General features: G+C 35.6%; 2 protein-coding genes across 5 annotated transcripts in view; one reads left to right on the top strand and one right to left on the bottom strand.

Annotated features, from left to right (window-relative positions):
• Positions 1 to 4551, top strand: part of LOC149851355 (uncharacterized) — a 63326-nt gene extending 58775 nt beyond the window's left edge. For all 4 annotated transcript variants that reach the window (XM_090000373.1, XM_090000363.1, XM_090000382.1 and 1 more), the window contains 5 exons: positions 1 to 179; positions 2151 to 2289; positions 2421 to 2480; positions 3886 to 3990; positions 4099 to 4551. The exon at positions 1 to 179 is cut by the window's left edge and continues 6 nt beyond it. In XM_090000373.1, the coding sequence (XP_089856499.1) occupies positions 1 to 179; positions 2151 to 2289; positions 2421 to 2480; positions 3886 to 3990; positions 4099 to 4212 (597 nt within the window). In that variant the 3' untranslated portion in view covers positions 4213 to 4551. The remainder of the gene's footprint in view (positions 180 to 2150; positions 2290 to 2420; positions 2481 to 3885; positions 3991 to 4098) is intronic.
• A 21498-nt stretch (positions 4552 to 26049) lies between these two features.
• Positions 26050 to 113790, bottom strand: LOC149851354 (uncharacterized). Its single transcript, XM_090000342.1, has 23 exons — positions 113512 to 113790; positions 113285 to 113392; positions 110574 to 110722; positions 110402 to 110483; positions 109865 to 110259; positions 108797 to 109229; positions 108474 to 108697; positions 98205 to 98400; positions 97610 to 97755; positions 97353 to 97527; positions 96860 to 96913; positions 79652 to 79831; positions 47424 to 47536; positions 45883 to 46062; positions 44597 to 44654; positions 42531 to 42590; positions 42398 to 42439; positions 42186 to 42316; positions 41839 to 41974; positions 41677 to 41754; positions 27401 to 27517; positions 26636 to 26698; positions 26050 to 26535 (listed from the first exon to the last, which is right to left on the bottom strand). The coding sequence occupies exons 1-23, from the start codon at positions 113656 to 113658 to the stop codon at positions 26449 to 26451; spliced, it is 3354 nt and encodes a 1117-aa protein (XP_089856468.1). The 5' UTR covers positions 113659 to 113790; the 3' UTR covers positions 26050 to 26448.
• Between the last annotated feature and the right edge of the window lie 30389 nt (positions 113791 to 144179).

The raw sequence follows: 144179 nt of genomic DNA, 5'->3' as shown, positions 1-144179 counted from the left end.
AGTCTTTTGGGTCGTCGAGAAAATCCTAGTGAGCATGAAGCCATGCGGAAGATGAAAAATGAATTTATGGTCAACTGGGATGGATTGTGCACTAAAGATAAAGAGCGTGTGATGGTACTGGCAGCTACAAATAGGCCTTTTGACCTTGATGAGGCTGTTATTAGAAGGCTCCCTAGAAGGTACTTTTTTTCTATTTTGGAAAGACTACCAACATAAACTTGTTTTTCATCACCTTCACTTGATCATAAATGCTAATTGTAGGACGAGAGTAACCTTGCAACAGGAGCATTCTGCAATATATATATATATATATATATATATATATATATATATATATATATATATATATATATATATATATATATATATATATATATATATATATATATATAGCAGAGAGAGAGAGAGAGAGAGAGAGAGAGAGAGAGAGAGAGAGAGAGAGAGAGAGGTCGGGGGCAGTGTCTGTTGGCCAGCAACTGCCTAGCACTTTGCCGCTGGCTCCTCCATCTGGTGGTTGCTTGCCAGTCGACCAGCAACTCACCACCATCTCAACCTCCGCTGGCAACCATCAGATGGCCGTCCAGCAGTGAGTAGCAGGGAAATCGATGGGGGTGGGGAGGGCGTTTCTAAGGCTGTGGAGAGAGAGAGAGAGAGAGAGAGAGAGAGGCTGCCCTGTTGCAGGATGGATGGTCAGAATTAACTGTAGATTCTGGACCATCCTTCCGCTGGATGGTCCCCTCTCTCTCTCTCTCTATATATATATATATATATATATATAAACATGTCTCTATTCTGTAAAATGCTGTCACAAAGACACGGAAAGATACGGATATGGGATTTGGATACGTGACACGGATTTGAGATTTTTTTTTAAAAATAGGACATGAGGACATGCATATATATATATATATATTGTAAATTATGCAAAAAATTCTAAAATTCTGACTTATCATTCATTAAGCTTAAGTAACAATCATTAACTAACAAGTCTAGAACTTGAATCCAGTTGTGGATTTTTCCCCTTGCTGCTCATACTTACAAGTCACAACTCAACAAATAAAACATTTCACAAGCACACGCTACACGACTCACACTTCACAATTGCAAGCTTGCAGCCCCTCCTGTTACAACCAGTCAAGCACAGAACCCAGAAGCACTCCGTCACTCACTAAAAAATTGTAAACAAGGCACTAAAACAATTAGTTTTAAGAAGCAAAGAAAGAATTAAGCAACAGAAATTTACAAACACAGATTCAAATATTCAATAGATATTTGGAAAGCGCCATCACACCATCACCATTCACCCAAAATTGGAACCCCAAACAAACCTCCAAAAAAAACAACCGAAAACCTATCTAGAACTAGGATTCTTTTTTTTATTTTTGAAGCATATCAAAAATTCAGAACACCCCATTTAGCTTCTGCACCAGACAACCGAAAACCCCCAAAAATATCCATCAAAAGTCAAAACTTAAGTGTTCATTTTCATTTTTAAAGGATAAACCCGCCTACTCCTTTTCGGTCCTCACTCATATATATATACATACAGAGAGAGAGAGAGAGAGAGAGAGAGAGAGAGAGAGAGAGAGAGAGAGAGAGAGAGAGAGAGAGAGAGAGAGAGAGAGAGAGAGAGAGAGAGACTGCACAACCCTCCTCCTCCCCCTTTTTTTGGTCTTCCTCCAGTGAGTGAGAGAGAGAGGAACCTGTAGCATGCATCGTCCGGCCATCCACCTCTTTGACTCATTGGAATGCCGTCACTGGCCGGAGGGGTCGTTCTCCATCACCGGAGCGTAAGAGAGATGGGATGGGGACAGGTGTTAGGGTTCAGTCGGAACACCTCCTTTCCCCTTTTCTCGATTTAATTTTATATTTTTTGTTATTAAGCTTTCAGAAAAAGGTCAAAATTGACCCTGAAAAGCCTGACATGCAGTTGACTGAGTCCGATTCGGTCAATAAAATCAGTCGTGTGGCATGGCCATAACTGCATCGTATCTGATGTCCGCACATGTCAGGCGTGAAATGGGACCATTTTAACGTGTCCTTTTGAGATAGGTAAAATGTTATTTGTCCAATTACTAGTGGGATTTCCAAACTTACTACTGATCTTGATATTATTGAACTAATGTTATCTGACTTTTAAACATTTTTAGGTTAATGGTCAACTTGCCAGATGCACCAAATAGGGCAAAGATACTAAGAGTGATATTGATAAAGGAAGAGTTGGCACCAGATGTTGATTTTGAGACACTTGCAAATATGACAGAAGGATATTCTGGAAGTGATCTAAAGGTCTTCTTTGCACTTCACTGGGAGTTCTCTTCAAATGTTTGCACATTCCAGTTCACGAATTTTTTTTCCCGATAATGTTTGAACTGCGTTAATTCTGACCACTTTTTTTCTTTTCCCCCATAATGTTGCAGAACCTTTGTGTTACAGCTGCACACTGTCCTATTCGGGAAATACTGGCAAAGGAAAAAAAGGTCAAAATCAGTCATCATTCGAAACCTCTTTCTGACTCTTCTGCTTCTGATTATATATTTTGCATATGTGAAGATTCTTCCGTCTTATCTCATGGCCTTTTGCCTTCATTCATTTTTACACATTTGGAGCTGCCAGATGGTGTTAGTTTGCCGCTCTGGTATCTCTATCAATTTTCCTATATGTGCATTTTTAATGGCTGTATACTGATATAGGGCTAGTATTGGGGCTGATATATCTAGATTCTAGACATGGACTCAACTCTTTTTAAGAATCTGTATTCATATAAGAACTTTCTCCTGCATGATGGAGCCAGACCTCACAATCTGGGTTGGATTGGGGGGTTGATTCATGTCATTTTACTACAACAACAACAACAACAACAACAACTACGCCTTCATCCCAAAACATTCATGTCATTTTACTAATACAGGAAAATGTTAATTGAATCTGGATTTAATAGATTCAAACATAGATGTCACCTAGATCTAGATCAGGTTTCCCTTGCAAGATCTGGATGGTTTGTCAAGCTGATAAGAGTCACCACCCTCTGCTGCCTTAATCTATGTGCATTGTGATCCTTGGACTTTCTGCCGCCTGCAAGGGTGGTTCTATACATAACTTATTAGTTATGTCTATCTATCTTCTCAAGTTTCCATTACCATAACTACGAATTAGTGACACTGACCAGTTATGTCACCAAATCCAGTTTCCATTTGTATATCTTCCCAAATCTTTAAGGTCAGTTATGATTGAAATAACCTTATGGATGTGTTCCATGAATACACTGTCGTGTAAATGAAGTTTAGCTATGATAAACCAGGCTGTAAGGCCAACAGACTATCATATGAGGAAATTTACATTTTGATGTGACGGTCATGCAACATTGTCAACTTGTTCTTGTAATGTTTTTTTATATGGGTCATCAATCTGCAAATTTACTTCTCATTTATATCCAATTGAATCATATGTCATACATGAACCATCTTTCATGGTTGGAGTTATGTTTTTTATGCTAATGTCTCTGACATAATCTCTCTAGAAGAACAGATATATGTGATATAAACCTCTGTGGATCTGAACTCTGAAGTTACTGTAACTTGCATGTGTCAAGGCTTAGGGTCTTCCATTCAAGCAAGCTCGCCCATATTTGGCATGAAATAACCAACTAAAGTGATTTGAAACCTTGTCCAGTCTTATCTATAAGACTGGTATTTACTAATAAGTAATGTTGAAATGGTTTGTTGATGGCGTTACCTATAATCCAGAGTTAATCTGTTGTGCAGATTTCAGTACTCTTGTAAAGATTGATTGGCAGTATAAAAAAAGAAAGTTGATTGACATCCTGAATATAATTATTCTCCCCTTTGCAATCACTTATGAGGTACACGTGATTTGTGCTTGTAGGAGAGGGCATTAGCATTGGCGGAAGGCAGGCCAGCTCCTGATCTAAGCAGTGGTGCAGATGTACGGCCTTTGAACAAGGATGATTTCAGATATGCCCACGAACAGGCAAGTACAGCTATTTTTGTTGAATTCCAGAGTCCTAAAATGCTTAAATGGTCCTTTCATTGCTCCTTCCGACTCTCTCATCAAGCCCATGTAATGTGTGCCTGCCAGGTTTGTGCTAGTGTATCATCAGAATCAACAAATATGAGTGAGTTGCTACAGTGGAATGACTTGTATGGGGAAGGTGGATCAAGAAAGAAGACCTCTCTCTCCTATTTCATGTAACTGCTACTTGTAGATGATCTAGGATGCTCTCGCATCTTCACTGTCGATGCCGTCCTCTTCTCTGTTCTCCGCTGGCGAATATAGGCTGTCTGTCGGGTTGACATGTCCCAATTGCAGACAGGTTGAGTATGCCATGTGTAATATACGCGTCGTGTATATGTATTTTATCAGAACTGGATGACTTGGGCTATCTGGGTGCTAACTAGCTCTCTCCGACGGGGACGGCAACCCACAGTCAGTTCATTCAGTCCCCTTTTGTAATTTATTTTCATTCTCCTGGCCGTGTAATCATTTTCATTTTGGTGGTAGAGCAAATCTATTTGATCCTTTTATGCAAAAGTATTACTTCTGTAACTTGGTTTTCCTCTAGTGGTCTCTCTAATTGCATTTTTGCATCTTGGTAATCAAGTTTGACTCAGTGGCGCTCATAAATCAATTGAGAGTCGGTTTTGATTGCACACTAAAATTGTAAGGACTGGCTATATCTATTCTTGATTACGTGCTAGTGGCATAAACGAATGCCTTCTTTCAAACCTGCCCTTTCACTCGAAGGTGTGTTTTCATGCAGTCAGGCTGTGCAGTCATTGAACCAGCCTGGCTGTTCTGCTCTGGTGTGTCTTTGTTTGATAGTCCAGGTTTACGATAAACTATAATTCTATTTTTTTTTTAATTTATAACCTGAAGAATTGGTTCATATCGCCGACCCCAATTGTTTTGGGATGAAGGCGTAGTTGTTGTAATTTATAACCTGAAGAAACCGTACCCGGCTTGAAGAACTGGTTGCGCTGGCTTATCCTGCCATACCTATGGCCATTGTACTGGCTGCATAAAACTCCGAGACTAGGACCCCTGCCCCCGGGGTCTATGCTACGCATTGGCTTGCGCAGAGGGGTGACATCCATGGGAATCGAACCTTGACTGCCCGTCTAGCATCCAAGGCTTCACCCCACTACGCCAACCCCTGTTGGGGCATAAACTATACTTATCTTCCTCTCAGCTTCTGAAAACTCATTGGAGTTGCCTTCTTTTCATCTACGTTGTTCTCCTTTTCATTTTATCTTCTGCTATTAACCAAGACATTTGAAACCCAGGATATATTGGAATTGCACCTCCTGCTGCAGGTCACTGTTAATCATTACATGAAACAGAGGACTAATGGGTTAAGATGATGTAGCCCTTGCTGCAAAAGTATATTTTCGCAATTGCGTGTAATCTGAGGGGGCATTTTCATGAATTGTCAATGTATATGGGCAAAGTCAATGTAAGAGGGATGCCCCTAAGACAGTAGTGCTCAATTCCTCAGATTCTCCATTTTTTCTTTATCTTTGCAGGATTTCTGAGAACAGGTTTAACAAATAGAGGTTTTCTTGATGAAATGTAAAGCTAAAATATGAAGAATTATATGAAAACGAAAAAAATATTTTAATATTTTAAATAAGTGTTAATATAGTGATATATCACAGTGAACTTAATGACATTTTAAGAATATGAGACATTTTGAAAATAAATGGATTTTCCATAGCTGAATACATCTTGATATTTTCAAAGTCACTAATAATCGTAACTCAAAATCAACCCATTTCTTGCGTTATGAAGCTGCCTTACTCATAGGAGCAACAAGAATTTTTTTGTTTTTGGGTGCAAAGATAATAAACTTGTACTGTCTCAAGATATTACCAGTATCGACCTTTTCTCACAAAGGAATCTGAGAACTAATCTTGCAAAAGCTGCTCCATAAACGGTCCCCAGACAGTACCCATGCATCCTAGAATAAGACCTGCATGGAAAATGATGTGACTCTGGCTGCTAGTTTAAATAATTGTTCCCGACTTGTTTTGAATGACACATTTACTATCATGACAACCTTTTTTACAGGAGCCCAAATAAGTTTTCGTGCAACATGTCCAAACCATCTTAAACAACATTCATTGATTTGTTGCAATTCGAACCCCAAATGGTATAACTGGTAGGGGTCTACCTAACCCCAGCTTTCTGTGTCCCCCCCCAAAAAAAAAGACTAACTGCAACATATAGCCGGTGACGAGCATAACAGAAAACTTTCATTTACTGAAGAGAGAACTGTTTAAAATTCTCAGCATAATAGTTTAAGAAGAAACAATTATACATATTGTATCTTTTGCATCTGGGGTTAAAAAGGAGACAAATCGAGAAATGGCTCAAGCTAAGAACATACAGAAAATTCTCTCTTCATTCCTCAGTCATGCTCAGTAATGTACCTTAATCAAAATCATTGTCCTCGCTACCCACCCCAATGGAGCGTCATGTTTAGATGTCTTATGTATCCAAAACAAGGGGACCTCTGAAAATTTATCTGAAATTTGAAACAAGATGAAGTTAATATATATATATATATATATATATATATATATATATATATATATATATATATATATATATATATTATAGTAAACTTACATTGACCTTTTATAGCTCTTGGAGAAGGTGGACCCTCTCCAAAAGGGATCTTCACTTTTCTCTCTTTTTTATTCTTTATTCTATAAATATGTGGGTGTGTGCATGTGTAAAGGTGAGAGAGTGCATGGGTAGTTTGTAGGGTTTTGAGTGTTTAAGTATTTGTAGTGAGATTGTTTAACATCATCTTGTTTCAAAATCATTGTCCTCGCTACCCACCCCAATGGAGCGTCATGTTAAGATGTCTTATGTATCCAAAACAAGGGGGACCTCTGAAAATTTATCTGAAATTTGAAACAAGATGATGTTAAGATGTCTTTATATATATATATATATATATATATATATATATATATATATATATATATATATATATATATATATATATATATATATATATATATATATATATATATATGTATATATATAGTAAACTTACATTGACCTTTTATAGCTCTTGGAGAAGGTGGACCCTCTCCAACAGTTAGAAAGGGATCTTCACTTTTCTCTCTTTTTTATTCTTTATTCTATAAATATGTGGGTGTGTGCATGTGTAAAGGTGAGAGAGTGCATGGGTAGTTTGTAGGGTTTTGAGTGTTTAAGTATTTGTAGTGAGATTGTTTATAATTTTATATATTTTGTATGTATTATTTCAATTTCATTCTTAATGAAATTAGTTATTTTATAATTCTTGTGTTTTATTGTTACTTGTATGGTATGTATTCAAATACATTGTATTTTTTATTCTTGGTATCCTTTCCGGAGTGCATCAAGATTTGTGGCATTTTCATGACATGGTATCGTAAGGCATTGTGGCCTTGGAAAAGATTCATATTGTATGAATTCAAGTTTTTTACATACACGTTGAAAATTTATTATTTTTTAAAAAATATGGGGTTTTTTAAAATCTTATGTGTTTTATGTTTTGCAAAACATTAAATTGTATGTTGTATTTGTCTTTTGAATGTCCCTTAACGTATGTGTATGCTTGTTCTTATGCCCATATATATGTGCATTCATGGTTTATCTTTGAGATCTTTTTAATGTATCATGATTGTGTGACCAAAACATGAATTTTGTGCGAACTCTTTGATTAAGATTATGAATCTTAGAAATCTTTCGCTTAAGTATTTTCATTAGTGATATCATAGATATTTTCTATACTCATAAGATCCTTCTATCATTGTATGAATGTATTATTATTTCATGTATAAGTGATATTGCCTCCTTTTAAAGTAAAATTTATTCTAAAAATTAATGGCTTGTATATTAAGGAGTTCTTACATTATGTTCTTAGGTATATGCCATGAGTAGTTTATATGATTACTATTGATGGGGTAATTATGGTTTGTCATCATGTATCCAAATGCATGTTTTAATAATTTTGAATATATTATGCATTTTGTATGCATTTTATCTTGAATAAAAATTATATATTTTTATTATTCTTTTAAGCCCCTAAGTAGCTATTGCTTATATTTCTTTCTTTGTGAGTTCATGTTTGTCTCTTATTTAAGATGTGAGAGTGTCTCTATATATTTGTCTTCAATTGTCTCATAGTAGACTTATGATTTAGATTTAGCTTTTTAAAAAAGTTATTTTTAAATAAAATCATATATATTGGTCTTGTCTTTTTATTGAGAGTTATTGAAACTTTTGTATGTGATGTGCCTTAGTATACTTGTTCCTTGATTGGCGGATTTATGATTTCATTTTGAAGAATTCTCAAAAACTTCATGTAGCATGATTCTTGTTTGTCTGATCAAGGTTGTAAAAATTGTCATGTAAAATATTGTTGTGCATATGATTGCACTCTTTTATTGGATTTAATTTGAAACTTTGTCCTTTTAAATTGGTTTCTATGTATGAACTCACTTATTTGGAAATTAATTTTCATATGTATTGCCTTTTTATGGCATTTGATTTGTCCATCATAGATTTGTTATATGCATAATTTGTTTTTTGACTTATTGTTATTAGGTCAGGGCTAGCCATTGAGGTGAATTGTGTCATGTCATCTTATCAATCTAGATTCTCAAGTTTATGAATGACGTGTTGTCATTTGCCTTGGGTCTAATTGATGGTTGATTGACTTCAAACTTAATACTGTTGGAAATTTGAGTTAGCTGTTGGGGTGAGTTGTGTGTATACCTCATGTCATCTTGTCGGTAGAAGTATATATCCAACTTGCAGGTGATTGATCTTGGTTTCTATGAGTATGTTTTACTACTCATTTGTTTGTGTGGATATTGTTATAATATTGGATGATTGATATCTTGTTTTTTCTGTGATGATAGTTATGTTTTTTGAAACCATGGTGTTTCAAAATATTGATATTATTATTCTTCTTGATGACTTTAGTTTGTTTTTCATTATAAGCTCTCTTACATCTTGTGTTTCTTCCTGATTATGCCTCGCATGTAAGTGTCATTATATGTAACTCTTAAGTGACATTAAGATTATACTCTTGTTCTAATAGCTGATACAATCATTTTGAATGTCATTATATATAGACAAAAGATATTTATTTACACTGTTGTGTTTGTTTAGCCCATGTGGCATTGAAATTGTACTCATGTTCTAGTAGCTGATACATTCATTTTGAGTATCATTATATGTAGACAAAAGATATTTATTTATACTTTTGTATATTTGTTTTTCTCATAGGTAACATTGAGATTATACTTTTGTTGTAGTCACTGATACACTTGTTTTAAGTGTCATTTTATGTAGACAAGAGATATTGCTTTTCAATATGCTGAGTTAAGTTTGCCTATTATACTATTCTTCTAGTGGCTGATACACTTGATTTTTTAGGATTGGAGGTCTAGTGAGGTGATTTCTTATGGTGGTCAAATTAGTGTTAAGATTTACCAATATCATTCATTGTGTTATATGAAAATTTTAAATCTCTTAGTAATTTTTCAAAACTCATTTGATCTTGTATAAAAAATGATTATTAATATATTTTCATGCATTTTGCATTGAACATATGCTTTAGTTTGCATGATCAAGGATGTTTTAAATTTGATCAAGGATGATTGTCTTGCATAAATTAATGCTTTCTCTTATATTTTAACTTGTGACTTTGTGAGTTAATGGTGTGTATCTCTATTGTGAGATTTCTTTGGTTTAAGCATTTATTGATATTTGTGAGATTTTAAATATTTCTTGAAAGAGTTTTATTATTATCTTTTAACATTAGTCCATAAGTAACATTTTCATTAATTGTTGTATGGTTCATTTGTATATACATTGTTTCTAATTGATCTATGTTTTTCGTTGTGTAAAAAATGATTTTGAAAGGAAATCTATTTAATAAGTATTTACTCTTTTTTGGAAATATTATGATTTAAACTCTTTTGTAAGTTATTTCTTTATGATAATGATGATGTTGAAAATTCATGTATGTTATGCATTAGTGTCTTTTGTAATATATACGTATGCATGATTTTTATGAATGATTAAAGTGATTAATGATTTTATTATTACTATATTTCATGCTTTCATCTCTCTTAATAGTATACAATTATGTTCTCTTGTGAATTAAGAACGTTGATTTCTTAAAAAAAATTAATATTTATAGTGAGTCTCTCAATGACTATCGTGTTTGAAATTAATGTTTATTCAAATTAATTCTTATTTTAAATAAATTTAAAAATGCTAAATTGATTTTTTAAATATTTTTATATATTGTATGTTTGTATGCTTAGCCATCTTCTCTCTATAATATATAACTAATATTTTGAATTCTTCTTATGATATATGTGTATAGTTGGAATGTTTTGTTAGCTCTATATACATGTTTTCAAGAATTGATGATATTGAATATCCTTTGTCTAATAGAGCATATGATTGAACAACTTTTAAAGAAGCATCAAATGGAAGAACTTGATGAAGTCTACGGAGACATTTTATGTAGAGGGTTTCTTCTTTTATAATTTCAAACTTTTGAGGGTGAGTGTTAAGATGAATGTATTCTTTTTTTTGTGTGTATATATATATATATAGTAAAATTAAATTTACTTTTTATAGCAGTTGAAAAAGGTCAAATGACTAAAAATCTTCTTTTCTCTCTTCTCTACTCTTTATTCTATAAATATGTGGGTGTGTACATGTATAAAGGTGAAAGAGTACATAGGTAGTTTGTAGGGTTTTGAGTGTTTTAGTGTTTATAGAAGGTTATTTGTAATTTTATATTTCTTTGTGTATTATTTCAATTTCATTCTTAATGAAATTATTTATTTTATAATTATTGTGCTTCATTGTTACTTTTATGGTGAGTATTTATTCAAATACATTATATTTTTGGTTCTTGGTATCCATTCCAGAATTGGGGTTCGTCCCATTTTCATGACAGATAACAATATGACATCAACATTAAAATTTCTTCATCAGAGACATGTAATTTTGAAAAGATAAAATTGAATGGAATTACCAATGATGCATGGTATAAAATTAATCTGCGCTAAAATAGAGGTCACCAACTTCACCCATCCCAAGAATGACTCGATTCTCGTCGTTCAATGCTACATCAATTTTTGAAGTAACAATTTTTAAGGATGGGCATTGTTTGCAATCTGAGTCCCCTCCGGAGCCTGAAATGTTGTAGTGTGCCAACAAGTTAAGTACAAAAGCACCAACACTGAAATTGGAAATAAAAAGTCCAATGTGCCAACAGAAAAGAAAAACAAATGCAAAAGGAAAATCTTACCAAAATAAGATTGAGAAAAATTATATGGCATTCTGGGACGCCTTTCTGTAGGAGAAGCTCAATTGCCTGGCTGGCAGAATTACCTTATTTTTACAATGAGAAGTACTTTATTTTACAGTCAAGTAAAGTGCATTGGTATAAGAATGATATCGTATGAAACAACAGCGCAACAATTTCGAGAAGCTATTACAACACACATGGTATGGAATTTAAAGAAGTGCATAAAAATTTAGCAGGAAAGGACCAAAGTAAAGGTGCATAAGAAGTCTAAAAATCTTAAATGCTTCAGAATTTACCTTATCCTCCTTTCACCATATTAACCCATTTTGTTGCCAAAAAGAATGATGTCATGACTACATTTCAAATATATAGTGACGCCTAATAAATAGGTTAGCATCTCCTACGTCCCTCTCCTGCCATTCCAACTCAATTTCTCATCCTCTATTTCCATGCAACTCTTTTCCTATTCTTTATCAATTCAATGTCATGAACATTATTTGCAGATATATTTTCCTTATTTTCATGGCTTATATCCAGTCCAACAAACATGCACTTAAGAAAAAACCCTGTCCAAGATAATTCAACAAAATGCAGATGATTCGTGGTGCAATGGCACCCTTCTCCATCCATGATTCCATAAAGCTTAAAAACTTGAAAAATATCCAATGCAAACATTGGACCAAAAGAAACTGGATGAAATTAAATACCCCAAAACCCCAACTCTTGTAGACGCATGTAACCTTTTGTTCTTTGCAAATACCACATAACCTATTTGGCTGCTTTCCAATGATCCATACCTGGGTTACTGAGATATCTGCCTAGCATCTCAATAATGTACGCTAAATTTAGACGCGTACATACCTGAACATACATAAGACTCCACACAGCAGATGCATAAAAAATCTGTTCCATAGCCTTAATTTCAGACTGGTGTTTAGGGCACTTAGTGAGATTAAACTTGTCTCCTTTAGCAACAGGAGTATCCCCTGGTTTGCAATCCTTCATGACATACCTTTCCAGAATCCTTTTGATATAGCTCTTTTGTGATAATCCAAGAATACCTCAAGAACGGTCTCGATGTATCTGGATCCCTAATACAAAAGAGGCGTTCCCAAGATCTTTTATTTAAAATTTCTTTGTTAGAAATCTCTTAGTTTCGTGCAGTATGCCTATATCATTACTAACAAGCAATATGTCATCCACATACAAAACCAGGAAGATAAATTTACTCCCACTGAACTTATGGTATATGCATTCATTAATTACATTGATCTCAAAACCAAACGAGATGACAACTTGATGAAATTTATGATACCACTGATGGGAAGCTTGCTTAAGTCTATAGATGATTTTTTTTAGCTTGCAAACCATTTCCTTGGCATTACCTGAGACAAAATATTTTGGTTGGACCATGTATATTGTCTCATCGATGTCCCCATTGAGGAATTTTGTCTTAACATCCATCTGATGTAGCTCTAAGTCATAATGAGCCATAAGTGCCATCATAATCCTAAAAGAGTCTTTCATAGAAACCGAAGAGAAAGTTTCTGTGTAGTTAATGTCTTCCTTTTGAGTAAACTCTTTTATATCTTTCCACATTACTCTTTGAATCCCTTTTGGTTTTAAATATCTATTTGCAACTAATGGGTTTCACACCTTTAGGTAATGGGACAAGATCTCACACGTCATTTTTACTCATGGATTTAATCTCTTTATGCATTGCTTCAATCCACTTTTGAGAGTTAGAACTTTGTATGGCTTGATGGAGATTGATTGGATCATCTTACATTAGGATAATATCACCCTCATGTTCTTGTAGAAAGATAATATAATCATCTGAAATTACCCTTCTTCTCTCTCTAGTGGATTTCCTTAGTGGCACTGGTTCTTGAGGTTATTGAGTTTGAACTCTAAGAGTAAAAGCTTGATTTTGGATAGGAAGATCTAAAGCATTACCTTGATCCGAATTTGTTGGAACAATGTCAGGAATGAAAATCTGATCATTGTCATCTATAACTGTAGGAAGAGAAAAAGACTTCTTTAAAGGCAATGTCTTTTACTTTATCACTCCCCCCAAACTCAGTACCCTCAAAGAAAAAAATGTTTTCCATTTCGAAAAATGACATTCACAGGGTCATAAAACTTATAGCCCTTGGACCTTTCAGAATACCTAACAAAATAGCAGCTAACCATTTTGGAATCCAATTTCTTTTCATATGGCCTATAGGGCATAGCCTCCACTGGACATCCTCAAATACGAAAATGTTTCATACTAGGCTTTTGGCCTGTCTATAATTCATATGGGGTCTTGGTTACTACTTTAGAGGGTACCATATTCAAAACATAGGCTGCAATCTTTAATGCTTTTCCCCATAGAGACTCTGGTAAGGTAAAATAAAAAATCGTACTCCTTACCATATCTTTAAGAGTCATGTTTCATCTTTCGGCAACACCATTCATGCTAGGAGTGCCTAACATGGTACACTGAGGGACAATTCTATATTCCTCTAGAAATTTAGCAAAAGACCTTGAATGTTGTTCACCTGGTCCATCATATCTACCATAGTACTAACCACCATGGTTAGATCTGACAACCTTAATTCTTTTGCCAAGTTGGTTTTCAAGTTCGGCCTTATATGATTTGAACACATCCAAGGACTGAGACTTTTTATTGATTAAATATATGTATCCATAACGAGAATAGTCGTCTGTGAACGTAATAAAATATTATTGACCATTCCAAGAAGCCGTAAGGAAGGGTCCACAAATATCTGTATGGATTAGTTTTAAGACGTTTGTTCTCCTTTCGGCACCTAATTTCCTTATTTTTGTTTATTTTCTTTTTATACACTCAACACAAACCTTAAGGTCAGTAAAATTAAAGGAATCAAGAATCTCATTTGACACAAGCATTTCAATTCTTTGTTTAGAAATATGACCAAAGCGCTTAGGCCATAACAAAGCAGAATTCTCATTTGTCAATTTTTATTTTGTACCACCATAACTTAATTGCAAGGTTTTATTAAATGAGGCAATAGTATCAAGCAAATAAAGGTTATCAACCGTAGTCTTTTGACAGAAGTGTAAACTTGTAAGTGGTACTCTCAATGCAGTAATCAAAATATGGACAATTAGTCATGTCAAATAATGGGCCTTTCTTTGAACTGACTCATTATTCACATGGAAAATTGAATAATTATTCCATATTTATTACTGAAAGTATACATTTGTGCTTGGCCAAATAGTAATCTTCCTTTAGGTCGATCACTATTCGCATGAACCACAAACATATAAATATCATAATATTTCAAAATGAACTAACCTACATAACAGAGGTTACTTTGGAAACATATTGATTCGATTAATTTATTTTAAAATATTAGACCCATAACCAAGAATAATACCAACGTTCAAGTATGTCAAGTATGCATATGAATATAAAGAAAGATCAATAATATACATGAGCCAAAAATAGCCAAAATTGACCCACAAAAGTGACCCATAACGTGCATGCCTGATAGCCTTGTAGAATTCACAATTTTTTTATTAAGACATAGTGCACGGGTCCAACCAATTGGGCCTAGCCGGACCCTGTTGCGGGTCCCGAAGTTGGTCTGACCCGAATTAGGCCTATGTTGTTTGGTCGGATCCAACAAGGCCCAACCCATAGATGGTCTTTTGTCTAACTCAGTTCAACCCCTCAAACTCATGGGGCTGAACCGAGACAGCAAGCCTCTACACCCCGCACAAAACTCGGTTCAGTCCCCATAACCAAATGGGGGCTGAATCGGGTCAACAACCTTCTGAATCCAAAAGCAAGCCAGTCCTGCTTCGGCTGAATCCCAAACTAGCCCCAATTTAGTCGATTGAAGGTCGGTTGGACCCTAGGTCGGTCAACTAAATACCGGGTTGCCATGGAGTAGGAAAACCCGAGTCGGCCTGAACCATATGGCTGATTCAGTCAGGGCTGGACCCAAACAATGAGCTAAGCACACCCTAAACAGGCCTAGCCTTAAGTACAAAATCGTCCAGATCTGACCTACGGGTTAGGTCGAACCTGACTCGAGAACTGGATCGCCCTTGCTTGACAAAGGTGGATGAAATCTGAACCGATCCAGACTCGGTCGAATGGCAGACCGAACCAATCTTTCCAAAGACCTGAAACAACCAGTATCTAATGGCTTAACCAGCCTGATTCAGTAAGATATAAGCCTGAACTAGTCCTCAAAAGCATCGCTATAACCTAATCGTCTGGTTCAAGGGTTAAAACAGGCATATACAGGAGCAAACATGGCATCTCGACCCAGAGTGCTCGATCGGGTGTGCGTAGAGCCGAAAAACACCATAGTTGGCAACCTAAAAAAAATACCAGCAACTTACAATCTAAACAACGTCGATGATGGTGACAGGGGCAGATCGAACCCCTTTCCGGCACTGTCACGAGTCTGAAGTCTAAGACCGAATAGCGAGCCAACAACTAGCGGCCCTCGCAGAACGTTCGAAAAAAATCAGTCTGGTATGCTCAGATAGCCGAAATAGCCTTGCGCGTCCCGTGGGGACCAATGGAGTCAACCACAGCTTGAAACACTGAAAAACTGGCCTAGAGCTTCCAGATGGTTGAAATAGGCCTTGCGTCGTCTGAGGTCCCAAACGGGTGACTTCGCTTTTATTTGACCGTTGATGAGGAGAGAGTAAGACTAACCCCCTTATCTCAGCGTCGACTGTCATTCAGTCAAAACCGAAGGGGAGGGTCGATCGACCCTCCCACCCCTGTTGTCTGGTGATCAAATGGGAAAAGGGTCGAATGACCCTTTCCACTTATTCAAATGTCACCGGATGCCCATCGATTGCATCAGATCGGTGCAGCCCGAAGAATAAAATAATATATGTAATAAAATTGAGTATTCAATGATTTATCGGGAACATAAAGGGCTCTGATACCAATTGTTGGAATAAAAATCCACCGAAACGAAAGCAAGATCAAATACATATTCTTGTCAAAACGTTGAAATAAAAAACAAAACAAAACTTTAATGCGAAAGCGATACCTGAATCCGTAGCGCTCCAGTTGATCGTTGATGGGTATGATCTTCTAGAACCTGTATATCTGACCTTTTTTCTTTCTCTAAACCTAATGAGAGAGACTTAATCTCTTCCTGACTTATGGAGAGCCTGTAGAGATGACCTTTATATAAGGTTTGGGGACTATAACCTAATGTGTTTATGAGTCTGTCTCCAATTCAGCCAATTACAGAATTGTAGACAGGGCAGGTCTCTCCACATAGTGTACTATACCATATGAGATACCACAGAGCCCATCTGGATTAGATCACATGAACCAGACCTGAACCTGAGACAATTTTACAATGTGTGGTTCAACGTATGTAGGCCCACACGATTTTCTAACAAGGAATTCTCTATGCTCTCACTGCTGCACTGAACCATATGATTTATAATACAAATTTGAATAAACCAAATTCTCACGTGTTTGCATTATCAAGTAAAGATGCTCCAGGTTCAACCAGATTAGAATTGGATTGAGACAACACCAGAAAAGATTTTCCTAGATGGACGAAACCAAACCTAGCTCTACCATTAGTTTCACAGAAGAGAAGATGCTTATCTCAGGCTACGTAATCACCTAGCAATGTCTCCAGTAGGGATGACATGGGACCGGGGTGGATGCGGGCGACTAGCTCTCCACCCCTGCTCCGTCTCAAAATTTTGTCTTTCATCCCTGCCATCATCCATGTACGGATTTTGATTTTAACCTCTGTTCCTGCTTCCATCCCAGTTTCATGTCCTCAATCCCCATTTCATGTTCTCTATTCCCGATCCAAATGGGACAAGATGGGGCGGGACCCCGTTTCTCCCCGATCCATTGCGATCCGTAGAGAAGGAGGTTGAATTGTCGAATGATATTTTAGTTATTTTACTAACAGAGATCAAGGATAGGGCAGGGGAATGCGTAAGTCCATTCACACATCCATCTTTGCACTGGTCTTAATTTTAACCTCTATCTTCGCATTCATCCCCGTTTCATGTCCTCTATCCCCGGTCCAAATGGGGCCAGTAAACTGAATCTTAGTGCTTTGCAGGAAAAAAGTGGGGTTTTCTGGACTGGCCTTCTCATCAGGTGTCAAAACAGAATCGGAGGGAATGCCTTTAAAACCTAAAACCTTTGACTATTTTAGAAAAAAGGCAAAAAAACAATCTAATCCAAAACTAGGGTTGACTCATACTAGGATCCAAGAGACACACATGGGCTATTCAAACCCACTTGAGATCATCCTGGGCCAACCTGGGATCCAATCTAGTTCTGATTCGGATCGACTAGCCAGTTTGGAACTAAGTTATATACACACACACACAAATATATATATATATATATATATATATATAGATAGATAGATAGATAGATAGATAGATAGATAGATAGAGAGAGAGAGAGAGAGAGAGAGATTCAACAACAAATTTGTGCACCTTGGATCTAAACAGGTGCAGATCAAATCCTGGTCATCTGGGTTCATGTCTAGTCCATCTTGGAAGCTGGTGGCTTCAGATATGATCATAATATGATTTTTTTCTTATGGTTTCTAATGGGCTCAGATCATGCCAGGAGAGAGTCCAATCAAACCAAAGTATACCTAAGTCAGTTCCATGTGGGTCAGATCTGGGTTGGGTAGGTTGGACACAAGTGAGTCCATGTAAGAGTGCATCCGTGTCTGAGTTCTTCTGAGAGCATGTTTGGAGGTAGGAGTTAGGCATGCAGAATCCATCATTTTTTTGTTTAATATATTTCTTTTGTTTACGCTAATATGTGCTGTCTGAGGTGAAAATCCTCTTCCACTATAAGAGAAGTAGCATTTGGTAAAGGGCATATTAGAGGGGTATATGTGTCTTTTTTGTTGTGAGTAACCATGGTCTGACCCAAGTTAATGAACTAAGAATTAGTTTCTAAACCAAGCGGCTATTTATAAAATTTCAAATGCTGAGTGGGTATTTGTAAATATGCAAAAGGTTGAGCAGGTATTTATAAACTTTCCATTATTCTATCAGTGATTGCCTTTTTCAAATTCTCCTAAGTTCGTACGTACATACACTTGATGGTGTGGGGCCCACAAGTACTAGTAATGGTCCACACGTTCGTTATAATCATAATGACAAAAGTTAAAAACAACAAAAATATGGGCAGCAAAAAGCTCGCGAGAAATTGATTTTTTTTTTAAATCTTGCATATTTTTGCAATCAACAATAAAAAAATAATTTTTAGAAATTATAAATAAAAAATATTTTAAAATAAAAACCACAAATTTTTAATGATAAATAGTGCATTTAAAATGCAATATTTATGTTTTCAATGAAAAACTTGCGAGAAATTACTGTTAACTTTTGGGTAATTTCTCACGATATTTTCACGAGATTTTCATAAATCTCGTCACTATGGTTATAATTAGCTATATATTTTGTAGGTTGGGATCGAGTCAATAAGTTCCTAATATGCATTTGGATCTGATTCATTCTTCTTAACTTGTATTGTTCATTTTGGATTTGGATCAAGTTTGAATCAATGTCAATTGGTCGGTTATGACCCAAAACCCACCTATATTTAATCTTGCTGGATCCAAGTTTCATAATAAAGTAGTCCAATTAACAATCCGGGCATGTACTATAGTGTCTCATTTAGTATATAAAGTTGAGTACGGTGAAGGTCTGACCTATTGACATTGACATTTTGAAGGTCATACCAAACTTGAATCCAACCCAAGTTTTGATTTAGATTTGCAATTTTTTAATATGAAACAGTTTGTCGGGTATGAATAGTGTTATTATTGCAAAATTTTACTTTTTCAAGTCAAACTGACCTTTGAAAAAGTTTTTGAAAAGAACTCGCCTCTGTTTTAAAATGCGAGAAAATTTCGTAGAATGGGACTCACATGTCAGTACAAGGTTCAACCGTTCTTGACGCCATAACCAAGGGTAATCGAACCAAGGATCAATTTGGTGTTTTGCTTTGCTCAACTTGTCTAAATCGATGTTCTATTCTTAAATGCACAAAGAATCAGACATGTGCTATGAACTTTTGAAAATGCAGATTGAAAACATGGTGTATGCTTTGAATATTGGAAAATATTTGGAAAAAGGACACTTTGAAAATCATGAATTGCATTAGAGAAGTCTTTTTGAAGAAAAGAAAATCGATTTTTGAAGAAAATGAGATCTTTTTGAGAAAATTGAATTCTAGAGAAAGACTTAGAGAAAATCGATTTTTGTTGAGATTGAATTGGAAAACATCAAAAGGCATGGGCGTGTGGCCCTATGAAAGTATTTTCACGATGCAGTCTAACTTAGATGAATGAATGAATGCAATTTGCAAAAATATTTTCTGAAGAATTGGAGGAAAATCTTTGAAAAAGTGATTTTTGTGCCTTATAGAATTTAGACGGAATACATTCTCTACATATCCCTGACTATGGCCACGAATATGTATTGAATACATCTCATTTAGTTCTAAAAGGAGAAGATACTTAGAAAACTTTTGAAAATATGCTATAATTTTTTAAAATGCCCAAGAGTATAGGTTGTTTGTGGCTTAAAAGAAGATGATAAATCTGAGTTTTGTTCGTATTCTGACTATAGCCACAAATACGAAACCCACCGAGTTTATTAACTCCTTAGAAGCTAGTGCACATGCCATTCGTTTAGACCATGGTGGATTTGAATATGCATGAATAATCATCCATCATATAATTGTAATTATTGAAAATAAATAAACTATATGCAATGCAACCTTATTCTAAGCAGAAAATTAAATTCTTGTTTCAAAGTTTACAATTTACATCAATAATAAATTGAAAAAAAAATATAGTCTTGAATGTCCCCACAAAACTAGCAAACTCGTTAGTGAAGATATGTCGGCTTTTCTGGATTTATCCAATAATATTGGAAATTGGGGAATTTATCTGGATATAAGCTTTTTTCCATGTTTTCCTAAAATAAACATAATAAAATATGATACAAAATTGAAGAAATAATGAAAAAAAACAACTTCGAAATTCAGAAATTTGAAAAAAATGATCAAAATGCCTCTGAAAACAATACTATGGCCTTAAAATCAGGGTTTTCAAAAAAGATTTTTGTAAAACTTTTAATTCAGGGATCAAATGGATTCAAATCAACACCAAATCGGGCGTGGAGCACCCTAACACAATTATTAACATTATCAAACCCTAAAAATATAAAACATTTTATGAAAAATTCAGAATATCATAAAAATATTAAATTTTGCTCGTGTTTCAGTTGAATCGGGACTCCGCGACATCCTGTGTTTATGATTCAACTAAATAATGCATCGAATGAATTCCAAAATTCACAAAAATCTACATAGACACTTTTAATAACCGTAAAATCAATAAGTAATAAAAAATTATATTTTGGTATTATTTTGATATAAAAATTAAATAAAAACTTAAAAATATACGATTTTGCCTGCGGGCACGTACCTGTTCACAGTGTCAGACCTAAATCAGATATCAAATCACCATATAAATTTATAAAAATTTACAGATAAAAACTAGACAGATTAACAAAAAAATTTCTTTTTACAGATCTGAAATATGATTTTCGGTTAGGGAGATACAATTTCGGCAACCTGCGCTTGATTCAGACGAACGGATAATGGTTCAAAACAGACAATTTTGATTTTGATTTAATTAAAAATAGTAAACAGAGTTAAAAATTACATAAATCACACTGCTAAAACTAGACATGTTGAATCTGTGACTTTTTATGAATCATCAATCGGATCTCCGATGAGGGAGATATCACTTTGACAAACCATACTTGATTCTATACAACATTTTCACGATACAAGAATCAGAGTTCGGTTTCTGATTTTTTTAAGCAGAGTTATAGAGCTCAAAATAATCTAAATTTTTTATGGAAAGTCACTGACATATGCATGGTTTAACCTTAAAAAATCAGATTTTATTGATAGAAAAATGCACATAAAATAACGTCGATCCTGCATGCTCAGAATCAAGAATGCATATTTTCAATAAAGCATATGAATAGACTTAATTTAAGCATGTAAAACCATAAAAAAATGCGAATAATGTAATGAATCATGATTTGATGCTTGAACACATAAAATAATCATTAACATGATGAAATAAATAAAAAATATCAGGAAAAACATGGTTGGAATTTGATTTAGCCATTAAAAAAAGAATTCGATCATTAAACGATCGAATCTTGATCTTTTTTGGGCGTTTAATAAAATAAATGAAAAATAAATATTATTAATGGACCAAAAATGTGTAAGGGACCATCAAACATGAGTTGATCATCATCTTGAGGCCCTCACATGTTTTTTTTTTAAATAAAAACATGAGAAAAGCATGCTAAAAGAGGCGACAATGGTGATTTTAATGAAAAATAAAGAAAAGTTAAGAATAGGAAAGAATACCTTACCTTGGAGCTTCAATGGAGGAGGCTGGAGGAGAAGGGAACCACGAATTGGAGAGAGAGAGGGTGAGAGAACATGTGGAGGTTGACCCCTATGGCCTCTATTTATAGGCATTAATTAGGGTAGAATTTTGAGAATTTGATTTTCTCAAAACTCTTCCTAATTCGCTTAATTAAGGGGGGATGGTTTTGGTGGAGTTTTAGCCTAACCAAACTCTAAACAACTAACCCTAATTAAGACTCTTAATTAGCTTTAAGAAATCTCAAATGTGGTGCCCCCCTTGTGGGCCCACATTTGGTTTTTGAAAGTCTTAATTATAAGTTTTAAAAACAAGTTTTAAAAAGTGAAAATAAAGGTTAGGTTTTAAAAGCGATTTTGATCTTTTTGAAATTCTAATTCAATTATGACACTAGTCAAACTTGAACTAACCTATACTTCTTCAAATGTGGCGCCACCTACTGTAGACCCCATTTGAGTTTTCAGAAAAATGATTTTTAAAACCTGAAAATAAAAGGGTTAAAAACAAGATTTTCAAAAGGGGTTTTAAACAAAAGGTAAGAATCAAAATTTTAAATCCTCTAAAGTCCTAGATGAATTAAAAATCTCTCAAATGTGGCGCCAGGTATGTGGGCTTCACATCTGAGTTTTTGAAAAGGTTAAAATAAAGGTTTAAAAAAAAAGTTTTTAAAACTGATGAGAATAAAAATAAAGAACAAACTCGAGAAAATTAGAGTCCTAAACCAACTGAAACTCTGAAACAGAGTCATAAAATTTTGAAACTCTAAAATTCTGATTTTTGAAAGGCAAACGAAGAGATTTTGAAAAATCTTTTCAAAGATTAGTAAAAATGAACAAAAAGATAAAGCCAGGGTTAGAGTCCTAATCAACTGGGACTCTAGGATAGAGTCCTAAAATTTTGAAACTCTTAGAATTTGGGTTTCTTTTCGAAAAACGAGTAAAATAAAAGTAAAAAGATGAAATCAGAGTAGAGATCTAGACTGACTGAGACTCTGGGGTAGAGTCCTAAAATTTTGAAACTCTACAATAAAGTCTTGAAATTTTGAAATTTAATTTTTTGAAGCATAAATGAAGAAGTTTTGAAAGATCTTCTCAGAAATGAAGTCAGGGTTAGAGTCCCAATCCAACTGAAACTCTGAAACAGAGTCCTGATCCGATTAAAACTCTAAAATTTTGACTTCTTTTGAAAGATTTTAAAAGATTTTCTAAAAAATAGGTGAAAATAACAATGAGAAATAGTCCTAATCCGACTGAAACTCTTTGATAGAGTCCTAGTATGACTGAAACTCTAAAGTTTTTATCTTTTTGAAAGGCAAATGAGAAGGTTTTTGAAAATAAGTGAAAAACAAGAATAAATGATGAAATCAGGATAGAGTCCTAATCCGACTAAAACTTTGGGACAAAGGCCTAGTCCGACTAAAACTCTAAATTTTTGGGCCAAAATAAAAGATTTTGAAAGATTTTCTTGTAAACAGGTAAAAATAGAAATGAAAGATAGAGTCCTAATTTGACAGAAACTCTGCGATAGAGTCATAGTCCGACTGAAACTCTAAGATTTTGGCCAAAATAAAAGAAATGGACAAGGGATATAGTTTCTTCTGGTTTAAAACTAAAATAAAATTTTGAAAATGTTCAAAAAGGTGAAAAGACAGAGTCCTAAATCAACTAAAACTCTGAAATCTGAGAAATTTGAGAAATGAAGGAATCCAGAAGCAACACCACCTAGGTGGGTCTCATTAGAGAATTAAAAATTGATTTTAAAACGAATCCAGATCATTTTTTAAAGAAAATGTTTTGAAATAAAGATCCCAAGGGTTGATAAATGGCAAAATTATCGATTTAAAACCCAGGTATTTGAAATTAATTTCGAAAGAAAAGCTTTAAAATCGAATCTAAATTTGAAGATTTTGAAAAACCAGAGTGTTGGATTTCGAAAATGACATGCAATGTCATGCAATGCAGTGAAATGACATGAAATAATATGAAATGATATGAAATGTTGTGAAATGATACATAATGAGATGCAAAAGACAAACCCTGGATGAGGGATTTGAAGTCCCAAACCCCTGACGGAGATAAAGAATTGAACATTTCTATTCGAAGGCAAAAATTGATAATTGAAATTGAGCAAGAATTTTGAAATATTTGAATTTGGGGCAAAATTTGGGCCCTGAATAGCCCTGGCTCAGATGTCAACCAACTGCTTTCCTAAAGGATTTAGAGAGCGGGTCTAGTAGCAAGAGGAAAGGGTTTGTGAGCGAAGGTGAAAAATTTGGAGTGTTTACAAATAGGATTTGGTTTATGGTGTCCAATCAAACCTGGATCTGGACCTGGTATCAACTTCTCAAAGTTGGAACTGGACTCACCTAAGTTTGGTGAAAGTCTGACCCATTGACATACGTATGTGAAATGGAAAGATTTGCTATTTTTAATATAAAAACCTCGAAAGTCATTATTTTATCAGGTATGAATGGGATCTGATTTATGTTATCCAATCAGACCTGGACTGGACCTAGTATCAACAAGTCAAAGTTGGAAACGGGTCTAGACTCACCTAACTTTGGTGAAGGTCCAACCCATTGACACATGTAAAGGGAAATTTTTTGATGTTTCAAATGTTTTCCCGTTCCATGAAATATGTTTTTTCGTAAAAAAAAAAAAACATGATCGAAGAGTCAATTCCCACTAAATCGAGCATGCTAAACACATCTAACGATTCATATCTATCATAAAACACTTCAAACCTATGGGGCAGAACGAGAAATGGTGCCTAATATGTTCAGTTCTCATATATATATATATATATATATATATACATATATATATATATATATATATATATATATATATATATATATATATATATATATATATATAGAGAGAGAGAGAGAGAGAGAGAGAGAGAGAGAGAGAGAGAGAGAGAGAGAGAGAGAGAGAGAGAGAAGAATGTGCTTATGGAGCCCACATGAACATTAGAAAAGCATATAAAAACATTGTGATTCCATAGGAGATCTTAATAACATAAATATACATAAAGCAGTATGTCATAATTGAATATGACAGAAATGAAAAACATAGTATCAGAAAAAACGTTGAAATGCGATTGTGAATAGTTCAAAAGAGGTGGTATTATGAAGTCTCACATTTTCTTTAAGACTCCATATGCAATGGGCAGCCGAGTGGGCTTGGGTCTATGTTAGATTTAGTTTGAATGATAGATCCCTTTAAACCCTGTTTGGAAGTCGGAGTGAAGATGGAGAATACCCAGCACCAAATTCGTTTGGGATGAATGCAGTTAAAGAAAATAATGAAACTAGAGTGGTATTTGATGACTCCAGTTCCATGTTCCACTTCCCACCTGGATAAGGTGGCAGTTACCAAGTGCCACAATTCCCACACTGGTGAACATTCCAACCGCTACGAAGACCTTCACAACACTCCTAGTTTAAATTTCACTTTTTCAGCTGTATTCCAAACAGCCACACAAGTGAAAGTGGTAAGTCCTCACCTGAACTGTTCCACTTATCCCAAACAACCATGTGAATTTGTTAAACCACAAATTTTGGAGATTTGGCATTTGCATCCCTAGCTGCCACGGACTGGCAGTTTCCAAACAGGGCCTTAATCATGTTTTTCTTCAGAGAAAGGCTGCTCCAACCAAGAGCTTATATTGTTGGATGTTGGACCCGTTTCTCCATTATAATAAAATATAATGAAACATGCCAAGTTAATCGTCTGATCTATGAGTTATAGATGGGTTTGATTGAGGTGGGTTGCCAATTTTTTTCAAGTAAAAAGGATATACTGAAACTAAACATCATGTAAAATATGAAAAATCCTTGTTCCTCACCGGGTAAGGTGACCATAGCTTGGCAGTACTTTCCAATATGGCAGGTACTCCAACAAAGCAACTGATGGTTCTTTCCGCTCTGAAGCTTTTGCCGCCGTTAGATAGAACAGTCAATGCATCCATGATTCTCTGAAGAAAGCAGTTTCATAATACTTGGTTATGGCTAACTCTTTACAAGAACATCACTACAGAATCCAAGGGCTGTGAAACCCCTGCAACAACACAACCATCGTCCCTGTAAGGGTCAATATGACGGCATTCACATATTTTATTCTCTTTATGTAAAGTTGCTCAAATTTGTCACATTGAACAAAAATGCTGATAGATTCTGAACAAAAATATCGTTGTCAAGACTTTGAAAAAGAATATTAACTGCTTCATTATGGGGAGCTTCCAAACTCCCCCTCTACAAATAAGAACACACTCACAAGCACGTCTGCAAACAAACTGGATAACATTTTTGGGGAGTTCTACCGACATAAGTAAGGTGCCTGATTTGAACTTATGATACAATTTACAATCCGAACTGAGATACTGATAAGAACCTGAAAATTCCAATATTTACATACACATGCCTCTGGGCATCTTTGCTGTGCAGTACCTCATCGGCTATTTCGAACTCTCGTGCTGCAGTTCTCCTTGGTGCTTCCTCAAAACTCATTTCTTGATCCAACCAAATGCCAGACAGTTGTGCTTACGAAGCTGATGGAATATAGAGTAACATTTCAAAAGGCACTTGGAGACGTAACATATTCAGGGCTTGTCTGAATCTTGATTGGACGAAAGCTGATCTTCAAGTATTTCCAGCAGATCATTGTACTCAATGAAGGCAGGATGTGACTGGAAGATGTAACACAAAAGGCAGAAAATTATGATACTATGATAGCTGTAATGCAGCATTAGGCTATGGATTAGCATGTACATGTAAGAGAAAACAAACCTGGAGAGTTGTGTTGTATGCTTTCCACAAGCGCATGTCGTCTTGGAAAAGATCAATCAAAACCTGTAGAAAATTAATGGGTTACATATAAGACTGCAAATGATCCAAAGCAACATTGTCCTTTTCTCATATTTCCTCTCTTTGTACAATCAAAATTAGTAACTGATGGATCTAGCCAGCACAGAACTTCGTTTGTGAACATAGACACAAGCCTCAAACATAGTCTCAAGTCTCAACAGTCCACTTCCTAGATAAGGAACAATATCATTGTTCAGCACAAAATTTGCCATTATAGAGCTTTGCTATCTATCAACCAACTGAATAACCACTTTAGGAATGGCAGATCCAGAGTAACTTTTTGTGTGCTCTCTTGGCAAACAGTGCATCAGGGTAGGAGCATCCAAGAGGATATTGATTATTGGAAGCAAGCATGTTGCTGAGGAAAAGTTTTTAACCATTAAGTTACCAGACCCAAAACTTTTGCTCAGAATAACAGTTATGCCTCCCTTGGCTTTGTGTATTCATTCGAACAGAAAGTTTGTTTCAGGTCATTGACCAATCAAATCTTGACTTCATAAAATATCCACAACCATCTTCTAAGTTTCATAACGTGAACACCTCCACCTCCCCCAAATTCTCAAGTGAAACTACATATTAAAATGATATAGGAAGACGATAGAGAAGCAAAATCAAAATTTTCAGATAATAGTTAATAAATCTGCCATTATAAAAGCTTTGACATATCAATTATCAAGGAAATCATACCTCTGCACGCCTTAAAAGAGTTGCAAGGACCACAATCCATTCCTTGAAACCTACAGTGCACATATGTGCTAGCAGAAATTCTGCATCCAAGCGACTCTGCAAAGTTCCCATTTGAAACTGCACAGTACATGAGAAACAAATTACTTAAAAAGAAAACGGGGAGAGAACTAGCAGAAGGATGATACCACAAAAATTCTTAGCATATCCTTGCATTTGTAAGTTATTGCACATGTGCTTTCATAAAAAAAAAGAGTTTTTGCAAGTGCACATGCACAAACACATACACATGCACACACGCGAGACATAAGACCCATACAGGCATGCACATGTACATGTAAAACCCACACACAAGCAAATGCACATATGTGCACATGTTTGAGTGCATGGCAGCGCACGCGTGTAGATAGAGAAAGGGAAAACTCCCTACGTGGTTTTGACATACTGATCTAACACCAACCTTATTACAGTCTACTACACACTATTAGACATGCAGATAAAAATATCATCATCCCTAAAATTAGGGCTGGCAAACAAAGCCAAGTTTGGGATTCTTAAAGGTCAGCGTGTTAACGCACACATCCAGCTTGGGCTGAAGCTCACCAGCATGGAGATCTGCTAGCTATAAGCCAACATGAACTCCAAGCTGGCTGGTTTTGCATATAAATGTTTTTTGGGGTGACAATGACAGGACTCTCTCTCTCTCTCTCTCTCTCTCTCTATATATATATATATATATATATGAAAGGGGGTATCATCGAGCCCCCTTTCATCAGACTGATATCAGGCGCACGGCTCTACGCCGCGCTGTTAGGCCCAAACTTTTTGCGCAATTTTTGCCTTGTAATAGCCTACCGAAAGCGTTGCGTGGCTCACAACGACCTTTCCACCTTGTAATGTTTGTATAGAGTTACATACCTGTAATTTTGCATTTTTCTTAATGAGATTGTGGTGCGTGACACTATTGTATATTTTTCGCGTTCAATGAATTGATTGTTGTTGAACGTTTTTCTCTTCTATATTCACTCCTTCTCCCTCTACTCTCTCTCTCTCTGCTCTATGTGATTGTTGCCTCCTTGTAATTATGTGTTTGCATGTAATATTGCCTGCACATTTGTTGCTTTCGAAAAGATCTACTGTGTTCGCTTTTAGAACTCGCTAAGGCTTGTTTGGTCAAGGTTTGCCCAACGCCACACGAGCTTTTGAAATTTAGCCTTTGACAAGTGATACCAAACCTTACTTCACCCTGAGCAAGGTGGAGTCCGTTGAGTCTCGTTGGACCAAGCGACAATCGTTGATCATGGCTTCTAGAGATTCTAATGCGGTGATACCACTGAAGCCAAAGATCAAGAAAGGAAAGGGGATTGAAATGTTCTCCGCCGAAGAAGCCTGGAAAATTCCTTCCACAGAACCCACCAAGTTAGAAAGATTGGTGAAAAGACTCCAACGGGATATGTAGGATATGAAAGCTATAGTGTTTGAAGCCACTGTCAGCTATTGAAAGCTCGATGATGAGGCCCAAGACTGTAAATCAAGACCTCCAAGGAAAGGTTGTATTGCTCGAAGATAAGAGTAGACTCGATCGTTGTTGAGTTGGGCACCGTAAGGGATCAAGGGTGAAGGATAAAACAGAAGAACTAGGCTTTAGAGCACAGAATCTTAGCTTTGGAACGTCGGCCAGCGACCAACAACAATGGTGCAGTCGAGACGTCAACCACCCGTCTAAAGGTTCTCGAGCCCAAAAAGTTTACTGGTGCTCACGATGCCAAGAAAGTAGAAAATTTTCTGTGGCAAATAGAGGAACTCTTCGAAGCAAATTATATCGAGGATGAAGCGGTCAAGATTTGAGCCGCCACAACGTTGTTGGCTGATGATGCCATTGTTTGGTGGGGAAGAAGACACAACAACATAGAAAAAGGACTTTGCATTATTGATACATGAGAGGACTTCAAAAGAGAGTTGAGAAGTCACTTCCTTCCGATGTGTTAAAATATTGTGTATAGATCAAAGGTATTTTAGACATTTCTTTGTACAATCCATATGGACTGAAATACTTTTTTTTTGTTCTTTGTTTATTTATTTTATGTTTTTTTAATATAAGATGTAACCTTTTCTTTTTTGACTGTTGGAGTGTTAGTCCAACTAGTCGTTGGAATGCTTGGACTGCCTCCCTTAGTGCCTTGTGAGGCTCTATAAATAAAGCCTCACCCCATATGTAATCTCAAGCTTTTCTAAAGTTGTTTGTGAGTAAATACAATTCTCTTTTATTCTTATGGGCTATGTGCCTCTTGTTCTATTGTGAAGGTTATATTTTTGTCTCTTTTGTGAGATTGTTGTTGGTCCATTAGAGACCATTGTATATTTGTGCACTTGTATAGCCTCTCATTGGCTTTGTAATTGTGCACTATCGTTTCATTAAATGGTATCAGAGCTAGGCTCTTAAAAAAGTAGAGGCTATCTTGGGATCCTACTTGTGGTGGTACTCTTCAACTCATGGTTATCTTCTAACTTTTCTACTCAAAAATTCTTGTAACCATTATGGGAGAAAGAGATTCCGCTTTCGTCATCTCCTACAAGCTCCATGAGAACAATTATTTGATGTGGGTGACGACAATGGATAATCACATCAAAGGAGAAAAGCGATGGGGCTTTGTTAGTGGTACCACTAATGAACTACAACTCAAATTGATTAGAAGAGAAAGAGATCAAGTCAAAGTTTTGTCCGAAGAAGAAAAGAAAAAAGCTTTGCAGGAATATCGAAGCAAATTGGAGAATTAGGAAGCGAGCAATGCTCAATTTCTCTCATGGTTTATGAATACCATGGAGTTCAAAATCGCCACCAACATCATCAAGTTTAAGAAGGCATGTGATGCAGGAACCTTTTTAAAGACTACCTTCATCCAAAAAGATATGGCTAGGCTATATTATCTTCAAAACAAGGTACGTAATGCAAAACAAGGAGATAAAAGTGTAAGAGACTTTTACGGTATTTTATCTCTTATTTGGGATGAACTAGCTATGTTAGAACCAAAATGGAAAGGTTCGGCTATCGAAATGAGATCACAAATAAAAAGAGAAAATCTTTTTTCTTTCCTTTATAGCCATCGGTCGGAATTTGAGCAAGTTAGGTCCTCTTTGCTTCATAGGACCTCAACACCCTCTATAAGTGAGGCTCTTGCTCAAATTTGCTAAGAGGAAACAAGACTTGGAATGCACAAATCTAATGATGAAGTCCTTGCCATGGCAAGACCCGAAAATTTTGTAAAAACATATAAACCACCTCACTTTAAGAGAAAATTCAATGTGGAAGGACATAATGGAGGAGGATACAAAGACAAAATCATTTGTCATCATTGTAAGGAACCGGGGCATATAAGACAGGATTATTCCAAATTTAAAAAAGTGGCCGCGGTAAGTGAAGAACCTCAAGAATCCAAGAAAGGAGGCAACTTCAATGATATGACAATTGCCCAAATAGCGGAAGTCATTTCACAAATTCTTAAAGCCACTCGTTCTACATCCGGTGCTGCCATTTTCTCCTCTTTTCCTCCGGGTAAGTCTTCTTGGATTTTGGATTCGGGAGCCTTTTTCACATGACTTATAATGAGTCTTTATTATCCGATTGCACTAATTCATTCTTTTCATGTGTATCAACCGTTGATGGTACTTCTTTAAAAGTCAAAAGTATAGGGAACCTCAACAATATTTCAAAAAACTTTTTTGTTCCAAATGTGAAGGTTATTTCAAAATTAGACTTAAATATTTTTTTAATTTCTCAAATTTTCGATTATGGGTGTAAAGTCTTATTCTCATCTAAGGCTTGTTGGGTGCAGGATCTCTAGTTAGGAAAGCTGATTGGGCAAGGGCATAGAAGAGGAAATCTTTACTATATGGATTCCTTATGTTTACTCAAAAACTCATTTTGGAATCATGTCAAAGACATTAATTTAGATCTTTGGCATAAAAGATTAAGACACCCAAGTATATCCAAATTATCTCATTTTCCATTTTTGGAAAATTTTTGTAAAGATAAAGATTTTGTATGTGAAGATCGTATACATGGAAAAATGCAAATGACCCATTTTGGATCTAGAACCTCCTTGTCTAATGAAATTTTGAATTAGTGCATTTGGATGTATGGGGTTTCGCTCCCATTATATCAAAAGGTGAATATTCATATTATGTTACATTTATAAATGATTTAGTAGACGTACTTGGATTTACTTCCCCAAACTCAAATCCAAATTCTTTTCGTGTTTTAAAAATTTTCATAATCTTGTTAAAAATCAATTTGAAACAGATATTAAAGTCTTTCGCTCTGACTCAGGGGGAGAGTTTCTTTCAAATGAATTTCAATCATATTTAAAAACTCATGGTATTGTACACCAACGATCTTGCCCTAGGACCCCTCAACAAAATGGTATTTCTAAAAAAAAGCATTGTCACATTATTGAAACTTCTAGAACTCTACTTATTTCAAAAGAAGTTCCAAAAAAATTTGGGACAAAGCCGCCCTCACTGTAGTATATCTAATAAATAGAATGTCTTCTCAAATTTTGGAAAACAAATCTCCTATTGAAAAACTTTTTAAAATTTCTCTCGACCTGAAAAGGCTAAGGGTATTTGGATGTAAATGTTTTGTGCTTCTTAAAAAATATAACAAACTCTCTCCTAAAGCTATAAAAAATATTTTTCTTGGATATGCCGAAAATCAAAAAGGCTATCGATGTTATGATCAAACAAATAATAAACTTTATGTTTCTAGAAATGTTATTTTTCTTGTAAATGAAAATGAGTTTGATTTTGAAAAACCTAAGGAAAAATCCGAGTATGGCTTATTTGATTTGTTACCTGAATCAAATAATGGAATTGTTGATGATAATCACATTAGTAATTTTGAGTCAATTAATGACTCTAGTGAAGAAAGATAATCATCTCATAATCTCTTACCATACTCTAGACGAGATAAAGGAGAGCATCCATATGCTTTTAAAAGATATAATCAATCAACAAATATTGAAGAAACTAGAGTTAGAAGATCTGAATGAATACATAGACCTCCAACTAGATTTGTCTCTTATGAATCCTTTTCTCCAAACTATAGGACTTGTCTTCTAGCTATTCATTCATACCATGAACCATCTAACTACAATGAAGCTAAAAACATAAAAGAGTAGGTTGAAGCTATGAAAATAGAATTAGATGCATTACACAAGGCTCATACCTAACTCCGCCTCTGTATAACTGTTTAGTTATACACTGCCGGTCCCAAGCCCGGATAAAGGAGGAGGGTTGCGGTAGGCCAGTGACAACCAGCATAAAAACTTAGTCATACCCTATGAATATGAACCAATATGAGAATTTCGTTGGGGCGTTCCCTACTGAGCGATGCACTGTACTCTATAGGCCCGGAGGCAGTGATAAATGGGCAAGGGTTGCTAGGTCGTCGCCCGAAAGCGACGCGTCACACCGGCGCCGGGGTGTGGTGTCAAATAGGCAAGGGTTCCCTCACTTTGTTGGACGGGTGGGGGTAAAGAAGTTAGTCCAAGACCATAAAATTATGTTAGCCACTTGGAACATAAGGTCTTTAACTGGTAAGTTGGTAGAGTTAGTAGATGTTATGTGTAGGAGAAAGATTGATATTTTATTTCTACAAGAGACCAAATGGGTAGGTGAGAAGGCAAAAGTAATAGAACCTCGGGGATATAAGATTTGGTATACAGGAATAAATAGGAATAGGAATGGAGTAGGGATTGTTATGTGTTGTGAGTTTATAGATAATGTAGTTGAGGTTCGTAGGAAGGGTGATAGGATTTTACTTATTAAATTAGTATTAGGTACAAATATTATTAATATTATTAGTGTTTATGCACCTCAAGTAGGTTTAGATGATTCCGTTAAGCGTGAATTTTGAGAAGATTTAGATAGAGTAGTACAAGGGATATCTTATGGTGAAAAGCTTTTCATCGGCGGTGACCTTAATGGACATGTAGGCATTAGTAAGGATGAATTTGAGAGTATCCATGGAGGCTATGGTATAGGAGAAAGAAACGAAAGTGGAGAAAGGATTTTAGATTTTCGTTTGTCCTATGATATGATCTTAGCAAACACTTGGTTTAGGAAGAGGGAGTCTCACCTAGTAACATTTAAAAGTGGGGTTAATACGAGTCAAATAAATTTTTTCCTACTTAGAAAGAGAGATAGGGGTTGTTGCATCGATTGTAAGGTTATATCGGGAAAAAGTGTAGCTACACAACATAGAGTTTTAATTTTAGATCTTAAAATTAGACAATGCCGCAAAAGGGATAAACATAGGATAAATCCTAGAATTAAGTGGTGGGCACTGAAAGGAGCTAAACAAAGAATGTTTGTAGAGCAAGTAGTTAAGGAAGCTGATTGGTGTCTCGAGGAGGATTCAGAATCAATATGGAATAAGATAGCGGGTGGCATGAGAAAGGTGGCTAAGGAGGTATTGGGTGAGTCTAAAGGCGGTGCACCGCTAGGTAAGGATACATCATGGTGGAACGAGGATGTCAAATTAGCTATTAAGGTTAAAAACGAGTGTTATAGAAATCTAAGAGTCGTGATAATGAGAATTTGGAGAAGTATATGATAGCAAAGAAAGAAGCTAAAAAAGTAGTTTGAAACGTGAGGGATAAGGTATATAAGGAGGTTTATGACAAGTTGGATACCAAAGAGGGCGAGAAGGATATTTATAGGCTTGCAAAGATGAGAGATATGAAATCGTGGGATCTGGGTATGGTTAGATGTATCAAAGATGAAACACAAAGGGTTTTAGTCAAAGATGAGGAGATTAAGGAGATATGAAAAGATTATTTTGATAAGCTATTTAATGGAAGTCATGCTCAGGATCTTGGAGACTTGTCCATTCCTTTTCATGAGATGAATTGTGACTTCATGCGCAAGATTCAAAAGAAAGAAATTGTAGAGGCTTTGAAGAAAATGAAATCAAGAAGGGCAGTTGGCACAGATGGTATACCTATCGAGGCTTGGAAATGCTTGAGAGAGAAAGGTTTAGAATGGTTGACAAATATTTTTAATAAGATTTGGCGGACAAATAAGATGCCTAATGAGTGGAGGAAGAGTACTTTGGTGCCTCTATATAAGAATAAGGGTGATATACAAGATTGCACAAACTATCGTGGTATAAAACTCATGAGTCATACTATGAAACTTTGGGAGAGGATGATTGAGTCTAGGTTGAGGAAGGTTGTCATGATATCGGAGAATCAATTTGGTTTTATGCCTGGAAGATCAAGTATGGAAGGTATACATCTTCTTAGACAACTTATTGAGAGAAATAGAGAGAGGAACAAAGATTTGCATGGTTTTTATTGATTTGGAGAAGGCATACAATAGAGTACCTAGGGACGTTCTCTGGTGGACAATGATGAAGAAAGGTGTTTCTCTCAAGTACATTAGTATAATTAAGGATATGTATGAAGGAGTAGTAACCAATGCCTGCACTTATGGAGGGGTGACAACCAATTTTCCTATAACGGTTGGGTTACATCAAGGATCTGCTTTAAGCCCTTTCCTATTTTCTATAGTGATGGATGAGCTTACGAGATCAATTCAAGAAAATGTGTCGTGGTGTATGTTGTTTGCTGATGATATTGTTTTGATTGATGAGTCTAGAGCTGGAGTTAATGCTAAGTTAGAATTATGGAGACAGACATTGGAAGCAAGAGGTTTTAAGTTTAGTAAGAGTAAGACAGAATATATGGAATGTCGGTTTAGTAAGCAACGAAGTAGTGATGGGAGTGTAGTGAAGCTTGGTGAGCAAGAAATACCGGTGGATGATTGTTTCAAATATTTGGGATCTATCATTCAAAAGTATGGAGAAATCGATGGAGATGTAAATCATAGGATAAAGGTTGGGTGGATGAAATAGAAAAGTGCAACTGGAGTATTGTGCGATCGTAGAATGCCATTGCGGTTGAAGGGAAAGTTTTACAGGACGACTATTAGACCCGCTTTACTGTATGGTACAGAATGTTGGGCTGCCAAGAGACATCATATTCAAAAAATGAGTGTAGCTGAGATGTGTATGCTTAGATGGATGTGTAGAAGTACAATAAAAGATAAGATTCGGAATGAGGAGATACGTAAGAAGGTAGGCGTTGCACCCATTGAAAATAAGATGAGAGAGAATCGTTTACGATGGTTTGGACATATTCGGCGAAGGCCTAATGATGCTCCAGTTAGAAGGATGAAGAAATGGGAAAATATATTAGTTAAAAGAGGTTGGGGTAGGCCTAGGAAGACTTGGATGGAGATGATAGGAAAGGATATGAATGCTTTGAACCTCACTGAGGACATGGCATTGGATAGAAATGATTGGAGAAGAAGGATTCATGTGGAAGACCCAGAATGATTTTCTTTGTTGGTTCATATCGCCGACCCCAATTGTTTTGGGATGAAGGCGTAGTAGTTGTTGTTGTTGTTGTACACAAGGCTCATACCTGGGCAATTCAACATCTCCCTAAGGAAAAGAAGGCTATAGGGTATAGATGGGTCTTTAAAATCAAAACAAAAAGTGACGGGTTCCTAGAAAAATATAAAGCAAGATTAGTTGCAAAAGAATACTCTATGGAATATGAAATAAATTATAAGGAAACATTTGCTCCAGTAGTCCGTATGACCACAGTTAGGGCTCTAGTTGCAGTAGCATCCATTAGAAAATGACCTATATATCAGTTAGACGTTAAGAATGCATTCTTAAATAAAAATTTAAATGAAGAAGTGTACATGGATCTTCCCCCTGATTTGATTATTGAAAATTGTATGGTTCTTCGTCTTGAAAAGGCTTTATATGGACTTAAACAAGCTCCTAAAGCATGGTATGATCGGTTTAGTGGTACTATTTTGAACCTTGGTTTTAAATCTTATTACACTGACACTGCTCTTTTTGTAAGATCTACAGGTACCTCACTTATTATTATTCTTTTGTATGTTGATGATATGATCATCACTGAGAATGATCAAAAGGAAATTGAAAAAATCAAAATTATGCTTAAAAAATCTTTTGATATGACTAACCTTGGTTTTTTGAGATATTTCTTAGGAATTGAAGTAGCCTACTCGCCAAGAAGGTACATTTTGTCTCAAATCAAGTTTGCAGCTGATATTGTTGCGCGTTCGGGAATCACTAACACAAAGTATTATGATACTCCTGGAGTGATAAATACAAAAATGAGAGCTGAAGGCGGAGTGTTATTAAATGATCCAACTCATTATAGGCAACTTATTGGATCATTAATGTATTTATCTATTACCAGGCCAGACATTGCGCATGCAGTACACAATGCAAGTCAATTTCAACATGCGCCCACATCGGTTCACATGAGTACATTATTGAGAATAGTTTGATACATCAAGAAAACTATATCTAAAGGGTTATTCTTATCCTCTTCATCATCTTTAACTCTTATTACTTATACTGATTTTGACTGGGGAGGAGATCCTAATAACCGTCACTCAACTACTGGTTTTTGTGTATTTATAGGTGATTGCCTAGTCTCTTGGCGATGTAAAAAACAACAAAAAGCGTTCTTATCCTCCACGGAAGCTGAGTACAAAGCGATGGCTACAACAACCACCGAGGTCGTGTGGATGAGAGCATTACTTTCAGATATGAGTGTTGATGTTTCAGAACCTTCAAAACTATACTGCGATAACAAAAGTGTCATATATATAGCTAGCAATCACACATTTCATGAGTGAACAAAACATATTGATATGGATTGTCACTATATTCGCGAAGAATATTTGAAGGGGATGATTACTTTGCCCTATGTTTAGCCCGAGTTTCAGATTTCAGACTTTATCACCAAAGCTCTTCCTCTACCAAGGTTTTTGTATCTTCTTAGCAAACTTTCGGTGATTTCATTGTCAGTTTGAGGAGTGTTAAAATACTGTGTATAGATCAGGGGTATTTTAGACATTTCTTTGTACAGTCCATATGGACTGAAATACTTTTTTTTTGTTCTTTGTTTATTTATTTTATGCTTTTTTAATATAAGATGTAACCTTTTCTTTTTGACTGTTGGAGGCTCTATAAATAGAGCCTCACCCTATATGTAATCTCAAGCTTTCTAAAGCTATTTGTGAGTAAATACAATTCTCTTTTATTCTTATGGGTTGTGTGCCTCTTGTTCTATTGTAAAGGTTATATTTTTGTCTCTTTTGTGAGATTGTTGTTGGTCCATTAGAGACCATTATATATTTGTGCATTTGTGTAGCATCTCATTGGCTTTGTAATTGTGCACTATCGTTTCATTACACGATGGATGTCAATCATTTGATGTACAAGAAGATGACGGGCTTGAAGCAGACTGGGTCGATCCATGACTACGTCAAGACCTATTCAACCCTTATATTGGAGATTACAGACATGGGGGAGATATATCGCATCCTCTATTTCATGATGGGATTACAACCTTCGGTAGAGTAAGAGTTGTGGAAGCAGAAACCTCGGGATCTTGCTAGCGCTTTAGCAATTGCAGAAGTACTTTTAGAATTTTAACGAAAACCTGAGTTTAAGGGAAGACAACTGAAGAAGATAACTTTTGGAGATAAAAAATAGAATGACAATCAAGACGACAGACAGAATGCCCAAGGGCAAAATTGTTAAGATAACTGAAACCAAAATTATTGAGAACGGTATGGCAGAAACAAAAAATATTGTGGGAATAACAAGAATGATGATAGAGTTGTGAACGCAGCTTAGAGAGAAGACCCACTAGAGGACCAACTAAGGATGGGCACTCTACAAAGAGAACCAACTCTTAAAGAATCGAGTGTTGGTGTGCCTTCGTCCAGCAAGACAATCATGTACGTGAATGTCATTGTAAACAGAGTAGCCACACAGGCCATGGTCGATTCAGGTGTCACCAACAACTTCATCTCCCAAGAAGAGGCAAAGCAGTTAGGCTTAAAGTCCACGAAGAAGGTGAGCTGCATGAAAGCGGTAAACTCGGAAGCGAAGCCAATCCTTGGTGAGGCGAAGAATGTGACTCTCAAGATGGGGGATTGGTTGGGTACAACCAATTTCTCGGTAGCCCCACTCGACGATTTCAAAGTAATCCTCGACATGGAGTTCTTGTGGGCGAACAAAGCCTCTGTCACGCCCCACTTGAATGTGGTGTCTATTATGGATGAACGACGTCTGCGATGGTCCATGCCTGTCTTGTTGGCACTTCGCAGATATAGACAATTTCCGCGATTCAGTTAAAGAAGGGTATCAAGCAGGGAAATGAGACCTTCCTAGTGGACCTCTAAGAAGCACAACCTATGAAGGAAGCAGACACCCTGTTTGAACTAGTCCCCGAGTTGGAAGAATTTAAGGAGGTAATGTCTCACAAGCTCCCAAAGAGATTGCCTCCTCAAAGGGAGGTAGATTATGAAATTGGACTTTTGTCGGGCGTGAAACCCTCTGCTATGGCCTCATACCGCATGGCTTCACCAGAGTTGAAAGAGCTGCGGAAACAGTTAGATGATATGTGGCCTCTGGCATCATTTGTCCCTCAAAAGCATCATTTGGTGCACCCGTGTTTTTTCAAAAGAAACATGACGGGTCCTAGTGATTGTGCGTGGATTATCAAGGGTTGAACAAGGTGACAGTAAAAAACAAGTATCATCTGCCATTGGTCACAGACCTGTTCGATCAGCTGACCAATGCCCAAGTGTTTTTAAAGCTAGACCTGTGATCGGAATATTGGCAAGTCAAAATCATAGAAGGAGATGAACCCAAGACTATGTGCGTGATGAGATATGGCGCATACGAGTTCTTAGTTATGTCGTTCGGTCTGACGAATGCCCTTGCAGCCTTCTCGACCCTCATGAACAAAATCTTCTACTCGTATTTGGACCAGTTTGTAGTCGTCTATTTGGATGACATCATTGTCTACAACAAGAATCTGGAATATCACACGTGTCACTTGTTCATTATGTTTCAGTTGTTGAAGGACAATGACTTATATGTGAAACATAAGAAGTGCCTATTCGGGCAAGCGAAAGTCGAGATCCTAGGCCATGTTATTGGATGTAGCATGTTATGGATGGACCAACAGAAGGTTCAAACCATTGTTGAGTAGAAGCCTCCCTCCTCTGTGTCGGAGCTGTGGTCATTCTTGGGACTCGCGAATTACTACTGCCGGTTCATTGAGGGGTATTCTCTAGTTTGTGCGCCTCTCACAGATCTGCTTAAGAAGGATCGAAGTTGGGATTAGTCGGATGCATGTTAGGCAGCCTTCGAAGAGTTGAAGAGGACTGTTACCAATAATCTAGTATTGAGGCTGCCCGACCACATGAAGACGTTTGAAATCCACGCTTCAGATTTTGCAATCGGTGGAGTGCTATGTATACTATAAGTTTATGTTATTAAAATCACATAAGATAAGATCCTAAATCAATCATAAGCATTAAAAACACAAATATATGCTAAGTATCATTCAAATTAACTAATTTCAGACCCAAAACTAAATAAACCATGTCGTCCAAGACCAACAAATGTTTACAATTTTACATCCTGTAATGCAGATTTGCATTGTTTCTGTTAAGATTAATCAACTGAATTCTTTTTTATTCTTAAAGTGTCTTTTTGATATTTCATTCATAATAAGGGTCCCATATGTAATTTCCTCTTGAGGCTAACCTCTATTTAAACTAGAGGAGAGCAGCCCTAAGTAATTGAATCAATTTTCTCTCTCTCTCTGCCGACCTCTTTCTCTCTCTCTCCCTCTCTGCCTCGGTTCCTGCGTGCTAAATTGTGGTTTCAACATGGTATCAGAGCCATCGGCCTTGGGAGCGTGACTTTGGGGTCTGCGTCAAAGCGTGTGTGAAGGGTGCCAGATCGCGTGAAAGGGACTCAACCTAAGGTGTGTTCGGTATTTGTTTTTAGAACCAAGTGGCGTAGATCTGATAACAGATCTGCAATCTGACAAAAGTCATGACTCAGATCTGTAAGCAGATCTAAAAGTCGGGGTGAAATATGGGTTTCAGTTGATCAAATATGAAGTTCAGGTTGCTGCAGTAATGCTGTCATGAAGTGGGTGACAACCAGATTTGTCGTGGGTTGCTGTGAAGCTTATATCATCGTTTTTTTTTTGGATCTGCCTATGGTCTTTATTTTAGGTTCTGACTGATTCAGATCTGAACACAAATCTGCTTATATCGCCATTCCTTTTAATGTTCTGGTTGTCGAGAACGAAAAAAAATTACATATGGGACCCTTATTATGAATGAAATATCAAAAAGACACTTTTAAGAATAAAAAAGAATTCAGTTGACTAATCTTAACAGTTTCAATAGCAGCCATTGTCCAATCTAAGCAGACAAAGTAGGTGTTTAGGTCATTATAAAAATTTTAACCCATTCAAGTGTCACAAGATCAAAAAACAAGAACTCAACAGCGTGATACACATTATATAATATCACAAATGAAAAAATTGCCGAGGCAAGTGAAACAATAAGAAACCAGCTCTATGCATTCAATAGATCTTATTTTCCAGAAGACAAAGATGATAACAATTAAGCATTGACAAGTAACATCAATGGCAGTAAAGTCAATACCCTAAGCCCTTATGTGTATGTGTGTGAGAGAGAGAGGGAGAGCAAAGAAATACTATATATATATATATATAATTATATATATATATATATATATACACACACACACACACACACACATCTCCGTACTATGTATGTATGTATGTAAATATGCATGCACCTACATACATTACTATTAAAACTACATGATCTGAGCCTAGACTAGCACCATTATGCATGCTTGGCTCAGCAATGTAAATGAGCTGGACTGTATTCAGGTTCACCAAGCCTATTTTACAAGCCCCAGCAAAGCTTTCTACCAGCCAAACCCAGCTGAGGCATGAACTACTTGGTTCACTTCCTAGCCCTACTAAAAAGAATCTGCCCATATGTTTGGTCACTTGAGACATATACCCAGCAAATTGACATAGTTTCAGCAACAACTGACAGTTCATTACAACCTTACAGCACCACATACAGGCATAGGAGATGGGCATGGCCATAAGGTGATGTTCATAGTGCATTTCTTAAAAAATAATATATGATGATATGGTTAAGGTACAAAAATGAAGTATCCTGGTAAACGTGTTGAATAGAATGAATAAGACAGTCTTTTATTGTGTTATTTTCAATCACAGATATAAGAAAAAGGCATTGTCTCATTTTCAATCATGGATAGAAGTAAAAAGTACATATCAAATTTGTACCTTTTGTCCAATAAGTTCAAGCCCCGAAGCAAAATTTTCAAGGCGAGCAGATCCACACCTTTCTCGCTGCAGATATTCCTGCATTACACCAAAATACTATAAGGATAAATCTGAATCATGATCAAATGGTAGCAACTTCGAAAGGGTAACTGAGATTAATACCACTAGATCAAACTGAGTTCCCTTTACAAATGCAACAAGCTTGGAAAGTTCTCTTCCTGACATTAGATAGCCAGCGTGGCTTTCAAGAATGTTTCTAACAGAAGTGATATGTGCACATTGCTCTTTGGATAAGGAGCTGGTAACATAAAATATAGTCAAAGATGAACAAAAATCTCACTATGGAAACTTTAAATCGATGTCAAAGAGTCCAAGACATCAAAAAGTAATCAGAGATCACATAGCACATATCAAGATTAGTTGAATAAAAACCCTTGAAAGCATAAAGAAAATATCAAGAAATAGTAAAAGTTGAATATCATGTAGTTTTACCACCATAAAACACATACCTTTTTAGTTCAGATGACTGCCTCCAGTAACTTGCACGGAAAATAAAAGAAGCCAAGAATTTTGGTGACAATCTGTCAGATTCTGATGCGACATGCTCATAGTCCCTTCCAGATCGCAGCAAAAACCTGACCTGTCATGGGAAAATGCAAGACGCAGTCCAGAAAGCTCATATACCAGAAAATAGTACACATAATAAGATGCAAACACATACCAGCTCCCCAGCAAGTTCATACAATGATTCATCTAGAGTTGCCTGTAATGCATTAAAACAATAATTATACATTTATCTTCATACAACTAAGAATACCAAAATTAGCCCATCAAGAACTCATTGAAACGTTTACCTGCAATAAGCGGAGAGCATTATACTGGCTAACAGAAGAACCTTCAAGTTTAGCAATTACCTAAAAAAAAGAAGCTCTGATTAATTATAATACGAACTCCAGGAGGCATTGAAACAGTATTACATGGAAGCATAAACAAGAAATCCAATTAGTGGAAAAATCACTTCATAAAATCTTAACATAGGCAGGTGCCAACCTGACAGCATGGCACAGTACTACGTAGAAGCACAACCAAGAGATCTGCTTAGTGCATGAATTATTTCATAGTATTCTAAATCTTAACATGTGCAGATATCTTAACTAGTCTCTTTTGGTAAAAATGAGGAATGGAAAATCTTTTTTTTTCTAGTGATGATGAACCCACCAAGATTGAGCCCTAATTGGCCCCACCAATAGTGGTAAACCCCAGGAACGAGAGAGTTCTTACTTCTCAAAAAAATATAAGAACACCAGATTCGATTTCTATGTGGTCACTGTTCTAAAATTGTAACATAGACATGTTAACTTTTGTCTTGTAACGAATGCCCTGAACAGACGGAGATAAGAGAAAGAAGAAAAAAGATGCAAGAAAGATTGCAGCAGCCAAAAGTACTACCTCTAATGAGTAGGGAATCTCATCTTATGCATTTATAATAGGGCATAATGCGAAAAATTACAAACATGTCCTTGTTTACTTAACATGAATGACTAAAATGCCGCCTATGAGGGTGTCACCTATACTTAAGAGATGCCCCCTCAAACTATGCATGGGGCATGACCATGTACCATTTGCAATTGAGAAACTAATGTTGGTTCACAGATGGATGTATTGTGAACAAGTTGGCTAGTTGGTCGTCTCCAGAAATGAATAAAGTTTACAAATCTTTGTCCTCAACTTTCTTATATACAAAACGTTGATTGAGCTCTACATGTTTCATTTTACCATGCTGGACTTGATTTGTGATTATGGCTATGGCACTCTTATTATCACAATCCAACATTGATCTATTAATGCATTGATGTGAGGCAAAAAGTAGATGTACCCATAGTATTCCCAGCACTGCAGCCATAGCTTGATATTCAGCCTCCATGTTTGATTTTATTAAAATCCTTGGTCTTCTACTAGACCAGAACACAAGATAATGTCCTAAAAACATGTCATACATTGAACTACCCTCCCGGTGTATTGGTCAGTTGGCCAATCAACATCTGAATATGCCAATATATTATATAACCATATAAGTATTCATATATTTTGGGCTTCTTGTAAGTAAACCCATTTGAAATCATTCCCCTTTAAAATATCTCAAGATTCCTTCAACTGCTTCCATATGGTTTCCTTTGGTACATGCCTAAACAGAGAAACTTGATTGATGCAAATACCAAGTCTGATCTAGTGTGAATGTCAAATACTGTAGTGAGCCTATAATACTTATAAACTCTACTGTTTTTTATACGAGCATGCCAATAATTCGTTCCTCTCCTAACTTTGTATTAAGAGGCAAAGGTGTCTTGGTCATCTTACAGTCTTGCATTTATAACAGGAGACGGCTGTATCTTATTAGCAAATTTATCAGTTTTTCAATCACCAAATATTCCATATAATTATTATCTGCGTTACACAATATCATATTATTCAAGAATCAGCTAATCATTCATGTCACTTAATAAGCAGAAGGCTGCATACAACAGAATCAGAGATTTTTTTAGAGAACAGGCCATTTTCTCTTTCCTTTGGAATGCAGAAAGACAAGCAAATCTCCCAACCATGTAAGGTTCATTGTAATTATATGATTCTGTTCATCTTGCACTTCAATGTGTTGCAACATATGAAGGAATTACTATCTCATTACTGAAATATGAAAGGCCAACATAGATCTGCTTATAGAAGATAAAAGCAAAGGCAAATCTAGCATCAACACAAAAAGCAGATACCATTTGCAATATGTAGTTATGTCCATTAAAGTGTTTTTCACCCAAAGAGATGGTAAACACCAAAAGTTGCAACTATAGGAACCTTTCATGGTATCTCTCAAAAAAATCCCCACAGACAATGTAAGAGATGCAAGAAACCTGCAATATCTTACAAGTATGTAGCAAGCAGCTGTCCGATACCATTGTCTTTGGAAGCATTCCTCAAATAATCTGAAATTTAGAAAAAGGTTCCAAGAAAAGCACGAGTACTCAGATAAATAAAGAAATTTGACCAAAAAGTAATGCAAGGAAAAAACAATTTGGAGAATGAGCAGAAAGCCTACATGATAGCCTTTATGGAGGTATTAGCCCCAGTGCTTTTTTAAGTAATAATATTTGTAGCAAAGAGAATTATGCTAATGGCACAAAAGAGGAGGATAATATAGATCCATAACTAATTAAACCACCCAATGTGATTACACAATCAACTAAGTCTAAAATGATACAGTGATTTATTGAAAGGAAAATTACAGAAATAATGTCAATGAAGTTTGGTGTCTGCGTGCATTTGTGTATGCTTTTTTTTTCTTTTCTTGGGTGCTTATCAAGACTTGTGCATTGTACCTTATGTACATGTTTGTGTTTGTGTCTATATAAATGTAGTTTGTAGTCATTCACTTTTATTAGCATTATTATATATTGATACTCCTGTTCCATTGAATGGGTGGGCCATTTTGGTTTTTGGGTTATTACATGGGAGTATCTAGAGTCTGTCCCTCAGTCAAATTGTGCTTAGTATGCTAACAAGAACATAAGGTGTGTTTTCACTTTCCAAAACTCCTCTTTCTTCATGCATTACAAAGGGTTTCTACAAATCACATGCACAGCTAGCATAGTAGAAAGCATCAGAAGAAACAGTTAATTGGGAAGCACAAAGAGAATGGTACAGATTAATGATGGACGTCTGGGGATAAATCCCAAACTAGCAGAATACGCCAGTTCAGAAATCCATCCATTGCACAACAAATTTTAAGTAATCTGAAGCACTACAGCCATTATGATGATAGCAAAAAAAATAATCCAAACAATATGAATACGAGGGACTAAAACATAGAATGCAGATTCCTTCCAGTAGATTGCATAAGTTGAAAATAAAAGGAAAACTCAACCAAAAATGAGAAGCAGAAGTAAATCAAATCACATTCTAGAAGTTTTCTCAGATTACAAAAGCAATCTTGATGCTCAACAAGATTCCATAATGAAAGGGATGTTCAGCAATATCTATTAACAATTAAATCCAATGTGTCAGTTGAATTTAAGAAGATGCAAGTTATGCCACAAAGACAAGAACACTTATCCAAAATGCCTATCAAGCGACTGATGCTTGAGGAATTCATACAGCATTTCACATTTATCTGAACAAAAGTATTACCCAACAATAAATGAGCAAACAACATACTCTGTTGATCTTCCAGCTGCTGAAAACAAATCTGCCCAATGTCGCCCATCTGTCTTTCTTGCAACACTCACAACAACATCTAAATATTCAGGAAAATTTCTGATTAAGCCACATGTTTCTTCCAATAATGAAGGGTTGGACTTTTTAGAAACTGCAAACTGGTTCTTGATAACATTTGGCCTGCACGATAGGCAATTGCATACCATGAATTTGACAAAAAGATTGTGTGGCATGAGCAAAATGTTCAACGTTAAGCACTGATCTTCTCTTCCATAACCATGCATTAACTTTCATCTTGCAAGTCTATATAGGTGAGTTCATGCATGTTTGCAAAACAAGATGCAATTTTGTTACAAACATACAGCAGCGTAATGGATATAACTGATAAAAAAATAAGACATCAGTATTCCTGAATTTAGAGGTTCGCCATAGGACTTGATATAGATTGTAATTCAATTGACTTGGGTAGAACCTTTGTGAAAAGCTGGATGGCAATGATTTGCCATCCAATCTCCCTTAAAAAATAAAGATGAAAGGAAAGAAGACAAATAGAAGAAAATGAAGATGGACTGTGCACACCCCCACTTCCCTGTTAAAGAAATTAGAAGAGGAAGATAATCACAAGAATAATAAATAAGAAAGAGAAATTTAATTTCACTTGTCACACTTCCCTTCCACTGCAGTTTTCTTTTTCTCTCACCTTACTCTCTTCTCACCAGATTCCTGTGCGTGGTGGTTATCATAATTTTCTGTTAAATTTCATGTTTGTCCTGAATCATGAAATTTGAGAAGATATGCCCAAGTTTTTCAAAAAATTGTCATGCACGTTATTTTCCCAAAAGACATTAGGTTCCCTTAATTTTCTGAGATTCACAAAAAAAATGAAGGAAAAGATGAACAATACATACCCATATTCACTTAGAACATTTCAATTTCCTTTTTTTATAGGTTTGGTGGGGGGGCTGGGGGGTAGGTGGATGAAACTTCAGTTAAAATTTCACAACATACAAAAATCTGGATGGCCATGGATAACATTAAGCACATCTTGGCCTAAAAGACACGTTAAAACAATTTGTATCTTAGATATGATACAGAGATATTCTGAGTTTCCCATTTTTTAATGGATAAACATACTTAAGGGTGTTTTCTAGTGACTATTCCAGGAAATCCATAAACAATTAGAAGACAATCTTTTGATAGCATAAAAAAACTTGAAAAATAGCATTTCTGGAAGGTCAGTCATGATTCTTCAAACCACAAAAGAGAATCGAAAATTCCAAATAAATATAAATATAAGGCAAAAAACCAATATAATCTAATCCCTTGGAAATAAACTGTAAATGTTGACAAATTTAGTTCAATATGCATAGTTGTTCAGTAACAATGCTACACCTTGCTGAGTCATAGACTGAATTAAATGGATCTGCAAAATATGATGCCAACTAGTACAATCATGACAAAAAAATTTCAAAGTCAAAAACTATGTTTTTAGTCTTCAGCTCTTATCATAACATTCTATATAATGCATAATATAAGTTTACCTTGATATTTCTGCATCGAACACTGTGAAGAGCAGCCACTCCAAACAATGAGAGAAATGAGGCTTTTCAGCTGATAGACGTGCTAGAGACAAAGCCTCCTCATTCTTGTCCCTCTGGTAAATGAGTAATTTGTCAACATTATTGGTCACACACCACATTCATGCACATGTACACATGAACACGCATAAACACATGCACATAGAGAGAGAGAGAGAGGCTTGAATGGAATTTGTCACTATTTCATGACATTAATAGACTAAGATAAACAACATTTCTTACCCAAATCCTATAAATAAGCATGCTAAACATAAATAAACTGTTGCATAAATTTTCTGCTGTTAATACTGCACTAGAAGAAACTGTATGAACATATTTACATGACCACATAACTAAGTCATATGGATATAAATACAGAAACAGGATACGACACAAGTTTGGATCGTACAAATGACAATTTTCATAAAACAGGATTCAGGGATATGGGGACTAGGTGCAGCCCTACCGCCTGGGCTTCTGGGTTTGAGTGGTGAGGCCCTTTTTTACCGCCTAGGCGTCGCCCAGCTCACCTAGGCGCCGCATAGGCTTTAAGCATATTTTTGTCCAACTTTTTTTAACTTGGTTGACCAAGTGGTCAACCAAGTCAAAGAGAGGTATATAAAGGGGAACCTTCTCTCTCTCCCCCTTTTTTGCTTCTTCTCTTTTCTTTTTTCCCTTTTTTCTTCTTCCTGTTTTATCTTTATTTTTCTTCTTCCTATCTTTTCTTCCATTTTCCTTTTTTCTATAGTTTATGTTTTTCAGTTATATATATATATATATATATATATATATATATATATATATATATATATATATATATATATATATATATATCACATAAATACACACACACACACACACATATTGTTTTCTGTATGTAAATATATATAGTTATATATATTAACATATTATAAGCATATATTATATTATTCTGTATTTCAGTTATACATTACATATTATGTATTTCAGTTATTATAGTATGTATATTATATATAATTTGTGTTTCATTTTCACATATATTGATATACATTCCCTTATGTTTTTTTTTTTTGCCTACCCCTTTTAATTTAATGAATTTACATTTTTTGTTTAGAATAACAATGGAAGGGGCTTCTTCTTCAAATGCTAGCGGGCCTACTCCATGTTCGAAATTTTCAGATTTGGATGATGATGTGATGGGCTTGAAGCGAATATCTGGTGATCCAACATGGAATTGAGCATATTGTCAGGACAAAAATGATTTAAATTCCATGACTTACGCTAAATGTAAAACAACTTATAAATGAGGCATATATAAAATTAAACAGCATATACTTGGGATTGGAAACAATGTGAAGGCATGTGATAGAACAACACCAGAAATCAAGATAGTACTTTCTGAGTACATGAAAGAATCAAAGAAGAGAAATGGAATTTTTTTTTAAAAAAACATTTAATATATATGAAGGGTGTAATATCGTGTATTTTTTATGATTTTAAAATTCAAAAAATTTGATTTTTTAATTAAGTATTTAATGAAAATGATAAAATCATGAAAACAATATCTTTAAATATAGGTGATGTCAGCTAGGTCTAGGCGTGGCCCAGAGCCCATTGACAAGACCTAATTGAGCCAATTAAAGTTTGTGAAATTTTATGTTTTTCACCTTTAAATTCAAGCGAAAATCGAAGGCGAAAACCAAGTATGTATACCGTTAGATGTGCCTTATAATTCAGAGCACGTTGGTGCCCTGTTTTTCTGAAATCAAGTTACGGAGGCCAGAAAATCGCATTTTTAAAAAATGTCCAGCCTCTATTTTTACTTTTTTCTAGAATGAACCGGACTAGATCCGTTCCATTTTATCCAAGTTAATATGGATTTGGAGTCTTGGACCTAGTCTAGGACCCATATTAACTTAGATCTAGTTGTTAAGAAATCATATTTGGATTGGATCGGATCTTGATCCAATCCATACTACCGCTACCGCTGAAGGCTCACGCGGTGGCATACTTGTAATTTCTTTTAGATTGTAAAGTGTTATAAATAGATCAATACAAAGGGGAATATTATTCGATGCCCTAATCGATCTCTCCTCTCTCCCTCTCTCTCTCTATCGAGTCTTCTCGTTTCCCTCACGCATACCAAAATCTCACATGGTATCAGAGCGCTAACTTCTCTGCGTGCTCATCTTCAGATCATGATACAGCGTCAAGAGCAAGGATCTTCAGATCGTGATTCAGCGTCAGATCGTGATTCAGATCGTGATTCCACGTGACTGTAAGTCCATTTCTTAGCGTGATTTCACGAGTTTGTTCCAGCGTGATTCCACGTGACTGTTACTTCATCTCTTCCAAAATTTCTAAACCTTTTCATTCCTGCCGAGAATTTCAATTTTTTTTTTTACTCTGAATTCCTTCCTTTATTCTGAAAACATAACCTGCCTTCACTGTGTTCCTGCCTTCACTGTGTCCTAATTTTTCTAAACACTAATCTTTCTTAAACTTTACCTTAAATCATTCTATGGCTGCCCTCTCTTCCAGCTTCCTTTCTCAACTTATCTCTCAAAAACTCAATCAAACAAATTATTTGACGTGGAAACGTCAAATCATCCCTTTCATTAAGAGTCATCGACTTTATGGCCACATTGATGGCTCTCTTCCTGCACCACCTAAGTTCAATGTAACCGATGTGAAGAATGCTGCCGGGGAAGTTGAAAGCACATTAACTGAGCTTAATCCGGATTATGATACATGGACGGCACATGATCAAGCCCTTGTTGCTTATATCACATCAACTCTTTCCGATGAAGTGCTCGCCGGGATTGATGATGATCTCACTGCCACGGAGTTGTGGCAATCCTTAGCCACAACGTATTCCCAAATTTCTGAAGCCCGATTCCTCCAACTTAAGAGGCAATTTCAAGATTGCAAGCGTGGTACTAAATCAGTTTTGGAGTTTATGAGTGAACTGAAGAATATTAGTGATCAACTGGCTATTGTGGGACACCCTATTAACGATAAAGACAAAGTTCAACAAGTCCTAAGTGGGTTGGGACATGATTTCGATGTCTTTTGTACTGCCTTAGAGGTATTGCCTTCCCTTCCCTCATTTGAAGATCTCAAGGCAAAACTACTTCAACATGAAGCCAGCAGATTGCAACGTCAGGACTTATTGTCACATGGTCAACACAATGTTCTTGTTACCAACACTTATTCTCATCCAGGGAATCGTGCTAGAGGGTTTCATGTGCAACCAGGCATGGGAAGAGGAATTCTTCCTACTCCTCGGGTCAACACACAGGGCAATATCCCACGGAGAATCCCTACTTGTTTTTATTGTAACAAAAAGGGACACGTAAAGTCTGAGTGTTGGCACAATCCTCAGAACAAAGGCAAAGGGGTTCGACGCGATAACGCGCAGACAAGTTCACATGTGCCAGGCAACTATATTCCTCCAGATGTGCAACACATTCTTATGACTGCTATGTCCAAGATCAATTTTAAACAGAATGAGGAAGGAACTTGGTATGTGGACTCTGGTGCAGCAACTCATGTGACTGATAATGCAGGTAAACTTTCTAGTGCTCTCCCTTATTTAGATCAAGGCTCAGTTGTTACAGGAGATGGATCCCATCATAAGATATCTCACATTGGAAATGCACAAGTATCTTTGTCTCACTGTTCTTTACCCTTGAAAAATGTCCTAGTTGTTCCAAATATTAAGAAAAATATTATTTCTGTCTCCAAGCTTATTGATGATTCTAATTCCTCTGTTGAATTTACTCCATCTTCTGTTTATGTCAAGGATGCTCGAACCAAGAAGACATTCGCTGAGGGTGTTCGCAAGGGCAACATGTACGTTCTTGAGGAAGCCCCAACAGTGTCTGCGTCAAGTGTCCCTGTTTCGTCTTCTCCTAGTCCTCATCATGTTGCTTTAACAGAGTATGATAGGTCATTCATTTGGCACGGCCGCTTAGGTCATTGCAGTCATTCTTTTATTCGTGATCTTGTTAATAATGGGCTCATTCCCAAGTCCAGTCTATGTCCTGCCAATAAGTCAGACATGTGCTCAAATTGTCACATTTGTAAGAGCCATGCCTTACCTTTTCAGTTGATAAATAAACGAGCATCCAAATTATTTGAGACAATATATTCTGATGTTTGGGGACCAGCTCCTCTTTCTTCTTCTTCTGGGAGCAAATATTATGTTATTTTTATTGATTCTTACTCTCGATACACTTGGATTTCTTTTATGAAGCATAAATCCGAAGTATTTCATTTGTTTACTCAATTTCATGCCTTAGTCCGCAACAAATACTCCTCTAATATTGTGCATTTCCAATGTGATGGTGGGGGAGAATTTATCTCAAAAGAATTTACTGAGTACTTACTAAATCATGGGATCACTAGACAGATTTCCTGTCCACATACACCTCAACAAAATGGCATAGCAGAAAGAAAACACAGACATATAGTTGAATCTGCACTAAGCATGATACATAATACTGGCATCCCCATGACTCTTTGGACTGAAGCTTTCCATACTGCCGTATATATCATCAATCGTTTGCCATTGTCATTACTTGAAGGAAACTCCCCATATTTCCTTTTACATCATGAACACCCTGATTACAATGTGCTACGAGTTTTTGGGTGTATTTGTTATGTTCATGTTGATGTCTCCTTACGAAACAAATTTCAGGATCGGGCCATTATGTGCAGATTTATTGGTTATTCTGACAGTCATAAAGGGTATAGATGTTACAATCCCAAAACTGGGCGTGTACACATTTCCCGGCATGTTGTTTTTGATGAGCTTAGATTCAAGGATTCGCCAGACACATTTGTGGAATCCAATGCTGATCCTCAGTCCTATGATCCATGGCTAAGTGCTGAAATCCTACCTTCACAAGGGGATCCACATCAATCTTCGGATCCAATATGTCATGACACTCCCTTTGCCTCATCCCAAGTTGATTTAGAATCATCCACATGTGATCCTCGACCACCTGGATATTTTTCAGGGATGACTTATAGTAGAAGGCCTCCTTCTATCCGTGCTCCAGACACAACCAATGTTCTTCCACGCAGATCAGAACGGGTAAGACATCCAATTGACAGGTGGATCAGTTATGACAATTTTTCTTTAGATTTTCAGATCTTTATGACAGAGGTGAACAAAAATGAGGAGCCCAAGAGTTATGATCATGCCTCTCAAGATAGACGTTGGATTGATGCCATGAATGAGGAGATGTCCGCCTTACATGAATGTCAAACTTGGGTCCTTGTTCCTCGACCAGACGGGAAAAATGTAGTGAGTTCCAAATGGGTTTATAAGATTAAATATAGACCTGATGGCAGTGTTGACCGATACAAAGCCCGCCTTGTTGCCAGAGGATTCACTCAACAGTATGGTGAGGATTACGATGAAACTTTCAGTCCAGTTGTCAAGATAGGGACAATACGAGTTATTCTTTCACTGGCAGTATCACATGGATGGCCCTTATATCAGTTGGATGTGAAGAATGCATTTCTTCATGGTTATTTGAAAGAAGAAGTATATATGGAGCAACCTCCAGGGTATGCATCAAGTGATCCTTCTCAATGGGTTTGCAAACTACAGAAATCATTATATGGGCTCAAGCAAGCATCTAGATCGTGGTTTGACAGGTTTTCTCTCCATATTCAGCAGGCCGGCTTCACTCGAAGCGCCCTTGATCATTCTTTATTCTTATATCGGTCAGGTGAAACGGTAACTTGGCTTCTCATATATGTGGATGATATAGTACTCACGGGAAACTCTTCCTCTCATATCACTCATGTTAAAGAGGTCTTGCAAGAGGCTTTTAAAATGAAGGATCTTGGCGAGCTACGATACTTCTTAGGGATTGAACTTGATAGAAAGGATAATGAGATGACTCTCACTCAGCATAAGTATGCTCTTGACATATTAAGCAAGGCAGGGATGTTGCAGTGCAAACCCATAAATACTCCCAGTATTCTTAACTCCAAGTTGCGTACTCTTGATGGAAGTGATGCATATCCCAATCCTCGATTTTATCGAAGTATCGTTGGCATGTTGCAATATCTCACATTTACCCGTCCTGACATAGTATATGCAGTGAACCAGGTCTCTCAATTCATGCATGCTCCCACAAAAGAGCATATGGAAGCAGTTAAGCGAATTTTACGCTACCTCAAAGCTACTATTGGAGATGGCCTTATTTACACAAGGTCTTCAAATGTCCTGGATGGACATCACCTTTGTACCTATACTGATGCTGACTGGGGGGTGATCCAGATGAGAGACGATCTGTTTCAGGTTATTGTGTTTTTCTTGACTCCAATCTCGTCTGTTGGAGTAGCAAAAGACAACGGGCAATTTGCAAGTCAAGCACAGAAGCAGAATATAGAGCCATGGCTGCCGGCACCGCTGAAGTTGCGTGGTTACGACACCTCCTTGGCGAACTCTTACTACCCATTGCCAACTCCTCCTTCCTTTGTGATAATCAGAGTGCTATTAAAATGGCTTTCAATCCCATTTCTCACAGCCGTACCAAGCACATAGAGATTGATCAACATTTCATTCGTCAAAAGGTTGAAGACGGGGTCATTTCCCCAACATATATTCCTACATCACAACAGGTAGCGGACTTGTTTACCAAAGGACTTACAGGAGAGCACTTCTGGACTTTGAAGAACAAGTTGAGCATGATTCATACCCATGCTCAACTTGAGGGGGGCTGTTAAGAAATCATATTTGGATTGGATCGGATCTTGATCCAATCCATACTACCGCTACCGCTGAAGGCTCACGCGGTGGCATACTTGTAATTTCTTTTAGATTGTAAAGTGTTATAAATAGATCAATACAAAGGGGAATATTATTCGATGCCCTAATCGATCTCTCCTCTCTCCCTCTCTCTCTCTATCGAGTCTTCTCGTTTCCCTCACGCATACCAAAATCTCACACTAGTCCAGGTAAAATTCATATGGATTTTGATCTTGCATCTAGATCTAGATCCGAAATCCATATATGGGCAATTTAAAACTTAAATTGGATAAGTGGAGTAGAACTCTAACATAGGAAGACTTCCAGAGGGGGCGACACCCTTTGAAATATTCGTAGAATAATAATAATTAATAATTAAATATTAAATAAATAATAAAATAATTAATTAAAAAGAAAATTATGTAGAGAGGTAGAGTTCTACCAAGATTATACAAGGGTAAAATGGTAATTTAGTTCCCTAGGACATATTCAAGTAAATACCGAAACTACAAAGGGGTAAACAGGTAATTTTCATAAACCAATTGGCAACTTGGTTATGTAGAATCAAACAAAGGCCATTTTGGTAAAAAATAAATGAGATTTATAGAAACTATAAAATAAATAAATAATAAAATAATAAAAAATCTCACATTTTTTTGTAAAACCATCAAAAGCTAATGGCTTTTGCAAATGGTTTTGCAAAACCATGTTCTAGAAACCATGGGCCCAAAACGTAGTTTTACAAAACCATGTTTCAGAAACCTGAATTCTACCTTAGGTAGAACTCTACTCTCTAATAGAGAGCTCTAGAGGGGATGTCACCCTCTAGATAGACTTTCTAGATAAGATTTAAATTAAAATAATAAAATAAAAAATATAGAGGATAATATGTTATAAAAAGGGGTCGTTTTCCCCTCTCTCTAAAAACTTGAGTTTCTAGAGAGAGAGAGAGAGAACAAACTCGTTAGGAAGAGAGAAGAAAAAAAAGAGAAAAGAAAAAAAGAAAGAGAGAAAAAAAAATAGAAAGGAAGAAGAGGAAGGAGTGGAAGAAATCCGATTTTCTTACCGAACATCCTTCGTTTTTTCAATCTTTTTCCATATTTAATTTAATGTACGTGTTTCTCTCTAGGTTCTTACAGGAAGAAATAGTTTTAAATCTGGTTCATGGGTAAGTTTAGATGGGAAAGGGAAATCTAATTCAAAAATATGTATTAAGTCATAATTTTATGTATATGTGAGCAAGATATTGATTTTACCCTATTTAAGCATGTGTTAACTTATGTTTAAGTTGTTGATTTCTTCTTTTAGCCAAGCATGCAAATATATATATATATATATATATATATATATATATATATATATATATATATATATTATGTGTGTGTGTGTCGACCTTGATATTTGATGAATCTTGCTCATGTTATGAAAAAAAGAATAGATATGCATTGACTGGATTAGATCGGCACCATGTGTGGGGTGCAGTCTGATCAGACTTGCCGTGTGGGTGCAGTTTGATCAGGCCTGCTAGAGGTGATTTTGTTATGTTGTTTAAGACCTGCACATATAGGCCATCTTTATGACTGCCATCATATTTGAATATGTGTCATTTTGATGACTGATATCAAATCTGATTGTGTGTCATATCTGTTAAAATGTAAAATTGTACATATATGAATATATAATAATATTATATTATTATTATATATATATAAATACATTTTTCATTTCTTTCTTTTCTGTAATTTTTTTCCTTTATTTTTATTTTTTGTCTTTATATCATCTAGTTCAGTTTGAACTAGAATGACCGTTGCTAGTCAAGTCCTGTCCAGACTTGACTAGCAATAGAGGAGCTGTTGGACTGACACATTCCAACAGCTCTAAATAGAGCTGGTGGACTGTGCCCAACAGCTCTATTGAGTCCTCTTTCAGCTGTGTATATAAAGGGGTGCAGCCCCTCTTGTATTTTATTCCAATGCTTCTTAAGCAATTGGTTTTTCATATCAATAAAGAATACATTTTTATTTTTATTTTGTTTCCAGTTATACCATTTTTAAGGGTTATGCTTTAGTGTCATTCTTGACACTTGCCCTTGTTAATCTAAGCTCGTGTTTCGAAGATCCCCATTTCATTTCTTGGTATCAGAGCCGCGGAAGTACTAAATCTTGAGGAAAAGCTGCCTCGGTTTCCGTGCCCGTTTGCAAAAGTGTTCGCCACTTGAAGAGAAGTGTTTTATCACTTCATTGGAGAAGATTTTACATCTTGTTGTATTGTTTTTTTTCTTTCTTTTTCATTTTCCTTCTTGTTTCTCTTCTATCCATATTTTTTCTCTCCTTGTAATCAATGGATGACAATGATAAAGTCACCATCATGCCTATGAAACTAAGCGATACGAACTATGTAACATGGGCTTCAATCATGAAGCACCATATATGGAGAAAATGCTTATGGGGGATTGTGGATGGTTCCGATTCGGAACCTAAGCTATCTCTTACTAAAAAGGAGGGAGATAAAGAGGTCCCTCTATCGGAAGAAGAGAAAATCAAGGTTATTGCCTCATACGAGAAGAAATGGAAAGAATGGAGAATATCTCATGCGAAGATAATGTCATGGTTTATCAATAGCGTTGACATTAAAAAATGCTCAAGTCTTGCCAAATTTGATCATGCTGATAAGGCATGGGAATACCTTAAGAATATGTATTCCCTTAAAGATATTGCACACGTGTGCAACCTCCAAGAAAAAGTTTGAATGATGACACAAGGAGACAAAACTATTCGTGAATATTACAATGGGTTGTCCGAACTTTGGGAAGAACTTTCCCTTTTAGAACCAAAGTGGCATTGTGCCGAAGACATCGAGCTTCGTCAGAAACAACTCGATGATGAACATTTTTACCAGTTTATCACTGGATTAAGGCCGGAATTTGAAACCACTAAATCGGCCCTACTTCACCGGGGAAAAAATCCTTCTATTGTTGAAACTATTGAAGAGTTAACAATGGAAGAAAATCGTCTCCGAAAAGGTTCTTTAAAAATTGAAGATGATTCCGTTTTAGCCGTGTCTAGACCAGGGAATCATGTTCGATCATATAGACCTCCTCACTTTAACCGACAAAATGGTGACTATGATAAGAAGAAAGTTATTTGTCATCACTGTCATGAACCGGGACACTACAGGCCACAATGTCCCAAACTTAAGGAGCTGAGAGAAAAAAGAGTTGCAATTGCTGGATCGGAGCCTAAAGATCAGGATGCACCAGTTTCCCTGGCCCAACTAATGGAGATTCTTCAGCCTCTCATCAAAGGTGCCTCTTCCTCATCTGAAGCTTCAACCGGCGCAGCAGCCTCATCTTTTTCTGATCTAGATAAAATTTCTTGGCTTCTTGACTCTGGTGCATCTTTTCATATGACCCCAAATAATCAAAGACTATCCAAATGTGTTAAAAATAAAACAAGTGTGTCAAAGGTCTTTACTGCTGATGGGACTTCTCTTGAAATAGAAGGAATAGGAAATTTTGAAAAAATTTATAAAAAAAAAAAAAAAATTATTCCAGAAATTAGACATGTTCCCAAATTAAATATAAATCTTTTATCTGTATCTCAAATTTCTGATTATGGGTGTAATATTTCTTTTTCTTCTCATGGTTGTTGGGTACAGGATCGCCAGTCAGGCAAGCTGATTGGGGAAGGCCATATAGAAGGAGGACTCTATTACATGGATTTTTTGGAAATGCCGAAGAAAGCTTTTTGTTATAATATTCAAAAAATAGAGTTGGAATTGTGTCATAAGAGACTTGGTCACCCACATATAGCCAAAATCCAACATTTTCCAAATCTAGGGAAATTTTGTAACTCTGAATCATTTGATTATAAAGATTGTATTCTCGGCAAAATGAAAAGATTACCATTTCAGAACAGAACCTTTTTCTCTTCAAGACCACTTGAATTAATACACTCGGATGTTTGGGGTCCTGCACCAGTAATTTCTAAAGGAGAATTTGTTTACTATGTTATTTTTGTCGATGATTTCTCCCGACATACGTGGATGTACTTTCTCAAACATAAGTCTGAAGTATTTTCATACTTTCAAACTTTTCATAATATGGTTAAAAACAAGTTTCAAAATGATATTACTATTTTTCGCACAGATTCAGGGGGAGAGTTTTTATCCACAGATTTTCAAAATTATCTTAAATTGCATGGCATCACACATCAAAGATCTTGTCCTTATACACCTCAACAAAATGGACTGGCAGAACGAAAACATCGCCATATTATAGAAACCACTAGGACTTTATTAATAGCAAATCAAGTCTCGAAAGACTTTTGGGCAGAAGCTACCTTAACTGCCACCTATCTCATTAATAGGATGTCATCTTCTTCGTTACAAAATATCACTCCCATTGAAAAACTTATGAACATTTCTCCAGACTACTCTAGACTAAGAATATTTGGGTGCAAATGTTTCATATTTACTGACAAAAATGATAAACTTTCCCCTCGTGCGATTCCTTGTGCCTTTTTAGGATATGCTGAAAACCAGAAAGGTTATAGATGTTTTGACTTCAAAAATAATAAATTATATGTGTCTAGAAATGTTTCCTTTCTTGAAAAGGAGAGCTTCTTTGATTTTAGAAAATTAAAAGACGTCACTGAGTACTCCTTTTTGCTAGATCTAACATCAACATCTGATGAATATGACCTTGACTGTAACTTTGATGATGATCAAAGAATTATTGATCTTAATGTTGAAAATGAAGAAGTTCATAGAGATACTAGTATTCAATATTCCAGGCGACAAGAGTCTAATCCTCCATGTGCACTTGAGAAATATTCTAACATTCCAACTAGACAATCATCCCGAATCTCGAGGCCTCCAGGAAAGTTTGTATCATACGAGTCTTTCTCACCCACATATAGGGCAGTTATTGCATTAATTCACTCATATGAAGAACCATCCACATATTTTCAAGCAAAAAATGATATCAAATGGATAGAAGCCATGAAAGCTGAATTAGATGCACTTGAAAATGCTTCTATATGGAATATTCAAGATCTTCCTCCAGGGAAGAAAATTATAGGATGTCGATGGGTTTATAAAATTAAAACCAAGAGTGATGGTACTCTTGAAAGATATAAAGCCCGTTTAGTAGCCAAAGGTTATGCCCAAGAATATGGGATTGATTATGAAGAAACCTTTGCTCTGGTGGCTCGTATGACTACTGTCCGAACCTTAATTGCCTTAGCTTCTATAAAAAAATGGTCTATTTTTCAAATGGATGTCAAAAATGCTTTTTTAAATGGAAAGCTAGTTGAAGAAGTATATATGGAACCCCCTCCTGGTCTAAGTATTCCTAAGGGTAAAGTCCTTCGCTTAGAAAAAGCTCTTTATGGACTTAAACAAGCACCAAAAGCTTGGTATGATAGGTTTAGTCGTGTTATGATTGATATTGGTTTTCAATTCTGTTTAACTGACACTGCTTTGTTTATTAAGAATTCTCATGCAGGGATCATTGTGCTTCTTCTCTATGTGGATGATATGATCATCACCGGAAGCGATAAACAAGGAGTTGAAACAATCAAAACACTTCTTAAATCTCATTTTGAAATGACTGATTTGGGCTTGTTGAGATATTTTTTAGGCATTGAAGTTGCTTATTCTCCTAGAGGATATTTATTATCTCAGACTAAATTTGCTTTTGATATTGTTTTCAGGTCTGGTATTACTGATGATAAGAAAGTTGACACTCCAGAAGTTGTTAATGTTAAAATGAAGATTGATGATGGAGAACTTTTTGCAGACCCTACTCCTTACAGACAGCTTGTCGGGGCACTTTCCTATCTATCCATTACCAGACCAGATATAGCACATGTTCATACAGCAAGTCAATTTCAATATGCTCCTACTTCTGTTCATATGGGAGCAGTCATGCGTATTATCAGATACATCAAGTCCTCTCTTTCACGAGGACTTTTCTTATCTTCCTCCTCTTCTCTTGATTTAATTGCATATACTGATGTTGATTGGGGAGGTGATCCCAATAACAGACACTCAACCACTGGCTTTTGTGTCTTTTTAGGGAAATCATTAATCTCGTGGAGGTGTAAAAAGCAGCAGAAGGTATCCCTCTCATCCACCGAAGCTGAATACAGAGTCATGGCAACCACGACCATGGAAGTAGTTTGGCTTCGACGACTGCTTGCTGACATGGGAGCTGAAGCAACAAAGGCTTCACAAATGTGTTGTGACAACAAAAGTGCAATCTACATTGCCAGTAACAGAACATTCCACGAACGCACCAAACACATCGAAATGGATTGTCACTACGTCAAAGAGGAATATCTACACGGGATAATTGATCTGCCATATGTCACTTCAGAATATTAGTTAGCAGACTTCTTTACAAAGCCTCTCGCTGCTCCCCGATTTCACTTTCTCTTAGACAAACTTTCGCTCATTGTACCGTAAGTTTGAGGGGGAGTGTTAAAATGTAAAACTGTACATATATGTATATATAATAATATTATATTATATATATAAATACATTTTTCATTTCTTTCTTTTCTGTAATTTTTTTCCTTTATTTTTATTTTTTGTCTTTATATCATCTAGTTCAGTTTGAACTAGAATGACTGTTGCTAGTCAAGTCCTGTCCAGACTTGACTAGCAATAGAGTTGTTGGACTAACACATTCCAACAGCTCTAAATAGAGTTGGTGGACTGTGCGCAACAGCTCTATTGAGTCCTCTTTCAGCTGTGTATATAAAGGGGTGCAGCCCCTCTTGTATTTTATTCCAATGCTTCTTAAGCAATTGGTTTTTCATATCAATAAAGAATACATTTTTATTTTTATTTTGTTTCCAGTTATACCCTTTTTAAGGGTTATGCTTTAGTGTCATTCTTGACACTTGCCCTTGTTAATCTAAGCTCGTGTTTCGAAGATCCCCATTTCATTTCTATATCGATGACTGTCATCAGATTTAACTATGTATTTTTATAATGACTATTATCGAATCCGATTTTTATGTTATGTTGTTGACTATTATCATATTTGAATACATGTTATTTTGTGGTCTGTTATCAAACCTGATTTTTCTATTATTTGATGATTGTTATTAGATTCACATATATGCAATTATGTTGGTCGTGATCAATATGATTACATGTTTTGTTAGTTGTGACCAAATCTGATTATAAGTGTTTTATTAGATGTTATTAGACCTGATTACATGTTATCTTGTGGCCTATTATCTGATTTGATTTCATGTTAATTCGTGGACTGACATCCGTTGCATATATATGTGGTTCTATATGCTGTTATGGGCAGCACATTGCTGCACATTTGTGCAACAATAACCTGATGTTGACAGCAGGCGCATGCTGCTATGCATATTTATACAGCAATAACATATTCGAGCAGTGACGGCATGTTGTCAACATTATGTTGTGCATATTTATGCAACAACATGTTGCTGACAGCATGTTGCTGCTCACATTCGTGTAGCAACGACATGTTGAGAGCAGGTCGTTGGGCATAGTTATGCAGTAATTTTCAGGCTGTTGACAACGTGTTGCTACTTACATAGTTGTGTTGTGACAACATGCTAATGATAGTATATAGATGTTGAAACTACTGAAATAGGTAAGTTTTCTACATAAATTGTGATATTGTGTATGTTATTTTGAGAATCAGTTTCAGATCTGCCACTGTACTTAGTGTGTGTAATCCTGATCAGATTTGGCACTGGTTGTGCAGGTGCAATCTGATCAGATTTAACACGGTTCATATATTTGTGCAATCTGATCAGGTTTATCACTGATTTTGCATGTGCAATCTGATCAGACTATCGATTATGTTGGGTGTTTGCAATCGGATCAGATTGGCAATGTGTTGGGTTTGCATTATTTAGGATGTTGATCCTGAATAGTGTTGCTGCAGAAATATATATATCTGATGTGTTTTTATTATGCCTACTTGTGCCTTCGAATACCAAGTTGTAAATGTACATACCATATGCATGAACATGAAGATTATTTTGATGTATGCATAAATATGATCATATGCATGTTTGGTGTTTATGCATAAAATAGATCATAATAATGTGGGTTGCAAGCATATGTTCGCATGTGTATACAATTGGCTTTATGCGGATTCATGTTGTGTGTTTGAATGCGCATTGTGAACATGTTTTGAAACAAGGTGTGTGTTGCATGTTCACTAAAATTTTACAAAAGACGCATAAATCACTTATGAGATGCTTTTGTGGTCAGATGTGAACCATTGCGGGTCGTGTAGGCCAGGAGCATGTGTTGCTCTGATGTGTTGATTTTATTTATGCATTACAAAATTTATTTTTGAAAATTATTAGTTTTCCTAAATTAATTACATTGTTAAATTATGTTGGTCAGGGCCTGAAAATTGGTTTTGCATGTTGATTCGCAAAATGATTCTTGTGTAAAGAACCTAAAATTGTTTAAAAAGTATAAAAGAGACCAAATAATATAATTAATCTCTTCCTTGATGTCCTTTCCACAGTGTGAGAATCTTGGATAGCGGTTTTGAAAAAACTGAGGATACTAAAACTCTGTGTACGGTTATGCTCCTAAACTCGATATGATGCTTCACCTCCCGACCACAATTTTATAGAAATTCAGCCACTTTGCCTGGGATTACTGTTGTTGACTCAACTGTAATTATTGGTGTACCAAGAAAGTGGCGTTAGTAGATACTGATTTCCTTAATGTCCTGACATTAGATGTTGATTTCTAATGTTCTGATGGATGGTGTTGATTCCTGATGTAGGTCAAGGAACAAGTGTAAAACCCAGTAATAAAATACAAATTATGTGTTAAGCTACAACTGAAAACTTAACTTGGACTTCGGAAACTTGTGCCCGTTTTGAGTATCCGCAGGTTTAAGAAAAAGCGGAAACTAAAATTTATGTGCATTTAATAGGGACATGCATGCAAAAGTAACTTTGATAAATAACCTAATAGTTATTTATGCATATGCATTGAATCATGCATCTTTACTATTCTGCATTAGTTCACACATTCATGCTTATTATGTTCCGAATGATATTTGTTATTGCATGATGTTTTGTCAAATGCTTGAATGGTAAGTTGTTTGTGGTAAATTGTTATTGTGATATTTCTCTAAAAGTATGAATGAATTTGGTTTATGCTATTTTCTTATTGTTTGAATTTTTAAAGGAATTCGTACAAAAAACTTTGGTTTTTACCCGTTTTCAAAAATTGTTTTACAGATCCGGGTGCTCAGTGATGGATTGACTTGCTAACTGGAGATTTCAAACCTTTCGCAACTAGCTCTGGGTTCCTTGGCAGAGTGGCTCATTAGATAATAGACGATTTTATTGTTCCAGTTACTGGACATTTATTTATTGATTAATAAAGTTGATTATTCTACATTGATTCAATGCACAATCTGTTTGTGGTTTAGTATATTAAATATGAGACCCCGGATCCTTAGGTTTGTTTTTGCAAGTGTTTAAAAAAAATCTACTATTTTTGCAAGAATTAGTTGGGATTGTTACAAAGGGAGGTCTGAATACATGTTCTCAGCTTCAGATTCAGGTGAAGGATATGCATTTTCGCATATGGAGGGGCAGCCGAGTAGTACCTTTGGCTTGAAACCACCACAAGCAAAATGACTTACGAATTTATACTTTTGAGGTGATTCAAAGAAAGGAAGGCAAGGAAACAACAATGGATTAAAATAAACCACGCTAGAGAACCGCTTCAAGAAAGAAGAAAGGGATATAGTGTGTCAATACATTGGTAGGTGGTTTTACGAAACGAAAATACCTTTTCATACATCAAAGTTGTCTTCCTTTCACAGTACGATGAAAGCCATAGGTCAATTTGGACCTACAATAAAGGCTCCATCATACCACGAGTTGCGAGAGCCAATTTTGGCTAAAGAAATTATGAAAACAAGTGAGTTTTTGGACCAATACAAAGTGCATTAGGCCAAATATGAATGTAGAATAATATCGAATGGATAGACTAATACTAAGGGTCGGACACTTATTAATTTCTTGGTTAATTTTCCTTTAGGTACAATGTTTTGAAAATCAATTGATGCATCTTATGAAGTTAAAGATGCATATTTTCTATTTTTTAATGTTGAATGAGAATGTTGAAGAAGTTAGTGAAGAAAATGGTATCCAAGTTGTTACTAATAATGCATTCTGGTAAAATGTCGATGGAGAAAAAAACACTTGTTTTAGACTCCTTGTGTTGTACATTGTGTGGATTTGATGTTGGAAGATATAGGAGTTGCAATATTTAAAGGTCCTTAAAGAAGCAAAGCAAGTATAAGCATAATCAAGTGTTGAGTATGATGAGACCCTAAACACAGAGGGACCTACATAGGCCAGCAATAATAATGTTTGTTAATACGATTTTCTATCCTTGAAAACATATACAAGTCCAAAAAAGGATTGAGGTCCATGTTAGTTGGAGATGATTGGTCCAAAAGCAGTTTCTTAAGAACATCAACGAGTAAAAAATGTGAAAGCATAGTTTTGATAAAAAAAAAATTGGAAGGGGGTGAGTCATGTTCTTAAAACAATGGCTCCTTTAATTAATGTGTTTTGGATGGTTGATACTGATGAAAAGCCTTGCTATGGGTTACATATACAAAAAAATGAATTGTGCAAAGGAGAAAATAAAGGTATAATTTAAGTTTTTTGTATTCTACTAAGTGTAAATTTAGTTTTTAAGTTTTAACTTAGCTTTTATATTGGTTACTTTCAATTCTTTTAGTTGATAGGTAAATTTGCGCAATGATGAAGGAAGATATGACCCAGTTTGGGACATAATCGATAGAAGATGATGTAATCAATTGCATAAACCTTTACATGCAACAAACTTATATATGAATCCAGCTATATATTATGAGTATGCAAATATCAAGTCAAATGATAAGACAAAATGGCTTGTATCATTTCATTAATTGTCTTGTTCGAAGTAAAGACGATCAAAGTGAATTAGTAGATCAACTGATAAAATATAGAAATGCTAGTGGGTCTTTTGCCATGGAGTCAGCAAAGAAGAAAAGAAAAGTGTATTTGCCAGGTAAATTTATTAAATTTCGTATAACTTTAGCTTTGCATTATTTTTATAGCTTATATACTTTAATTACATTTAATTTGATATTTTTTCTTTATAGTGGATTGATGGATTTCCTTTGGCATTGGTTGTCCCTAGCTCCAGACCTTTGTTGTTTGGATTTTAGCCTCACATGTAGTGCATCCAGTTGCGAACATAATTAGAGTACTTTTGAAGTGGTAAACTATTATTTACTACTAAACAATATTTGTTAATTTTTATATATTTTAACTTTTTTTTGTCGATTCATATAAAAAAAGAAACCAACTTTTGCACAAAAAGTTGAATACTTTAGTTTTTGTGCAATATAATCGGAGATTGAAGCGAAGATATGAGAAGCCAATGAGCAAAAAAGATCTCATCAACCCCATTATTTTAAGAGAAGTCGATGAAAAAGATAAGTGGCCAAGTGAAGATGAAGTGGTCTTTGAAGATGACACTTCACTTATATGGTTTCTTGTTGATAAGACATCTTGAGCGTCAAGGCATAAGGGGGCAAAAACTCATGCTACACAAGACATAGGGAAAAAAAGATCGAACAAAGAAAAGGTGGTGAGGATGAAAGAAGGAGAGGAAAAAGCTAGTTCTGCAATTCTGAAGAAAGATGATCAATATATTGATGAATATGATTCAGATGATGACGATGGACTTTCAAGTTCATCATATAAGGATTAGATTCTATGTCACATAGATGTGGGTGTAGATGCGGGTGCGGGTGCGGGTGCAGATGCGGCACTTTAAAAAAACTTGGGTGTGGGGGTGCGGGCAGTATATATATATATATATATATATATATATATATATATATATATATATATATATATATATATATATATATATATATATATAGATATAGATATAGATAGATAGATAGATAAAAATGGACTTGATTAAGGTTAACTGAATCTACTTTTGGATAGAAATGGACCTCAGTGTGGTTGACTTCACCTAACACAAAAGAAGTTGTGTCCAAGTGCCGCATGTAATGAAAAGAGGCGGAAGCACCAATAGAGCAAAAGGCACTCTTTAAGAGTGACCACTAGAGCCAAAAACACAAGCACCAAATGTGCACACACAAAACTCTCAAAAATAGAAAATGACTTAAAGTCATAAGTTGGAGTTTATTGAAGAAAAGAAGAGAAGGGTGAAAAACCCATACAATTACAAGGGGGAACCTCCTCTTTATATAGGGGAGGAGAGCACTAAAGGAGGACCATAAAGGGGGCTCCCTTCTAGTCGTTGGGAGCCCCAACGGTCATAAATATGACTGTTGGGGCCCCAACGACTAGATAGGTGGGGCCCCTTTATGGTTCCAAAAAGTAAAAACAGCAAAATAAAAAAAAGGAAAAAGAAAAAGGGGAAAAAAGAAAAAAGGTAAAAAAACAAAAAGTACATATGGAATTATCAAAACACCCCTATCGGGTTTTTGGTTTATACAAAACAGGAAAAAGCTATATTATTATGTATATATACATATATACGTATATATACTTATATATATACGAATGTATATATATATAAGTATATGTATATATATATATATTTATATATACATAATTTAACATGCCCCCTCAAACTTTACGGGGAGAAGACCGAAAGTTTGCCAAAAAGAAACATGAATCGTGGAGTTGGGAGCGCCTTGGTGAAGAAGTCAGCCAGTTGATACTCTGAAGTGACATATGGCAATGTGATGGTCCCTTTGAGATATTCGTCTCGAACATAATGGCAATCCATTTCGATATGCTTGGTCCGCTCATGAAAGGTGTGATTGCTGGCAATGTATATCGCACTCTTGTTATCACAACAGAGCTTGGTGGGAGTGGAAATGGGAACGCCCATGTCACCATGGAGACATTTGAGCCACACAATTTCCATGGTTGTCATTGCCATAGCTCGATATTCAGCTTCAGTAGATGATAATGAGACCTTCTGCTGCTTCTTGCATCTCCACGAGATAAGAGATTCACCTAAAAAAATGCAAAGACCCGTAATTGAGATACGATCATTGGGGTTTCCTCCCCAGTCAGCATCAGTAAAAGCAGTCAATTCAAGAGATGAGGAAGAGGATAAGAAGAGTCCCTTGGAGATGGTATTTTTGATATATCGCACAATTCTCATTACGGCCGCCATATGAACCATAGTAGGTGCGTGCTGAAACTGGCTCGCTGCATGAACCGCATGAGCTATGTTTGGATGTGTGATGGATAGATAGGTGAGGGATCCAATTAATTGACGGTAGGGAGTTGGATCTTCAAGAAGAACACCATCTTCAAGTCTTAGTTTCGCATTGATAACTTCGGGAGTCTCAACTTTCTTTTCATCAGATATTCCTGATTTGGTACAAATTTTTGCAGCTAACTTCATTTGAGATAAGATGTATCCTCGCGCGTAATAAGCCACTTCAATTCCTAAAAAATATCTCAGATAACTAAGGTCAGACATATCAAAAGTATCTTTTAACATAGACTTAACATCATTTACTCCCTCTTTGTCATTCCCAGTGATGATCATATCATCAACATACAGCAGAAGCATAATAATGGAGTCACCTGTCCTTTTAACAAAAAGAGCAGTGTCAGTATAGCAAGAAGAAAAACCTAAATTGATTAATACGTTACTAAACCTGCCATACCAAGCTTTAGAAGCTTGCTTAAGTCCATATAAAGTCTTTTTTAATTTTAAAACTTTTCCATTTAAATTCATACCTGGAGGCGGTTCCATATAAACTTCTTCATTTAAATTACCATTCAAGAAGGCATTTTTAACATCAAGTTGAAAGATTGGCCATTTTTTAACAGAAGCTATAGCAATAAGAGCTCGAACACTAGTCATTCGAGCAACTGGGGCAAAAGTTTCATCATAATCTACCCCATACTCTTGGGCATATCCTTTGGCTACCAACCTAGCCTTATATCTTTCTAATGAACCATCACTCTTAGTTTTTACTTTAAACACCCATCTACATCCCATGGGTTTCTTGCCATTGGGAGGATCAATGATTTCCCAAGTTTGCGCCCTTTTAAGGGCATCAAGCTCAAGTTCCATAGCTTCATTGCAATGAGCATATTGTTTAGCATCATTGTAATGAGATGGTTCATGAAAAGAGTGAAGAGCAAGTAGGCATGCTCGAAAGTTAGGAGAAAAAGAGTCATAAGAAACAAATCTATTTGGTATCTTGGGAATACGATTTGATCTTCTTTGAGAGGTCTCTTCTATCGACTCACTTTGAGAAAATCTTTCAAGGGCACAAGGAGGATTTCTTTCATTCCTTCTAGAGTAGACTTGTATTTGTCTTGAAGCATTTTCTTCTAAGTTTTGGTCATTATTTGGATGTTCAACAAGATCTTCATTAAGGGGTTCACTAGGATCAACATGATCATCTATGATGTTTTCTTGAGGTAACAAGTCAAATAAAAAGGAATAGTCAATATTTTCATTTGGTTGGTGCGAAAAACCATTTTCTTCTTCGAGGAATGTGACATCTTTTGAGATATAAAGTTTATTCTTAAGCATGTCAAAACATCGATATCCTTTTTGTTTTTCGCCATATCCCAAGAAAATACATTCAATATCCCTAGGAGAAAGTTTATCATTTTTGCGAGTTAAAACAAAGCATTTACATCCAAAAATTCTTAATCTTTTATAGTCGGGAGACATATTGTAAAGTTTTTCAAATGGAGAAAGATTTTTCAAAGAGAATAAAGGGATTCTATTGATGAGATATGTTGAGGTTAGAACCGCTTCGGCCCAAAAGGATTTTGGGATATTTTTTGAAATCAATAATGTTCTTGTAGTTTCTATTATGTGCCTATGCTTTCTTTCCCCAAGACCATTTTGTTGCGGAGTGTTGGGACAAGAACGTTGATGACAAATTCCATTTTCTTTTAAGTAGCTTTGAAAATCATTAGCCATATATTCACCTCCCGAATCGGACCTAAGAATAGATAGATTTCCCAAAAATTGATTTTTAACCATTGCATGAAATTCTTTAAAAAATGAGAAGACTTCGGAATTGCGACTTAGGAAGTATATCCACGTAAATCGAGTGAAGTCATCAATAAAGACCACATAATACGAAAAACCTCCTTTAGACAAAATAGGGGAGGGTCCCCACACATCAGAATGAACAAGTTCAAATGGCCGAGTGGTAAAGTAACTTCTTTGAGGAAATGGAGTAGCTTTAAATTTCCCAAAAATGCAATTTTTACAAGTCATGTGATTGTCTTTACAAGTATTGTTCAAAAAAGGAAAAAGAGACATTTTTACAAAATTTGGATGACCAAGTCTCTCATGTCAAATTCCAATACTTTTGTCTTTTACAAGATTGCAAGATGACTTAGATGGAAGCGTCAAAAAGAGATCATGCCTACTTGCTCTTCACTCTTTTCATGAACCCCTTCTATGGCCTTGCCCAATCAGCTTCCCTAACTGGAGATCCTGCACGGTGCAATCTTTAGGTGAGAAAGAGACTTGGCATCCATGATCGGTGATTTGGGAAACGGAAAAAAGATTTAAATTAATTTTTGGAACGATTCTTACTTTAGGAACGAAAAAGTTTTGAGAATTTTTGAAGTCAAGTGTTCTAATACTTTCAATTTTCAATGATGTTCCATCACCCGTTGAAACATAGAAGGACATGGGTTCGGAAAAAACATTTGAAAGAGAGTTTTTATGAGATGTCATATGAAAAGAAGCACCAGAGTCTAGTATCCACATACCTGGAGGTGATGAAGAGTAGGCGATGGCGGCTCCGGATGTTGAAGGAGAAGACTTGAGAAGGTGTTGGAGAACTTCGGAGATATGATTAAGAGTTTCTTTGATATCTCCTTCTTTGGTACTTTCTTCCTTCTTTGGAGAATTTTCTCCAACCGCGGCAACCTTTCCTTTAAGCTTTGGACAAACTGGTCTAATGTGCCCCGGTTCATTACAATAATGGCATATAATTCCCTTTCTAGGCCCATTGCTATTTTTGTTAAAGTTGGGAGGTCTATATGCTTTAACATTCGATCCGGGCCTAGTAACGGCCAAAACTTCATCACTCTTAATGCTCAAGCCAAGTCGAGTTTCTTCTTGACATATCTCGGCAAGGGCATCTTCAATAGGTAGGGCTTTGCTTCTATGGAGAAGAGATGCCCTTACTTGTTCAAATTCCGGGCGAAGTCCATGAAGGAATTGAAAAAAGTGTTCATTTTCAATTTGTTCCCTTTTTAGCTTAATATCTTGTGGAGCAACCCATTTAGGCTCAAGAAGGGCAAGCTCATCCCAAAGAGGGGTTAGAGAGCTAAAATAGTCCCGAATACTCATATCCATTTGTTTGGTGGAACGGATTTTTTCTTGACAAAAAAATTGTCGAGCAAGATCCTTTTGGGTATACATACCCTTAAGGAAAAACCAAGCCTCATTGGCCCTTCTAAATTTGGCAATATTAGCACAATTTTTAAGATCTACATTGTTCATAAACCATGCCAAAATTTTGGCATGGTTACTTTCCCAATCCCCAATTTTGGATTGATGTTCATTAATGGCTTTGATGCGCTCATCGCCATCTAAAGCTTTTTCAACCTCATTTTCAATTTTGGTGAGAACAAGAGAGGGTTCGGGAGTAGTTCCCATAACAAAGCCCCAAAGTTTCTTACCTCTTAGATGATTTTCCATAGCGGAGGTCCACATGAGATAGTTGGACCCATTTAGCTTAAAAGAAAGCTCCACTTTAGAGTCACGTTCCATCGGCACCAAATATACTTCCTTTCTTCAAAACTATGAGAGGCACGCGTTCCAAGATGACAAAAGAAAAGCCCAATCACCAACCGAGCTCTGATACCATGTAATGAAAAGAGGCAGAAGCACCAATAGAGCAAAAGGCACTCTTTAAGAGTGACCACTAGAGCCAAGAACACAAGCATCAAATGTGCACACACAAAACTCTCAAAAATAGAAAATGACTTAAAGTCATAAGTTGGAGTTTATTGAAGAAAAGAAGAGAAGGGTGAAAAACCCATACAATTACAAGGGGGAACCTCCTCTTTATATAGGGGAGGAGAGCACTAAAGGAGGACCATAAAGGGGGCTCCCTTCTAGTCGTTGGGAGCCCCAACGGTCATAAATATGACTGTTGGGGCCCCAACGACTAGATAGGTGGGGCCCCTTTATGGTTCCAAAAAGTAAAAACAGCAAAATAAAAAAAAAAGAAAAAGAAAAAGGGGAAAAAAAAAGGTAAAAAAACAAAAAGTACATATGAAATTACCAAAACACCCCTATCGGGTTTTTGGTTTATACAAAACAGGAAAAAACTATATTATTATGTATATATACATATATACGTATATATACTTATATATATTATATACAAATGTATATATATAAGTATATGTATATATATATATATTTATATATACATAATTTAACACCGCACCCCCCTGGGTGTGAGTGCAGTGCCCTGTTAGAAGAGTCTGTGTGACATAGATTAGATCCATTAGAGTCAAGAGTCGAGAGCATTGGACTAGCTTGTTGATTTGACTTTTTGATATTGTAAACTTATTGGGGTTCTTTGACCCTTACCTTTTAGACATCATTTTGGATTTGACTATTTTAGACTTGTTAAGTTGTTATTGTAAACTTATTGAGGTTATTTGACCTTTACCCATTAGACATATATCAGTTTAGATTTGACTATTTAGACTTGAATGCACCTATAATGTTAAATGTACTATATATTTGCAAATATGTATTTAAATGTGCTACATATTTGCCGTGGTAGGCAGATCTGTAGTTATTAGTTAAGTTTGATATGTGTGTAGATTTATTGCCGAATATTTGTATGCCAATATTTTTATTTGGTGGTTAATTAGTTGTGCTTTATTTTAGATTTTTCGATGTCGACTTCAAGTTCATGTCATAGAGATGATACTGCATGACAATACTGCAAAAACATTGATAACATACCAGGGTCATTGAGATGTGTGTTTTGTGGTGCTATTATTAGAGGTAGACTATATAGATTTAAGCAACATATTGTAGGTCTTCATCAATTTGTACTTCCATGTCATTCTCCATCTATTATTACTTCTCGTGATGATGTTATTGCTGAACTAAAAAGAATTGAAAGAAGAAGAAGATTGCAAAAATGCAAAGAAGGAATTTCAACCATTGTTCCATATTCTGAAGATGATGATGATGACCCACCTCATCAAACTCAATTAACTTCACTTTCCAAAACAGGCACCAATATAAAGAGATGGTGGCGCGACTGTTGGATGCAACAATGAGGATTTTCTGTCCTAATTATTGGCCTATATAATTTAGTTTTAGAATCTTTATAGTTTAGAGATGAAGATTAGCATGTGATGTTTTTAGTTATCTCGACTTATGACATTTTGTATGACTTGGATGTGAATTTAATATTGTTAAGGCTTCAATTGCATGTTTTGTTCATTTCTTCTTCTTATTTGTCTATTGTTTATTTTATGTCTATTGTTGTTAATTTTTTTGTATACATGATTTTATTTTTTGTATATTGTTTATTTACATTGTTAGTTGTATGGTTGGTTTATTCATTGTTCATTTATTCTTAATTTTTTTAGCATGTTATTTAATATAATTGCTTTACCGTGTTCGACGACATGTGTTTTGTCTACTGCTTATTGTTCGATTGATTTTATGTCGTATACATGTTTGTTATTAATTTTAGCAGTTTGTTTACATGTTTTGTATATTTTTTGTTTTTTTAATTGGGGTACCTACTAGTCCAACAATAACTGTTAAGACATATGTAATAATACATCTATATATATAAATATAGATGTATTTATAGATGTATTCACCATAATACCCGATAGGGGTATTATGGTCTTTTCACAAGTACCCAATAGGGGTACTTGTTTTATTTCTTTCATTTTTCTGTTTTTTTATTTTTGTTTTTTATTTTCTAAAATTGCTTTTTGGGATACCAAAAGGGGCCCCACAATGGAGTCGTTGGGGCCCCCAACGACTCTATTGGGAGCCCCTTTGGTCTCCTTTTCTTATAAATAGGGGGAACCCCCCTTGTATGTTGTATTGCTCTTGAGAGCTCCTCTTCAATAAAAGAGATATTATTTTTCATGTGTGTAGCATTTTTATAAGGCCCTTCGTATATCCCTTAGTGGATTTCCTCTCTTATGCTTGTTGCATTTGTCCATGTTGGACATAGTGAATGCTTTAGCATTCTTGGATTCTTCCGCATATTTCATTACATGGTATCAGAGCCATACGATCTTCTAAGGTAAAATCGTGTCTCTCTCTACTTCCTTTTTTTTACATCTACATTTTGTAGCAATGAAAGTCAAGATCGATCTATCATTCAAGCTCAATGGGAAAAATTACATGATGTGGGCATCCGCAATGGAGAATAATCTCAAAGGCAAGAAGCTTTGGGGTTATGTAATGGGAACCGTTCCGGAACCCCAACTTAAGCTCACAAAGATGGAAGAAGATCAAGAGAAAGCACTTGAAGGTGATGCTCGTCTCAAGGCCATAGAAGATTATCATCACCAAATGGAAGATTGGGAGAGCAACCATGCAAAAATCCTAGCATGGTTTATGAATAACGTCGAACTTAAGGTATGTGCAAATATTGCAAAATTCCGCTGGGCAAATGAAGCTTGGTTTTTTATGAAAGGTATGTTTACCCAAAAGGATCTTGCAAGAGCGTATTTCTTGCAAGAAAAAGTGAGAACCACAAAACAAGGTGACATGAGCTTACAAGACTATTATAGTGCTCTAAATCCTTTGTTGGATAAATTGGCTCTTTTAGAGCCTAAATGGGTGGCTATGAAGGATGTGGTATTAAGACAAAAACAAATTGAACAAGATAGATTGTTTCAATTTTTATTTGGGCTTCGTCCCGAATTTGAACAAGTTAGATCCTCACTTCTTCATAGATCTATGTTTCCTCCTTTAGAAGAGGCTATTGCCGAGATTACTCAAGAAGAGACTAGGCATAGCATGGGTAAAAGCATAAATGAAGTTCTTGCCGTATCTAAACCCGACAATCATGTTAAAACCTACAAACCACCTCATTTTGGTAAACAAGGGAGTGGTGGAAGAAAAATGATTATATGTCATCATTGTTATGAGCCGGGACATATTAAACCTGTTTGCCCAAAGCTAAATGGGGCATTCAAGCCAAAGATGGCTTTCGTTGAAGAATCATCCACCAAAGAAGATGAAGGCAAGAACGGGGATCTCAAAGATACTCTTGGTCAAATCTCCTTGGCTCTCCAACAAATTCTAAAAGCTACTTCTTCCACCTCCGGTGCCGCCATTGCCTCATCATCACCTCCCGGTACGTACTCTTGGATTTTAGATTCCGGAGCCTCTTTTCATATGACTCCTCATAAAAATGCATTAACCAACGTGCACACCAATTCAAAAATGTCTTGTGTCTCTACGACCGATGGAACTTTTCTCAAAATAAATGGTATTGGAACTCTTGATTCTAAAAATGTTCAAAATTTTCTTGTTCCAAAAGTTAGAATAGTTCCTAAACTAAATCTTAACCTCTTTTCCGTTTCTCAAATTGCCGACCATGGATGTGAAATAGCTTTCTCATCCCAAGGGTGCTTTGTGCAGGATCTCCGATCCGGGAAGCGGATTGGGCAAGGCCATAGGAAGGAAGATCTTTATTTTATGGATAACTTAATGCTTCCAAATACCTCATTTTGTACTTATGTCCAAGACAAAAATATTGAAACTTGACATAAAAGGCTTGGACATCCAAGTTACTCTAAAATGTATCTTTCTCCTTTTGGAAACAAGTTTTGTAAAGAAAAAAATATCAATTGCAAAGATTGCATTTTTGGAAAAATGAAGTCTATTCTTTTTCCTAGTAGAACCTTTGTGACAACAAGACCTTTTGAATTGGTGCATTCCGATGTATGGGGACCATCTCCGGTTCTATCCAAAGGTGGTTATTCATATTATGTTACCTTTATTGATGATTATACTAGATATGTATAGATTTATTTTCTTAACCAAAAATCGGAAGTTTTTAACTTCTTCAAAGAATTCCATGCAAAAGTTCAAAATCAATTTCAAAGTCAAATATCCATTCTTAGATCCGATTCGGGTGGAGAATACTTATCAAATGAGTTTCAATCATATTTGAAACAACATGGCATTTGTCATCAAAAATCTTGTCCAAGAACTCCTCAACAAAACGGTCTAGCGGAAAGAAAACATAGACATATTTTAGAAACCACTAGATCCTTGCTCATTTCTAAAAATATTCCTAAAAGTTTTTTGACCGAAGCCGTGTTAACCTCCACCTACTTAATCAATAGAATGTCATCTTCAAAATTGAACAATATCTCTCCTTACGAAAAACTTTTTAATATGACACCCGACTACAATCGTCTTCGTATTTTTGGGTGTAAATGCTTTGTTCTTTTACATAAAAGAGATAAATTGTCACCGAAAGCCATAGAATGCGTATTTTTAGGATATGGTGAAAATCAAAAGGGCTATAGATGCTTTGACTTTAAAAACAATAAGTTATTTGTCTCCAAAGATGTGACCTTTTTAGAAGATGAAAATGGATTTGAAATATTGGAAAAACCAAATGAAATTGATTATATGTTAATAATGATCTTTTAGAAGACTCCAATGATGACTCTTTGAGTCATCCAGAATTTTTAGAAAATACTCATGATTCTCGTGATAATGATGTATCACCAACTAATGGTGACAATCTCCAAGTATACACTCGGCGTGAGGAAGCACAACCTATTAGTGCTTTAGAAAAATTCTTGCGGCTTGATGAATCCCTAGAAGAAACCCCCTTTAGGCGATCTTCTAGAGAATCGATTTCACCTAATAGGTTTGTCTCATATGAAACCCTCTCACCTAACTATAGAGCTTGTCTAATAGCCTTGCATTCTTACTATGAACCTTCTCATTATAATCAAGCAAAAAATATTCCTCATTGGGTTGAAGCAATGAAAGTTGAACTAGATGCTTTAAATAAGGCTAAAACTTGGGAAATAGTTCAACTTCCTTCAAATAAAAAAGCTATAGGATGTCGGTGGGTCTACAAAGTCAAAACAAAAAGTGATGGTTCCCTAGAATGTTATAAAGCTAGATTAGTTGCTAAGGGATATTCACAAGAATATGGCATCGATTATGACGAGACTTTTGCCCCCGTGGCTCGCATGACAAGCGTTATAACTCTAATTGTTGTAGCATCATCTAAGAAATGGCCTATATTTCAATTAGATGTTAAAAATGCCTTTCTTAATGGTCAGTTGAATGAAGAAGTATATATGGACCCTCCGCCGGGAATTAGTGTTAACCAAGGTCAAACTCTTCGATTATTAAAAGCTCTATATGGTCTTAAACAAGCCCCTAAGGCTTGGTATGATAGATTTAGTGCTATCATGTTACAATTGGGATTTCATTCATGTTATACTGACACTGCTCTTTTTGTTAAACGTGCAGGTAATAGCATCATCATCCTTCTGCTTTATGTTGATGATATGATCATCACTGGCAATGATGAAAGTGGTATTCTTAATGTTAAAACCATGTTAAAACATAATTTTGATATGTCTGATCTGGGTTTTCTCAAGTACTTTCTTGGTATAAAAGTAGCATACTCTCCTCGAGGGTATATATTGTCACAGATGAAGCTTGCTGCAGACATATGTTCCAAATCTGGGATTTCAGATGACAAAAAGGTGGAGACACCCAAGGTTATCAATGCTAAACTACGACTGGAGGATGGAGTTCTGTTGGATGATCCTACGCCTTACAGACAACTCATCAGCTCCCTCACCTATCTGACTATCACCAGGCCCGATATTGCTCATGCTGTGCACTCTGCAAGCCAATTTCAGCATGCTCTTACATTTGTGCATATGAGTGTTGTGCTTCGGATCATTCGATACATCAAAAATACTTCGACTAAAGGGCTATTCCTATCCTCACTTTCTTCCTTAGATTTACTGGCTTATACTGATGCTGACTGGGGAGGAAACCCAAATGATCGAATCTCAACTACTGGCTTTTGTGTTTTCTTAGGAGATTCGCTAATTGCTTGGAGATGCAAGAAACAGCAGAAAGTCTCATTGTCGTCTACTGAAGCAGAATACAGGGCTATGGCAACTACTACAATGGAGCTTGTGTGGCTTCGAAGTCTTCTTCAAGATATGGGAGTTGAAATTACCGGTGCTTTGAAGCTTTGTTGCGACAACAAAAGTGCCATCTATATTGCCAGCAACCACACATTCCATGAGAGGACTAAACATATTGAAATGGACTGTCATTATGTACGTGATGAATATCTTCGTGGGACAGTTACACTGCCATATGTCACTTCAGAATATCAACTTGCAGATTTCTTTACCAAAGCCCTGCCTGCTCCTCGCTTCTTGTTCCTTCTTGGCAAACTTTCGGTTATCTCCCCGTAAAGTTTGAGGGGGGGTGTTAAGACATATGTAATAATACATCTATATATATAAATATAGATGTATTTATAGATGTATTCACCATAATACCCGATAGGGGTATTATGGTCTTTTCACAAGTACCCAATAGGGGTACTTGTTTTATTTCTTTCATTTTTTTGTTTTTTAATTTTTGTTTTTTATTTTCTAAAATTGCTTTTTGGGATACCAAAAGGGGCCCCACAATGGAGTCGTTGGGGCCCCCAACGGTCACAATTGTGACCGTTGGGGGCTCCCAACGACTCTATTGGGAGCCCCTTTGGTCTCCTTTTCTTATAAATAGGGGGAACCCCCCTTGTATGTTGTATTGCTCTTGAGAGCTCCTCTTCAATAAAAGAGATATTATTTTTCATGTGTGTAGCCTTTTTATAAGGCCCTTCGTATATCCCTTAGTGGATTTCCTCTCTTATGCTTGTTGCATTTTTCCATGTTGGACATAGTGAATGCTTTAGCATTCTTGGATTCTTCCGCATATTTCATTACAATAACATCATCCCATTGAAAATAAAATAAAGAGAAAATCGTTTATGGTGGTTTGAGCATATTCGGCGAAGGCCTAATGATGCTCCAGTTAGAAGGATGGAGAAATGGGAAAATATATTAGTTAAAAGAGGTCGGGGTAGGCCTAGGAAGACATGGATGGAGATGATAGGAAAGGATATGAATGCTTTGAACCTCACCGAGGACATGGCATTGGATAGAAATGATTGGAGGAGAAGGATTCATGTGGAAGACCCAGAATGATTTTCTTTTTTGGTTCATATCGCCGACCCCAATTGTTTTGGGATGAAGGCGTAGTTGTTGTTGTTGGGGTACCTACTAGTCCGCCTAGGCCCCGCCTAGGCATCATTTACCGCCTTTGACAACTAAGAACAGGATTTAAATGATCTGAACGGAGATGTAAATTTTATCCACATTGGAGTCAATTATTTTAGTTTTAATTCTATAGTGTTTGACCAACTGTTTGGCCTAAAATTGATGGCCAAATGAATCAAATATGGTTATAGACAAAAAAAGGTAGGGATTTATGAGAGTCTTAGCCAAATAATACGCTCTGGTAGAGACAAAAACTTGTTGGATACGGTCAAACCGTGATGGATACAGTTTGACTGTATCCTGTCTGTATCGGAACTGTATCGACCTGTATCCATACCCATCCGAACTGTATCCGTTCGGCATGGGTACAGTGCGCAAAAGGGCATATCCCTGTGACATAGCCACAAACTTTTATAACCTTAAAAGGTTAATAGAACATAATCAGATGGTTCTACATAGATTCAACATCACTTGAGATGTTCAATTTTCAGACATGCTATCAATAAAATTAGTACCTAAGAGATTTCCCCCAATTGTTGGCATTGATGCAGAGGGAAAAATGGTCCTCTACTGGGAGGGAAATCCAATCTGTGATCGCTTCCAAGATTCGAGCTAGGCATATTTCAAGTACATAATAACAGAGTGTCAATACCACATCCACAGACTAAAACATATTCGTACCAGTGGAGTAGAGGTCCTAGTTTTTATGGCACTGCATGCCTGTGACATGTTAATAGCAGGCTTCTATAACTGATTATGAGTACATTATTAAATTTCTATACAAATTTTCCCTGCTAATAAACTATTAAGTTGTAACTTGAGCATTATAAGTGAACCCATACTCAAAGAATCCAAAAAAAAACAATTGGAATTTGCACTTATTTTCTACTTATCACTGTTTTATAGGACACAGAGAATCACTCTGTATCAGGAAAAAGGGGAAAGAAAAAGAAAAAGAAAAAGAAGAAATTAGTACTCTATGAAAGTAAATATGAATGGGGAAAACATAATGATACCTGGAGAAGGTGCCGCAGCAAACAATGCAATATTGTTTGTGCTTGAGGAGCAGGCTCAAAGCAAGGAAATTCTGTGCATGCAGAAAATGACATTCTCTGGGTGACACCCACTACAACTGCTGCACTTAGAAGAAGCCCTAGCGGGTAAACCTCCCTGTCAAATTCAAGCTCTGGATCCAACTGCAACAGCAAGCAACATATCTAATTATCTCATGATTTACTTGATACCAAAAAATGCTGGAATCAGAAAATAATGCAGATGAAAGCACCAACTATTAAATATTGTATTTTTTCATATATATATATATATAGTAGGCTGTAATTAGGGCTGGATGTAATTTTCATTTTCTTTTTGTTCTCATTTTATATTTTTTATTATCTTTTGTATTTCAAAGTAGCTAAGATTGACTAGCCGTTAGACTCTAACGGCTAGTCTTTGTTCTCCTTTGTATATATAATGGACCTCCACATTCTACCTTTTAAGCATTATGCTTAATGCTTTTTCAAGTTAGCAAAATATTATTGTTTACACTGTGAGTGTGCTCTTGTGCCCTTGTGAGTGCTTTGTTGCACTTGTGTTATTACCCATAACTCGTATTTGTGCTCTTTGCTATTGAAAACCATTTCATTACATGGTATCAGAGCCTCGGGCTCTTGTGATCGTGGGATCTTGAGTTGGTGGTTCGTGTGCACGAGAATTTACTCCTAGTTTTTGAAGATTGTTCGTGGAAGAGTCCACATGGTGTTGGTGTTCAAGTCAGCTTGAGGTGTTCAAGAACCGTTGCTTGGAGCATCACATTCATCTCATCCTTCTTCTTTCTTCCTTACTCCTTCATTCTCTTCCTCTTCTCTGTCATAGCTATGGAGGACAGGAAGTTGTCAACTTTCTTCCTTACAACCTCAAGTCCTCCAATTATATGGTGTGGTCTAACTCTATGAATATATATGAAAGAGATTTGTAGGGATTAGTTGATGGCTCCGAAAAAGGAGCTTCAATTAATTCTCACAAAAAATGAGAATGAGAAGACAATGAACCTTCAAGGAGACGAGAAGGCAAAAGCTATTGCAGATTACGAGAAGTGGAAGGAGTGGAAAATGGGTCACACCAAAGTTATGATATTGGTCATCAATGGTGTGGACATCTCCGTATGTTAAAATCCAGCTAAATTTGAATATGCCAATAATGCTTGGTACTTTCTCAAGAGGATGTATTCATTGAAGGACATTGCCCACATGTCATCATAATAAAGTTCGGAACATGCAACAAAAGAATATGACTATTAGAGAGTACTATGGAACTTTCTCCCAACTTTGGGATGAACTTACCATGTTAAGCCTACCTCACATTGCTTACAAGCGCCCCTCACTTCAAACACAACATTGAGTATGAGGGAAAAAAAAATTGTGTACCATCATTGCAATGAACCAGAGCACATTAAGCCATATTGCCCCAAATTGAAGAAGAAAGAAGACAAGAAAGTGGAGAAAGTGTTAAAATATATATATATATATATATATTCAGTGCTGTAATAATTTGCCCTATAGGGGCATTTAAGTCTTTTCATATGTAGTAATAATTGTTTATTAAAAACATTTATCTTTTTTTATTATTCTTTACTTCTTCTCTTTTGTAATTTACCTTGCCATTGGGAGCTCTATCCATAGAGTCGTTGGGGCCCCAACGGTCATAAATATGACCGCTGGGAGCTCCCCAATGACTATGTGGGGAGCTCCCAATGGCCTCCCTCCTTGTGATTTGTATATAAATAGAGGATGTGTTTTTCCTTATTTCTCAATGCTTTTCCAAGCACATATTCAATAAAGAATATATTTTTTTACTTGTTTGTGTTGCCCTTTGTTGGCTCTTTGTAGTGTCCCATAGTGGACTTGCACTTTTGTGCTTATATTGTACCTTTGTGCCCTTATATTGTCCACTATTAGACTTGTACGTGCTTTTGCATTTTGTTCCAACAATTCTGCATATTCTTCTTCTTCTTATATATAATTTTTTATTAACGTTCTTAGAAATATATAATTTTCCATTTTTAGGATCATAACATTGGTATCTTTTTTGGTTATCAGCATAGCCAAAGAAGGCATACGGAATGGCTCTAGGTGAAAGTTTGTCATTTTTGTTGGTTAATACAAAACATTTGCAACCAAAGACTCGTAATCTAGCATAATCAGGAGAGATTTAACAAGCTTTTCAATATAAGAAATATTTTGTAAAGAAGATGGCATTTTGTTTATAAGATAGACAAAAGTTAGAAGAACTTATGCCCAAAAAAAATTTGGCACATGACTTTGCAATAAGGTTTTTGAAGTTTCAATGAAGTGCCTATGTTTTCTTTCGGCTAAACCATTTGGTTGTGGTGTGTGAAGACATAATCTTTGGTGTATAATGCCATGAAGTTTTAGATAATTTTTAAACTCTTGATAAAAATTATCGCCCTGAATCAGTCGATATAGAAATTTTATTTTGAAATTTGTGTGACTAATTTATAAAATTTTTGAAAATGGAAAAAGACTTATGATTTATGCTTAAGTATATCCAAGTATGTCTAGTAAAATCCTCCATAAAGATAACATAATAAACATATTCACCTTTAAATAAAACAAGTGTTGAATCCTAAACATCTGAATGTACAAGCTTAAGTGGTCTACAACAACAACAACAACAACAACTACGCCTTCATCCCAAAACAATTGGGGTCAGCGATATGAACCAAAAAAGAAATTCATTTTGGGTCTTCCACATGAATCCTTTTCCTCCAATCATTTCTATCCAACGCCATGTCCTCGGTGAGGTTCAAAGCATTCATATCCTTTCCTATCATCTCCATCCAAGTCTTCCTAGGCCTACCCCGACCTCTTTTAACTAATATATTTTCCCATTTCTCCAACCTTCTAACTGGAGCATCATTAGGCCTTCGCCGAATATGTCCAAACCACCGTAAACGATTCTCTCGCATCTTATTTTCAATGGGTGCAACACCTACCTTCTTACGTATCTCTTCGTTCCGAATCTTATCTTTTATTGTATTTCCACACATCCATCTAAGCATCCGCATCTCAGCTACACTCATTTTTTGAATATGATGTCTCTTGGCAGCCCAACATTCCGTACCATATAGTAAAGTGGGTCTAATAGTCGTCCTATAAAACTTTCCCTTCAACCGCAATGGCATTCTACGATCGCACAGCACTCCAGTAGCACTTTTTCATTTCATCCACCCAACCTTTATCCTATGATTTACATCTCCATCAATTTCTCCATACTTTTGAATGATGGATCCCAAATATTTGAAATAATCATTCACCGGTATATCTTGCTCACCAAGCTTCACTACACTCCCATCACTACTTCGTTGCTTACTAAACCGACATTCCATATATTCAGTCTTACTCTTACTCAACTTAAAACCTCTAGCTTCCAATGTCTGTCTCCATAATTCTAACTTAGCATTAACCCCAGCTCTAGACTCATCAATCAAAACAATATCATCAGCAAACAACATACACCACGGTACATTTTCTTGAATTGATCTCGTAAGCTCATCCATCACTATTGCAAATAGGAAAGGGCTTAAAGCAGATCCTTGATGTAACCCAACCGTTATCGGGAAATTGGTTGTCACCCCTCCACAAGTGCGGACATTGGTTACTACTCCTTCATACATATCTTTAATTATACTAATGTACTTGAGAGAAACACCTTTCTTCATCATTGTCCACCAGAGAACGTCCCTAGGTACTCTATCGTATGCCTTCTCTAAATCAATAAAAACCATATGCAAATCTTTGTTCCTCTCTCTATATCTTTCAATAAGTTGTCTAAGAAGATGTATAGCTTCCATAGTTGATCTTCCAGGCATAAAACCAAATTGATTCTCCGATATTATGACAACCTCTTAAGTGGTCTAGATGAAATAAAAGTTATATCATTGAATGGCAATCTCTTCATTTTTCCAAGAAGAATCTTCGCAAAAGAAATCATTAAGATTACAAAAAAATTCAAATTTAAAAAATACTGAATTTTGGACACATTTGGATGTCCTAATCTTCTATGTCATCTATTTGAATCCATTTTTTGGATATTACAACAAAAAACATTTTTTGTTATTTTCAAAAAATCCATATAGTAGAGTCCCCCTTCTCTATGGCCTTGCCCAATCAGCTTTCCTAACAAGCGACCTTGTATCAAACATTCATTTGAAGAAAAGGAAATATTACAACCACAATAAAAAAATTGAGAAACAAATAAAATATTTAACCTTAGTTTAGGAATGTAACAAACTTTTGGAATAAAAAAGTTTTTTGATTTTAGAATATTTTTTTCAAAATTCCCTATTCCTTCCATTTGAAGAGATATGCCATCAGCTGTGAAAACATTTGACATACTTAAGTTGCTATGATATTCGAATAAAATATCTTTGTTTGGGGTCATATAAAAAGGTGCACCAAAATCAAGAAGCTAAGGAATTTTACCAGGATCGGAGTAAGATAAAACAACAACCGTAGTTAAAAAAGATGCTCCTTTAAGAAGAGGTTGAAGCACTTTCACTAATTGAGCCAAAGATAAACTCACAATGGATGAATCTTCTGATGTAGAAATATCTTTTTTCTCTTGTGGAAATTTCACCGATGCAACCTTCTCCTTATATGCCCCTTTCAGTTTAGGATATTAGGGCCTAATGTCCCCCGGTTCATGACAATGATGACAAATAGTTTTTCTTCTATCATAGTCATTTCTTTGTCTTCTATAGTGAGGTGGTTTATATGCACGAACATATTTACTTAATGTAGAAACGGCTAAGACCGAGTCATTTTCGAAGGCCATAGAGAAGGAGGACTATATTACATGAATTTTTCGGAGCTACCCAAGAATGTTTTTTGCTTAAATGTTTAGAAATTAGAAACAGACTTATGGCACAAAAGACTTGGCCATCCTCATATGTCTAAAATCCAATATTTTCCAAATTTGGGAAAGTTTTGTGAATCTGAAAATTTTGCTTGTAAAGACTGCATTCCTGGAAAAATGAAAAGATTACCTTTCTCTAGTAGAACTTTTGTCTCTTCAAAACCACTTGAGTTAATACATTTGGATGTTTGGGGACCCGCACCAGTGATTTCTAAAGGTGGTTTTGCATATTATGTCATCTTTATAGATGATTTTACTAGACATACTTGGATTTGTTTTCTCAAACATAAATCCGAAGTTTTTACTCACTTTCAAATATTTCATAAAATGGTCACAAACAAATTTCAAAGTAATGTCTCCATTTTTTTCACTGATTCAGGGGGAGAATTTATGTCTAGAGAGTTTAAAAATTATCTTATTTTATATGGCATTATTCATCAACGATCTTGCCCAAATACCCCGCAACAGAATGATCTTGCATAACGCAAACGTCGTCACATTATGGAGACCACTCGGACTTTGTTAATAGCAAGCCAAGTGCCAAAAGGGTTTTGGGCAAAAGCAGCTTTAACTGCTACTTATCTCATAAACCGAATGCCATCTTTTTTAGAAAACATATCTCCGGTTGAAAAACTTTATACCTTAGCTCCAGACTAAGAGTATTTGGTTGCAAATGTTTTGTATTTACAAACAAAAACATAAATTCTCCCCTCGTGCAATCCCATGTGCCTTTTTAGGATATGCCGAAAACCAAAAAGGGTACAAATGTTACGATGTTCAAAATAATAAATTATATGTGTCAAGGAATGTGACCTTTCTTGAAAATGAGAATTTTTTTGAAAGTAAAAAACACAAGGATATTACTAAATATTCCTTTTTAATTGACTTAACTTCCAAATCCGATGAAGAGGATTTTGAATGTAGTTTTGACAATGACCAAAGCCCTACTAGCTTTGATCTTGATACTGAAGATCAAACTAGTAGAGATGTTAGTCTTCAGTATTCAAGACGAAGAATTGGAGAGCAACGCCCTCCATGCGCGTTAGAAAGATTTTCTGAAGTTTCTCCTCGTAGGACTTCTAGAATCTCTAGACCCCCCGGAAAGTTTGTGGCCTATGAATCTTGTTCACCCTCATATAGGGCAGTTCTTGCTTTAATTTAATCCTATGTTGAACCTTCCTCATATTTTGAAGCCAAAAATCATGCAGAATGGATTGAAGCTATGAAATTAGAGCTAGATGCTTTAGAAAAAGCCAATACTTGGTTCATCCAAGACCTACCTCTTGGAAAGAAACATATAGGTTGTCGATGGATCTATAAAGTCAAAACCAAAAGTGATGGGACCCTAGAAAGATACAAGGCACGTCTTGTAGTCAAAGGCTACGCTCAAGAGTATGGCATTGATTACGAGGAAACCTTTGCTCCTGTGGCTCGAATGACCACAGTTCGAACTTTAATTGCTTTAGCCTCTATTAAGAAATGACCTATATTTCAAATGGACCTTAAAAATGCATTCTTAAATAGGAGCTTTGTTGAAGAAGTATACATGGAAACTCCTCCTGGTATTAGTCTTCCTAAGGGTAAAATTCTTCGTCTTGAGAAAGCGCTTTATGATCTTAAACAGACACCAAAAGCCTGGTATGACAGGTTTAGTCATGTTATGACTAATATTGGTTTTCATTCTTGTTGGATTGACACTGCCTTATTTATTAAGCAATCTGATGCAGGTATCATTATCCTTCTTCTTTATGTGGATGATATGATCATCACTGGATGTGACAAACAGGGAGTTGTTAATATCAAAACTCTTCTTAAAACTCATTTTGAGATGTCTGGCCTAGGACTATTACGATATTTCCTCGGCATAGAAGTGGTTTATTCTCCTAGAGGGTATTTGATTTCTCAAACTAAATTTGCTTTTGACATTGTTTGCAGGTCTGGCATCTCAGATGAAAAGAAAGTAGATACTCCAAAAGTAGTTAATGTTAAGATGAAAATTGATGATGGAGAACGACTTGAAGATCCTACTTTATTTAGACAACTTGTTGGAGCTCTTTCCTACCTTTCTATCACTCGGTCAGACATTACACATGTTGTCCACATAGCTAGTCAATTTCAACATGCTCCCACCTCTGTTCACATGGGAGCAGTATTACGCATTATTAGATATTTAAAGAGTTTTCTTTCACGAGGACTTTTCTTGTTTGCATCATCTTTAGATTTAATTGCTTATACTGATGCTGACTGGGGAGGTGATCCTAATGATAGGCACTCAACCACTGGTTTTTGTGTGTTCTTAGGTAAATCTCTCATATCGTGGAGGTGCAAGAAGCAGCAGGTCTCTCTTTCCTCCACTGAAGCCGAATATAGAGTCATGGAAACCACTACAATGGAAGTTGTTTGGCTCTGAAAACTGTTAGCTGACATGGGAGCTGAAGCAACACAGGTCTCGCGCATGTTCTGTGACAATAAGAGTGCAATCTACATCGCAAGCAACCGGACCTTTCATGAACGCACCAAACACATAGAGATGGATTGTCACCATGTTCGAAAGGAGTACCTACACGGCACCATTGATCTGCCATATGTTACATCTGAGTACCAACTAGCAGATTTCTTCACCAAACCTCTTGCAGCTCCCAGATTTCACTTCCTCTTAGACAAACTTTCGCTCATTGTACCGTAAGTTTGAGGAAGAGTGTTAAAATGTAATATAGATATATATAATAATAATAATATATTATTATTATATATATTTATTATTTTTATTTTTTATTTTTTATTTTTTATTTTTTATTTTCTTTTAATTTATTGTACAATAAATATTATCTAGTTCGTATCGAACTAGATAATATCTAGTTTGGTTAAGTTCCACTTGGAACTTAACCAAATACTAGTTGTTGGAACTAGTCCAACAGCTAGATTTCTAGCCGGACTAGTCCAACAGCTAGAAGGGAGAGCTCTTTATGAGCTCTCCCATTAGCTCTTGTATAAATAGGGGTGCAGCCCCCTTGTAAACTTCATCCTTTTTACATAAATAAAATTATTTATTTATGCGTGTGTTGTTCCTATTTTACCTTTTTTAAGGGCTTTGCTTAAAGTGTCTTTTAGACACTTCGTTCGATCATTCCAAGGGCGTTCGTGGAAGATTCATTACAACTTCCTGTATGGAGAATAATAGATTTTGTAGATTCAAATTCCGGTCTTAGACCGTTAATGAATTGGTAAAAGTACTCCGCGTCTATTTATTTTTGGCAGAATTTTATATCTTCGGGACAATGCGACTTTAGCTCTAGAAGAGACAATTCTTCCCAAAGTTCGGATAAATCATTATAGTATTCCCTAATGTTTTATCCCCTTGGACCATAGTCCGAACTCTTTCTTTCACATTGCATACATGTGCAATATCTTTAAGAGAATGCATCCACTTAAGATAATCACAAACCTTGTTAGCAAGTTCAAACTTGGCAAGGCTTGAACATTTTTTTGCATCCACACTACTAATAAGCCAATACATGAACTTGGCATGTCCCATCCTTCATTCCTTCTACTTTTTCTCATAAGAGATTATAGCCCCGGTTTTTTCATTTTCGGATAGAGGCACTTCTTTATCACCTTATACCTTAGTGAGAACTAGTTTAGGTTTCGGATCGGACCCATCTACTAGTCCCCATAACCCTTTTCCCCAAATAAGGTGCTTCGTAATAGAAGTTCATGTTAGATAGTTGAAATCATTGAGTTTTATGGGTTTAATGGTGACATTATCATTGTCATCCATTTTACAAGGGCTAAGAGAAGAAAAGAGAGAGAACATAAGTGAAGAGGAAAGAGAGAGCAATATGTGGAACACAAGCACTCCACTGATGGTTCACACGATCACTCCAAACTCTTGCAAGATCACCAACACTTTAAGATCTTCAAATAGGCTTCAATAGGACCAAACTTTGATAACATGTAAAAATGGGTTGAACACCTTCAAGCACCAACAAATCATTCACCAACAAGTGCAATACACAAGCATAAGTTTCAACAAGGACACAATCACAAGTGCTACGAAGAGCACAACCACAAGTGCCACTAAGGGCATACACAAAAAGATAAAAATAAAATCTTTTATTCAAGAAACAAGTACGCAAGAAGTATACCTTTACAAGGGGGATAGACCCCTATTTATATACAAAAGGGAAGAGAGGAGAGCCAATAGAGAGTATAGAGAAAAGGGGCCAAAGCCCCAACGACTGAACCCCAATGACTGAATTTCTAGCCGTTGGGCCTTAGTCCAACGCCTGGAAATCCAGCCATTGGGCTCCAAGTCAACAAAGTTGACTTGGTCCAACCTTGATCCAAATATATATACAATTTAATACTTCTCTCCTCCATCGATTTAAACCTCTTCCTTTGGAAGATGTCGTTGTCAAAATATACCAAGAAGAAACTCGTCTTGGTATGATTAAGGGAGAAGATGAAGTGTTGGTCGTTCCTAAACCCGATAATCTATGTCACATAGGTGCGGGTGTGGGTACGAGTGTGGATGCGGCACTTTAAAAAAAACTTGGGTGCAGGGATGCGGGGAGGGTATATATACATATAATTTTTAACAGTTTTAAGCTAACATTACGTGTATGTGTGCATTTATGTATATAATATAGATAAAAATGGACTTGATTAGGGTTAACTGAATCTAGTTTTGAATAGAAATGGATCTCAGTGTGGTTGACTTCACCTAACACAAAGGAAGATGTGTCCAAGTGTCACACCTGCTTGGGTGCGGGTGCGACGCAGGTGCGGTGCCCTGTTAGAAGAGTTTGTGTTGCATAGTCGGCAATCATGTGAAATCTTACAAGCCTCCATACTTTGAGAAGAAAAATAGCTATAGCGGTAGCTATAAAAAGGTTATTTGTCATCATTGTAAAAAAAATGGACACATAAGACCTAATTGCCCCAAGTTAAATGACTCTCCAAAGAACAATGTGGCTTCCGTTAAGAAATCCACACCAAAGAAGGATTAATCAAATAAGGGAAGATACTTTTTTTCACTTGCTTAATTATATGAGGCACTTCAACAATTACTCAAATCTCTATCTGCATCGGGTGTTGTGATAATTGCATCTTCTCCTCCAAGTATGTTCTCATTTCATATGACACCTCATGAGAATGGTCTATCCGATTTATGCACTAATTTAAAAACTACCTATGTTTTCACTGCCGATGGAACATCTTTGCAAATTAAAAGTATTGGAACCTTAGATTCTTTTCAAAAAATTTATGTACCAAAAGTTAGGGTTGTTCTACAACTAAATTTAAATATTTTTTGTTTCTCAAATTTTCGATCATGAATGTGAAATCTCTTTCTCACCTAAGGGTTGCTTCGTGCAGGATCTCCGATCCGGGAAGCAAATTAGGCAAGACCATAGGAGAAGAGATCTCTAGTTCATGAATTATCTAAATCTTCCTTTAAATTCTTTTTGTAATTATGTTCAAGATAAGGATATTGAAACTTGGCATAAAAGACTTGGACATCCAAGTTACTAAAATATATATCTTCGACCTTTTGGCAAAAAAAATTGTAATGAAAAATATTTAATTTGCAAAGATTTTATCTTTGGAAAGATGAAATCCATCAATTTTCCTAATAGAACTTTTGTCTCTAAAAGACTTTTTGAATTAGTGCATTCGGATGATTGAAGATCTTCTCTCATCATATCAAAAGAAGGATATTCATATTATGTTACTTTTATCGATGATTTCACTAGATATGTGTAGATCTACTTAACTTCAAATCTGATGTGCTCCTTTTTTAAAAACTTTTATATGATTGTCAAAGATCAATTTCAAAGCAACATTTTTATTCTTAGATCTTATTCGGCTGGTGAATACTTGTCAAATGAGTTTCAAAATTATTTAGAACAAAATGAGATTTGTCACCAAAAGTCATGTCCTAGAACTCCATAACAAAATGGCTTAGCTGAAAGAAAATATAAGCATGTTATAGAAACCACTAGGACACTACTTATTTTTAAAAATATTCCAAAAAGTTTTTGGGTTGAGGCAGCTCTAACATTAACGTATTTGATAAATAGAATGGACTCATCATCATTAAAAATTTTACCTCCTTATGAAAATTTATTTAAAAAAACACCCAATTTCAAGCAGTTGTGAATTTTTATTTGTAAGTGTTTTGTACTTACATAAAAGAAATAAATTGTCTCCAAAAACCATTGAATGTGTATTCATGGGTTATGGAGAAAACCAAAATGGATACCGATGTTTTGCCTCTAAGAGTAACAAATTATATGTTTCTAAAGATTAACCTTTTTGAAAAATGAAAATGGTTTTGAGAACCAAGAAAAACAAGGAAATAAATTATATTTTTCTATTTGACCTCTTGCCACAAGAAGAGTTGACTTCTTGTGATGATTCTCTGAATGATAACGGTGATAATACCTTGAATGATAATGAAAATGTTGATAATATTGTGCATTCAAATGATGAATATGCGGAATCACCTATAAGAAATAATGATATTGTTGATAAACCCATACAAATATGCACCTGGCATAAGCAAAAGAATCCTCTAAATGCTTTAGAAAAAAATTCACAAAATTCGTCTTTAGAAGAAACCTCACTTAGAAGATTCAATTGTCTCCAACCCACCAAGTAGATTTATATCTTATGACACATTGACAACAAATTATAGTGCATGCCTAATAGCTTTACATTCCTATCATGAACCATCGCATTATAATGAAGCCAAAAATCTTCCACAATGGGTTGAAGCAATGAATATAAAACTGAAAGCACTTGAAAAAGCTAAAACATGAAAAATAGTTTTATTACCCATAAGGAAGATATTTATAGGATGTAGATGGGTTTTAAGGTTAAAACCAAGAGTGATAGGACTCTACAAAAATATAAAGCTAAGTTAGTGGACAAAGGGTAATCTCAAGAATATGAATTTGACTATGAAGAAACTTTTGCCCCAGTAGCTAGAATGATTAGTGTTAGGATACTTAGTCATTACATCCATTCAAAAATGGCTCATATACCAACTAAATGTTAAAAATGCTTTTTTAAATGGTGAATTAAATGAGGAGGTTTATATGGATCCTCTATCGGGGTTTTGTATTGAAAAATCTACAATCCTTAAACTTAAAAAAGCTTTGTATGATCTTAAACAAGCTCCTAAAGTTTGGCATGATAAATTTAGTAATGTAATGACTCATCTTGGTTTTCATTCTTACTATACTGACACTGCTTTTTTTGTCAAAAGTACATGTTCTAAAGTTGTGATTCTTCTACTTTATGTAAATGATATGATTATCACTAGAAGATGGAGTTAGTGATATTAAAAATATTTAAAAAAAAACTGATTTAGGCTTTTAAAGATATTTCTTAGGTATTGAAGTTGTGTACTCTCCCTGAGGGTACATTCTTTCTCAAATGAAACTTGTTGATATTTGTACTATATGGCATTTCAGATGATAAAAAGAAAGAAACCCCAAAAGAGATTAATGTTAAATTAAGGCTAGAAGATGGGACTCTGCTTGAAGATCCTACACCTTACTGCCAACTAATTGGGTCGCTCGCTTGTCTATCACTCGACCATACATAGATCATGCGGTTTACTCGGTCAGCTAGTTTCAGCATGCTCCAACCACTATGCACATGAGTGTTGTCTTGAGAATTGTTAGACACATCAAGAATACTATAACAAAGGGGGTTTTTTATCCTCATCTTCTTTATTAGATTTACATGCTTATATTGATGCTGATTGGGGTGAAAATCCCAATGATAGAGTCTCAACTACGAGTTTTTGTGTATTTTTAGGTGACTCTTATTTCATGGAGATGCAAGAAGCAACAAAAAATATCTTTAAGTGAAAATGAATATTATGCAATGGCTACAAAAACAATAGAGCTTGTGTGGCTAAAAAGTCTTCTTAGTGATATGGGGATAATCATCTCAATACCTTTGAAGATGTATTGTGACAATAAGAATGTAATCTACATTGCGAGCAACACACCTTCCATAAGCGAAACAAACATATCGAGATGGATTTTCATTATGTGCGTAATAAGTATTTGAGAGAAACTATTACGTTGTTGTTTGTTATATCAAAGTATCAGCTTGCGGATTTCTTCACCAAAGCTCTTTCTGCTCCTCGATTTATTTTTCTCCTTAACAAACTTTCGGCTATTTCCCTGTAAGTTTGAGGGAGAGTGTTAAAATATATATGTATGTATATATATATATACATTTATATATATATATATATATTCAATATTGTAATAGTTTGCCCTATAAGGGCATTTTAGTCTTTTCACATGTAATAATAATTGTTTATAAGAAACAATTATTTTTTCCTTTTTTATTATTCTTTATTTTTTATAATTTACCTTGCCATTAGGAGCTCTATCCATGGAGTCATTGGGAGCTCCCTAACGACTCTACATGGGGTGCTCCCAATGGCCTCCATCCTTATGGTTTGTATATAAATAGGAGATGTGTCCCCCCCCCTATTTCTCGATGCTTTTCCAAGCACATATTAAATAAAGAATATATTCTTTTACTTGTTTGTGTTGTCCTTTGTTGGCTCTTTGTAGTGTCCCATAGTGGACTTGTGTTCTTGCACTTTTGTGCTTATATTGTGCCTTAGTACCCTTATATTGTGCACTATTAGACTTGTATGTGCTTTTGTACTTTGTTTCAACAATTCCGCATACTTCTTTAGAGAAAGTAGCTATGGTTGGAACCTTTCAAGAGCCTCAGTTGGGAGGTGAAAGTAGAGTCAATATGTATATCGAAATAGAAGCCCTCCAACCATTAAAGGATCTACATCTCTTATTGGGGCAGTTATTTCATGTTTTTCTCCTTTGGGTATAACTCTTTAGTTTTTAGATTTTGGTTCATCTTTTCATATAACTCCAAACATTGATTTCTTTTTTGAATGTTAGTGATTCAAAAACTTAAACCGCCAATGGGATTTGTCTTAATATTAAAGAGATAGGAAACTTTGAAAATATCAATGGTTTTTGTGTGCCTAATGTTAGATTTATTCCAAAATTAAACCTAAACCTACTTTTTGTTTTATAAATCACAGACCATGATTGTAAAGTCACCTTCTCATCATATGGTTGTTACGTGCAGGGTCGTCAGTCAGAAAAGTTGATTGGGAAAGATCATAGAGAATGAGGCCTCTACGTCATGGATTGTAAGATATATTAAGAATTCCAGCAACAAAGGACTCTTATCATCCTCTACCTCTTCTTTAAATTTAATATAGCATATACCGACTCTAATTGGGGATGGGACTCAAATAATCTTCTCAACTATTGGTTTTTGTGTGTTTGTAGATTTCTTAATTTCATGAAAATACAAAAAGCAACAAAAAAGTGTCCCTATTATCATGACATGGCATCTACCACTTCGGAGCTTGTGTGGTTGAGAAAACTAGTGGAGGACACGAGAGTTCGCATGATGAAGCCATTCAAGTTGGGTTGTGATAACAAGAGTGATATTTGCATAGCGGACAAAACCATACATTTCAAAAGAGAACCAATCATATAAAGATATGTTGCCACTATATCCGTTAAGAGTTATTGAATAAAACTATTTCTTTATCTTACATGAATTCGAAACATCAATAGGTGGATTTCTTTACTAAGGCTCCTCCTCCTAGATTTCATTCTCTTAGCAAACTTTTGGTTGTTACACCATGAGTTTGAGGGAGAGTGTTAAATATTGTACTTTTTCATATATATATTATTTGTATATATGTATAACTATAATAGACTCTACTTAGGGCTAGATGTATTTTTATTTTTATTTTTGTTCTCATTTTATTTATTTTTTGTATTTCAAAGTAGCTAGAATTGACGGTTAGTCTTGTTCTCCTTTGTATATATAATGGGATCTCCGCATTCTACTTTTTAAGCATTCTTCTTGATGATTTTTCAAGTAAATAAAATATTAGTTTTTACATTGTGAGTGTGCTCTTGTGCTCTTGTGAGTGCCTTGTTGAACTTGTGTTCTTGCCCATAAGTGGCATTAAGAACCATTTCATTACAATAACCACTTAAGTAAGGGCCATCCTGATTTTTGTATATTGGAAGGTAACAGCCATGCATCCAAGCAAGCACTTAAAATATCAACATGAAAACTACACGAGTCTCCTATATACCTAGAATAGCAAAGGCCAAACAATGTGCGCAGTGATGACGAGAAAGACTGTTACCAGTTCTCAGTTTCTCTTGAAGATTTTATAAGGATACTGCAAATATATGTGTAAATCCAAGGAAATATCATGCATTTAATATGTTGACATTCACTGCAATTTCTTAAGGTCTCCAAATGTCCTAATAAAATCCAATGGTACAACACACAAGACGGTAAAGTAATCGCTAGTTCCTTGGGCTTGTAGGGAAAAAAAATATTGGTCCATAGCCCCCTTACCCACATTGGCAAATTTGTGAAATGAAGTTACCAAAACCGCAGCACAGAAAAGATGAATTGAGCTCAATGATCTTAACAATTAGACATCTAAATATACTTAAGGGTCAAACTATCAGGTTGACAGGGTAGAAACTTACGATCTGTTGCAGAGGTCATTTTGGCCTCAAATATTACTCAAATAAATTACATAAGGGCTCTAAAATCAAGCCCCGGATGTGTAGAATACGATAGTGTCCTTATTTGTATTTATTGGACTCGTATTCACCGAGTTATCAATTTTTTTCCCAAACATGTCTGGTCCAAAACGTGAACAACATAATAGGGATTTAAATACACAAATCCTTAATTAATCAATGTTAAGCATGGCATAAAAACTAGTCTAACATGCTTATTAATTAAACTAACATGATCACAGTACAATACAACCATTAAACATAAATTTTCTATGCTAAATTACATGATTTTGAGCAACCATTCATGATTCATGAAAATAACACATAAGATCCAATTTAGACATACTTCTTAACAAAATCCTAATCAATCAAGCACCATTCACATACTAACATGGTTTGTAATCATGAATTTAAAGATCTAAACAGCCTAACTATGCTCTTTTTACATGGATCAAAATACAAATTAAAACGCATAAACCGATTTCATTAGAACTCCTTTTCTAAAAACTGGTTTTTCACAAAATACTTTGATGATGTGTCAGATCTCTTTTATTCCTTCTTATCTTTAAAGATCAATTTCCTTTTTGCCTACAAAAAGTAAATTGATCTATTTGTTTCAAAAGTTAAAACTAGATAGACACAGTGTCATTCCTTTGTGCAATTGCAGGCCATGATTACAAATTTAGCTGGAACAGCACCCAATTGAATATCTCTTTGCCAGGTCAAGCTAGGGGTTTGCATACAGCCATTTGCTCAACTCTTTGAAAAAGGGCAAAACAAGGAGCTAAAGACAAGGGATATTTTGCTTGGAAGTTTAAGAGCAAATGGTCAATAAGGATAGAAGGCAAAGAAAAGGACTATAATGGAAACCTAAACATGTGTAAAAATGGCATTGAATTGGTTCCTTATGTCATTTGTTGATAATGATCTTCTAGACATAAGTTCGCCCCTTTCGGCCTTAATGAAACAGACACCAAATTGTTATCATCAACCCTTGCCACCATATTGATTAGGTGAGACCCTACATGGAAAGACATGTCGACAGTTGAGGAGTAACTGATTTTAGGAATTAATGTAATTCTGAAGCACAGAATCCACCAAATTAGGACATCCACAAGGATAACTGTCAAAAGGTTCAGATTCAAGAAGCATTCGGCAAGTTAGGATAACCTGCTACAGCCTACATTAATATTGACTGCAGTCTTAAGTAGTTAGGTTGCAGCCTCATTGTCACAATCATTGTTTTCTTTCTCAGAAAAAAAATTATTTTGTGTAGGAGAGAGAGAGAAGCTGCCAAATGTGGTTAATAACAAATATTTCATTGCCAAATTTCCTAGTCAATTTGCATAAATACACATCTCAGAGTTGGAAATAAAAAACTTTGGAAGTTGAAAAGACCAACCAGATTTCAGTCTAGGCCTTCCAGCTTTCATAGTCTCAGTTACTTGAGGTAACCAAGGAGTTGAAAAAAAAAAAGAAAACTATAGTGCACCTTTACTGCAATAGAATCCATCTACACGGTGAATCTTTGTAAGCAGCTGATTAGGAACTATAAGAATACAATAATGAACCATGACCACAAACAACGAATCAACACCTCTTGGTTTCCCATTCCCTACCCTAACCTGCGATCATCTTAACCAAAGAAAAAAGGTATAATACCTGCAAGAAGTCCTCCTGTTGAAAGGGATCTACTCCTGGAGATGGATACCATACCTATAAGAGAAGGTTTTAAATTAAGAACCTTATTATATAACTAAAATGAATAATGAAGGAAAAATATTCTAAAAACAATGAGTAATTCCTTTTTTTCTCCATCTCAATGGAATTAGGTTATAAGCAGCAGCTGCAACATCACCATTTAGCTCAAATCTCATCCAGAGGGATCAGTTGTCTAATTCATTAGACTAGGTTGCCAATCAGACTAATGGACTCAAGTAATAAAGTGGATGTTAAAAGTAATCCAGCTGATGGCAACTTATCTGAAGCTTACAGTATGACTCCTATATATTTTCTTTCTGTGAGATTTATTACACATATTTCTTGATCAGTAGGGATCGTTCCTAACTCCAGCATTGACCGCACAAAAAAAAGTACTAGAAAAACCACAGGAACACCCAAGATATGGAAGCTTAAAATTACTATAACACAGTACCTGCATTCCACGGTGACCATAATCTAACCAAGAAACCTCCTCAATCAGATTGGATTTATCTTCTGTTTGCCCACACGTCACCCAAAATAGTTCAACTGAGTCTGTTAGATCACGCTCACTTCCATCATCCATATCAAGCAATGAAAGCTCTCCACTTGCACGCAATATTAAGCACCTGCATCATGCAGAACTGATGGCCCATTTTCATGGTGAAAATAAGATATCATAACCAAATAGAAATAAAAGAGCATGCATACCTAGTTGGTTGTCTATATAGAAAAGAAGCAGACAAGCAATTGTTCTTCGTTGTAACACCCTCTCTTGGTAAAGGGTCAGGGATGAAGCGCATTGCTGCCGGATGCTTTTTTACGGTCATGATTGATAGCTCTCGCACTTTATGAAGCTGTTTGTCATTTTATTAATTCCCAAAGTTAAAAGCATGCAAGCTTTACATACAGACACAACATGAAAAAAGGAAAAATTGCTTTTCATTTTCACGTTTCCCTTTGAAAAAATGGCCACAACTTTCTTTACCAAAACCAGCTTCAGTTTGTCTCTCAAGAAACTGCCGTGCTGGCGTGCTGATATTATTGTCATACCAATACTGGTGTACAATATGAAGTTCAGATTTAAGAAAATAGTCAGGGTCATCCATTTGAATGCGAGGACACTCAAGACCAAGAGCAGTTTTAAACATCAAGAGCCAAATGCAGGCTTATGCTATTTTTGGTGCTCCACATTCAATTTTCCAAATATTGCTCCAAACTTCTTGCTGCCTCATGGATAACCCTGAAATGATGTAAATGTGGAGATAATTTTTTCAGGTGTGCTTGCATGTATAAAGGTTTCTACCTCTAAAACAGGGTTGCTAGAAGGTGATAACTCGCCCATTGTTTTTGCGTGGAAAATGTGAACATCGAAAGGATGATAAGTGACAAGTATGCAATCTTGGCATACATCCATGACCAATGGCTTCCCAAGCAATGTTTTGCGACACAGTAAGGAGCTCTGATCAAGATGATATCTCGGATAGAAAAGCAACTCATAACTGCAAAAGGAAAAAATGATCTAATTTTGTTATACATCATTCACATGAAAGTCAAGATGATAAAATACAAAAACAGAATCATTCCACAGCTTATAGAATAAGAGTATGGTCATAACAATATGAGAAGTTATAAATAGAGCATATTTAACACATCATCAATATTGTCCATGCAATGAATTACAAGCTATATTTACAAATGATGAAAACATAGGAAAAAACTCTTAGACATTATCAGGGGAAAGGATATATTTAACAAGAGTTCCAAACTTGTTCTTCTGATTAGGGCGACAATCCTACTCCCCAAATCTAAAACTGCAATCTGTCACATGGGTGCGGGTGCGGGTGCGGCAAAAATATAAAAAATTATATATATATATATATATATATATATATATATATATATATATATATATATATAAAGTCCAAAAGTTGGACATAAATGACCCTGGGTGCGTTGACTGCACCCAGGGTCAGGTTGACCGCATCGGGTGCGGGTGCGGCACCTAGTTGGAGAGTCCCTGTGACATAGCCTGCAATCTATACCTTGCATACATTCTCATAATGCTCAAGCATTTTGTTTTAAGTAATTCATTATGCACCCTCATCCTTAGTCGGAGCCTAGACAGAAGACCCCTAAAAGGACTAGTCGGGGCCTAGGCGGGACCAAAAAAATAAAACATCAAGAAAAACAAAAATATTATAATAAATATTTAAATTTTGTAACAAACATATGATTGTAACTATGAATAAAGTGTGTTATTCAATGTAACATATTGCAAAATTCATAAAATTGCATAACATTGATATATATATAGAGAGAGAGAGAGAGGGACAGCATTTGCTACCCTCATCGGTAAGGAACACCCTAGTTACTACTCGTAGGGGAAAGTTGTACATGTATATATATTTTATTTATAATGATGTAATAGGTAAATATCCATTAGGGGTATTTTGTTATTTCAGTCCTTCTAATAGGTTGTGCCCATTAGGGGCACATTTTTTTTTCTTTTTATCCTTTTCTGTTTTTATAGGGACTATTTAGTCAAATACAAAATAGAGTCGTTGGATTCTTTTTTGACTAGTCAATATATAGAGTTGACTAGTCAATAGAGTTGTTGAACTGTGTCAATAGAGATGTTAACAGTCCAACAACTTTATTGAGGTATCCCTCTCTCTTGTATGTGCATAAATAGGGGCTTTTATCTTCCTTTCATTTCTTAATGCTTCTCTTAAGCATTCATGCTCAATAAGATGAATATTTTTTATGTTTTGTGTCCTTCTCTTTAGTTCTTTAATGTCTTGAATGCTTGTGTTGAGCCTTTGTGTTCTTGTATTGTCCCTTAGTTAGACTTATGTATGTGCATGTGCATTTTGTATTTAGGCCCTCATTTTGTATTTTTGCATATTTCATTACATGGTATCAAAGCCAAGAAATCCTTCTTAGTATTTTGCCTCTTTTGGGTCTTGGGATTCTTTGGTTCGAGTTCGTGCTTTGTGAAGGATTCCTAATCGTTTTGTAGCTTGGATTCAAGAAAAAACTTGATCTAGTATGTATCTTATATCTTTAAGTGTTACTTGTGCTATCTATCTCATGCATTATGCATGAGAAATCACTCATTTTTCTTATTTTTGAAAAAATATTTGCTATTTTTATAAAAGAACGAAAATCTTTAAATGTTTTTTAAAAAAATTATTGTTGGATTTATTTTTATTAAATATTTTATAAGGTTTATAATATTTGTTTGATCTTATGAAATTATATATGTTCATGTTTTTATGAGATCTAGTTTGAATCTTAGTTTTTCTAAACTTGCTTTATTTGATATGTACGTATATGATCTAGTATTCTTGAGCATGTATTATTAGCATTTAGATGCTTTATTTGAACAATTCATGATTATAAATGTCAAATCATATTCATTATTATTGAACTTTGTTTTTTTTCTTTTTGAAAATTTGTCATATATATTAAAATAATTTAAAATGGTGTCGTGTGTCTTTCACAAGTATGATCTTATGAAATTTTGCTTAAATTGTGTTTAATTTCTCTCTTTACTCTTGGTGTATTCTTATATAAAACTTAAAGTAGCTTATGAAGTATTAAAAATTATGATCTAGCTTATGAATAAATAATATTTATATTGATATTTGATCCTTATGCACTTGTGATTGCCTTACATGATGAATGAAATTGTTTATTCATAAGGTATTGAGCATGGGAGTCATTCACTTTAATAAATGCCTTTTGTGGTCCTTTGTGAGACAATAGTTATATTATTGGGTATTTCTCTTATTGATCCTTTTGTGGTTCTTATGATTGTGTTATTTTCTTAGTCTCATGGCTCTTTAATGAAAACTATCTTACATGTTTTGCATGTGACTTAAATATTATGTTTTTATTGCATACTTAGTTTTTTTAATAAAATATTAAGTTGAGAATTATGAGAAACTTTTTTGTGTTTGCCCTTTCTAGGTGTAATAAGTGTTTCCCTCATGGTTTACTTTAGTACTTATCCGTTATTGATGGACATGCTTGTCCACTTACATGATGAATGAAATTGTTTATTCATAAGGTATTGGGCATGGGAGTCATTCACTTTAATAAATGCCTTTTGTGGTCCTTTGTGAGACAATAGTTATATTATTGGGTATTTCTCTTATTGATCCTTTTGTGGTTCTTATGATTGTGTTATTTTCTTAGTCTCATGGCTCTTTAATGAAAACTATCTTACATGTTTTGCATGTGACTTAAATATTATGTTTTTATTGCATACTTAGTTTTTTTAATAAAATATTAAGTTGAGAATTATGAGAAACTTTTTTGTGTTTGCCCTTTCTAGGTGTAATAAGTGTTTCCCTCATGGTTTACTTTAGTACTTATCCGTTATTGATGGACATGCTTGTCCACTTAGATCTTTGGTGGACATATGTGTTCTTTATTAAAGACTCTTGATTCATTGCATTCTTGTTATTTATAAAAATATTAATTTTTATATTGTGGCCTCTTTGGTGTATACCCTTAGTGCCTTAATCTGTCACTTGCATATATTCTTAAATGTGTTCCTATGCATATCTTATGTGATTCTTCATAGCTTTTGTATAAGATATGTGGTTTTAAATTATTAAGATTATTGCATATACATGAGTTTTTGAGCTCTTTGTGAGTATCCATGATTAATTATACTTGTGTATGCACTTGGTTTTTTACATGGTTCTTTGAGAATCTCTATATATGTTTTGACCTTCTTTAATGTTATATGTCATTATTGTTTCATAGTAGACTTGTAACCTAGATTGAGTTATCTCTCTGTATAACTTGTTTATATTTAACTATGCATATGATTACATTGCATATGATTGCACTATATTCATTCTAAGTTTTCATCTATCATTATTGGATTTGATTTGAAATTTTGTTTTTTCAAATCAGTTTTTATATATGAACTTATTTATTTAGAAATTGATTTTCGTGAGTATTTATTGCCTTTTTATGGCATTTGTTTTGTCCATCACAGATTTCTTATATGACACATCTTTTGTTTTTGGCCTTGTTGCTTTTGTTGAACCATAGTTGCTTGTTGGAGTGAGTTGTGTGCACCTCGGATTTGTCAGTTTAGATTGTCAGCTTATAATTTGGCTCTAATTGGCATTTGTTTGATCTTTGGTTTTGTGAGTGTATTATATCACTCATTTGGATATTTGGCCATTTGTATTATGGATGCTTATAATTATGTTTATTTATAATGGCTATCTATTTTTGAAACCATGGTGTTCGAAAGATTGTAAAATTTAATATTTCAGCCTTGATTTATAATTTGTTCCTCGCCTTCTTGATGATATTAGTTTGTTTTAATTATAAGCTCTCTTACCTGGAATGTTTTCTCCTATTATGCCTTTTATTTAAGTATCATTTTATATAGACAAGAGATGGTTTTAAAATGTGGTGAGTTATGTGCACCCATTGGTTATTCACACTTTTTTGTGTTTGTTTTGCCCACATGTGACATTTTGATTATGCTCTTGTTCTAGTAGTTGATACACTTGTTTAAGTGTTATTTTATATAGACAAGAGATGTTGGTTATTCACGTTTTTTGTGTTTTTAGCTCATTAGTGGCATTGTGATTATGCTCTTGTTCTAGTAGATGATACACTTGTTTAATTGTCATTTTATATAGACAAAAGATGTTGGTTATTCACACTTTTTGTGTGTTTTTTTAGCCCATTAGTAGCATTGTGATTATGCTCCTGTTCTAATAATTGATACACTTGATTTTTGAAGTTTCGAGGTTTAGTAAGGTGATTGCTTGTGGTGGTCGAACTATTGTTGAGATTTGCAAATATCATTCTTTTTGTTGTGTGGGATTTTTAAAATCACGCCATAAAATTTTTAAATTTTTTCTACTTGTATCAAAAAATGTTTATTGAAAAAATTTTATGCATTTTGTGTGCATTTCATTAATAATAATTTTTATATATTAAAAATAATGTTTGGTCCTTTGTGCTTAAACTCAATCTAGGTTCTGTGAATGAATCCTAATGAGTTGTGATTAGTGAGATTGCTCTCTTTCATTATTATGTTCGTTAAATATGCTTTAATTGCATGTTGGATATATATGTGTTTTATATTAATTATCTTGTTTACATTCTTGTATGCATGAATTTAATTATCTTCTCTTTTCTTAAGGGATCTTTTTGTTATATTTTATATGCATATTGTCGGTGAAGATTTGTTATTTTATTTGAAATGTTTTTCTAAAAATCCTTGGGATATTATTTATGCATAATTTTTTATCGTTTTTTTATGATTTATATGTCCGTTAGCGATCAAATTCTCCTATGATCAATATAAATGTTGTTCTTGAAAAAAAATGTTGATTTTGGGTTTATGGTTGGATTTTATAAAAATTTATCCTTGAGGTATGCTCCTCTTATCTTTCTTAATGATTATCTAATATTTTTCTTGCTTACAATATATTTGTTTTAAAAACTTTATAACTATTGGGTTAGGATATTTTTTTTGTGTAATTGGAACATTTGTTTTGTTCTCTTTACAGGTTCTTAAAGATGTGATGGATTGAGAAAGGAATATATATGATGCATCATATCATGAAGATGGAGATAGTCGATGAAGGCGTTTGGGGACGATCACCGATGAAGGCTTGTATTTGCAAAATTCTCTAATGTGACATAAAGATGGAGACTTTCAATAAAGACACTTGAAGACTTTGATTCTTCTCGTTGATTCTTTTTGTATTTTCAAACTTTCGGTATATTACACCGTAAGTTTGAGGAAGAGTGTTAAGTTGTATATATATATATATATATATATATATATATATATATATATATATATATATATATTTATTATTTATAATGTAATAGGTAAATACCCGTTAAGGATATTTTGGTTATTTCAATCCTTGTAATAGGTTGTGCCCATTAGGGGTACATTAATACTTTATCTTTTTTTGTTTTAATATAGACTATTTGGTCAAATACCAAATAGAATTGTTGGGTTCTTTTTGGAATAGCCAACCTAGAGTTAATTAGTCAAATAGAGTTGTTGGAACAATCCAACAACTATATTTATAGTTGTTGGAACAGTCAAAAAACTTTATTGAGGTCCCTCTTGTCTGTGTATAAATAGGAGCTTTATGCTCTTTCAATTCTTAATGCTTCTCTTAAGTATTCATGCTCAATAAGATGAATATTTTTTATGTTTTGTTTTCTTCCCTTTAGTTCTTTAATGTCTTGAATAAGCTTAGTACTTGTGTTGAGCCTTTGTGCTCTTGTATTGTCCTTTAGTTGGACTTATGAATGTGCATGTTAACTATGTTTATGATCTTGTAAGCTCTTAGAGGCCCTCATTTTGTACTTATGCATATTTCATTACATTTAGCATGGTCAAAATAGTAGGAATTGACCCTTGATCATAGTTTTTTAGCGTAAAAATATCTTTTTCTTAGGTTTGAAAATTTGGTACATCATAGGTCGTTGATTTTTTAACTCTTGTAGAATCTGACATATGGATCAAAAAAACATGAGGGTAGCAACTAAAGGGTCAGATGTGCTAAAAAAAACAAAGGAAAAATAAAATATTAGATTTTTCACTAAGGGGGTCCTTACCCACGAGGGTAGCAAACATTAATTTTTTTCACTAGGGGGTTTTCTTGCCCACAAGTGTAGAAAACATTACCCCATATATATATATATATATATAAGTGTGTGTGTGTGTAAAACCCATAATTTTTAAGGATTATTAATAAATAAAGAACTCATTTTTTTATCTCTAAATTAGAAATGTGTTTCTAACTTTTGAATTTCATTTCATTTGTTTATTCAAGCCAATCAGGGCATAATTTTTATTTATAGAACTATTTTGGACTATAAATCACTATATATATATATATTATATTTAAATATACTTTTGATGGAGTTTATAAATTATTGGAGTGTATTTGTGTGTTATGTGGCTCTTGATAATGGTTTATAAGGTAATTTGTTATTTTTGGCTAATCTTATTATAATTGACATTTTTTTGAGTTTTTGACATTTGTGATCACACACGAAGGGTTCGTTGTATTTCTTGGGTAGCGGTCTCTACGGACTTCAAAACCCCTCTGTCTTTTGGGTATCGATTAATTGTTTTTTATATTATTAAGGTAAGATACCTTAACTAAACTTATAGAGAGCATGTTTAGGCACTAATTGTGTAAGCATTATGTTGTTGCACTGAATATCTAAATGAATTACAAATACAAGTTATGCTCACACACTTCACTTAGTTGTGGATATCTACAACTCTTTGTAGTTCGGAAATCATGCTTGTCATGATTGTAGTTAGTAGAATATGGAAGTGTGTTTGTTGCAGGTACACCTGTGTGTGGGTTTGAATGCCCGTGCACTTATGAATGTATAATATGTACGCAATGTGTGTTATCATACTTTGGTTTTGGTTTGCGCATACTATGTTGCTTTGTATGTTTGTATGAATTTGATACATGGTGCACATATAACTATTATGAATGTGTGTAAGTCGTGTTTGATGCATACTGCGAATTTTATAAATTGTTTTGAACTTCTATGTCTTGTTTGCTTTAGAAATATATGTGTATGATGTACGGTGGGATGATCAATGAGATTTTGACTTACCTTTATACAATTACATCTAAGGTGATATATCGATTCATGTACTAAAAAATGCATATGACTTTTATCGTGTGTGTAAATCTCGAACTATGTAGGAGTTATGTATGTTGAGGTTTAGTTGCTTCGTATTATGAAATGTGCATGTTCACGTATGCATACATAAAACTCATGTTTTGTTTACGCATGCTTCGAGGTTCAATTTACGAAATGCAATGTTTCTTGTGGTGATGATATGGTACGTAGGATAATATGCTTATGTATGATATGATTTAAATGTCATGTAATATAAAATTATGAAGTTCAATAGTGAACTATGGTTCATGAAACTTTCTTGGTTAAATGTGTGATTTTATGATTTAAGAGACATATGAAGTGATGTATTATGTGATGCATATTGATTGTATACATGTTTGTACTGTGTTGGTGGCTATCGACCCTGAGAGTGGTCAATTGTATTGATGCATGTATCACAATAGTTTTCATTGGATATGGTACTCGTTGAAGAACTGTTCCCAAAGGATTCTCTGTGAGGGTGTGCATGACCAGATCAGGTAATCCAGCTAGAGCGGTAAGTCTCTGTGAGGAAATGCATTGTCCAAAAGCGGGTAGCCCGCAAAAACGGTATATTCTTGTGAAGAAATGCATTGTCCAAGACCAGGCAGACCATTCGTCTAGGGCGGTAACTCCTTGTGAGGTTGTACATTTTCCAGACCAAGTGATCCGGCGTGGATCTTGTAAATCTTTATTATGATTAAACAAAATATTACGATGAATTGTGGTGATCTTCTGAGTTGATTGAGATAACCAGTTATGAATCTATAGATTTGGTTTTTCTGTTATAACATGATTATATGCTGAACTCATATGTGAGAATCAGATCCTTATTGATTTTAGATCTTGATATAAGGTTATGATTGTGACGCTTATGTTAGCGTATAGGTGACACGCCTACAAATGACTAGTTTTGACTTATTAGGTGAATGATACATCGCGTCTACATAGTTTTATTGCAAATGATTGCATTATGATTGTCTGAGTGAATATATCACATCTATGTATCATGATTGATGTGTATCATGAATATCTAACTAAATTACTTAGAATGTATGTGCGTGTGTTTCACGCTGGAATGGTCAAATGTGATTTGACTTGTTGTTTATAAGAATTATGAATGCATATGAAAATGATGCAATGATCTAAATGTCTTATATATATATATATATATATATATATATATATATATATATATATATATATATATATATATATATATGCGATGACTTGTATGACTTGAATACATATAGATTATGCTTTATTGTGTGAGTTAATGTTGAATAGAATATTAAGTGATGAAATGCTTTATGTTCGAATGCTTGAAATGAATGACTAATAGGACGTTGTTCTTTTGTCTATCACCTGACGATTGATGAATAATATATCATGTCTTTACCTTTAAATGCTTGATATATTTTCTTTAAGTTTGAGTTTGGGTTGCTTTACCAGACTTTAGCGAGTCTGACCCCATTTTATGGAGGACAGGTAATGCAGGTAAAGTATAATGAGTAGTTGGAGCATAGGGTTGGTCGAGCTGCATCATCGAGGGTCGACTTTTACCTTGCGATCTTGGTATTCATAATCTTTTCGTTTTAAGTACTTGATAATGTAGAGACTGAAGTATTGTTTTTATACTTTGATTTGAAATAAAATTAAAATTCTTCATATTTCAGTCTTATATTGTATTGTACATGGTTTGAAATGTGTATATCCCGTACATTTTGATTTGATTGTTATCTTTAGTGTAACCTTGCTCAAAGTCTTAACTATTTTTTAAAATTGTTTCCGCATTATAAGATCTGATTTACTTATACTTATCAAAAAAAATTGACCTCAAAATTTGAACAATAATTAAGGTTAAAATTTTGAGGGCATTACAATGTGTGTGAAAAACACAGGGATACATGTAAAGAACAAAAATAGAAAAGAAAAAAAAAGAGAAAAAGGAAAAAGAAGAGGAAGAAAAAAGAAGAGAACGGAAGGGTGAGAGGAGGAAGAAGAAAAAAGAAAAAAATAAGAAGGATCAAAAGAAACAGAAGGAAAAAGGGAAATGAAGAAAAAAAAAAGCAGAAGGTAGAGCGGAAGAAGAAGAAAATAAGGGGAAAAAGAAAAGAAAAAGAAAAAGGGGAGATAAGAAAAAAAAGCATTTAAAGCGAGACGAAGAAGAAAAAGAAAAAAAATGACAACTATGTCCCTAAAGCCTAGGTACTACCTAGGAGGGAAAATAAGGTCCTACTGCTTATAAGCCTAGGTGGTGACCCTGCGCTTAGGTGCCACTTTCGACAACTAAGTTGTCATCACAATACATAGATAGCATGAAAATTCTACATATTGCTTTTGCAGGGTTCTTTCGCTTTTTCTTTTTCTTTTTCTTTTTCTTTTTCTTTTTCTTTTTCTTTTTTATTTCCTGCATCAATGCACTCCAACAGGCAATCACTTTTCTTCTGCTAAAAATTTCTGGCCAATTTACTAGCAAGTGATATCATGTGTTATGATATCTATCATAAATATTATAATATGGTCAATGAATGCCAAGTCATATTTCAACAAAAAAAAATCTCGTTCTAAAATTTTAAATTTTGTCAACAGTACTGACTAATGAAAAACTTGAGCTAAGCCAGGAAGGCTTTCGGTAGTTGACAAAAAAAAAGAGAGAAAAGAGAATGACAAGATAGAGAAAATCAATAAAATAATTTGCTAAGATGTGCAACTAAAAGAACAAGGCAAAGCATGAGAATGGATCATTTTTGTTCAAAAGAGAAGAAAACTGGCTCAGGTAATGAGAAATCAATTGGCAGGTGTCAAAACTATGAGAACATGTGTCACAGACCCGTAGTCAATAAAAAGAAATGAGGATGAAGCATCTCACAGGTTTGAAGAATCATTGTAATTGCAAATAACAACAATCTTTCCAAGCCAAAGCAATCCCTTGCACTGTATTTTCTGCTCCTGGGTAATATCCCCAAAGAGGCGCCATTTTTTATATCTCATGTCATATAAAATTAAGCCACGCAGACCTGCAACTGCCAGGTACATACCATCTTTGCTAGCTGCCACGTTTAAAACTGGCCAATTTTGAGAAATATATGATACCTTGTAAAAATAGACAATAATCATCAAGATTTCTCCATTCAAAATGTAAAAGTAATTCAACATACATTAAGCAGCACATGTTCAGTTTAGATGCCTCACTGGAATATTGAGATGCAATATTTTTAGCTCATCTGTATCTTCTGATTGCACCAGAAGCACCCTGTCTTCACCATAAATCACTTGACGAGCATATGTGGTGCCTGAAACACCTCGGTTGAGACAGCATTTACCAAATGAAAATGCAATAATTCTATCAGATGTCCTCTGCTCTATGGCATAAAGCCTGTAACCATAATCATCCCATTGCACAAAAGATGCCCCACCCATCATGGGTTCATATTTGAAATCCTGACTTGATTTAACCATGGGCGAAGAGGCAGAACTAATTCCAATCTGACGAATAGTACACATCAGACGACACCCTGACGTGGACCACACTGTTAGTCCTCTAAACTTCCATCCAACTGCAAAAGAAGAGTTATCAGGTGCCCAGGATATGCAACTCACTGAACCAGTGTCCTCAACAGAATATCTGTAATCAAAGTGAGCAAAGAATCAAGAAATAGAGTTTGAGCAAATATTCAGAAATTCCACTCAACATGGACAACTTGATAAAGAAATATATATGATTCTTGGAATAATCAAAAGAAAAAAAACTGAAGAATCAATATGGAGTGTCTGAGCATTGAAAAAATTATGGAAAAGAGGTGGAAAGAGGGGTCTTGCACTAAATCATTTATGAAGAATGTTCTTGCCATTCAGTAGATAAGATTATTGTTTAATCCCAGGTGGCACAGTTTCTGTTTCTACAAAATCATTTCAAATGTAAACACGCTTCTTATAATCACTCTCTAGAAAATGGGGAACCATGACAGATAAGCATCTCCTAGGTCATGATGCTTAATTTAGTAGCAATGTTATCCCAAAAAGTTAGAACATCAAAGAACATGAAAGGATTAGCAATTGAGATGATGGTCTCAAGATGGTAACTCACAGAGACATCGAATTTTATATAAATGAAAACCTGTAACAGCCACAGAAAAATGCTCTTCCCAATCAAAATACACAAGCATTATTTAGCATGGATATTTACTAAACAACACGACTGTAGGCATGAATATTTGCACATAAAGCAGCAGAGAACATCTCCGTGCTACTAAAACTTACCCCCAATCAAACAAAGATACAGTGTGTAAAAGTGATGCACTTTCTGACAGGTCATACAATTCAACAACCCCTCTCATACAGCCAACAGCGAGGATTTGTTGATCTGAAGCAATTGAAGCACATACAGCATCAGTTGATCCCAAGCATCTTTCAGTTTTTATCGAATCCGTCAGCCTCAACCCTTTCTTACTGATAGAACATAAAGCAACTGGGCCATCATAATACAGAACAACTAGTAATCTCAACGGCAATGACAGTTCAAGTTGATGGATGGCATAGTTGGATGTTGTACTATGGTGAATATTGCCTTCAGACATGGAAAATCCATTATCCAGAGAAAAGTGTGGTTCTGTATTAACCAAAGGATGGCAATGAAGTTCAAACATGCGGAGAAACTGGATAAACAAATGACATAAAGGGAAGCAATTAGAGGTAAAAAAAACAATTGCGCAACATTGAAAAAAAAGAAGAACGATTAATACATTAACTAAAAAAGTAATAAATGAAAGTCATTTGAGAGATCAAACATTTGCATACCTCTCCTTTCCAGGATATGAGAGACATTACACCAGTTGATAGACCAAGAAGAATGTTATCATTATCGCAAACAAAATTACTTCTGAAAAAACAAATATATACGAAAACCATCAGAATAGTTCTAAATGAGCAAAAAAAAAATTCTCACCAATCAGATTTTTTTTTATTTTACATTGTCAGTTTCTTCCCAGAATAAGGAGCCTTCTCTACAGCCATTATCGATATGGCTGCAAGGAAAAGACCAGAGGATTGCTTTCCTCCAAATACCAATTGTTTTCCAGTAACCTGGATCCTGAATATATAGAGAAAGAACAAAGATGTCTGCAATGAAGATAAATTAAATTAGAGGATAACTCACAAAAGCAGGAAATAACTAAAAGATTAGTCGCTAAACACACCTATGCCATCAATATCTTTCCTTCAAGAAGGTCAGTCTACATCAACCTACTGAAAGTGCATAATGGATAAAAAAGGTAGTAGGATTTTTTTTTCATCAGTGCATCACAAAGCTCGTTCAAACCTTCTACAAGCTAGCACCAGAAGTGCATCAGAAAGTGATACTCTTGTAATCAAAATCAATAGGCAAACTTATAGTACTTTAAACCCCTGAACCTACACAAGTTTGAAAGAAGCTAAAACATCAAGTTGCTTCTGTTAGAAACCTAAGGCATACAGTAAAGCACAAAAACCAAAATCAAACAAACCAAAGACTATGCCTGGACATCTGTTGGCAATCCATTTCTTTGAACCAAATTCCAAACCAATATATCCTGTGTGCATGTATCCATGAAACTTACACCATGTTTCCATTTGCTACACTAGAGTATCTTGTAACCAAATTCCAAACCAATATATCCTTTGTGCATGCATCCATAAAACTTGCAGCATGTTTCCATTTGCTACATTGGAGTCTCCCACAACTCACCTTCCCACTCTAACCAATATGCATTCAATGCCATGGTACTCAGTTTCCTCCTAACACAAAGAAGGTCATAATCTCTAAGCCCTATTTGTCATTTTAATGCTTCTGTGAAATGAGGTGACAGGGACATCTGACAATGAAAAAATTGAAGTGATTTCATTTTAAAAAATAACACTAAAAAGGGAAACAAAACCCATGATGTTCACCGTACAAGCAGGGTTTGCTTCCAATCTTCATCCTTGGGCCCAAATGCAAGCACATTCTGCACTAGGATTCATTTTGGTAGCCCAAACATGAAAATGTTTTGCCTTTATGCACATCCGGTGCACATTTATTCTGATGAATGATGAGAACTGGAGAAACCTTCCTGATTAAAGCTGAAAAATCAGATAATCAGGTAGGAGTGGGACCATTCCTATTTGTCAATTCCTTTGAGACTTACAAAGCAATGGTGCAATACCTCAAGTTGTACCAAATCATTCCAAATTTCTATTTGTGTAAATCCTTCAACTTAACATTTCCACTCACACAGAAAGAAACATCAATCTCTACGGCTCTTAACAGTTTCTTCATAGAGCTGAAGAGACTTAAATGACACCGCCATAAAGGAAGAAGCCAAAAAAGAGATTTCAGTGAAATCTTACCTTAAAAATGAGTGGAACTTTTGGAATAATTAAGTGTGATACCCATGGGTTTTATAAATGCCAAAGTCAAAGTTCCATCAGCATAGAAACTTATCCAGCCAACATCATATGATGCAATTAGGAGCTTTTCCCAAGTAGCACTTCATCCTTTTGTGGGAATCCATGCAAACTGACACTGACAGTCATCCAAGAATACCAATGAAACTTTAGAAGTTTTTTGTCAAATTAATTTAGACAGCCTTCTATAAAACAACAGAGGAGAACTATCAATTTAACAAAAGTCCATGCCTGATCAAAGTCTAGATGCACAAAAGAAACAGATACAGAAGGTAGGAGAACTCGTTTGTGCAGTTAATCTTTCATTTATGATACTGGTTGAAGATATATAATAGTTGAGAATACTGGAAGTGATTACTTTATCTTCCATCACTTTCAAAGAATTTTAGTTCCTATCAAGGTCAGTTCTCTCAGGCAGTAGTCCACCATGAAAGAACCTTGAAAGCTTACACCACCCCATCTTCTTCTCCATCAGAAATCTCAACTAAAGGTAATACAAGTTTGCCTTCATGGCACAAGAGTCACTCCATCTCCTTAATTCCTTTACTATAGTAGTTCACAATCCATACAACACTTGCTTCGAACTCCACTTTTACTCCATCACTAGAGATCTATACAGCCATCTCGACAATTCTGAATGACCTAAAAGATCACATCTAATTTGATAGCTCCACAAGTTTTCCTAACTATTTACTCAGCATCAGCCCATCTCTATAATAACCTTCATTATCAAAGCATGGTTTCAGCACAGCATTATCCAACAATATGCGACAAAAAGGTTTACAGAATCCAGATAGTCCTTCGCAAAATAATAGTAAGAGGTTTACCCTCCACATGTTGTCAGCATGTGAAGTGTGTGTTTCAGTTTCTTGACTAATATAACATAAAAATTCAATAATTCAACTAGTATAAGAAAACTTCCACGATTTCCTTATCATCCCATGCTTTTATTTGAATATAATCCACTGTTTTATAGGATTTATCGATCATAACCAAAAACATCAAATTCAATCTAACTACACCAAATTGGCTCTCAATTCTTTGATTTCATAAATGTGGGCAAAACCAACAAACAAACAAAAAAACAATTCCCACGCAAAAACTACACTGGTTCCAAGGTCTTCCCCCTACTCCACATTGACATTCTCATGTACCATCATACACAACAACACCCACAATGCAAAACCATAGATACTGAAATCTTGGGCGAAATCACAATTCAAGAAAGAAGCAAGACCAGGAACGGAAAGGAAATCGTACCATAACCGCGACTTTCGAGTTGTCGGGACTCCATATTGCCTCGACGTTCTCTCCCTCCCGCTGGACGGAATCCGGATCTCGGAGGAACTTCCCCAATCTCACCCTATGCTGGGCAAGGCCAACAACCCAGTTCCAAAATTTCAGACTATGAAGACGATTTTTCAACGGGAACGGCGGCGAAGACACCGAGATTGAGGGATAAACGAAAAGGGTTGCTAATTCAGTACCTGAGAAGAGCTCCAGAGCTCGAGGTGGGAGGGGGAGACGACGAGTAGTAGGGCGTTGGAGACCTTGAGGTAGACGATGCGGGTGGAGGCGGGGCAGAGGCCGGGCTCCAACTGGATCACTTGGGGCCATCCATACGCCATCGACATCTTCTCCTTCCCTTCTTCTCGATCCCTTCGGGATCATGACATGGAATGCAGAGGGGGAAGGAGTTGCAGATCTCTCTCTCTCTCTCTCTCTCTCTCTCTCTCTCTCTCTCTGTGTGTGTGTGTGTGTGTGTTAAGGGTAGGATTTGGTCCGGATCTCCAGTATGGGCGAGGACCAAATCCTGCTCTGAGGTGCTGGTACCGGCCTACCAGGTCCAGATTCGAATCCTGCTGAACCTGGTTTAGGCAGGACCAGATCTGGCTTGCATCCAAATGGCGAGAACCATACCCGATTAATGGTAAAACCTATGTTTTCTTAATACTTTTCGATGTAAAACTCCCAAATCTTAATTGGATCTCAAGGTGTACCCGGATCTTTTTATGAGCTTGCATAGCAGGCCTGGTTCTATTTACCACTTGGATCGTGTAGGTCCTAGTAATTGGTTAATCGTGCTCATTCCGGTAGGTTCAATGTCGCAAATCTCAATAGTCACAGGTTTTTCTCAACAAGTGGAAATCTCACAAATTTCTAAAATTTGTTTTCAGAGAATTTTTCAAAATTTATTAAAGTATCCTTTTTTGGATAACCGGAGAAAACCATACGCACTCATTCACAAGTTCATTGATGTAAAAACCAATGTTGTCAGTATCGGCCGATACGTATCGTATCTGCAGAAAATTGACAATATGCCATTTTTTAATAAATGTAAAAAAATACTTAAAAATATTTTAAAATATTATTTTAATGGGTTTAACATGTGTCAGGTTCTAATTGACATGTAATATTTTTTAATTATTTTTTGGCTGATTCAGAATGATTCACTTGAGTATCGATATCGGTCACCGAATCTTTGGCCAAAAGATACAAAGCCGATACTGATACTGACAACATTGGTAAAAAACCTCAGATCCATAAGGGAAAATCTTACAAATTAATCTTCCAAAGAAATTTCATAGGAAATTTGTGAAGTCTAAAATTAACTAAAAATAAAATAAAATTTTGAACGTCAGAAATCAAGAGCCCAATAAACTTATGTTAGAAGTCATAATAGGCTTGAATGAATTTCCTGGTAGGAATTCATCTTAAAAAATAAAATTTCCTGCTAGAAATTCAGAAAAAAAAACGTTAAAAGGACTTTTAATGAAATTATTTAAAAAGGACACACTATTAGAAAAAAAAAAGTTCTGCCTAATTTTATTCATCTTTGTTTCAAAAGGACATGCTTGATTCTAAAATGATCACTTTGTTGGCTGTTACCTAGGGCATGTTCGCAGTTGTGATTCTTGGATTTCTCAAGATCCCATGACTGTAAATCATAATCACAACACTTTCTCAAGGTTGGTGAAACATGAGAAAAGGAGAAGTTGTGATTGTGATTTCTCAAGATCCCATGACTGTAAATCATAATCACAACACTTTCTCAAGGTTGGTGAAACATGAGAAAAGGAGAAGTTGTGATTGTGATTTCTCAAGATCCCATGTCTTGAATTTTATGAAAGTTGGTCACAAGATTGAACTTGTAACTTCTACTTTCTCAGAATGATTGTTTAATGACCAAAGCAAACATGCCTCTAGTCATGAGAAATAAATGAAATACCTTCCACATTTATTTCTTAGACAAAATAGCATAAAAATGAGACATTTTATTAACAAAACAAGTTGTATAATGTACTAGCCAAAAAAGGGCAATTTTTGTTAAAATAGCTGATAAATTGACAGCTTTGTGTATCTGCTAGTACAAATTTTTATTAAAACCAAACAGGCCGAGCTCTAAACGGACCTAGGCCGGCCCAATGCCCACCCCTAGGTGTAAGCCAGTAACAAATAACCATACCATGGTAACTGTGGCTAGATTAACTTGAGTGGGACGCCTTTTTGTGTCACCCACTTTGGTGACCATTTTCTATTAAAAAAAACTAGCTTGGTACCATTTTATTTTTTGGTAGTTTAATTGCTTGCTGCTAATCAAACGCTACCACTTCACTTTTTTTTTTTATAATCCAAGGGAAAAACCCTCTCATCACCAAGCATACATTAGCTGGCCTCCGGATGGTAAAACCCTTGAGGTCCCCTGCCCATCAGAGAGTACACCCATAGTGACAAACATTTTTTGGGCAAAATCTTGTTTGTCAAAAACTCGTGAGAAATTGAAAAAATTTCATAAATCTCGCATTTTTTCTGTAAAATCTTGGCAAAAAAATAAAAAAATTATTTTTATAAGAAAATATTAATAAAAATTATAAATATACAAATTTTTCACAATAAATAGCCATTTAAAACAGAAATATCACATTTAAATTGTGGTATTTATGTTTTTTTATAAATCTCACAATATTTTGAAAATGTCGCAAAAAAATGCTTTTTTAAACTTTCAAACAATTTCTCACAATATTATAATGAGATTTTCATAAATCTCACGATATTTGTTACAGAGAGTACACCATGCTTTGTCCTCCATCACAAAAATTGCTACATTGAATGCTGCTAAAAATTAACTTATAATAAACTGTGGATGATTGAATCTCTCTCTCTTAGATATCAACCCCAAATGGGTGATAGCCCTTTGTGTTCATAATTCCTTGGTCTCACTCATGGCATCAAATCAATATATTCTAGTAAGGAAGATTTGAATACTAATCTCATCAATATAGTCTACACAATGTTGTCTGTATCGGTATCAGCCCTGTATTGTTTGACCAATGATTTAGGTGAATCGGCCGATACTGATACTCAAATGAATCATTTTGAATAAACCCAAAAATAATAAAAAAATATTATGTGTCAATCAGAACATGACACATGTTAAAGCCATTAAATTTTTGCATTAAATTCTAGATCCAGATCCACTCTGATGTCAAATCTGATCACTTAGGTTTTTCAACTGCAACTCTGATTGGATCTTGGATCCAATAGTCCCGATCCAAACCTTTTTGCGATAGCTTGGCATAAGTGTAGCATATATGCTGGAAAGTCTTGGATTTGGATTAAACTTAACTAAATTTACTTAGTTGTGGATCCACTTTAGGTACCCGTGATATGATTTGAGTTTAGATTCAAACCTTGATCTAGTTCGTATTAAAAAATTGAGGTCTTCGTTATCTCAATTTTTTCAATGTACCCTTTCAACTCCATATATATATATATATATATATATATATATATATATATATATATATATATATATATATATATATATATTCTCTAAAAACTTGACTAACTTAGTCTAGACCGAGTTGGTTTGACTCAACTGAGAAGACCGAGTCGGTCTACCCTGAATATAGGTCGGGCTCGGTCTGTCAAGAAAACAGATCCGACTTGGTCTGTCCAAACCTTGTGAGTCTGCCAAAGAAAATCTGACCCGACTCGATCTGTTCAAACGGAGTCGATCTGTCAACATAAATCAGATCTAACTCAGTTTATTCAAACCAAGTTGATTTATCGCTAATACACAGACCCAACTTGGTCTGTCCAGACCGAGTTAGTCTGTCATATGTGTCCTTTTTTTTCAGTCGATACTTGTCGGCGATGAGGGCAGAGGGCAGGACCTCCTATGCCTCCTCATTGTGGACGGCAAGCGGTCCGTCACCCCATTCCTTCTCCTTTTTTTTTGTCTCCAGCAACCTACCGATTGTCGGTAGCGATAGCAGATGGAAACCCTCTCTGTTATACCCCTTTTATGAGAGGCAAGGACAAGGTTCTTTCTGTCCCTGTGTCTCTGCAACTCGTCGACAGCCTCGCGGTTGCCGACGTCTTGTTCTTTGAAAAAGAAATAAGAGAGAGAGTGCGGAAACGAGACTCACTTGTGGTCGGTGGTGGCTACGCCTTCTCTTCTTCTCCCTCTAAGTCTCTCTCTCTCTCTCTCAAGTTGTTGAACCAAATGGGGAGAGAGAAGGAGCACCCATGGCTTTTATAGCCATGGGTGAGAGGTATCTATTATCCCCCTCACCCATCTCTTCCTTAATCGGGGAGAATGTTTCCCCCTTTCCTCTCCCACTTTCCATTTTCGTGGGAGAGGGGTAACAATCCCCCTCTCTTTGTAACCGCCCGACAACTCTCTTCTTTTCGGAACCTCCCCAGCTTGGTGGTGGCAACGTTACAAATTGGCTTTGCACATTTTTGAAGTGTCTACATAAGTTTCTTTATTCATTTGACACTTTGATGATCAAATTCCCATAAGAAAAAGATAATGAATATTTGGTAAATTATGGGCTTGTTTTAGAGAATTTTTGCATTATTTGCAGAGGAAATCAATTCGGACAATATGTATTTTTACTTAGGATGATTATATGCAATGCGTATTTGCTAATTGTAATTCATCCTTCTGTTGTTGTTTGGACAAATCAATTCTTTTGGTGCCATTTTATTCAGTTTGTTATGTTTCTGAATGCCCACAGGAACGGGATTGAACCCTTCTAATTTGTCCTCCTCTTTGTGAATATCAGTGGATTCTTAGTATGGTGCTCCATTGTGTGAAATTTGAGAAGTTGGTGTATTATTGGTTTCATGCGTTCACATAGCATAATTTACATAGTATGATGCCAATTATAACTTATTCGGTGGGACACTCTCGCTGGAAAACTATTGGGGTAGCATAATTCACATAGTATGTGCCATTTATAGCTTCTTTGATGGGACACTTTTGCCAAAAAAACTATTTGGGCAAGGACATGAAGTTGGTGAGGCACGGTAGCATCAAGCAGTTCCTCTATAATGCCGGTCCAAACCCGCTGATGGGTCAAAAAATCGTTGGAGCGAGAATTCCATCAGTTTTGTTGGTAAATGATTTGCAGGTTTTATTTTTATTTTTAAAATTTCTCAATATTTTGTTGGTAAATGATTTTAAATATTTTAAAACATTTTTATCCATGATTGTCCAAATTGTCCGCACATCATCATCAAACAATTGGTATGAAAGAAATAACTATTGATCCCCTTACTAAAGGGCTAGCATCGAGATTATATTCCCAACATGTAAAGGAGATGGGTCTGCTTGATTTATTCTTATGAAACTAAATTAATTTTCTATGACTTTATGTATTATTGATTCTGCATAAAGAATCTCTCATTTGGGTAGAGATGATAGCAGAATAACAATATTAATTGAGCAATAGAGCAGATTAGAAATCAACATATTCATAAAGGTAATCTTAACATGCTAAAGCACTGAAAATGCATTATATTGTAGCACATGAAAATGATATTTCATAAAGAGATGTTCGTCTCCATGACTCATATGATTCATTCTTGTGATACCGAATAGCATGTGAACGCACATGAATAATTAAGTCGAGATAACAGTATGAACCTCGATTTTGTGCATTTCTGTGTCAATTGATCAAGTGGGAGAATGATGGACATTTTAGATCAGGTCCAACCCTAAGTGTAGCCCGGTTTGACACTAATGAAAGCTTTAGTGAGGAATTAGTGAAGAAAGGGTTACATGAATGTGAAAGGTTTACATTCAATAAGGAATGTGAAGGGTTCACATACATGAATGCCATGTATGTAACCCCTCACTTTCCTCCCTCCACTTTCCTCCCCATATAAATTGAGGCATGGTTGTTCGATGAGAGCAATCAAGGGTGTCCTCATTTCTCATTGGGTTCAGGGTTCTGCTCACCATTGACTTGACGACCTAAGCTCATCATGGGCATTGATAAACTGAAGAGAATGTCGTGCACCTGCAACAATATTTGTTTATTCAATAGCGAATACCGGTATGTGCTATTTTTTTAATACATTCCGATGGTTTGACATATCCTAGCCATCCAAAACCATCTAACTGTTGATTGGATGTCTAAGATTGAATGTAGAATGAAACCCATCCTATTTCAAATGACGGGATCCGGTTTTAACTGTTTAAGGGTCAGTCGTACAATAGAGCATTAATCTTTCTCTAGCCCTACCACCTGAACTAGGGTTTCTACTCATTAAATATAAGATTGAACCTTTTGTTTAATTCTAAGTCCAAAAGTTTTATTGAGAAGTATGATTTTCAATAAGGCCACTAACACCTAACGAGTTAGCATAGTTGGAATGAGCCTCGACTGTCAAACGGGCAATCAGGGTTTGATTTCCGTGGGAGTTATCTTTCTTGTGCAAACCAAAGCAATTAACATAATTAGATATGCACAAATGCTTCATTCAAATCAACGTGACAACTATCAATGGGTGATTGGGCATCTACTTTGAAATTCACAATCTTATTAACTTGATTGACAAAGAATAAAACATGCAAAATCAGCTGCATATTAAGTTCCATCTAATGTGATCAGTTGTGAACCCTTAAAGTATTAAGTATTGTTGCGTATCGGCCAATACTTATCATATCGGCAAAAAATTGATATGCTTCACTCCTTAATCGGCTATTTTTTTAATAAATATAAAAAATACTTAAAATTATTTTTAATATTATATGGTGTAAAGATGTGGTATAAAGACAACATAAATCAGAAATATTACATGAAACCGGGGGAGGTTAAAAAGTAAAAAGACCATTTTGCCCTCAATACGCCCGATTAGTAAACATGGCATACTTTGGTACTCTGAGGTCGGATTCAAGTAATTTTTTGGATCCATGGTTTCTTCTTTTTTAGTAGAATCCAGTAGCAGGGGATGTGATGACAAACTCTGAATGAACGGAGTCAGAGTTTGGCATTATATTTTTTATAAAAATGAGATTTTAAATGATAATACAGAATATTCATTAATTTCATATCAAAACTTGTGATAAGGCTAAGGCATTTCCTTAGAGTTAAAATTAAGCATTCCATAACATTTGTGAATTCCTCCTTAGGTTAACAAAATATATGCTAGTTGATTTAGGCATCTTGCGATATGATTCCATATGTTTTAAATATGCTAATTTTATTTATTTTGAATAGAACACTATTTAGCATGCTTAGGAATCCATAACTTTGATGTTCAATATGATGCTTAAAGATGATGATAAATGTTGCATGTTTCTTGATTTATGACATGATTATGAATGCATCATATATAGAGAAAATCATGACATTTCTGCATGTAAACGACTGATGTATAATGTCAAAAATTGAGTGTATAGTTCCAGAGTTTTGAGATAGGACATGTCCTGAGAATGTCACACTTATGCCTTGGGAGGGGCATTGTAAGCGTCGTGATTTAATAAGTCAGTGGTGGGATGTTATTCTTAAATTGATGACATGTGAATATGTGTAAAAAGTAGTTTGTGAACATACATTGATGATTGTATAATGCACTGACTTTAAGAAATGAATGTTGAAAAAATAATGCGCATAGGATAACTACACAAAAGATAATAAAGAACTCTACTAGGAGGCATGGTTTAGGGTATTGTTGAGGTGTGTACCTTGGGAATTCCTCAAACGTTTCCAGGTGATCCTTAGGGGTTAAAACATTGCCACTAGACACAAGTAGGATGTAGCATGAACCATAAAACCTTTGGAGCAAGTATAGCTTCTCGACACCTTGGGGGCAGGTATAACTCCCTAAGTACCTTGAGGGTAGTTATAGTCACCCCAGCTCTTTAGCTAGCTACTGATGAGCTTTTTGAGGCTCTCGGCTTGTAACTGGCAAGCAGTTGTAGCACTTGTGTCCATAGTCCGGGCTGATTTAAACTATGTTGTTGTGAGTAGTTCATATGTCTGACCAACGCCATAGACTCTGAGTTGTCTACATGGGTTGCTACGCCTGAGGAGTTTATATCCGGAATAGCCGATTAGAGTATCATATAAGATTGCATATGATAATAGAGATACGATAAAAGAATAAAAATTCATAAACATGTGTGCATATTTAGCAAACTAAATTAAGACTATGAGCTTAGAGCTCATTACAGTGGTAACGATCGTGTCTATTTGTAAATGGAAACTTACTGGGTTGTAAACCCACCCTCTCTTTTGGTTACAACAGAAGGTTCAGGAACTGTTGCCAACCGTAAGAACTAGTCGAGGATTTTGACCCTGCCACTAGACTTTATCACATTTGATGCATTGTTCACTTTTACTTTTTTGTTTATACTGCTTATGCAATTGTACATTTGTATTTGGATGATAATGTGACGTGAGTTTTGGAAAATGATTTTTTAAAAAGATATTTTAAGTAAAAACAAGTGTGAAAGCCTGACACCAAAATATATAAAAACCGGCTCACATGAGTGGTGAAGTCCGGGTTGAACTCAGGGAATGAGAAAAATACTTTTTATTTCATAGAAAAGCTAAACTACTCTTTATTGCCTTGAAAACTAAAAGAATTAATTAATTAACTAAATGAGAGTATTGCCCTCTACAGAGGGCTTAAACAAATAATTAAATGGTTTTATTACAAACCCAAATGAATAAATAAATAAAATTCTAATCTAAAAATAAGAGAAAAGCCTTTAGTGCTTGAGCTTTGTCCCTTGATTTGCAATTGTTGTTATCTTTCTACTGCTCCTTTACTAATCCTTATGTCTGAGGGCTCCCTGAGGGGCTCAAAAGGGACCTGAAGGGCCTTTTAGGGACCTCAAAGGGCTCTTCAGGGGTAGTTTCGAAGGCTCACCGCATGTCTGAACGCTTTTCTGCAAGAATCAAAAGACAAATACAAAACAAAATACAAAAACTCACAGAAATTCAAGGTTAGTTTCAGCCAAAAATCATAAAAACATGAAATAAACATATCACATGTAACTAACCCTATACTAAATAACAAAATAACAAAATAACAAAACAAACTAACTGACAATCAAGAAACTAATTTATTACAACCAATAAGTTATGGAACTAATAAACAATGCAGCTAAGTAACTAACTTAAAGCAAATGAAACAATTACTTATTGAAACAAGAAAAACGTGAATTAAATTAACTACTACTTGAATTAAATAAAACCAATTACTTTATAGAACATAAAACAAAATGTTAACTTAAACTAACACTTAATAAAATCTAACTTGTAACAAACTAACACTAATCTAACTAATTTAATGACAAACTTAAACTATGTAATTTAATAAATTGAAATCAAAAGGCAAGAAATCGGCTACAATAATCTATTCTAAACTAATTTTTTTAACACATTGATCTAATTACCAGACTAATCTATTTACTATAAAAATAAAAATTGACGTGAATTAAAACAACTAATTAAAGAGAATAATTACAATCTATCTAACTCGGCTAATAATCTAAGTAAGTAAAAAGGATAAATAATGAATTAAAAACTAATTTCTACTCTAAGTGCTAAACTTAAAATTTCTGGAATTAAAAATAACATGAACTGATTAACCTATTAAACATAAACATATGAATTAAGGTTAGATCTGATTACCAAAAATGAAAAGAATAAAAAAATATTATAAAAACCTAAATCGGCTAATTAAAGAAACCTAAACTAATTAATCTAATTAATTACCGAATAACAAAAACTTAATCTAAATTAAACATAAACTAAATCTGATTTAATCTAAGTGAAATCTATGATGGTTGTGGGAAAACACCTAACTACATGCATCGATTCAATTAAAATAATACTACTCTAAAAAAAATGAGGAAACCGGCTAACTAAACTATTCTATATATTTTCTTTCTTTTCTTTTTCAGACGATGAAACTAAAACTAATATAATCTAAATATGATGAATATGCAATGATCAAAGAATGCTACATGCAATGATATGATTTATGATATGTACAAACTAAAACTACGGTGAAACGGAAAAGAAGAAGCAAACCGTATGATTTACCTCTGATGGAAGGGTTAAGAAAAAGAAGGTAGGCTTTCACCTGTAGAATCAAACGAACTCCGTTCTCTCTCCGACAGAGGGGATGCAAGGAACCGGCGATGGCGGAGTTTAGAAGAAAGATTGAAAAGCATAAAAAGCAAGAAGAAAAAGGTAGGCAACCGATCGATCGAACAAGAGGGAGAAAGGAAGAAGGGGAGGCAAAGAGGGGAGAGAGAGGGGCCCCGCAGGCTATAGAGGAGGAAAAACATGGGCTGCTGTTAGAAAAAATCTATTTAGAATAAAAATTAGGTTAAAACATAATTGTCTATGGAAGTCCAAAATTTTTTCAAAAATTCCAAAACAAGTCTTCCTCAAAAACGTGTTTTTCAAAAGTTTCTTTTTTCTAAACTAATTAAAATTTAGTAAATACTCTCCTAATCTAATTAGACTACAAATTTAAAACTCCTAAACTAAACAAAACAGTGAAAAATGCAGGGCAAGCTTTGAAATTGACGATTTTCTAATATTTTCAATTTCAATATGGTTTCTCGAAACTAATGATAAAAATGAGTTTTTAATGCAATTTTTCTATGGATCATGCATAAATTAAGATGAATAAAATGTAAAATATATGCATGATCAAATTCCTCCATGCTTATCGTTTGCTAGTTTTCGAGCAAACTGAAGCAAAAAACAAAAATAACAACTAACCAAAACAAAAGCCTAACTTACTTTCGTAGGAATCACGATTGCATTTAGCATATGCAATGAGCCCTTTCAACCCCTGGGTTACCTCAGTAGACGAGTAAGGTCTCGTGAGGGTTTGCAGTGATGCTACCCACAAACATATCTGTCATGTATTTATAAAAATTCAACTTCAAAAAATATTAGGCAGTTAAAGATTTTGTTTTCACAAATATTTCATGCCATTACATTATCAAAACATAATTAGAATCTTTTATAGGCCATTATAGAACAAAATATTTTTTTCACTTTTCTAAATATCATAATTATTTATGCTTTATTCTCAGAAAATCAAATATGTACATGTTATTATTTACTAATCCTCACTCATATGTTTTTTGCATAGGTTTTCTCAATATTTGCTTCTAAGCAGTGAACTTTTTCTTTTACACTCTTTTCTTTTTCACACTTTTTCTTTCTTTTTATTGAGCACTATATCAAATTTTCAGTTTTTGTGACCCATGTAACGAGCTTTGGGTCAATGACTCCCAGGTCAGACGACCTTAGGATACCAGATACAAAGTATCTCTCAGACATAATTGCTTGAGTCACTAGACCTTTTATTTTCATAGTTTATGTATAACTTGCTTCTTGTCATGTGCAATGTGAACATCTATGAGGCTCTCTATAAAGTCCACGTAACGGGCTTTCGGGCCGGTGGCTCCCAAGCCAGATGACTTTAGAGCATCAGGTGTAAACACCCCTTAGGCTCTACTTGCTCAAACAAAATAGGCCACAGATATTAACTTAGACAAAGAAGTGACTTCCTTCGTTGTCCTTTTCGACATGAGAATTAAACACTTCAACTTGTGTCTGAGCCCAGCTACTAAAGAATACAAAGAGATCAAACAACTAAACATATGATCTTTTTCACTTTTGAGCTCTTTTTTTCAATTTTGTTCATTTGCTTAGTTTTTTAAAAATAAAACTGTGTATATTCATACTTGTGATTCAAAATAAACTCTAACATGCATTTATCACCATTTCTTTGAAATCCACATAAATAACCATGTTTTTCTAGATCAGTGTCAGAATTTTTTTTCGTGGGGCTTAAAACTTCTCCAAAAATATTAGATTATGTAAAGCATTTATATAAGATCAAACTCATTCCTTAAAAGCCTGTTTTTTATGAGTTTTCATCAATGTGCAAGTATAAAGATAAAAGAAAAATTGGGTGTGCAAACTACACCCTCCCCCATGCTTGAATGGCACTGTCCTTAGTGACACTCTCCCATGCTTGTACGAAACTAAGTGAATGCATATGAGAAAATAAATAAATGAGAGAGAAGTAGTAGAAGTCACCTTATCTACGTTGAGGAACCTTACTTGATACGACATGTTAATGTCTTTGCATAGGTTCCATTTGTCTACCTATTATGCAACTCATAAAAATATATAAAAAATGCAATGCATACATAATCTGTCATCTAACTCATGAAAGAAGAAAACTTCCTAAAAACAGAAAACTAGTAAGACTACTAATAGTACATCACAAATACGGGTTGTCTTCCATAAAGCGCTAAGTTTTACATCTTCAGCCAGTCGGATCTCTGCTGACCTTTCATCATCCATGAGATCAATGGACGTGAAGTCATGCTCAATCAGGAGGTATGAGGAAAATGGTTTCATCTATGACCCTGCCCACTATGTTTCCTCCAACTCTACCCCTCTATACCATAAGATGACTCTCTAGAGTAGCAGAAAGAACAAGATTAGTCTCCACGTGGAGGCTATTCTCAAAGGATGGAGAGTCATAAATCAAGCATCTATATGCATCCAACAGTGGATTGGAATGCTTCCCTATGATGTCTGTCACCTGGAAGCAGTCATGTCTTGTCGCTCTGTTGGCAGGATCAAAGATATGCAAGCGCAAACGCTTGTTGCCAAAAGAAACATCCATCTCTCAAGTATGACAATCGATACGAGCATGAGCAGTGGCCAAGAATGGTTTGCCCAGAATGATGGAGATCTGACGCGCGACGTCAATGCCCTTCATATCTAGAACAAGAAAATCAATAAGAAAATAAAAGTCATCGACCTTGACTAACACGTCTTTCAAGATTCTTCGCAGACGCATGGTAGACCTGTCAGTCAACTATAAGACAATAGTTGTGAGCTTTAATTCCCCAATCCCAAAGGTGTCATAAAGGGAACCCGACAATATATTCATGTTTGCCCCAAGATCGAGCAATGCACGCTCAATAGTCATGTTTCCTATGACACATGAGATGATTGGTGCCCTAGGATCCTTGAGCTTGGGTGGGGCTTGGTGTCGAAACATGGAGCTCACCTGCTCAGTCAAGAAGATCATCTTGGGCAACGACCTCAATTTTCTCTTCTTCGTGCAAAGTTCTTTGAGGAACTTTGCATAAGCAGGCACTTGCTGGGTGGCGTCAAGCAGGGGGATGTTTATGTGAACTTGCTTGAACATGTCAAGTATCTCGTGCATGAGCGCTCCCTGCTTGCTAAAATCATTTGGTTTTGCTAAGGCCTGAAAAAATGGGGCTCTAGGGATATACAAAGGAGAATGCATAGGCTGTGGGCCCTACCCGCTTTCCTTGGGCCTGGTAAGGGAGATCGACTGGTCACTAGGTCTGTCACTGGGCTCTTCAGTCTTCTTCTAAGTAGGGTGGACTTCCTTCCCACTCTGAAGGGTAATAACAAAGTTAGCTGCTCTTGGTAAGACTCTGTGAGGTGCAGGCCGTGGTGCATGTGTTTTTTACCCCTCGGGTTGACAACAGACTGACTAGGGAGGCTTCCCTTGCTTTGCCTATTCAAGGCCTCAACCAACTGTCTCATCTGGGTCTCTAGCTTCGCTATCGACTATGTGTGGGAACTGAGGTTGACCGTAATATCAGAAAAGGCCTCGAGCAGCTTCTCCTGAAAATATGAGTTTGATATGGGCTCCTGAGGAGAAGGTAAGCTAAGCTAGGGAGGGGGCTGAGGTAATGTGGGTCGCGGGTAACCTTGTGGGAGGTTACTCTGTTTGTGTTGTGTTTGGGGAGACAAATAGGGTGGCTCTTGTGGATTTCTCCACACAAAGTTGGGATGATTTCGTCATCCCAGGTTATAGGTGGGCGCATAAGGATCGCGCACCGGTCTGGTGAAACCTTGGGTAACATTCACTTGCTCCTGAATGAATTCAGGATAGAGTGGTGTTGTTGGACACTCAGAAACCAAGTGTGCAGGGCTAGCACACAACTCACACACTTTTCTTACTGGATTTAGCGAAACTGGGTTGTCCAGTAATTGATCAACTTTCCTGGTCAACTGGTCCACTTTGATTTGCAACTCATGTCCGGACCCAACTTCGAAAATTTCTCATTTCTTAGGACCACTAGGAACATGTGTGGTTCTATCAAGTCGTGAGGACAGGGCATGATGCATGGTATTTTTGCCAAATGCATAAAATAGGGCTCATACCTCATCCTCGCTTTTAAGAATGAATGTGCCCCCACATGAAGAATCAACCTTTTGTATGTCTTTCTCGGTCAAACCAACATAAAAGTATTGCACCAGTTGCCAACGAGGCACCTGGTGGTGAGGGCACTTGTAAAGAAGATCTTTCATCTTCTCCCAAATCTCGTGAAATTGTTCTCCCTCAATCTGAGAAAAGCTGGTGATGACTTTTTGATACTGGTTCGGCTTACCAATTGAGAAATACTTCTTAAGAAACTTGTGTTGCATGTGTTCCCAAGTGGTAATTTGAACTGTAACTAAGGCCTTCAGCCAATGTTTGGCTTTGTCTTTGAGGGAAAATGTGAACAACATCAACCTCAATGTGTCATCTCCAAAATTGTTGATCCGCACAGTGAAGCAAATCTCGAGGAACTCATCGAGATGACAGTAGGGGTATTTGTTTCTCAGGCCATAAAAAATGAAAGCATTTAGATTATGCTGACCTTTATCTTAAAATGTGGATCTCCTACAACAAGTCTAGAGATGCAAGAGGCAGGAGTATATTCATTAGAAATGAAATACTCCCTTAGAGCACGGGTCAACTATTGATCCTGAGCCATAAGGCCGGATCGATGGGCTCTCCTAACAAGGGACTCGGGGTCCACTAAAGTCTACACAAGCTCAGGGTCAAGCGAGTGTCGCCCTTGCATGCGCCTGAGGGTAGACCGGTGTAACAACCATCCTAAGTAAAAGGCTTTCTACCTACCTAACGTGCAGTGCAGCCAAACCCCAGTGAACCACAAAGCATGTATAGAGAAAATAAAACTAGAAAGCAGTAAACATGCATCACTCACTTGCACCCAACAAATATTTTACAAAAATAAACTAAGAGCACAATACCAATCGTGCACAGTCACCTCCTAAGGGTAGCCTAATAGGTGTGTTGTGCAAGAAAGGTAAGTTGATATCTAGGGTGTGCAAACACGTGGTTCTAAACCTAAATACTGAAAAGAAACTAAACAGTCCTAAATAATTAGTAGTAAATGAAACTAAGCAGTCCTAAACAAAGAAAAGAAAGTAAACTAGCAACCTAAATAAACGTGAATACTCAGTGACAATAAAGTGAATACTCGTATTTAATTGTCGTTCCCCTGCAACGACACCAAAAATTTGGTGTGAGTTTTGGAAAATGATTTTTTTAAAAGATATTTTAAGTAAAAATAAGTGTGAAAGCCAGACACCAAAATATATACAAACTGGCTTGCACGAGTGGTAAAGTCCGGGTCGAACTCAGAGAATGAGAAAAATAATTTGTATTCCACATAAAAGCTAAACTACTCTTTATTGCCTTGAAAACTAAAAAAAATAATTAATTAACTAAATGAGAGTACTGCCTAAATAATTAAATGGTTTTATTACATACCCAAATGAATAAATAAATGAATTCCTAATCTAAAAATAAGAGAAAAGTCTTCAGTGCTTGAGCTTTGTCTCTTGATTTGCAGTTGTTGTGATCTTTCTACTTCTCATTTACTAATCCTTATGTCTGAGGGCTCCCTCACTTGTGTCTATAGTTTGACCCAGTTTGAATTATGATGTTGTGAGTGGTTCATATGTCTGGCTAATGTCATAGACTTTGAATTGTCTACATGGATTGCTATGCTCGAGGAGGCTATGTCCAGAATAGTCGACTAGAGTAGACTTTGAGATTGCGTATGATGATAGAGATACGGTAAAAGGGGGTAAAAATTTATAAACAACATGTGTGCATAGTTAGCAAACTAAACTAAGACTAGGAGCTTAGAGCTCACTACAGTTGTAACGGTCGTGTCTATTTGTAAATAAAAACTTACTGGGTTGTAGACTCACTCCTTCTCTTGGTTGCAACTGGAGGTTCAGGAACTGCTGTCAACTGCAGAAACTAGTCGAGGACTTTGACTCTACCACCACACTTTCACTTTTCTATTTATTCTGCTTATACAATTGGACATTTGTAATTAGATGGTAACATTTATTATAACGGTTGTATGAACCTTTAATTAATTGTTAAGAAAAAAAATTGGCATGGTTTTGAGGTTATTATGGTAATTTTCTTTTAAAAACTAACGTCCATTAACCTGGGCTCAAGAGGCCCCGGTTTGGGTCGTTACATAATTACAAATAAACAATTGCAATTTTTGTCTTATGGGTGATGGACCAATATGTTAATTACTGACCACCCAACCCAATGAATGAGAAAAAACAACTACCGACAATGGCCACATACATTTATCAACAGTAAGAGAGAGATTGGCTTCTCTAACTCATTTTGTATCTTGATGGAAAGGATGAGCTCCGTGTCAATGTGGTTGTGGCCATCTCCCTCGACTGGTTCAGAGGCTTGGGACCGCTTTCCTTTGTCTGTAATCATCCTCTAAACCCCAAATTCTACCCTCCACAAACCCTAACTCTTGTCAACCATGGACGAAAAGAATGTAAAGTGTAGCAATGCCTTTAATCACTTCACTGGAGAGACGACGACCGCTGAATCGGCAATGGATTCCGATGAGGGGAGCGATCACTCTAGGGAAGAAGAAGAAGAAGGGGGAAGAAAAAGGGAGAAAAACAAAGAAGAAAGGGTAAGAAAAGGCGGGAGAGAAGAAAAAGAGGGAACCCAGTGGTACGTTGAATAGTAAATGCTTAGGGTCTGCCTAACCCAACTTGCCTTTCTACTATATATATATATATATATATATATATATATATATATATATATATATATATATATATATATATATATATATAAAGAACTTAACATTTTTTTTAGTACAAAGAAGGGAACTAGGTGATATCATGTGGATCATATGGTACAAGATACTGTCCCGTTAATACCATCCAAAATGAATTTTGAGGTTCACCAAATAAGTAATGTTTAGAATAACAACATTTTTATGGAATTTTATATTTTTCATGTATAAATCGTTTGTCATTTAGTTCTACTTTCTCTCTCCTGAAAATTCAGTCTTTTTTTTTAATTTATAACCCAAAGAAACCACGCCCTATACAAAGACCTGCTCTCACTGGCTTAGCCTGCCATACCTACGGTCATCGTCCCAGCAGCTTAGAACTCCGAGGCTAGGACCCCTGCCCCAGGGCCTACGCTATGTGTTGGCTTTCACAAAGTAGCAACGCCCATGAGAATCGAACCTTGACTGGCCATCTAGCAGCCAAAGCTCTACCCCACCTACGCCAAACCCCCTTGGAGCCTGAAAATTCAGACTTGCTATAAAAAATGTGGAAACAAAACCCAAAATAAGAATTCACATCCAACCTCCAATGTTTGCCCAAGATGTAGGTGGTTCTTGAAAAGATGGTGGAACCCTGTCTTGCCTAGTATCGATTTCTCATAATATCATATTGGTGGATTGCTGTTAGAGATATAAATCATGAATCCATCTCATCACAAGAGACTGATCCAGATTCAGATCTCCACCGTGATAAAGCCAACTCAGTTGGCGCCAAGACGATAGAGATGGAAAAGGTTTTCATATTCAACAGTGTTGAGAAATCCAATTTACATCAAGTTTTTATGATCAAGAATGGATTGAAATCCAAAGTGATTGAAAACCTGCCTAAGTCTAAGGATCATGTAAAAATAGAAAGGAGAGATAACAAATAAACATGTAAACTTTTTAAAATAGAACCTCTTTCTCTACTCTTGGGTGAGAGAAAGAGAGAAAGCTTTGCACCGTGGACGTAGGCATTACAAGTCTAACCATGTATTTTGGTCTGGTTGTGTGTGCCCTTATTGTTTCTGTCTATTTCAAGCTTTGGTTTTCTATTTTATGGTATCAGAGCCATGATCAATAGGGACATCTGTGTGATTATTGTTTTCGCACTGAGATTTTTTTTTATGGTGATCGACAATGGTCTGCGTTGAAGACCCATTCTTGCATAGCACGACCCACGTCGTGCTAAACGACAACTTTTTTTCTGCATCATGGAGGAAGGTGCAGATAGTGTTTAGCCCTTGTTGGAGATCAATGTTCTCTGCATGCAGCTGATCTATCGCATGCATCACAAGGTTGCCAAACTACTACAGCTGATCCTTTTGTCTGTGTGATGCATTATATAGCAGATCCACTTCAACATTTTTGCAACTTGTTTTCAAGTACCCATTCGGTCAATCAAACCTCTCTCTTTGCATGTGACCGAACAACAGTGATGATCATCATGTCTTCATCAAGTTTATTGAAAAGTCAACTAAGTACCCCTGGTGTATTCTCTGTCTTACTTGCTCCTTCAGGGTACCGATGGTTTGGCCAGGATTGGACAAAATAAACCAAAAAGACAGAACAAAACATTGGTTTTGTTCGTTCTGTAACAACTGTATCAAGTCCATCGTTTGTTTAGACCGCACTCGAATGTTGTGTTATAAATGTTTGTTGTTTGATGACAATGTTCAAACAACTTGGACAATTATAGATAATGGGTTGGGTTACTTTATTTTGGACTGTATGACCCAATCCACTTAATCATATGAGTGTTTTAACATGTTTATTATGGATTTTAAATATAGATATAAATATCATATTGGATCTAAAAACTAAAAAATATTTAAAATTTGAGTAATTTGAAAAAAAATAAAAATTCATATTTTTTATATAAATACTTTAGTCATTATCTTATTAGATCTAATTATGAATGTTTATCAAAAAATTATAGATTTTAGCTCCAAATATAGATCTCAAACTGGATCCAAGTATGAAAAAAATGTTTAAATTTTGGGTAATATTTCTAAAATATGTGGTGCAGAATATGACTTCAACATGACTGATTATATGCAAGCTGTAATGAAAAGCTTATGGAAGAACATAAAAATATATTTTGGGCTCATTGTGCAGTTCATTGTGTAGATCTCATGTTGGATGAGATTGGGATCCTGTTTGATGCCAAGGAGGCACTGCATAATGCCAAGCTTATATCAAAATTGCAATGCACACATTTTGACATTAATGAAGAAGCATACTTGTGGAAGAGAACTAGTCAGTCCAGCTAAGACACGGTTTTCAAGACTATAATGGATGTTCTTACATTACAGAACATCATATCAGAGAAGGAAAACTGATGTTCGTATGTTATAGACACGGTCTGCAACTGATGTTCTTCTCTACTTATGTTGTTCCATCTAAATCATTTATAATAAGTTATTATTTTGCAAGTACAGTTTGAATGCACCATTGAAGAATGAACAACTTCTCCAGTTAATGACACCTAGCTCATACTTGTCTTTCAGATGGCAGACAATCTTGCTCAGAGTCGCATAAATGGATGGACAGTGAAGGAGGGTCAATTTGTTGAAAGTTGTACTTGTGTTTGCCAGTTCTAGCATATGGCAACGACTTCACCTGTATAGCAGGTAATGACAGCTTCCTCACTAGAATGCTTCCTAAATAACAGGGCAAAGATTACAGACCATAAACGTGTATCAAACATAAACAGCCAGTAAGGTATGAAAATTAGATAAATTGAACAAATGGGATGCATAGGTAGGTGACAAAGGTGAAAAGAATGAAACAGTGAAAAATAAAAACTTAAATATCATATACAAATTTCATAATTAGAAAAATCAAGCCCTAATACACCAAAAAGCTCAGATTTCACAATTAACAACAAAAAATGAGAGACGAAGACAAGAAGAAAGAGTACAAAATCACAACCAACAACACGAATTTCTGAAAGAATTCAACCATCATTCACAAATTCTCTCTGACGAAGCTAAAACCCACTGAAATTAAGTGTTTTAATAGAAATGAATGGGCAGTCAAGGAGTGTGTACCCATACTGTAGTGGGCGACATTGAGCTCGATCCGTTGGCTGATGATGGGCTTGCCCTCTTCGGGAGGAGGGTGAGGGGTTTTCACTGAGGCATGAGGGGTTTTCACCAACTTCGACAGAAGGGATCTGCCCGAAAGCACAGAGGCCACCTGATTGCCAGAGGTTGGAATAAGGTGGCAGACACCATGGGTTTCCGATGAGTGGACGGCTGGAGGATGACTAGCTGAAGGGGTTGAGATGAAAACAGAGGAGGTCCCCACAGGGAGAGAGTGTGTCAGGTGAGAGAGGCATGCTTTTCGAGGCAACTTTGTTCCCCTCATCCCTGTTATTTTTGTAATAGGAGAGGGTGAAACGAAAATATCATATGTATATGGACAGGACGGACGACATTTTGCACGTACGCCGCATCTAATGCTTGTTAAAAAATGCATTCTCGATGTCTATTTTATCCCGCACATCACGTGGGAAGAGCCATCAAACATTCCATCAAGTACAATATTTTTTCAACGTCAAGTTAAACTCTAAGAACTACTTCTATGGGAATCTCAGTTCACACCTCTGTTATTATCCTATGACCTATATTGGTTCATAGATGAAATTAAACCATGCCCAAATAAATGTAAAACCTCTAGCAATGGAAAATCCATGGAGATTAACCATAAATACATTTTTGAATGAGACAAGACCATCTCCTCTTGTTATGGATAATATCCTCACTCACCAAATCAGTGCTTTCCCAAATCTTGAGGGTAACATCATTTAGAATGAACTTTGAATCATCAACATTAAAATAAGAGGATCCAACATTTTGAATATTTAGACCTGCTCCATTGCGACTTTAACAATATCCTTCCCTTCATGCAGAGCATGAATAGATAAGTTGTTTAGATCATGTGTGAAATGATGAGATGCTCTGAAATCAGAGAACCAATTTTCGTCATCCATCGAGTGAGGGGAAGCATAGTATACCTGGGGTTGACTGGTTCATTCAAATTTTGCTGAATTTCCTCCATTGGGATGAGTGATTTGATAACAATTTCAGGTTGTATGTCCTGGTTTATCACAATATTGACTGATCACTCTTCTTCTTTGTTGATTACCATAGTCTTGTCATCCTGGTTGATGCCCTCTGCCTCTATTTATGTTCTGACCATAACCTCTATTGTTGTGTCCCTATTGTTAATTTTAGAATTTGTTGATAATTGACAACAGGGTTATTAATATCGACATTTACATATTCTTGATCTGATAGTTGTGATTCTTGAGCTAACAGTAGCTCATGCAATTCAATCACAATTGTCGCTTCACATCGAATGGTTATAGAAGTTTTGAAGGATGCATATTCTGCAGGAAGGCCTCTCAGGATGTGTTGTACCACATCATCATTGCTAACAAGTTTAGAGGCTATGCACAAACGATGTGTAGTCATTCTAACCTTTTGAAAATAGTATTTTATGGTTAAGGATCCTTTCTTCAATGTTTGTAATTGAGATCAGTCGAGCATGTGAGTGAACAATGTAGGTTTGTTTTAGAGTGTTTCATGCCTCATCTCTTATTTGTGAATAAACTCAATAAAGATAATAGAACTATTTTTTAATTTCATCCTAATCATTTCTCTGTGAAAGATTAGGATACGAGGAGAGAACTCATTAGAGGAAAGACTAGTTGTGGACTTTATCAACAATAATAAATAAGCCCTAGTCGGAGAAAGAGCTACTATGGACCAATGACATCCATGCCTTGGTCATTCTACCCTTAGAATAGTTTAGCAAATTATTCGCAAGTTTAATTTACCTTATTTTCATAAATTGTTGAATAATGTTTGTCCAGCATGCCAGCAAGGCAAAAGTCATGCCCTTCCTTTTTCAGACTCTTTACATAAAATATTTAAACCTTTTGAAATTGATTTATTCTCATGTTTGGTGTCTTGCGCCCGGTATCAATATTATGTCATTTTTGTTGATATTTTTCCAGATACGATGGATTTGTATAATTGGACAAAAATACGATGTGCAAAATGTATTTTGCATATTAAAAGCCAGTGTAAAAAATATTTTTGACAGAAAAATTAAATATTTGCAAACCGATGGAGGGGGTCAATACCAAGTGTTGGATAAGTTCTTGCAAGAATGTAGTCTTAAGCATAGAGTTTCCTGTCCTCATACCCATGAGCAAAACGGGGCAGGTGAATGCAAACACCTTTATGTAGTTGACACCATATTAATCAATCGCCTACCCACATCTTTCTTGGCCAAAAATCTCCCTTCGAGAACCTGTTCAATAAAAAACCATATTATACTTTCCTTCGGATTTTTGGTTGTGCTTATTACCCATGCCTTAGACCATATAGAGACTACAAGTTTGATTATAAATGCTCTCATATTTTGCTTGGGTACAGTTCCAAGCACAAGGGCTATCAGTGTCTTGAACCTCATATAGGGCGGATTGTTATCTCTAAAAATATCATTTTTTGAGACCATCTTTCTCTTTCGGAATATCTTCACTACACAACCAACAAATGACCTTTCCCAACTCCTCCTCTAGTCGTTCATTGTATACCTATCAAACCCCTTTGTGGATCACATTCTGACCAATTAACCCCAGGGCAATTCCTCCAACTAACTTCACTACTTCTCCTATTTTTACCTCACTGGCCTCACCTATCCATGATCCCTCTCTGAGTTCTAATCAATCTGACTCATCCACTCCTCCTTAACTCCAAGTCCTTCTCTTTGAGCTCACCATATGGTTACCCGCTCTCAAGTTGGTACCCGTATTCCTAAAAATCTATTTGTCTATGTTTCACCCTCCTCCCATTACCCTACTTATTGAGTTTGCCCAAGATAGGGAACCCACTACCTTTCGTCAAGTCAATCGGTCACCCCATTGAAGAGAAGCTATGGCAATCAAAATGTTTGCTCTCCATCATAGTCAAACTTGGACCCTTGAACCCCCCCTATCCATCTCAACACATCATTGGATGCAAATGGATATTTAAAATCAAAAGAAAATCAGATGGGTCCTTAGAGCGGTATAAAGCTTGCCTTATGGCCAAAGGCTATGATCACGAAGAAGGGATTGATTTTTTTCTAACCTTTAGCCTTGTTGTCAAACCTACCATGGTTCAAACTGTTATAACTATTGCAGTTTCCCAAAGGTGGCATGTTCGCCGGCTCGATGTCAAAAATGTCTTTTTATATGGTGATTTACCTGAGGTTGCTACATGGCCCAACCACATGGCTTCACGGACTCTCGTTTTTCACCTAATATTTGTCATTTTTGAAAGGCACTATATGGTCTCAAACAAGCCTTGTGGGCCTGATACCAGTGTCTCAGTAATGCTTTGCTTTCATTGGTGTTTATGGGTTCTTGCACCGATACATCCTTATTTATTTTGAGCAGGTCCTCCTTGATAGTCTGTGTTCTCATCTATGTGGATGATATTCTTGTTACAAGTATCTCTCCTCAATTTGTTTCTAGTCTCATATCACAGCTGAATAGCATGTTTGCAGTCGAAGGTCTGGGTACTCTTCACTTCTTCATTGGTATAGAGGCTCTATGAACTCCTGCAAGACTGTTTCTATCCCAAAAAAAGTATATTTTGGATCTTCTTTACTGGGAAGACATGACAGGGGCAAAACCTTTTACAAGCCTATGTCGACCTCAACTATATTTAAATCTGATTCAAGCCCTACTTTTCATGATCCTACTCTTTACAGGAGCATCATAGGTGCCTTGCAATGTTTCACTCTAACTAGGCCAGACTTACCGTATGCATGTACACTCCCTCTGTTGATTATTGGTCAGCTATAAACCGCATCATGTGATATATCAAAAGCATCCTTCACCATGGCTTACTTATCCGATCTTCATCCAGACACCTTTCAACTGGGTTGGGTATCCTGACGATCATAAATTCATCGATGGGTATGCTATTTTTTTTAACCAAACATCATATCATGAACTTCAAAGAAACAACACACCATTGCTCACTCCAGCACTGAGGCCAAATACAGAGTTGTTTCCAACACTACTGCTGAATTGATTTCAATGCAATTTCTCCTCAAGGAATCGAGAGTTCTTTACTCTATCCCTCCAATATTATGGTGTGATAATGTTGGAGCAACATACATGGTTGCACATCCCATGTTTTATCAGCCTAGTAAACATGTAGTGATAGATGGTCATTTTGTTCATGACTGTATTGCCAAGAAACAACTTGTTCGGCACTTATCCTCTCATGACCAGCTTATTGACATCTTTACAAAGCCTCTACCAATTGTTTGGTTCAAAACCCTTTGTGTCAAACTCAATGTCCTTCCTAACCCCTTGAGTTTGACAAGGGAGGTTAGAGATATGCATCGTGAATCCATCTTATCACAAGAGACTGCTCCACCACGATAAAGCCAACTTAGTTGTCACCAAGAGGATAGAGATGGAAAAGGTTTACATGTTCAAAAATGGAGAGAAATCCAATTTACAACAAGTTTCTATGATCAAGAATAAAGAGAAATCAAATTTATAGAAGTTTCTATGATCAAGAATGGAGACAAATCCAAAGTGATTGAAAACCTACCTAAGTCTAAGGATGTAAAAATAAAAACAAAGATGTATAACAATCATATAAACTTTCTCTTTTAAATAGAACCTCTTTCTCTACTCATGGGTAGAGAGAAAGAGAAAAAGCCTTACACCATGGACGTAGGCATCACAAGTTGAACCACGTATCTTGGCCTCAATGTGTCTGCCCTTCTTGTTTCTATCTATTTCAAGCTTTGGTTTTCTCTTTTACTTGTCTGGTGGATGTTCTTTGAGTGCTAGGTATGGATGCAAACAAACTGGATCCAGTATTCCACTTTTATGATTTATTGATTGTTCTGACCCAATCCAGATCTGACTTTTTCTTTGCATTTAGCTTATCTGGATCTTATATGTTTGCATCCCTAAGGCTAGGGGACTCACTCGAAGTTTACTACCTAGGAAGAGGGGTCATTAAGTGACCTAGTTTTGAGGTAGGTTCCTTGCCATAAAAAAAAACTTGGAAATCAAAGCTGACTATTGGAAAAAAAATCCCAAAATTAGGTTCACATAAATGTGTATGGAAAGACTTTTTTCGGAATTATATTTATAATTTCCCGGTTATAAGAAATACTTCTCCATTTAGGTAAAAAAGCAAGTTCAGCATAACCAAGTTTCGGCCACAATTTCCATCTAAGAGTTCTTGGTGCCTCTGTAATTACACTATTTGAGTAAACTACTACAAGAAGTCAGGGTAATGAAGTTTACCCAAACAAGATCTTAGTGGGACTTGAATGCTACATATCATAACACGGCCTAACTTTTTAAAAAGATTGTATTGGAAAAGGAAGTTATCCAAACACAACTTTCAGGGTTGTATCTTCAATATCCTATCATTCTACTACTGAGACATCTTTTCATTGACTTTGGCATCAGGGCGAGAGCCATGTACCTTGGGTATCAAACTCTCAATGTCCTTTAATTAGGGCACCTTAAACCAACCCACTTGGCCAGGTGTGAACACAATGACAAATCTCACCAGATTTATGAAAATCTCGTGAGAAATTACCTAAACGTTTAAAAATATCAGTTTTCTGTGATATTTTTAATTTCTCATAATTTTTTTGTTAGAAATATAAATATCACATTTTAAACATGATATTTATGTTTTATTGGTTATTTATCATAGAAAATCATGTGCTTTTTATTTTTATATATTTTATTTTTATTTATGAATACAAATTAATTTTTTTACATTTTTAATTTATTTTTGTTGCTGATATTTTGCCAAAAATATGAGATTTACAAAAAAAAATTTGCTAGTTTTTGACTGCCAGATTTTGCTGATTTTTTTCTTTTACTTTTGTCAATGCACAATTTTGCCATATTTTTTTAATAAAAAAGATCAGGTGCAATATGATTATTGCACCTTGGAGATAGGGTCTGTCAGTTGGAGGGCAAACATGTTCAACGACACACTAAAAGTGTTCAATATCCTCCTGCAAGTGTTATCCCCCTTGCATAAGCCCAAGTTGGTGTCTCTTTGAGGTCGAGGGGTGTGTTAAGTGATGACCTCGAAACTGCAGAGAAGAGGAAGGTGTTGTAGAGAACATAATAGAAGAGAGAATAGTTGTTTTTTGTTATTCATTTGCATAATTGATTTTTACACATATATACAGATGGATAAAAAAAATGATGAGCTATACTCAAGGGATATACGATTCTCCTTCTTGATCCTAATTCGCTAACCAACATTTGTTAATGCTAAGTTTAGCATAAGTAAAGCACATATAACAAACAGTTGACCAGTAAAAACAAGAAACTCAATGTAAACAATACGAACACAATGCAAACTCTAATACTCCCACTCAAGTTGGAGCGTAAGAATTTACCATGCCCAACTTGCCTTTTAGCCGAATGAATTGATCTCGACTTACAGCCTTGGTGAAGATGTGAAACATTGATTTGTAGTGTAGACATACTGAGTCTGGATCATTCATTTTTGGATATGTTCGCGAATGAGATGACAATCAACTTCTATGTGTTTTGTACATTCATGGTAAATAGGATTGACAACTATCTGATTTTTCGCTTGATTGTCGCAATGCAAAATCATGGGTGCTGGATGAATGACCTCAAAATTGTGAAGGAGATATCGTCTTTATGTCATCTTACATGTGGCTACTGCCATAGATCTGTATTTTGCTTCTGCTAAAGATTGGGAGACAGTGCTTTGTTTCTTCGTTTTTCATTATATTGGATTCATCATAATACAGTAACCTAATATGGATCTGTGGGTCATGGGACATGCTGCCCAGTCTGCATCACAATAACCCTTAACTTGGAGTTGACTTGACCTTGACATTAGAATACCTTGTCTTGGAATTGCCTTAATGTATATCAATAGATGTAAGGCAGTGTCAAGATGTGGTCTTCACAGATGGCTCATAAGCTGGTTAAGGATATTGACTAGATATAGAATATCTAGGTGAGTGATGGTGAGATATATGAGGCATCCAACGAGCTTTCGATATGGTGTCCCATCATTTAAAATTTCTCTATCCTCATTATTTAACTTTAGTTGTTGCTCCATTGGGAAGTCACATGGGTGTGCTTCGAGATATCCCATATCATTTAATAAATCAAGAGCATACTTTTTCTGGAATAGAAAAATGACCTGCTTGGATCTAACCTCCTCAATTCCAAGAAAATATTTGAGTTGGCCTAAATCTTTGAATTTGAACTTAGCATTGAGATTTGTCTTCAAGCTTTCAATGTTGTCTATGTTGTTTCCTCTTATAATCATGTCATCAACATAGATTAACAATAACATGCAAGAGGCCCTTGACATTTTTGAAAATAGGGAATAGTGAGCCTTTGACTGCACATACCCTGGCTCTGTTGAATATGAGGTTAATTTGAAAATCTGTTGCGTCAAGATTATTTTAGTCCATAAAGGGACTTGTTTAATAGACAAATAGCAAGCTTTCCCTGATTGTCAAGGCCAGATGGCAAATGCATGTATACTTTTTCATCCAGATCTCCATGAAAGAAGGCATTATTCATGCCAATTTGGTAGAGATGTCAATTTTGAATTGTTTTTATGGCTAGAAGATACCTGACTATGATGAGCTTTATGATAGGGGAAACAATTTCATTGTAGTCAAGTCCCTCAACTTGTGAGTATCCTTTTGCAACAAGGTGGGCCTTGTGCCTTTCAATGGATCCATCTTATCTATATTTGATCTTATAGACCCATTTACATTTGATAGCCCTCTTTCCTTCTGGGAGGTATATAATCATCCAAGTGTCATTTTTCTCTAGTGCTCAAATTTCAGTGGTCATGGCATCTTGCCAGTACTTGTGCTTCACAACTTGATTGAAGGACATGTTCAAGAACTTGGGTAATGTCAACAAGAAAATCTCTATGATTTATTGAAAAAGTCTCATAACTTAAATATTGAGACAGAGGATGTCATGAGCTCTTGTGCTCAACACTTGAATCATTCAATGGGAGCCGCAACATAACATTGATAATCTCGAAGATAGGATGGTTGGGTATGAATCTGTTGGGATTTTCTTGTGGGTTTATTGGAATGGTGTTCAGACTCTTGGATTGGCTGGGTTTTATTTTCATGATCTTGATTTGAAATTTTTAAAGGGCCTTGAGCTTTAGATTATTGAACACAGTTTGAAGCCAGTTCTACATTTGGATCCGAATTAGTTTTAACTTATTCAGGAACTACCATAAGAATGGCACCATACCCATTGTTATCTTTATCGCATTGTTTTTAAAATGAAATTTGTTTTCATAAAACCGCACATCTTTTCTAGAAAATGCATCTTGTTTTTTAATAGAATATACTTTGTAAGCAATTTGACCATGGGAATAACCAACAAATATTCATTTTTGAACTTTGCTATCAAACTTGTGCAAATAATACATATTATGAGCATAGCAAGTACAACTGAAAACCTTTATATGAATATATCGAGTTTTTTTATTATAAAGAACATCAAAAGAAGCTTTCTGGATAAAGGTTTTAAGGGAAGACAACTTATTAGATAAAGGTCAGGATACACTCACCCCAAAAACGTATAGGCAAGCTGGCTTAAAATTTGAGGGCACAAGCAATGTTGAGAAGATCTATGTGCTTGCGTTCAATGATGTCATTTTGTTATAGCGTTCCAATGCAACTATGCTGGTGATATATCCTCTTTTCACTAAGATAAGATTGCATTTCCTTTTATAAAAAATCTGATTTATTATCATATATAATACTTAAGACATGAAAGTTAAATTGGTTATAAATCAAGGCGATAATGCTTTGAAGAAGATTTTGAGTTTTTGACTTATATCACATTAAAAACACTCACGTGCAATGACTATAATCATAAAAAATAGTGAAAAAATAATGTGCCTTAGATAACGAGGGTGTTTGGTACCCTAACCATATGTCATAGTGGATTAATTGAAATAGAGCGGATCTGGATATGAAACTATTCGGAAATGGAGATCACATTTGCTTGGACATATGATGAATGAAACATTCATCATGAAATAAATAACAATCAATCATCTTAGAGTTTATCAAAGTTTCAAGTCTAGCATTTGACAGGTGTCCTAGTCGAGAAACCCATAAAGAAGTAAATGAATTTGAAGCATTGAATGTGGAGATACCATCCATTTCAAGAAAATATAGCCCGCTATGCAATTGGCTCATTTCATTCTTCATCTTCAAGTGTGGGTCCTTAAACCAAAACCAATCATTTTTAAAAACAACCGCACAATTTAAGTCTTGAATAAGTTTATGAACAAACATAAGGTTGAACTAAAAATCAAGAATGCATAACACATTTTTCAAGATGAGATTAGGAGAAATGTGTATATTTTCTACATGTGTCACATGGGTAGATGATCCATTTTGGGAGACTGATTAGGAAACAAAAAACAATATATGGATTATGCAAGATTGAAAAATTGTTAGTCATATGATTGGTGGCACTCGTATCTATGATCCAATGTTGAGAGACAGACAAAAACACAACATGGATGGAGAGATTACCTTTCAGGTTAACTTGCGGGTTATCTTGGCGGATGAAGGAATTTAGTTTTTCATAATCATCACGGGTGAATTGGGAAACCAGAAATATAGAGTTATAAGTACCATACTCAGTCGAAGCTTGTTTATTAGTTGGAGCATCATCTGCATTGGCATGAGCTTGACCACTCGTTCGAGCACCAAAGGACATTCTATGACAATTCAAAAATCAATGAAGGTAGAAGCACTTTGCCTTGACATGGCCAAGCTTCCCATAATACTCGCACTTTAGGCGATTGCAAGGTTGGCTTCCCTTTGAGAAATCTTCTTTGGGTTGAAAATTGAGCTTTGTTTAATCAACAATGAGAGGCTTTAAGGGCTACAAGGCACATAGGTCTCGATGTTTCTCATATTGTGAGACAAGGGCATAAGCCTTTAAGACACTAGGAAGAGGGCTCATGAGGAGCATTTGGCTTTTGATAGAGTTATAACTGTCATTAAGGCCCCTCAAAAACTGCACGAGTTTCCCTTGTTGATGTAGTTCTTGAATAGCTTTCATTGCCCCACAAAAATGTGTGTGGATGTTGATGTATGTAACCAACTCATCCCACATACCCTTTAACTTAGTATAATAAACAACCATAGAATTCTAAAATTGTTTGTGATTAATGATGTCATGTTGGATTTGGTAAATACTTGGGGCATTGGATTGGGAAAAATGTTCTTGTAATTTCTTCCAGATGATTGTTGTTGTTTCAGCGTATATAATGCTTGCAATGAGGTCTTTGTAGAGAGAGTTCAAGATCCATGGTTGGATCATATTATTGCATCATTTTCAAGAAGCAACCCACTCTGGAGGTCCATCGAGTTTTGGAATGGACCCATCAACAAAACCCATTTTGTTCTATGTATTGAGTTCCATGCACATAGCATGATTCCACATCGAGTGTGTATGTTTAAAAGGGTCGTTCTGTTGAAACACATGGATCTGTTCAACAAGTTGATTGCCTAATCCTGCAATATGTTAAGGTGGAGGAAGAGGATCATGACTACCATACTTTATGTGAAGGATACCCTTCTAATGGAGGAGGTTAAGACTACTTTGTTATCAAATGAAACCAAAAGTAAATCTAACACCAGTGAAGGATTGACAGTGAAAGATGTCGGTCATGAAAAAGGACATCAAAAAAAATGGACAACAAGAAGAATATTAAATTTAGGTCCAAGTCTAAAAGCCAAAATAATTGATGTCATTACTGTAAAGAAGAGGGTCACGGGAAGGTAGATTGCCCAACGAAGTAG

The sequence above is a fragment of the Nuphar pumila genome, chromosome 1 (genome assembly GCF_984573655.1).
Source record: "Nuphar pumila chromosome 1, dmNupPumi1.hap1.1, whole genome shotgun sequence".
In the NCBI taxonomy this organism is placed as follows: domain Eukaryota; kingdom Viridiplantae; phylum Streptophyta; class Magnoliopsida; order Nymphaeales; family Nymphaeaceae; genus Nuphar; species Nuphar pumila.
Note: the sequence above shows the minus strand (reverse complement) of the source record. Positions and strands in the feature narration are given on the sequence as shown.

Excerpts from the sequence above, each read along its gene's own strand:
- LOC149851354 (XM_090000342.1), bottom strand. The coding sequence starts at position 113,658 with ATGTCGATGGCGTATGGATGGCCCCAAGTGATCCAGTTGGAGCCCGGC. Across the intron at positions 110,260-110,401 it reads TCATATCCTGGAAAGGAGAG|TTTCTCCGCATGTTTGAACT; the intron begins GTATGCAAATGT and ends TTGTTTATCCAG. Across the intron at positions 27,518-41,676 it reads TTGAACTTATTGGACAAAAG|TTTCAAATGGGAACTTTGCA; the intron begins GTACAAATTTGA and ends TGTACTGTGCAG.